Genomic DNA, 144179 nt, shown 5'->3' with positions numbered 1-144179 from the left:
AGGATTAATGGCCTCATGATGCACTTCCATCCTGAATGATGTTAAAAAAAGTAGAACTCTGCCCCTTCCTCTGATTCGTTACATAATGGGGGATGAACATTTTGCTAAATTTGAATTATTTTGAAAATTATCTGAAACATTGTACAAACGACATCATCCAGAGAATTCTAGTAACTGTACCCATAAGAACATTTTATAACCATGTGGGGATATTGAGTAGGTGAGAGAGAGAGAGAGAGAGAGAGAGAGAGAGAGAGAGAGAGAGAGAGAGAGAGAGAGAGAGAGAAGGTGCTGCATTGCAGTGGTGAGAGTGATGGAACCTTATTCTGGGGAAGGCGCTAACAGATATACAGTGAGTGTGAGAGAGTAGAGAGAATACGGTGACTCTTATCCTGACAGAGCGGGGGAAGGTGCTTTTCCAGTATTGCTACACTTTTCTTGGACCGCAGATACTGCACTGATCTGGGTGGTGTGCTCAGACCAGGCTCGGTGGTACTGGTGGTGCGGTTTTCTCTGGGAAGAGAATGGTCCCCCTCTGGACTAGACTATTCACCAGGAGCTCCGTGCCCCTGTCGACAAGCTGTGGTGTAATTTCCCCTTATCCGCCATGCTGGGTAAACTATTCAGGGCAGCTCTAAACCGAGAAAGCTCAACCGTATGCCCATTGGCCTTTAAATGATATCTGCTGTACCAGGGAGCACTGAACATCCAGGGACATCCGGGAGATGGTCTGTACCTCCAGCCATGATGCGTGGGAGAATCGGCTGGTATTGAATGAGAGGGACACCATGGGGTGGGGTGGATAGCTAATGAGATGAGTTCGATATGCTAACACCAGGAAACTAGTTGTGCCTCGTGCAGACAACCCCTCTGTCACACTCAAGGAAAATGGCACTGAGACAAATCATTGTTCGATTCAGCCCAATGAGTCAAAGACTCTGCTGATCCTACTCCCAGTTACAACACTGCAGGACAAATACTTTTCCAAAACCCTCCATCATCTTAACTTACACCAATTTCCTGCTCACCCATCATTCCTGGAAACAGTGGCCTATATTGCAAGATGTTATCGAAATGTTTTCATTTCACAATTTTTAAACCTACCATCAGATCCTTCTCTGAAATTCTCTCTCAATCTCCCCCTGTCTTTTAATTAAGCTCCTCCCATTTGTTGGTATTTAAATTGATTCACACCCACAGCACTCCCGTGTCATGTCACAATGGAGATATGGAGCTGTAAATGGAGGGAGCTGTGCATCCTGTCACTTCCAGCATGAGCTGCAAGTTTCCCCACGCTGGGCAGTGATCTAACACAGTGTTACTTAGCAATGCAGTGATTGGTGTGCACAGCTGAGTATGCTGGGAAGGTAACTGCTTCAGGTTAATGGATAAATTCACTGCACAGATCCCCATACTGCACAGATATCCAGTCCGTGTGTGTAGAACAATGCCTTTCTGTGTTCTGCACAGTGCCCTCTGCTGAAAAGATCATCTAGTCCAAGTTTATAGATCAGTGCACTGTTGGACACATAAGTAGTAAACTGGTGAGTTCAAAACAGTGTTCGATCCTGGACGGATTGCTGAACGGTACATTCAGGTCTGGTCTTTGCAGTGCTTCATGCTGTGCATTTATCTCATCTGAGCTTATACGTGTCTGGGATGGATCTGATAGGTGGATTGAGTATCCGATATAATTCCTGACATGATTATCACTCTGCCAGGTCGGCCCATTCCGCTGGTAAATGTGCGGTGATTTGTTTGAGATAGAATTTACTTGTTCAAAATATTTGACATTAAGCAAAACACAATTTTTTCCAACACTGTCGATAAAAGACCACAAAAGGAAAAGGACCTTTCAATAGCTTAATTCTGTTGGAAAACTTATCAGAATAATAATTTATTTAACGAATATACAGTAACTGCTCCAATATGGTATCATCCGAGAAGCACACAAATGTCAAAAATTAAGTGCAGGAAACAGATTGTCTCACATGTAGTTCTCCAATCCAGGAGGAAGGAAAATCAAAAACAGTTCTGAGAGAAATCACGGAGGCAGTGTATAGCACCCAGGAGAGTTTTACTGCCTTCCAACCCTGCTGAGACACCAGCAATAACTGGCGAAAGGTTAAAACTAAGAATCGTGGTTCTGTGAGAGTTTGACCGTCAATCCACAGGACCAGGCCGCGACTGCAAAAACACAAGGAATGGACTGCATCTGCATAGACTATGGCTCTGTAGGTGTCTCACAAAAATGCCTAAACCTACCAAAGCTGTTTAATGCTGGACAGAGAAAAGTCGAAGTGAAACATAAATAAATAAAACAAAAAGATGAAGCAGGCCTGGTGATCAGACACAGACGGCCTCGGGAGCCCAGCAATTCCTGTACTGCCAAAACACGGCCGAATCATCAAGCTTGTGAAGAGAACGAATTATGTCTCTCCCTCACCTCTTTGTTTACAGCTGGAGATGTGTCATTAGACCAATAACCAGCGATATCAAACTCCCACCAACACCAAGTATTATTGTGATATATCAGAGTTAACTGGAGCTGTTTGTTCAGTGACTGTGATTAATATCAGTCTTTCTGGACCTAACTGGGTCACTGGAGGGTTTCCCTCTTTCATAATTAGTGACTTCATTCAACTTGTTATGCCATAGCATTCGGGGCAGAGTCAAACTCAACAAGATTGGGATCAGCAGCTACAGAGAAAGAGATAGAAATCAGAATCTGAGAACATTAGAATGGTCCAACAATGGATTTGAATTTGAGAATATTAGACTGGAATCTTCCAACAATGGATCAGAATCTGAGAACATCAGACTTGAATCTTCCAACAATGAACAGGAGTTTATCCTGGGGTCTTTACTGGCTTTCTCAGGATTGGCCACGGTTACATTTGCGGATAGAAGCCGTACTGATGATTATTCAAGCTGGTTACTATCCCATCCTCGCTAGTATTGGTTTTCCAGGTAAGCCTATCTCTATCAATTCTATAAGTGATGCTGAATGTTATTGCTATTCTGGTTGAATATATTTAACAAATGCATAAACACTCAGTCACAAGCGCCACTTCCTTCTCATGCATTTCCAAACTACGTAATCATAAACATCTGAGAAGGAGTAAGCTTGAGTCTCCTTTTTACCGTGAACTGTTTTAAGTCACCATATTCTCTCTGTCATCAAAATGGCCAACACCCACTTTCATAATATCCCCAATCTCCAGCTCTGCCTGAGTTCTGTTGCTGAATTCACCATCATGTACCCCTTTGTTAACGACAGATTTCATGTCTCCAGTTCTCTTCTGACCTCTTTTCCAGTCACAAATAGTTTGACTACAAACGTGTTCTTGTCTGTACAGTTACTTTACAACAGTACAGTTACTTTACAACAGGGACTCTTAAACAGAGTAATAGTGTCACTGACTGTGTAATTCAGAGACACAGGTTCTGACTCTAAAAGCATTGTTTGAAATCCTACCTCAGCCGATGACTAAATTTAAATTCCAATATCAAAAATTTGAATGAAACCTAATTTTACTCATGGCAACCAAAAACCATCAGGATTTCTTTACTTATTTTATTGATAAACTTGGTAAAGACACCTAACAATTTTTCCCTGTCTGGACTAAGTGTCAATTCAGATCCACAAAAATATGGTTCCCTCCATATCGCCTTGACAAATGGCCGCGTGTTCAAGGGCAGTTAGGATGGATTACAAATGCTGTTCTTGCCAGTGATGCTGACATCCGGGAAACAACAACATTAGATTTGAAATAAACAGTGAAATGTGGATGCTGGAGATCTGAAATAAAATTCTCCAATGTCTGAACGAATGTTGGAGAATCTGAGCAGGTATGGTAGTCTGTCAGGAGAAACACAGATAACGTTTTGAGTTCAGTGACCCTATCCAAACTGAATGCAACTGGGAAATAATATTATTATATCAGGGATGGTTTGAAGGGTGAGCGGGAGGTTTGTGTTGAGTGGATCATGTGCAGCAAGAGAGAGAGAAAGAGAGAGAAAGACAGAGAGAAAGGAAAAGCAAACAAAAGGATTGCTGATGATGGACTGGAATGAAAATAAAATGGGAAGCTGTTCTAACATGTCCCCTTTTCGCATTTCCTGAATATCATATCTATTACGGGATGTCCCTGCTTAATGTGAGTTATGTTCCCGCTCTCTCTTGTCTCTGAGTGTGATGATCAACTCCATCAGCAATACTTATAGTTGAAGAGGTATCGAGAAACGTCATGTTACATTGTCAATTGATTTTTTGGAGAGATGAACTGTTACTGTGCGACTGTGTGGAGCAGCGGGTAATATATCCACCATAACTGAAATGCAGTCCTCCAATGTATTCACGAGCTGACTGAAACCATCTGCCTGCTGAGAGGAATGCATTGGTTCCATCTCCACAAGGAAAGATGCAGAAACGAACTTCCAGAAATACTAGGGAACAGAGTGACTGGTTAAAAAAAAGGGAAACTGCAGGAAATCAGAATTAATGAAGAGTAAATTATTGAAAATCTAAATGAATTGATGTTGCATAATTTGCTTCATCTGATGAGCTACATCCCAGAGTATTGCGATGAGAAAAGAGCTAGTGAAAGAATTACTGATTATTTTTCAAAGCTGGTTAGATTGTGGAAAGAATGCTGCAGACTGGAACGCACCTGTTATACACCTAAATATTTAAAACTGAATGGAGCGGGAAAACAGAAAACTAAATAGCTTGATTTTAGCTGTGAGAAAAATATTGGAACCTTTTATTAGAATGTGACAACTAGACATTTGGAGAAAAATGATATGATTTGGTAGACTCGGCCTAGAATCAGGAAAGAGAAATGATCTTTGATGAACCTGTTTTTGGGATTGTCCATGTGTCATCAACAGCTGAGAACCAATGGGAGTGGAGTATTTGAAATTTTAGAGGACGCTTGACATATTTGAATACAGGTGAGTAGGGAACGTTCAGGTCCATGGGTAGGTATGGGTGGAATATATACCACATGGATTAAAACTTGAAAAATGGGGATACAAGAAGAATACTGTTTTTCTCTGGATTGAAGGATTGATGGGTGGCAGCAGGATCAGTGTTTGGGCAATAGCTGTTCACAAGGTATAAAATGATTCAGATGTGAACAACAAATATCATCATGTACATTTATATTTATTAAATGGTAGAGAGGTTGGTGAGTGCTTTTGTTGAAAAGGACCTGGATTTCCTTGGTCATAAGTCACTGACAGAATTCATACGGGGACAGGAAGTAAATGATATGTGGCGCTTCATGCAAAATAATTGAAGTATCAAAGTTTGAATATCTTTCCCACTGATCGTGTTTCTTGAGAGAGTATTTGGTTCATTGTGTAAAGATTTGGTCTGCTTTAGAAACAATGATCTCTTTGTCACTGAGAGAGTGCAAAATAGTTTGAGCAGACTAAACACTGGCGTGATGTTACCATGAGGAGAGAGTGCAGTAACGATGTGCTTAATCTATAGCGCTGTGAGAGAATAAGAAGTTGAAGCTTGATGGGTATGGACAGAAACTCATTATGATCCAAACAGCTGAATAGGGCGAACATTTCATACATTTCATTGGACGTTTGATTCACGACAGTGTACATATTGAAGGATCCCTTGAAGGCACCTTCCCCTGCAACCTCAAAAAATGCAAAACTTGCGCCCTCACCTCCCCTTTCACTTCCCTACAAGGCCCCAAGGGATCCTTCCATATCCGTCAGATATTCACCTGCACTTCCACACACATCAAGTACTGCACCCACTGCACCCGATGTGGCCTCCTATACATTGGGGAGACAGGCCACCTACTTGCAAAATGTTTCAGTGAACACCTCTGGGACACCCGCACCAACCAACCCAACCACTCCGTGGCTGAATACTTTAATTCCCCCTCCCACTCCGCCAAGGACATGCAGGTCCTTGGCCTCCTCCATCGCCAGACCATAGCAAAATGACGCCTGGAGGAAGATTGACTCATCTTCCGCATAGGAACCCTCCAACCACAAGGGATGAATACAGATTTCTCCAGCTTCCTTATTTCCCCTCCCCCACCTTTTCTCAGTCCCAACAGTCAGACTCAGCATCGCCTTCTTGACCTGCAATCTTCTTTCCGACCACTCCACCCCACACCCGCTCCAGCCTATCACCTTCAGCTTAACCTCTTTCCACCTATTACATTCCCAACGCCCCTCCCCAAGTCCCTTCTCCCTACCTTTTATCTGAGCCTGCGTGGCACACCCTCCTCATTCCTGAAGAAGGGCTTATGCCCGAAACGTCGATTCTCCTTCTCCTTTGATGCTGCCTGACCCGCTGCGCTTTTCCAGCAACATATTTTTCAGCTCTGATCTCCAGCACCTGCAGTCCTCACTTTCTCCTAACAAATATCATCATGTACATTTATATGTATTAAATGGTAGAGAGGTTGGCGAGTGCTTTTGTTGAAAAGGACCTGGATGTCCTTCGTCATAAGTCACAGACAGAATTCATATGGGGGCAGGAAATAAATGTTATGTGGCTCTTCAAGTAAAATGATTGAAGTACCGAAGTTAGTATATATTTCTCGCTGATCGTGTTTCATTGAGAGAATATTTGGTACATTGTGCAAAGATTTGGTCTGCTTTATAAATAATGATCTCTTTGTCACCGAGACAGTGCAATGGAGCTTGAACAAACTAAACACTTGCACATTTTACCATGAGGAGAGAGTGCAGTAACTCTGTGTGTAATCTGTAGCGCTGTGAGAGAATAAGAAGTTGAAGCTTGATTGATAAAGACGGGAACTCATTATGCTGAATGGGGTGAAAATCTAATACTTTTCAGTGGATGTTTGATTCAAGACAGTTTACATGCATGTGCAAAGACCCCATGTAGATTGACAAAGAGGTTCTGAATGCACTCTGAACACTTTAATGCACAATTTCCGTTTGACATTGCATTGAATATCACTTTGCACATAATCCTGTCAGCGGTCACAATATCTTCACTTTGAAACAGTTAGTCATTCCCCACCGGCTTCTGACTTCCATAGAGACCATGGGTCTGCCTTCTTGGATGTGGAAGACAACTTGGAGAATGGCCTAAAAACGTTGGCTCCATTCCGACTGCCAGAAAACCATGTTAAAGTGGCACATATTTGTCATGTGGATCATTTTGGAACAGTGTATCAGTTCAGTCCCTGCTCCATTTGTTTGTGACGTTGGAGCATCTTTGACACCTTCTTGTTCCTGTGTTAGTGGCTTGACAAACTGAATAACGTCCTCCTGTTCCTTTTTACTTGACTCCGGGTGCAAAGTGGTTCTTTCTGATCTCATGTACGTGACATGTGGGAGAGAGCAGACTCTCTGTTTTCCTGTGCAACAGGCAAGAGGGACTGAATGGTCCATCCTTCTCCTTGCCCAGTAGATTTGATGGGATGAATGGCTTCCCCACATTGTTGTGAAACCAAATTGAGGTGCTGAATGAACTCACCCTTTCACTGTGGAAATGTACAGTGCTGTTACATAAATGCTACCCAGACTTTAAGAGCACAATCCTGAATGTTTTCCAGGTTTTGCTGCACATGGTCACAAACTGTTTCAAGAGCTGAAGAAGGGCAACTTGTTCTGAACATTTTGTAAACTTCCAGTGAATGCCCCCTCTTCTGCTGGCACGGTTGCTCAGTGGCTAACACTGCTGCCTCACAGCACCAGGGTCCCAGATTCAATTCCAGCCTTGGGCAACTGTCTGTGTGGAGTTTGCACACTCCCCACTTGTCTGCCTGGGTTTCCTCAGGGTGCTCCGGTTTCCTCCCACAGTCTGAAGATGTTCAGGCCAGGCGAATTGGCCAGACTAAATTATCCATTATGTTAGGTGCATGATTCAGAGGGAAATGTGCCTGGGTGGGTTACTCTTCGGAGGGACGGTTTTGACTGGTTGGGCTGAAGGGATATAGGGAATCTAATATGCTCAGTTTGGACTCAATGGGCTGAATAGCCTCCTTCCCCACACTGTAGGGATTCTATGATGACAAAATGGAGATGCCTGTGCTGAGGAGGCTACGCTGAGGATCTCCTGCAGATGTGTCCCACGGCTGAGATGATTCATCTTCCCTTGTGCCATGAATGACTCCAAACAGTGGAGAGATCATAATTAATTCTCATTAAGTGCGATTTTGTTCAGGCTCCTTGATGTCATCCTCAGTTAAATACTGTCTTGAGTTCAGGGCCAGTCTCTCTTGCCTGAGCCCCTGCGTTACCTCTCTTGTTCATTACAATAGGTCATGACGCAGAAGCAGAGAACGTTTTCTTCAAACCGAGGGTAGTGAATGTCAGGTATTCTCTTACACAGAGAGTTATGGAGCTAGATCACTGAAAGGGACCAGTACTGTCCCACAGGGATCAGTCCTGGGACCTATGCTCTTTTTTACTTTTATCGATGAAATGGATATGGGTGTTGAAGAGTGGGCTAGTACGTTTGCTGATGACACAAAGGTGGTCGGAGTGGTACAGAATGTGGAGGGCTGTTGTAGGTTGCAACAGGACATTGGGAAGATGCTGAGCTGGGCTGGGAAGTGGTAGATGGAGTTCAAACTGAAGTGATTCACCTTGCAATGGTTAAAGGCAGGATTCTTGGCAGTCTGGAGGAACAGAGGAATCTTGGTGTACGTGTCCACAGATCCCTCACACTTGCCACCCAAGTTGATCGTGTTGTTAAGAAGGTGTGTTGGCTATCAGCTGCAGGGGGATTGAGTTTAAGAGCCGCGAGGTTATGCTGCAGCTCGATAGAGCCCTGCTCAGACCGCACAGGGAATATTGCGTTCAGTTCTGGTCTCCTCATTATAGGAAGGATAAGGAAGATTTAGAGAAGGTAAAGAGGAGATTTACCAGGATGGTGCCTGGACTGGAGGGCAGGTCTTCTAAAGAAACCGTCAGGGAGTGAGGGCTTTTCTCATTGGAGGAAAAATAGATGAGAGGTGACTTGATAGAGGTGTACAAGATGATGAGAGGCAGAGAGAGAGTGAATAGCCAGAGACATTTTGCCATGGCAGAAATGTCTATCACTAGATGGCATAATTTTAAGATAATTGGAGAAAGGTTTATGGGAGATATCAGAGGTAGATTTTTTACACAGAGAGTGGTGGGTGTGTCGAATGCACTGCCGCCGGTGGTAGTAGAGTAAAATACATGAGGGAAACATAAGAGAGTCTTGGATAGGCACATGTATCAAAGTGAACGGAAGCACGTAGGTTAGAGTAGGACAAACGGCACAACGTCGAGGGCTGAAGGTCCTAACTGCATGCATTCATGTAGAACTCAACTCAAAAACTGCATGAAATCACGTAAAACTCCGTTATCTCACTTTTTAGATTAGAATCAATCTAAACATCATGGCTCAGTGAGAGAACACAGGGGGCCAACACCTGCAACATATTGTCTAGCTATCACCATTATTAACAGCTAACCTGAGAATTTAAAGCTTTTGTGATTTACACATGATAGAAGTGCAACTATCACTGTATTCTAACAGATGAAAGGCTTAACAGGCAATCAAATTTTCAATGTATAATTTCAGTTACATCACACTGTAAATTTTTTGATATAAATTCTGTGTTAGGATCGAGCCCTCCACTATCACCTGATGGAGGAGCGTCGCTCCGAAAGCTAGTGTGCTTCCAATTAAACCTGTTGGACTATAACCTGGTGTTGTGTGATTTTTAACTTTGTACACCCCAGTCCATCACCGACATCTCCAAATCAGTACTGTTCTTTGTTCTGTGTTCTATGCAAGTGCTCAAGAAGACTTGTACATTAAGGAAGACTTGAGACTTGGAGCAGGTCAGCCTTGATCTTAGTGAAGGGCAAGGCAGAATTGGGATGTGAATAATCTGCTCCTGTTTCTGATGCTCTCCCATTCTGTTACTAGAAAGTTAGTGGGTGTTATTTTCCAGGAAGGTCTTTTATGGAATGTTGCAGTCAGGGAGACCATAGGATTTTGTGGGCCATCGCTGGGTGAGTTTTGGGGGCTGTATTCACAGTGAATCTGGGTCAACAGCACGATCAACAAATGAAGCACAAGTTACAGAGAGGGGAACCTCTGCAAAGAGAGATGAGCGACCTCTTTCGTATCTAACCTGGGTCTTCCAATTACATTTTCCAAATCTCCCAGACCATGTGCGACAGTCTTGAGTGATCGAATGGTCTCCTCTGTTTCTGTGCACCATGCTTAACAGTACGTGGACTCCAACTGTTCCTGTCTAGCACGTTTGAGGTGTTGAATGGAACACAGAAACATGGGACTGAGGAGTAGGAGTGGGTCACTAGAGACTTTGAGCCTTCTGCACCAGGCATTAAGATTGTGGCTGATCAGGTTTGGGTCTCAGCCCCACTTTCCTGTCTGTATCCCATTATCCATGACTCACTTCCTTGTCAAATCTTAAACTAACTCAGCTGTGAATGCTTGTAATCAGAGAGGCACCAGAAACTTCTGGGGAAGAGAATTCCCATTCGAATGGCCCTTTGAGAATTTTCCGTCATTGTGAGATTAAGAGAGTCATACAGTGTGTAAACAGATCCTTTTGTACAAACTGTCCAGGCCAATCTGGCATCTTAATCAGATCTCGTCCTACTTTTCAGCATTTGGCCCACATCCCTCTTAACCATTCCAATTTATGTAACTACCATATACATTTTAAATGTGTAATTGTACCCGCTTTCACCACTTCCTCTGACAGTACACTCACCAGCCTCTGTATGAAAACGTTTCCCCTCAGGTCCCTTCTCAAACTTTGCTTTGTCGCCTTCACTCTATGCCGTCTAGTTCTGGATGCCCCTACACTGGGGCAGTCTACCCCTCAGACTATCCATGCCCCTCAGGACTTGTTAAACCTCTGTCATGTCACCATTCAGTCTCTGACAGTCAAGGGGAAAAAGCCTCATCCTGTTCATCATCTCCCTGTAGCTCAAACACTCAGGTTTCATAAAATCCTTGCAATTTCTTTTGCACCCTTTCAAGCTTAACAACATCCATCCTTCAGCAGAGTCAACTGACATGTACGCAGTATTCTTAAAGTGGCCTCACCTGCATCCTGTACAAGCGCAAAATGCTACCCCAACGTCTATACTGAATATTCTGACAGATTAAGGCAAGCAGACCAATCACGTTCCGCACCACTCTACCAAAATAAACTCCAATTTCAAGGAACTATGAATTTTCAACCGTAGGTCTCTTTGTTCAGCAACATTCTCCAGGGCACTACCATGCTTTATCTTACCAAAATGCAAAACCTAACAAATATCTAAATTAAACACCATCTGCCAGTCCTTGGCTCATTGATGGTCAAGTGTCCCATTATATTCTGGATAATCTTGACTGTCCAATGCACCACTTTGTTAATGTTACCTGTAAACTTACTAACCATGCCTACGATAGTCACATCAAAATTGTTTATATCCGTGATGAAAAGCAGTGAGCTCAGCACTGATTCTTTCAGCACACCGCTGACCATGGGTCTCCACTGGAAAACAGTCCATTACCTTCAATCCAATTTGGTAACCAATTGGTCAGCTTTTCCTAGATTACATATAACCTAATTTTAGTAATCTGTCTACGATGGGGAACCTTATTAAATGCCTTACTGAAGTCTGTGTAAACAATGTACACCACAGTGTCTTCTTCAATCTTCTTTGTCACCTCTTCATAATACTCAATCATATTAATGAGACATGATTTGCATCGCACAAAGCCATCTTGACCATCCCCAATCACTCCTTGTTTTTCTTAATAGATGTAAATCCTATCCCTCAGAATCGCCTCCAATGAACTCCTCGACACTAACTTTGGCTGATTGAGTCGATAATTCCCTGTGTTGTTTTGGCTTACCGCTTCCTTTACTAGCCCCACTCCTCCACTGCCCACAAAAAAAGTTATAACTATGTTGGTGATATGGCAAATGATATAGTTCTCAGAGTGTCTCAGGGTCAGTGTTAGGAACAAGTCAGATAGATTTATTTAATCTACTAAAACAACACGTCTGTGACCAAAACAAATTTGCTCAAACTATGATGGAAAGAGGAATGACGAGAGGATATTGCAAATATGCACATTTATATTTTCCTTTGAAAAATACTGAGCAACACACACAGGCACACACACGCACAGATAAACACACAGGCACACACACACACATACGTATTGTCGATAACAAACTGAAAAGCGAAATATCTGCAATGTTAACTTGAAAGAACATTGTCCAAATATGATTCGAACTCATGACCAAAGGAAAAATGAGAGTTTGACCTAAATGCTGTTCTAATTCTAGAGTCATCAAGTCCTACAGCATGGAGAGAGGCAGAGAGGCCCTTTGGCCCAAACTCGTCCATGCTGACCCAAACATCCAACCAAACTAACCTTATTTCCTACAGTTGGCCCATAGCATTCTCATCCTTTCCTATCTATGTACTTGTCCATATGCCGGTTAAATATCGTTAATATAAATGCTTGAACCACTTCCGTTGGCAGCTCATTCCCTTTGCGTACCACTCTCGGTGTGAAACAGTTTCCATCAGTTTCCAATTTATTCTTTCCCCTCTCATCTTAAACTTATGCCCTCCCCTCCTTGATTCCGCAACTCTAGGAAAGAAAGGCTGGGTCTATTCACCCTATCCATGTTAACTTCGATAAGATCCCTCTCAGTCTGCTATGATCCAAAGAAAAAGGTCCTCGCTTGTCCAACCTCTCCCTATAATTCACATTGTTGAGACTGGGCAACATTTTTTGTAAATTCCGTCTGCACACATTCCAACTTAAAAACATCCTTCCGATCGCAATGTGACTAAAACTGAACACAGCACTACAAGTGCAGCCTCAGTAACATCCTGTATAACTGCAACATAACTTCCCAACTGCTCTCCTCCATGTTCTGACCGATGCTTGCTAGTGTGGCAAAAGCCTTCTTCACTACCATGTCTAACTATGACCCCACTTTCAGAGAACGGTGGATCTAAACTCCATGGTCCCTCTGCTCAACTACACTCCTTAAGGTCCTACCAATCACCATGAAACTCCTACCTTGATCTAACCTTGCTAAAATATTCCTCAGTCCACTTCTCCAGTTTGATCAAGGTCCTGCTGCAATTTCTGATATACATCCTCACTGTCCACGATACCACCTATTTTAGTGTCATCTTCAAGTTTCCTAATCATGCCTTGTATATTCACAAGAACATCATTGATACAGGAAACAAATATCAATGTGCCCGGTAGCGGCCCCTGAGGCACTTCATGTGTCACTGGCCTCCAGTCCGAGAGTATCCTTCCACTATAACCATATGCAAAATACCATGAAGCCAATTGTGTGTCCAATTTGCCAGCTCCTTCTCGATTCCATGCGATTCTAACCCTCCAGATCAGCCTATCAATGGTAACCTGGTCAAAGGCCTTACTGAAAACCATACAGACTATGTCTACCGCCCTGACCTCATCAACATTCCTGGTCACTTCATCAATAAACTCAAACAAATTTGAGAGGCATGACTTCCCACTCATAAAGCCATGCAATCATTCCAGTCTTAAAACAACTATTAATAATAATTATTAAAATTAATAATAACAAACTAAATAATAATAATCATATGACATTTTCAGTGGAGAATAAATATGTGATATTGGAACGTGCAACATGTGTGAAGGGCAGAATAGATTTTGTCCCTGTGACATTGAACTGTTTTGAAAAAAGCAAGGGTGGCATGGTGGCTCAGTGGTTAGTACTGCTGCCTCATAGTGCCATGGGTCCAGGTTTGGCTCCAGCTTCGGGTGACTCTCTGTGTGGAGTTTACACATTCTCACTGTGTTCGTGTGTGTTTCCTCTGGGTGCTCCATTTTCCTCCCACGTTCCAAAGATGTATGGGTCATGTGAATTGGCCATGCTAAGTTCCCCATAATGTTATGTGCATTGGTCAGGGGTAAATATAGGGTAGGGGAATGGGACTGGGTGGGTTACTGTTTGTAGGGTCACTGGGCCAAATGACCTGTTTCCATACTGTAGGGAATTTGAAAAAAAAAACTATTTCTTAACAAACACTATGTTTCCAAATGCATGTATATCTCATCCCTCAGAGTCTTCTCAAGTAACCTACCTACCACAGATGTTAGGTTTCCTGTCCTTTAGATCCCAGATTTTTCTTTGCTTCTCTTTTTGAATAATGGCACAACATTTAATACTCTTCAATATTCTGAAACCTAACTTGTAGCTAACGATGATGCAAAAATATCAACCAGGGTCTCCGTAGTTTCTTCTGTAGCCTTTTACAGTGTTCTTGGATCCATCTGTTTAGGAACAGGAAATTTATCCATCTACATACATTCTAATGCATCCAACACGTTTCTCCTGTGATATTGACTCACCCCAAGATATCACCACGACCTTCGTTAACCTCCCAAGACTTCATGTACTTTTCCACGGTACAGACAGAGGAGAAATATTCATTGAGAATCTCACATCTCCTACGGTTCTAGGCATCCGCTTTAGACCTTGAGGGGTTATATTCTCATTTAGTTATTCTTTTTACTTTAATATACTTAAAGAAACTCTTTGGATTCACCCCAACCTTCTCAGCCAAGGCTACCTTGTGCCCCCTTTTCGCCCGCCTGAATTCCTGCTTCAGTAAACTCCTGTATCCCTTGTACACCTCCAGGGATTCCCTCAATCCAGCTGCCTGGACCTGAGCCACACCGCCTTTTTGCTGGTCAAAGCCTCAATATCTCCTGACGTCCAGCGTTCCCTATTCTTCCTAACCTTGCCTTTTACTCTCACAGGAACAAATAGACCTTGAACACTGTACATTCCACTTTTAAAGTCCTCCCACTTGCAGGAGGTCCCTTCGACTGCAAACAAATTCCTCCAATCAACCCCTTCAAGCTCCTGTCTAATTCCATCAAAATTCACCTTGCCCCAAGTTTGAACTTGAACATGTGGAGCAGTTTTGTTCTTCTCCTTAACTATATAAAAATTAATCGAACTATGGTCACGGGTCCTAGAGTGCTCCCCCACTCTCACCTCAGTCACCTGTCCTGCCCTAGATCATAGAGTAGGTCAAGTTTCGTCCCTTCCTGAGTTGCATCCTCGACTTACTGCTGGAGGAAACTATTCTGAACACAATAGGTACACCCCATCTTAGTCCTTAATTCTATGTCATTCCCAGTCTATGTTAGGAAAATTAAAATTTCCTACTAATGCAATCCTATTTGCCCTGCAAGTCTCCTCAATCTGACTACATATTTTTGTTCCCCAATTCCTCGTTTACTATTTGGGGGCCTATAGTACATTCCAAATCCTATCACCATTCCCTTCTTATTTCTTAGCTCCTCTGACAAATCCTCACAGGATGATTCATCTGTTATTTTATCTCTGATCACTGCTGTGATACTCGCCTGAATCAAAAATGAAACTCCCCAGCCCCTCCTTCCGCCATCTCTGTCCCTGGTACATTAAGCTGCCAATGCTGTCCCTCCCTTAACCATGTACATGTCATGCCCATAATATCCCAGTCTCACGTACCTATCCTTGGCCTGAGTTTATTGGCCTTACCTGTCAGTCATCTTGCATTGAAACAGTTGCGATTTAATCCAACAAGCATTGCTTGCTCCCTGTCGTGTTCCAGCCTGACCTGTCCCTTCACTTTACTGTTTCAGATTACCTCATCTCCTTCCAGCCTCACACTTGCATCCCTGCTGTTGAGGATCCCATCCTTCCCCAACGCCAATTAATCTAGTTGAAATCCTCCCTTGCAGCAGTTGCAAACCTGCCTGCCAGGATATTGGTCCCCTTCCAGTTCAGGTAAAACCTGTCCTTCCTGAACAGGTCACCGCTGCCACACAACTGACCCCAGTGATCCAAAACTCTCTGTCCCCTGCAACAATTCTTTAGCCACACATTTATCTGCCATATCCTTTTGTTCTTACCCTCACTAGCACTGGAAGTAAACCGGATATTACCACTGACCTGGTCCTGTCTTTTATCCTTTTACCTCACTCTCTATAATCACTCTGCAGGTCCTCATCACTATTACTACCTGTGTCAGTTGTACCAATGTGCACGATGACTTCTGGCTGCTTCCCCCGCCCCAGTGAGAACGTTCTGCAGCCGCTCTGAGACATTTTGGACCCTGGCATGTGAGAGGCAACACACCATCCACAATTCACATTTGCAGCAACAGAATCTCCTGTCTATTTCCCTCACTGTCGTGTTTGAACAAGAACTTCTGAAGTTATTCTGCTCGCACAACCTTCTGGCAATGGGATTTCTTCCTGAAACAGTTGGATGTAGCTGAATAGCTTTGCTTCAGGCAGTGGGCAGATATCAAAGAATCCTCATCAGGAATCCTCCATGAGTGGGAAGTAAGACTGTGCTTTTTTTTCACTCCCACACATTACTGTGATGAGTGACAGGGAAACAGAAAATGAGCAATAGATTGCCCCTTCACAGATAGCCTACATTTTTCCATCGTTAAGTTAAATCAGTTACATTGTCAGTCCCCAAACTGGACCATGTGAGCTCTCCTTGAACATTCTCCGATCTATACGACTCCATCACATTCTCGACTCCAGGTCAGTGCATTATTGCTGGTTGTGGACACAGAATCAATTCATTAACAATAAATTGCCTTGCTTGTTTTGAAGATGTGTTAATATGTGCCTGCAAAATGTAAAAACAAGCATTTTATGTCTTCCCAATATCTGTGTTAAGATGAATATGTTTTATTCTTAAACAAATACAGAAATTGCTGGAAAAGCTCAGCCTGTCTTGTAGCATGTATGAAGAGAAATCAGAGTTCAATTTTTCGTTCCAATGAGCTTTCCTTTGAAGCTGACTTATTCTTATAGTATTTCCCCAGTTTAATTCTCCCACACAAGAAGAAATATCCATCCGGTATTCACCAACTACACTCTTCTCAAGAACTTATATGGTCAATAAAATGACCCTCATTCTCAGACTGAACTGTTAATTCTTCATAACGTAATGCCTTCTTCCCAAGAATGAGTAAGGAGAAAAAAATCTTTGAACCGTTTCGAAAGCAAGTTTGTTTTTTTTTCAGTTTAGGCAATTATAACGACACATAATACATCAGATGTGATCTCAGCAATGCCCTGTAGTGATGCAGAAAAATACATCGCTAAAATCATACCCAACCCCCCTTGCACGAACCAGAATCATTCCATTTACCTTCCAAATATCTTGCTGCATCCTCAGAGTAATTTGATGTCATTCATGTAGTAAGACACACAAATCTCTCTATACCACTGAGTTCTGCATTCTCCTCACATTTAAATAATTTTCTGCTGTTTTGTCTTTTCCCCAAATCAGACAATTCTCATCACATATATGTTGTGCTGTTAATTTTTTCTGTTGAAGGTTTGCTCACAACTGTACATTGTCTGGATGCCATTGCTTGATGCTCTGACCTCTCACAGTCTGTGTCCCATTGCAGACACTGTGGCCTCCATCTGTCTGTATACCATTGCTTGATGCTCTGACCGCCCCCAGTCTGTATCCCATTGCAGACTCTCTGCCCTCGCTCTGTCTGTATCTCATTGCAGACTCTATCCCCTCCCCTGTCTGTATCCCATTGCAGACGCTCTGCCCTCCTCGTGTCTGTGTCCCATTGCAGAGGTTCTGCGCTCTAATATCCATATCCCATTGCAGACGCTCTGCCTCATCCTGTCTGTATCCTATTGCAAATTCTATGTCTCCCCCATCTGTATCCCATTGCAGACGCTTTGCCATCCCCATCTGTATTCCACTGCAGACCTCCTACCATCACACTATCTGTATCCCATTGCAGACGGTCTTGCCTCCACTGTCTGTATCCTATTGCAGATGCTCTATCTGCCCCGTCTGTATGCTTCCGCAGACGCCCTACCCTCCCCCATCTGTATCCCACTGCAGACGCGCTGCCCTCCCATGTCCGTATCCCATTGCATACGCTCTGCCTCCCCCGTCTGTATCCCATTGCAGATGCTCTGCCCTTCCCCCGTCTCTCTCCCATTGCAGATGATCTGCCCTCCACCTGTCTGTATCCCATTGCAGGCGCTCTGTCTCCATTGGACATCGTATTGAATGATTATCCTTGTGCATGAGCAAACTGAGCTCCATCCCCTTCATCCAATTCATTGGAATGGATTGTAAATTGCTGATGACCTCACACATGTCACTGAAGAATTCCACTAGTTCCAGCTTTCCAAACACAAAATGAGTAATGATTACCACTCTGTATTTCCTGACAGCTACCCAGGACGTCCCTGCTTCTGCATAACAGAATCGTTATATGGCGTCCTCTGCGCTGTGAAATTTACTGAAATGATTTGAATACTTCATTCTATTCCTGTCGAACCCCATGGAGGTGCAGTATGGCCTCCCCCTGCTGTATTGTCATGATGCTCACTGGCGGAATGGGATCTTTCACTCCCTCTGTATCAACCTCGAGGGGTGAATTGACAGAACAACGTGTGAGATAGGAGTAGTAGTTGCCATTCGGCCCCTCCAGCCTGCTGCTTGATTTAGAAACATCATGGCTGGTCTGATTGTAGCTGAACACCACCTCTTCTGTCTGTTCCTAATAAACATTGACTCCCCTGTCAATCAAAGTTCAGTCAAGGTCGGCCTTGAATATCCTTAATGACCCAGACTTCACTGTTCTCGGGGGAAGGGAACGCCACAATCGTACATCCAAAGGAGGAAGGAACAACGTTATCTCAAATGGAAATGGGAGATTTCTTTCATTTCATAGCGTGTTAACCTCACTGCAAGTCATCCCCTCTTTTCGGAAACAATGGCACAGCAAATAGGAACACACATAGACCATTTAGCCCCTCAAAACTATCCCGCAGTCCCATTGACTGTTCAGTCAAGTATTTATCTAACTTAGCTTCTACTGCACCCTTGGGAAAATAGTCCTGACAACGTCAGTCCACAGAGCATAGGAAATTGGAATTAGGCCATTTGGCCTATCAAATCTACTTTGCTATTTGATCCTATCGGATGTGTTTCTCAATAAAATTCTCCTGCCTTCTCACTGTAATCTCTTGATCGTTTGTTTTAATCCAACTTTACCGACGTTTGGTCTGAAAGACATGGTTGTGTCTGTGTCTCTATATGGATGATTGTGTGTGTGTGTGTGTGTGTGTGTGTGTGTGTGTGTGTGTGTGTGTGTGTGTGTGTGTGTGTGTGTGTGTGTGTGTGTGTGAGAGAGAGAGAGAGAGAGAGAGAGAGACAGAGAGAGAGAGAGTGTTTCTGTTTATATCTGTTTAATGGCAGGAGACAGGGTGGTCGTGGATGGTTGCTTTTCGAACTGGAAGCCAGTGAACAGCGATGATCCACAGGCAAAATTGTTGGTTCACTTTTGTTTGTTATTTATAAGAATGATTTAGATGAGAATTATAGATGGTACATTTGGCAACTTTGTAGATGATATATAGTGGACAATGTTTGCAAAATGGAGAACAATTGAAGATTGCAAAGAGATCTTCATTAATTAAATCAATGATTCGTAGAGATGTACAACAGGGAAAGAGAACCTACAACTCGTTCATCCCATCCAAATATTCTAAATTAATACAGTCCCGTTTGCCAACGTTTGGCCCATATCCCACTATTCATATAGCCACCCAGTTGTCTTTTAAATGCTGCAATTGCTCCAGCCTCCAACAGTTCTTCTGGCAGCTTATTCCATAGAAGCGCCATCCTCTGCAGAAAAAAAAGTTACCCTTCATTGTCTTTCAAATCTTTCTCTTCCCACCTTAAACCTATGCCTTCTAGTTTTAAACTCTCCTACCTTGGTTGGAAAGACCTTGACCACTCACCCGATCCATGCCCTTAATAATTCTATAAACCTCTAGAAAGTGAAAATGTGACTGATCAAGAAGTTTGGTTGTGCTTTCAGTCATCCTGGGTCGAAATTCTCAAATTCAATAGTCTTACCTCTCCCTTCTCCAAAAAGGCACGATTACAAAAGAGTTTAATCAACTTGTTCAAACATATTATGAAATAGCTCTGTGGGATTTAAAAATATAATTTTTGGAACAGTGACAGGGACACTACCATTCTTCAGCATTAGTCCCTAAAGCTGCAACATGATGCTCCTGTGTGTTTGTTCATCAGCCTGTTGTAACACGCTGTGATACACCACCACAGGACATGAATACACACCATCTTCTCCAGAGATAGGGCTCTATCAGACAGTCATTGACTGCAATCGACTCCAGAGCTCCAGCGCAGAAAGGTGGGCACCATCCATTAAACAAGGCCTAAATCATGCCCAGATTTCGGGTCATGTTTGAAGTGTATGGATTTATTAAGTTCTGGTTAACACTACCAAATTATACAGGGGAGATTTCTCATTGAAACCAAGTACAAGTTATTAGCCTCAATTATAGGATGTTGAGTGCATTCGCTGTGCCATTCAGATAAACTATGAACAACTTTAATTGCTTGGCTATGATTCTCGGTTTAAATAGTTATTACCAGTAGTCTGCTATATTAGGAAACGATTTCCTGCAACACACTCTGCACTATGAAGGATCTCGAGTCGATATCAATACTGAACACCAGAGACGAGGAAGCAGCAAAGTTCTGGGCCCAAAACACCAGTCACTATTTAAAATCTCTAACATGTGGCTTCCCTCTTCCTAAAGTCATTAATTCATATAAGGCAACTGTTGCCTTGCCAGCTTCTCCTTATCGACTCCTCCCTCTGCCTGCACAAGGCAAACCAAGCTCTGGGTCTTTGGGAAACTCAAGGCTGGTGTATGTAGGCCTTCTGGAGAGGGGATTGTCGTTTTAATCCGAAGGGGGAGTGTGAGCGGGCAGTAATGTCACTCACTGGGTGTGGCAGATGGGGCTTAACATGGATACATGTGAAATATTGCATTTTGGTAAAACAAACAAGGGGAGGGCTTACACAATTGATGCTGGGTTTTGATAGTTACGTAGGAAAGAGTGACCCGAGGTGCAGGAATAATTCTTTGAAGTTTGTGACGCAGGGTGTTTAAGATTACTTCATTGCTCAGACCTTTGAGGTGAGAAGTTGGGAAGTCATGCTGAGATTGTGCAGGACATTGATAAAGCCTCTTCTGAAGTACTGTGTGTACTCCTGTTATAGGAAGGAGATTATTAAGCTGGAGAGGGTTCAGAAGATATTTTCCAGGATGTTACCAGTAACACCTCATCTTCTGCCTCAGAAGGCAGCAAAAACACGGAATGAACATTGGATTCACTGATTTACAAATCTCCCCGGGCGGCACGGTGGCACAGTGGTTAGCACTGCTGCCTCACAGCTCCAGAGACCCGGGTTCAATTCGCGTCTCAGGCGACTGACTGTGTGGAGTTTGCTCGTTCTCCCCATGTCTGCGTGGGTTTCCTCCGGGTGCTCCGGTTTCCTCCCACAGTCCAAAGATGTGCAGGTCAGGTGAATTGGCCATGCTAAATTGCCCGTAGCGTTAGGTAAGGGGTAAATGTAGGGGTATGGGTGGGTTGTGGTTCGGCGGGTCGGTGTGGACTTGTTGGGCCGAAGGGCCTGTTTCCACGCTGTAATGTCATCTAATAAACCCAGATCACAGATCCAACGCCGGACTCACATCTGCCGTCCTGAGGAAACCTAATGTCCATCTTCCTTCCCACCGCTCCTTTCCACACTCCTCACCAATCTATCACTATCATCTCCTACCTTTGCTCACCTATCACTTACCTTTCCCCCAGACATCACCCATTTTCTCTTAGCCTCCTTTCTCCTGCCAGCCCTGAAGAAGGCTTCTGCCTGAAACGTCGACTCTCTTGCTCCTCGGATGTTTCCTGACTTACTGTGCCTTTTCCACCGCCATGCTTTACCTACACTGAATTATCAAACAGCTGCAGTCCCCATTATCTCTTAGGTTCAATTCCCTGTTTACATAACCATGTCGGTGTCTGTTGTAACCGCACGTTTTCTTCGGGATATTGTCTTCTCAGATCATGCACGATAAAAGTTCTCTCAACCTTTTACTGATATTGTAATGCCTGATCATTAGTTAAAGAACGTATGCTTCAATTTATAAACTGACAAGCATGCTTATGTTTTGATAAGCCTCTAGCATTGCTCCCATATCCAAGGCAGATTGTATGCTTACACATGATTGCTCTACCAGCCCTAACATTTGTTCCCTCTCTCACCCCCACATATCCCATCCAGAATGTGTAAATTTTAATCGTGCTTTTAAAAAAAATAAAGAAGTATTAAATTGAAATGGGGTAAAAACAATGACTGCAGATGCTGGAAAGCAAATACTGGATTAGTGGTGCTGGAAGAGCACAGCAGTTCAGGCAGCATCCAAGGAGCAGCGAAATCGACGTTTCGGGCAAAAGCCCTTCATCAGGAATAATATCAGTGAGCCTGAAGCATGGAGAGATAAGCTTATGTTAGAATACAGTGATACACTTCTTTCATGTGTAAATCACAAAACCCTTTTTTAATAAGTTGCATTCTCAGGTTACCTGTTAATAATGGTGATAGCTAGACAATATGTTGAAGGTGTTGTACCCCGTGTTCTCTGTCTATGACCTGATATTTAGATTGATTCTAATGTAAAAAGTGAGATAACAGACGTTTACATAAATCCATGTAGTTTTTGAGCTCAGAGTTGTACATGAATGCATGCAGTTTTGAGCAAAGTACAATGTACCTCTGCAAGTACAAAATCACCCCACAAAATATATGTGTACGTGTGCGTCTTTGTCTGTCTGTGTGTGTGTGTGTGTCTGTCTGGGGTGGGGATTGTGAGTGTGAGAATGTGTGTGTGTGTATTGAGTGCAGAGTATCTCAAATGTGTGAGGGGGTGCATTTGTGAGTGTGGGAGTGTGTGCGTCTATAAGGGTGTGTGTAAGTGTGTGTGTGTGCGTCTTTGTGTACCTGTGTCCGTATGCATGTGAGTGTGTGTGTGTAGGAATATATGTATGTGGGTGTAGTGCAATTGTGATCAGCTGTAATGTGACAAGAACCCAAGGTTCCGATTGAGGCCCTCCCTATGTGAACCGAACTTAGCTATCAGCCTCTGACGGGCCGAGGTTTTGTGCTTTACACATGACAGAAGTGAAAGTATCACTGTATTCTAACAGATGCAAGGCTTAACAGACAATCAATTTTTCAATGTATAATAATTTCAGTTACATCACACTGTAATTTTTTGCGATAAATTCTGTGTTAGGATCGAGCCCTCCACTATCACCTGATGAAGGAGCATCGCTCTGAAAGCTAGTGTGCTTCCAATTAAACCTGTTGGACTATAACCTGGTATTGTGCGATTTTTAACTCCGTAGATCCTAAATGTGTAACTGGAGGGCTTTCCTCTTCAATTAATTAGGGAATCAGTTCAATGTGCTATCCTCTCGTATCAGCGGGAGCATCACCGTCAGCACTATCAGGGATCAGCAAATCTAGAGAGAGGGGAAGGAGAGATCCGAATCTGAGAACATTCGACTGGAATGTTCCAACAACTGATCAGAATCTGAGAGCATTTGACTGGAATGTTCCAACAATGGATCAGAATCTGAGAACATTAGACGAGAATGTTGCAACAATGGACAGGAGTTTATCCGAGGGTCTTTACTGGCTTTCTCAACCTTGGATCTCATTAGTTTTGCTGATCTAAGATGTATTGATGATTATTCAAGCTGGTTATTATCCCATCCTCGCTATAGATGCTGTTCATGATAAGTCATTCTATCTATTCATAAAGCCAGGTTAGATTGAATTGCTGCTCATATTATTTAAAATTTAGAAAGGTGGACGTCATTATTTGCAATTCCAATGAAATATTCCATTCCTCACAAATTATAAAGTGCAAATTACTCATGGCAAATTGCTCACCAATATACGCGGAGGAACCAGACTGTTCTCAAATTCTATAATCTTCTCTAGTCCTGCACAGATCTACATTTCTATATTCTCCCCACTCACTAATCCCGTCCAATACCATCATCATGATAAAAACGTCTCCTCCCCAACGTCAGTGTATCTTCTGAATAAACCATCAATTGTGCCTTTGTTAAGTCTGGATACAACGTATCATGTCCCTTCTAACCACATGCCAGTTGCAGAATAATTGCTCTTGAGTATGGTGAACTTATGCATTGCACAGAACCTGTCAGACAGGCCGACACTGCAAGCTGCTTAAATCATTGACGCATAATCTAGAGGAACAGAATACTAATCTGTTGATATATCATGAATGAACTTTATGTAATTGAAGTGAAGCCATCATCATTTGTGTGAAAACAAAGGCCCATCTCAGTTTAAGATCAGCATAACATGCTGGCCTTGTCAGGGCTGCACACATACCATGAGGGAAGAACAAAAGTAAAGTTATCTCCCTTCCTCTACCTGTTTTCCTTCTTCCTACCCTTCATTTCCATTCAAGTAGATGACCTTTCGCTATTTCAACTGCAATCTTTCTGACTGAGTCTCTCCCCAAGAGTGATGTTCATCTCCCCAGGCACCTCTGGTGTTGGCTTTACTGATGATGACATACAGACGTAAGGAACTTTTAAATTCCACATCGATGGCAGTACATAGAGAATGAATGGGTTTTAATGTCATAATAAACATACGGCGACCGTTAAGTGAGGGAAAGGAATTATTGTGATAATCACAGAGAGTGTTTTTGAGGCAGTATTTGGGGTATTATGGACAGATTTTTTTTTTCTCCGTTGAATCGAGTGATCTCATTGCAATAGAGACAGTTTAAAGGAATTTCACCAGACTAATCCCTGGGTGACGGTAAAAGAGGAGTAAGTGAAGGTTAATCTGTAGCACTGTCAGAGACTAAGATGTAATTAAATTTAAATTTGATGGTGATGGACAAGCACTCGTTATGCTGTACACAGACACTGAGAAGATGATGAATTCCATGGCTTGTAATTTAAATTTTACTCGGGATGCATGATTGTGGGTATTTACGTGCTTCGAGGGAAAAATCTTCAGTTAAATCCTGCCTTGATAACAGGGTCATTCTCTGTTACCTGAGCAGTTCAGTTAACCCCTTTTGTTCATGCTAATACGTGATGGTATCTGTGTGGAGAGTGTTTTCTTCTCACAGAGGGTAGTGCATGTCAGCAATTCTCAGGTTTAGAAAGTTAGGGCAGCTATTTCACTGCAAGTATTTATAGAGGAGGTAGATGGATGTTTGACCAGTCGGAGAGCTGAGGGGTTTGAAGAACTGGTCATTAAAGAGGAATTAATGCCAACAGTAGGTCAGCCATGATCGCATACAATGGAGTGAGCATCAGAATTACCTACTCCTGTTTCTTATGTCCTTATATTTTCTCTTTGGAAAGTGAATGGTTGGAATTCTCCTCGAAGTGATGTTATTGAATGTAGAGGACACTGAGAGAAAAGTATTTTCTGAGCCATCTCCGGGAAAGATATGGGCCTGATATCACAGTGAATCGGGATCTATAACGTGACCAAGAAATGAAACACCACTTGCAGAGAGGAGAAACTCTGTAAAGAGGTGGGAGACTTCTTTCGTACCCAGCCTGGATTTCCCTTCACAAATTCCAACCCACAGCAAACCACACAGTGTTGATTGACTGAATGTCATCCTGTGTTACTGAAGTCCAGGCATTTGGAGCAAGTGGTCTCTATCTGCTCCTATACAGGTGGTTTTCAGGACTGAATGGAACTTAGGAACATAGCACTGAGGAGCAGGAGTGAGTCATTAGACACCTTGACATTGCTCGACCAGACAGTAAGATCATGGCTGATGTTATTGTGGTTTCCGCAGCATGATTCTGTCTATACACAATTTTCCTCCATTCACATGTCTGTCAAATATTGAACAAACTCAACATTCAGCAAATGCAAACAACCAGGCACAATACTGGGAAACTGCACAATGTCAAATACTCATGCAGCACAATTCTGGAAGGCAACAGGCATTTCTCTATCATTCTTGCTCCCATTCAATCAATTCTGCTGCAGTTTATTATTTTTTGATTTGTTCATGGAACGTGAGTGTTGTTGATAGGCCAACATTTATGGACCATGTCTAATTACTCTGGAAGTAGTAGTGTTGAGCTGCCATCTTGAGAATAAACTTCTGGCAAGAGAATTCCCATTTGAACAGCCCGTGAGAATTTCTCGTTCCTGCTCCGACCAATGTTGGAGGGTCAATGTTTACTTTTCCAGCCTCACTTCTCCACTGGTTACAACAAATTTGAAGTGTTACTTAGGTCATTTTCTCGAAAAATGTGAGACACAGAGTCACACACGTACAGACACATACACCAACGCACATTCTTAAGACGAAGAATAATAAAGGAAGATTTCCAGAGTTTCATAGTAGTTCAACTCATAACAAAAGGAAACGTGATCATGTGTCCCAACTGCTATTTTGTCTCCGAGGTTATACTACTCAAACAAGCTGCTGGTGTGAGACTTCTTCCTGGAACAGTTGGTTTGGTAGAATTTCCTTTCCTTCCCATGAATCCTCAACAGGAATCCTCAACGTTTGGTAAAAATGACTCAGGGATTTTTTTACTCTCACATTTTGCTGTCAGGAGTGACAAAGTAAGAATGAGGTGAGCAATAGACTGTGGTTTACGCCCATAAGATCATCGGACATGGGAACATTAATTAGGACATTCAGCCCATCGAGTCTGATCCACCATTCAGTTATGGCTGACAAGATCCTCAACCACAATCTCCTGCTTTCTCCCTGTAAGCCTTGATCCCTTTGATACTCAAGACCTACCTATCCCTTAAATATACTCAATGACCTGACCACCACTGCCTTCTTTGTAAATGACTTCCATAGATTCTCCACGCTCTGGCTGAAGACGTTTATCCTTATCTCCATTCTAAAAGGGGTTCCCTATACTCTAAAGTTGTGTCCTTGGTTCCTAGAGTCTCCTGTCTCCATGACTTGACCTATCTGCCTATCTTCCTTTCCATCTACCCACTCTACCCTCCCCCGACCTATCACCTTCATCCCCTCCCCAACTCAGCTATTGTACTCTACACTACTTTGTCCCCACCCCCAAAATCCTCTCACTTATCTCTCGACCTTCAGGCCCTCTGCCTATATTCCTGATGAAGGGCTTTTGCCCGAAACGTCAATTTTACTGCTCCTCGGATGCTGCCTGAACTGTTGTGCTCTTCCAGCACCACTAATCCAGAATGTGGTTTCCAGCACCTGCTGTCATTGTTTTTACCTAGAGTCTCCTAAAAGTGGAAGTCTTCTCAACATCCACACTGTCCCGGCCATTCAGCATTCTGTATGTTTCAACTAAATCCGACCCACCCCCCACCCAATCCCTCTGAACTCCATCAAGAACAGACTCAGAGTCCACAAACATTCTCATATGTTAAACTTTTCATTCCTGTGACCATTCTCGTTAACATCCTGTGAACCTATTCCAAGGTCAGCACGTCTTTCCAGAGATATGGGACTCAAACAGCACACAATACTCCAAATGTGGTCTGACCAGTGCCTTTTAGAGCCTCAGAAGTACGTCCCTGCTTTTAAATTCAAATCCTTTCAAAATAAATGCATTCACTACATTTTCCTTCCTAACTACTGACTCAAGCTGCAAGTTTACATTGAGAAAGTCCTGGAGTAAGACTCCCAAGACATATGAATTTTCTGCCCATTTGGAAAGTAGTCCATGTTTGTAGTCTTCCTATCAAATTACATGTTCCTACAATTTACACTTTACACTCCACCTACTACTTCATTGCCAATTATACTAACCTGTCCAAATCCTTCATGAGCCTCCCAGCCTGTTTGCCATCACTTGTCCCTATTTTTGTATCATCTTAAAACGTTGCCAGAATGCCTTCAGTTCCTTCATCTGGATCGTTAATGTATAAAGTAAAAAGTTGTGGTTCCAGCACTGAGCCTTATAGAACATCACTTGACACGGACTGACATCCTAGGATGGACACTTTTATCGGCACTCTGTTTCCTGCCAGGCAGCCAAACCTCTGTCCATGCCATTACCTCGCCTCTAACACCATGGGCCCTGGTCTTACTCAGGAGCCTTATATCGGCACATTGTCAAAGACCTTCTTGAAGTCCAGGTGGATGACATCCATTGGCTTTCCTTTTTCGAAGCTGCTCTTTACGTCCTCAAGGTTTTCCAACAGACTTTTCAGGCACGACTTCCCCTTGATGAAACCATGCTAACTTTGTTATACTTTACCATCCACATCCAAGTGTTCAAAAATCTCTTCCATCACAATGGATTCCAGGTGCTTACCCACAGACCAAGTTTAAATTGATAAGTCTACAATTTTGCGTCTTATGCCTTACTCCTTTTTTAAACAGACGTACCACTTTAGCGATTTTCCAGTCCTCTGGGAATCTCCCTGAATCGATAGATTCCTGAAAGATCACCACTAACGCTTCCACTGTCTCAGCACCTACCTCCCATAGAACTCTGGAGTGTAGTCCATCTCGTCCAGGTGAATTACTTACCGTCAGGCCATTCAGTTTTTCCAGCACCTTATCCTTGGTGATGGCCACCTTACCCAGCTCTGCGCACTCATTCTTTTCAATTTTAATGCGTGAAGACTGACCCGACGTAATTGTTCAGCTCATCAGCCATTTCCTTGTTCCACAATATTATCTCTACTGTATCAATTTCTAGCGATCAAGTGCACATTTTTTGCGTCTCGTTAGCATTTCATATATCGAAATAAGCTTTTATAGTTTTTCTTTACATGACTAGCTTACTTCATATTTAATATTCTCACCACTTATTTCTTCTTTTTTGTTGTTCTCTGTTGGTCTTTGCAAGTGCTACAATATGGCAGTGAACATGGCCGTTAATTAAACCAAACACCCAGAAAAGCTTACCTCACCTCGTAATCAATTATAATATGAGTGACAGAGAACTCTCAAATTTTACTATTTAAAGAAAATAACGTCAATTTATTTTTAACTCTAAAAGTGAACATGACACGACAACTATTCAGAACTCTACACCCCGCCCCACACACAACTGCTTATTATCTGCCCCCAACTCTATAACAATATGCTGTTTCAATAAGAAACTTATGAAGATAAAATCAACTTAATTTCAAAACCTTACAGCTGCTGCCGACCTCTGAGACGTAACTCTTCCGGCTGATGAATTCCCTGGGTCATCATATTTCTGTTTATTGTGAATATGTTTCATATGAAAAAAAATCTATGATAGAAAGAATTTCCTAATTTCTTGCAGTGCAAAATAGTTGACCCCCAGGCTTCTTCCGTCTCGATGGCATCTGCTCTCACGTCAATTTTCAAAATATTTACATTTTTATATCCCCAGCATTAAATCATCTCACTGGTTCGATGTTGGCAAAACAATAAATTCAAACTCAATTTGCTTTCAGTGACAGAGAGAGTGAAGGAAAGAGAGTGTTACATGAAATAGTGAGAGTGGTGGAGCAAGAGACTTTTTGGGGGGCAGTTGCTATAATATATACAGAGACTGTGAGGAAGTAGAGAGAATACAGACAAACTTATCCTGGCAGTGCGGGGAAGGTTATTGATGCTTGTCCTGTATTGATGGGTCATCTCAGCATCGGGGTGAGCCTCCCCAATGTCTTGCCCACGTCTATCACAAATAACACAACACGACACATCCCTCAACTTCTTCAGAATCAGTTTGCGTGGATCTTGCAAACAAGGAGGAACAAACATTGGTGCCTTACATATCTAAACCAAAACTGTTGTGCAAATCTTGTGCATCCTCTGCTCTGGAAATTAGATATGCAAATATTGTTTTACTGCAGTAATCCTTGATGATCTAAAATTGGATCTAAACTGCGTTAACTAAATGATTGCTTATACTATTAAAAATAAATTCCATAAGTGTATATTAGGTAGGTTGAACAGTATGTTGTGAACCAAATTAGAGACCAGGTTATTTCGTATTTGGCGTTGTGTGGTAGAAGGACTAATTACTAACCTTGCTGTGAAGCAGAGTTTGAGGATTAGTGACATTAATATGTTGTATTTTACACGGCGGCTGCATACAATATACAATTTTCGAACTTTACCCTCAAATATCATGGACTCCCGGAGGCTAGAGGGTCAAATGATTTGGACAAATACAACATGAAAGTTAGTGTGAGACAAACAATGGTTGTTATTGATCGAAATACTGCAAAGTCTGAAAAATATGTACATATCACGAAGTTACAGTCAGCAAAGAAAGAGAAGGTGACTCAATGATGGTTAACGTAAGAAATTAAAGATTGCATTAAATCAAAGGAAGCAGCTTCAGAAGAATTCCAGCTATTGTGGAAACCTGATCATTCTGAGAGATTTACTTTTCCGAAAAGAAGGCCGAAGAAAGTGTGAAGGAAATCAGAAAGAACATGAATACAAACAAACTGGAAACACACAGACTGCTCAAATCTACGATCCATGTCCTAAAGAAAACAAAAGTAAGGCCAAATGTGGAAATTTGTAAGGTAGAGGAGAATTTATTGTGGGGAACAAGGAAATGTCAGAGAAACTAATCAGCTACTTTCCATCTGTCTTCATGGAGAAAGCTCAAGGAAATTCCTGTGATCACATGGAACTTGTGAAAATAAAGACATAAAGTCAATTCGTATCAACAACAAGGTGGTACTTGAAAATGGAGCTAGATTGATCATTGCTATTCTGATGGGACAGATGTACTTCATATCAAAATACCAGAAGTAAAACAGCATATTAATTGAGCTGTCGGTAACTGTGTTTTATCTTCCTGTACGTTCTTCAAAGGCCATTGTAAATGACTGGACGGTAGTAAACATGATCCAACTATATACACAGACAAGAAGAGAAAATGTGGAGGACGGCAGATCAATTATTTTGACATCTGTGGTGAAACAGTTGGAGTCTATTATATAAGATGTGATATTGGGTATTTAGGAATGAACAGCAACATTGCAGATAATCACTATACATTTCTGACAGATAAATCACACCTGACAAACTTCGGAATTGTTTGAAGTTGTTTCTTGCAGTATACACAATGGACAACCAGTGGAAGTCGTGTATTTGGATTTTCAGAAGTCTTTCTATAAGAAGTCATGCAGTGAGTTCGTAAATGCAATTAACGTGAATAGTATTTGGAAGAATACATGAAATTGAAAGGTAAAGCTAGTTTGGCCTTCTTTTTAGGGAATCGGATTATAGACGCAAAGACATCATGATGCAATTGTATTGAGTGTTGATGAGAGAGTACCTCGAGTATTGTGTAGTGTTGGTGACCTTATCTAAGAAAGAGTATACTGATCACAGAGGACGTGCAATGGACATTCTCCAGATTAATCCCTCAGATGACAAGCTTTTCCGATGGGGAGTCTTGTCATGTGACCTCTCCAGTTTCAATGAACGGCAGGTGATCGCAGTGAAATCTAGAAAATGTACAGAACATGTGACAAGGTGGAAATAAAAAGAATGTTTCTCTGGCTGTCTACTCTACATTACTGAAGAAGAGCTGATGCCCGAAACGTCGATTCTCCTGTTCCTTGGATGCTGCCTGACCTGCTGCGCTTTTCCAGCAACACATTTTCAGCTCTGATCGCCAGCATCTGCCGTCCTCACTTTCTACTCTACATCTAAGGCAAATAAGCGCAGGATAACGGACAGGCCATTTCAGACCATAATAACGAGGAAATTCTTCACTCAGATGAGACTGACGAACAGAAGGCCATGGAAGCCTGCTGGCAGGGCAAGATTAGGGAGAATCCCTAAATATTCTACATGTATGCCAAGTGGATTAGAACAAGCAGGGAGCAGGTATGATATATCAATGACTTCCCAATTTGCATCCAAACTCAACTTCATGGTAGAAGGCTACTTGTGTGACTGGAGACCAATGTCTCCTGGTGTATCGCAGAGATCAGTACTCTGTCCCTTATTATTTGTTGTATTCATAAGTGATATTAATGTGAAGTGGGTAGGGGAGTGTGATAAGCAAGTTTGTGCTTGACAGAAAGATTGTTCGGGTGGTTAGCAGTGAGGCGGAAGGCCTTATTTTACAGGAAGATGCAGATGGATTGATCAGATGGGCAGGACAATGCCAGATGGAATGTAACCCTGATGAATATGAGACTATGCGCTTTGGAAGAAGGAACCAGGTATGGGAGTATTCACTGAATGATAGCACACTAAGAAACTCAGAGAGTGCTTCTCCACACATTCCTGAATGTGACTGGTTATGATCATTGATGAGTGAGGCAGAACCGTAGGAATTGTCTTTGTTTGTTGACCCAAACATTATAAGAGGCTTATGGCATTTTGGTAATGCCAAAGTAAATACTGTGTGCAGTTCTGGCAGCCATATTACAGAAAGGAGGTGATTGTGCTGGATGAGATGCAGAGGAGATTCACTGAGATGTTCCCTGGGATGGAACATATGAGCTGTGGAGAGAGGCTGGATAGGCTCGAGCTGTTTCCCTTGGAGCAGACAAAGTTGAGTGGGTAAGTAATTCAGATTTAAGATTACAAGGGGCATGGAGAGAGGGAATAGACAACAGCTGTTCTTTTTAGTCGAAGTGTCAGCTTCCTTCCAGTCAGAAACTAGGGAATGGAGAATGGAAAACAGAGAAACATGACACAACTACTTCACTTCTGTCTTCACAAAGAAAGAGATAAACAAAGCTTTCCCAGCAATAGGAGAAAACCTGAGACTGAGAAGAAAAGAATATAGCATGAAATTAGAAAATAAACTATTTTGAAGAACTTATTGGAACTGAAAATAATGGGCTTCAAAAAAAAAATCAACACACAATGATGAAATGGGAAACGTATTTGAGAAACTTACTGGCACATTAAATATAGAAAAGCAATAGAACATAGAACTTAGAACAGTACAGCACAGAAAAGTTCCTTCAGCCCACGATGTTGTGCCGACCATTGATCCTTATGTGAGGTAAAAAAAAATGTACGAACGCGCAAATGTCTGTGGCCATATGCATGCCCAGCAGTCTCTTAAATATCCCCAATGACCTCGCTTCCACAACTGGTGCTGGCAACGCATTCCATGCTCTCACAATTCTCTGCACAAAGAACCCGCCTCTGACATCCCGTCTATACTTTCTGCCAAACAGCTTAAAGCTGTGACCCCTCGTGTTAACAATTTCTGCCCTGGGAAAAAGTCGATGACTATCAACTCTATCTGTGTCTCTCTTTGTCTTGTACACGTCAATTAGGTACGCTCTACCTTCATTTTTCCAATGAAAAATGTCCTAGCTCAGTCAACCTCTCTTCGTAAGATAAGCCCTCCATTCCAGGCAGCATCCTCGTTAACCTCCTCTGAATTCTCTCCAAAGCATTCACATCTATCCTGTAATAGGGCGACCAGAACTGGACACAGGATTCCAAGTGCGGTCTAACCAAAGTTTTATAGAGCTGCAATAAGATCTCACGGCTCTTTAACTCACTCCCCCTGTCAATGAAAGCCAAAACACCATATGCTTTCTTAACAACCCTGTCCACTTAGGTGGCAATTTTAAGCGATCTATGTACCTGCACACCAAGATCGCACTGTTCCTCCACACTGCCAAGACTCCTGGCTTTAATCCTGTACTCAACTTTCAAGTTCGACCTTCCAGAATGCATCACTTCTCAATTATCCAGGTTGAACTCCATCTGCCACCTCTCAACCCATGTCTGCATCCTGTCAATGTCACACTGCAGCCTACAACAGCCCTCTATACTGTAAACGACACCTCCAATCTTTGCATCATCTGCAAACTTGGTAATCCATCCTTCAATCTCCTCATCCAAGTCATTAATAAAAATTACAAAGAATTGAGGCAGAAGAACAGAGCCGTGTGGAAGACTACTGTCTACTGACTTCGAGGCAAAATACTTTCCTTCCACCATCACTCGCTGTCTTCTGTCGAACAGCCAATTCTTTATCCAGTCTGCTAAATTTCCCTGTATCCCATTCCTCCTGAACTTCTGAACGAGCCTACCATGGGAAACCTTATTAAATGCCTTGCTGAAGTCCATATACACAACATTAAAAGTTTGACCCTCATCAACCTGCCGAGTAACATCCTCAAAGTACTCTATAAGATTTGTGAGGCATGCCCTACCTTCACAAAGCCGTGCTGACTGCATTTAATCAAGCCATGCTCTTTCAGAAGGTCATAAATCCTATCACTCAGAATCCTTTCTGATACCTTGAAGACGACAGACGTGAGACTGACTGGCTCTAATTTCCGGGGATTTCACTATTTCCTTTCTTGAAGAGAGGAATTACATTTGCCTCCCTCCAGTCCTCAGGTACGACTCCAATGTAGAGCGAGGATGCAAAGATCTTTGCAAGCAGCGAAGCAATCACATTTCTCGCTTCCCAAAGCAGCCGAGGCCAAATCTGGTCTGGCCCTGGCGACTTGTCAATCTTAATGTTTGTCAACATTTTCAGCACATCCGCTTCCTCAATCTCTATCCGTTCCAGCATGCTTACCTGCTCCTCAATGGTTTCATTCACTACAAGGTCCTTTTCCTTCATAAAGACAGAAGCAAAACACTCATTTAGGGCTTCCTCTACCTCCTCAGACTCTGTACACAAGTTCCCTATGCTACCCCTGATCGGCCCTACTCCTTCTTTGATCATTCTCTTATATCCTCACATACATTTAAAATGCCTTTGGATTCTCCGTAATCCGTCCTGCCAAGCCTTTTTCGTGCCCCCTCCTGGCACTCCTCAGACTATTTTGAGCTCCTTCCTCGCTTGCTTGTAATCCTCTAGAGCTGAGCAAGACCCTTGCTTCCTCCCCCTTACGTAAGCTGCCTTCTCTCTTTTGTCGAGAAGCTCCTCCGCTCTTGTCATCCAAGGTTCCTTTATCTTTCCCCTTCTTGCCTCTCTCAGAGGAACACATTTATGCATCACTCGCAACAACTGTTCCTTAAACAGTTACCACATGTCTATAATGCCCTTTCCATCGAAAAATTGCTCCCAGGCCATGCTTCCCAAGTCTGTCTGAAAGCATCATATTTTCCTTTTGCCCAATTAAATATCCTCCCATTGTGCCTGCTTCTCTTCTTCTCCATTACTATGTAGAATGTGAGGCAGTTGTGGTCACTATCACCAAAATGCTCTCCCACCGCAAGATCTGACACCTGCCACAGCTCATTGCATGCCACCAAATCCAAAATGGCGTCTCCCCTCGTCGGCCTGTCAACGTACTGAGTTAGGAAACCCTCCTGAATACACCTTACAAAAACAGCTCCTTCCAAACCACCTGCTTGAAGGTAGTTCCAACCAATATTGGGAAAGTTAAAGTCACCCATTACAACAACCCTATTACATTCAGATTTTACCAAAATCTGCCGACCTATGCTTTCTTCAATCTCCCTGCTGCTATTGGCGGGGATGTAGAAAACCCCTAATGAGGTGACTGCTCCCTTACTGTTCCTAATTTCCACCATACTGACTCAGTAGGCAGAGTCTCCTCAATAATGGTAACTTCTGTAACTGTGACACCCTCTCTGATCACCCTCTCTAAGAGAGGCACTGAACTTCGATTTTCAGCAAGATTTTTAATTAGGTCCCAAGCCTAGTGTGCAAAGTAAAAGCACATGGAATAGGGGATAATACATGGATATGGTGTTACAGTAGGAGAGATGACAGGAAACAGTGAGTCGGAATAAATGGATGGTTTTCAGTTTGGAAGGCTCCTGCAGCATCGCAATGATTGGTCAATGGGCCCCAGATATTCACAATACATCTCAAACATCTCGTTGAGGGAATCAAATGCAAGGTTTCCAAGTCTGCTGACGGAACTAGGATTTTGAAAGGTAAGAGGATGTGTAAACAATTTCAAGGTGATTGAGACAAATGGAGTGAATGAGTAAATATGTGGCAGATGAAGAGCAGTGTGTATATATGTGATGTTGTCTACTTTGTTGGGAACAAGAGAATGCCAGAGGAACATTTGAAAAGTGAGTGTTTGAGAAATGTCGATCTATAAAGGGAACTAAACTTTTTTTTGTTTTTGTTTGGACAGACCTCCGCGTTCTATGCAGGTCAGTGAGTTCTGAAGGCAGAAACCAATACTGGGAATACATTATCACGCAGACCAGTTTACACAGACCCACCAATTGGGGAGCTGTAACATTGAAAAGCATCTGGGATCTCCCTGTACGACATTCACTGAAAGTCATACTGCAGGAGCAGAAAGCAATTAGGAAGATAAATGGTGTGTTGCTCTTCATTTCAGGAGGATTTGATTCCAGAAGTAAGGGTGTATTACTGCAGCTGTACAGGGCCTTGGTGTGATCCCATCTCGAACATTGTGCAGTGTTGTCATTACCCAACAAAGGAATAACCTGACTCTGGGGGTTGCAGCAAAGAATGACCAGACTGATTTCTGGGATGACAGGCTTGTTGTGGGAGCAGAGTTTGGGGCAACTGGACCTATACTCCATGGGCTTTAGGAAAATGAGTGGGGATCTCACTGAGATTTATAAAACAGTGGCAGGGAGGAGACAGATTGGAAGCAGGGATAATAATTCACCTGGCTGGGACGTCTAAAACAATGGGCCACAGTATTAGGTACGATCAGGTCGCACTTGATTGAGATTAGAATCTGCCATCAGACTAATGAACCTGGATAATTCTCTCCCACGTTAGACGGTGGAAGACAAGGCATGAAAGACTAATCAGGATGTCCACACACTGAAGGGATGGGGGAGAGAGCTGGAATACGGTGTGGAAATAAAGGACAGGCGATCATTATATTGAATTGGGTCGCAAACTCGACACACCAAACGGACTACTGCAGTTCCTATTTTATAGCTTCACAAGGTTAATCACATTAAGGGATATGTACAGTATGTAGGGAAAGTGCATTGAGAAGATGTTCATCTGTGAACTAGAAAGGGGAGGCTCAATGTACTGTATGGCCTACTCCATTCCTGATGTTTCCGTGCGGTCCGTGGGAAAACTCTACAAATGTTGACACAAACTCTGAGATCTTAATTAGGAGGTCTCTGCAGGGTTGACAGGACTGTGTTTCCCGTTCCCTTTTTCGATACCGATGCTAGTGCTGTGTGTTCTGTCCTGGTTTGTCCTTTAAGACCTCGGAGCAGTTTGGTACAATACAATATCTTGTTTAACTGTTTCAGAAACCCTCGAATAGCTTATCACATGTCTGTTTGTCTGAAGTCACTTTTCGGCCAGAAACCACAGGAGATTTGTTTCCTGAAAGTACATCGGGGAAATATATTGGTGTGTACAATCGATACTGGCTTCATGGTCACTGTTACTGACACTAGATTAGAGATCTCGATATTTAATTAATTGTTTTTAACTTTCCCCCCCAGCTGCCATACCATTAGTCTGGTCTGGATTAGTAATCCAATGACATTTCTACAACTGCACCATCTCCACATGGGGACCTATCGGAAACCACACTCAGCAAGTTATCTCTGTGCTGCTTGACAGCTCTGTCAAAAATAATTCACACCAATTTGGCTATCGTGATGAGACTAAGGGAGTTGTAGTTGGTCAGATTATAATTATTGTCCTTTTAGGGGTCTGGGCATAGCTGAGTAATTTTCCACATTTCCAGGGAGATATCAGAGTTGGAGCTGGAATGAAACAGCTTCCCCAGGGACACGGCTTGTTGTGCAGCACAAGTCTTCAGTCCTATTGCAGGAATGGGATCAGCGCCCATTGCTTTTGTCGTATTTAATGTGTTCAGCTGTTTCTTCATGTCACAGGCAGGGAATCGAATTTGTTGAAGACTGATCTGTGATTCTGTGGGCATCATGATGATGGTGAGTTGAATCACCGACTCAACACCCCTGGCTGAGGATGGTACAGACACTATTTCCTTGTTTTGTACACGGATGTGCAGGGCTGACCCATTGATAGGATGGGGATAATTGTGGATCCCACTACACCAGTTAGTTGTTTAATCGTCTATCACGAGTTTTGGCCGGATGTGGCAGGCTGCAGAGCTTCAATCTGGGTGTGTTAAAATTGTGAGAATTTCGCCCTCTCTATCAGATGAATTGGTTTAATTATATTTGATAGGATTAATTGTTGCATGTATCTAAGTAGAGTGAGTCCCTTTGTTTATACGCAGTTCTGGCAGAACATAGTGAGAGTTGGAGCTGCCTTTTTTTTAAGAGACATGGAGTGGCCGAAATTTAAAAGTCCACTTCAACAGTCTGTTTTTGAACAGCCCCAAAATAGCCAGAATTTAAAATAGGTTGTTTCAGCATTAGTGAAAAAAGGGCTTTTGAGAAGGTAATTACTCCAAGGCAAAACAAAGAATAATCTGACTCGCAAGATTCTGAAACATGCTAACGTAGTGATAAAGACCGTTCTTTGTTTTAAATTGATGATTTGTAACAGAACATGGATGAAATAATGAAATTGTAGCGGAAAAACTTTGACGAATCATTACGAAAGGTAACTTATTCTGATCTCATCAAGGATGTGTTCAGCCACAATAACAGCAACTCAAATTATCTTTACGAAGCTAGCCATGCCTTTGAAACTATTTACAATAGTAATAAGTTCTGGTTGCAGATTTGGTAAATAATCATGGAGACAGATTTCAACGTAATAATAAAATCTTCAAGAGATGCCTGGCATCTTCAAAGAAAGGTTAACAGTAAAAATAATAATAATAATAATAATAATAATATGAATTTTGTAACATAATCAACTTATTAATGCAAAATATGATAATGGAATTTGTAAGAGATAGCCTGTCCAATGGAGAATAGAAGGAATGCATTCCTTCAAGATAAACAATGATGGGCACGACTAAAAAGAGCACAGCACAGAACTTTGGAATGCATTATAGAAAGATCCAAGGCCTAGAGATAACAAAAGCCGTTAAACATCTGAAACAAATATGAACGTAGGGCTGTCCCTGGGAGGGTCCATCATTGATCAATTGTTTTACAAGATTGGTTCTGCAGAAGGGGTGTGGAGGGGACACTGACTACGTTGTGTATGATCATTGCAACACAGAACGTATAAGAATAATGTATTTTGTTGTAAAACCGAAGTGTATCCTTGATCTCGCTTTTGATCTGAGCTAAAGATTAAGGAAACCATTGTCTTCCCATGTCAAATCCAGATTCGAGGAAGATACTTTGGTACTCTCCTTGCATTAACCAGTCATATCCCTGTCCCTTTCCATCGCGACAGGAAACAAAACTGAATTGTGGTCACTATCACCAAATGTTCACCTACCTCCAAATCAAACACCTGGTCTGGTTCATTACAAATACCAAATCCAATTTGGCTTCATCTCTTGTTGGCCTATCTACATACCATATCAGGAAACCATTCTGCACACATTGGACAAAAACTGGCCTGTTTAAAGTTCATGAACGGTAGGTTTCCGTCAATATTTGGAAAGTTAAAGTTCTCCATAACAACTACTCTTTTACTTACGCTCCTATCCGGTATCATCTTTGTTGTCCTTTCCTCTACATCTCTGGAACTTTTCAGAGGTCTATAGAGAACTCTCAACAGGGTGATCCCTCCTTTCCTGTTTCTAACCTCTTCCCATACTACCTCTTGTACAAGTCCTAATCAACCATCCTTGCTGCCACCGTAATACAATGCCACCCTTCCCCCTTTTAATAACTTCCCTGTTCTTAATGGAGCAACTAAACCCCAGAACTTACAACAATCATTCCTGTCCCGGCTCTATTCATTTCTCCAAAATGGCCACAACATCAAGCTGTAGAACTGCACAATTTGGAAACAGGGAGTTATTGGAGGGGTGTTAAACGAAGATAGATCAGAAGACAGCACGAGGGTTGAGAGACAGGAACAGACAGAAAATGGAAGTTTTATTTATAAATTCTCACGGATGGCATGGCCTTTGTCTTGTGCCATACCCTGTGAGCATTATGTTGATACTGTCTGTTGTCTCAGATCATTTATTGCCAATAATATCACAGAGCTGAGTTGCTGACAGTTAAAGAGAGTCCAAAAGGCCAAGCGATTTTTTTACAGGGAGAAGGCGGATTAATTTAAATAGACTGGGTGAACAGCAGCAGAAACTGAGAAGCCCCCTCGCTACTGTGATACTGCGCCAGGGCAACTCAGTGAGGTGGATCATGACAGAGGGGAAATCAGCATCTCAGCTGCGCGTCGAATAATGATTGACAAAGTTTGTACCCCACGTCCACGGTTTTGTAATACACATTTCAATTTATGTAGCTCAATACCATGAATGAATTTAAAGTATCTTATCACTTTATATATTCCGTAATTTAGTATGGAGAGAAAATAATTTTGTCCCTGTATTTTGTGTTCAAAAACCGATAATCGTCCTCATTCCTCACTTTAGATGTATCCTTGAATCTGTACTTCATATGAATTATAAAGAGTAACATTCCAATACTGATGACTGGGGAATATTATTGTCCCTCCATCCAGTCTGTACTGCCATGTCCCCCAATGCTCACTGTTTTCTCTCTCCTCCACCATGCCATACTCACAATGCAATTGAAGTCCAGCAAATGACACTTCGTCACAGTTCATTAACATCAATAGCATCAATAGCACAACCCTTATCTGCCCCCTCTGATCCTGGAATAACAAACTGAATTGCATTTTTCACATATAATTCTCCGTTAATATATCCATGCCTTTAGTCTGTTATAGAACATAGAAGAATACAGCGCAGTACAGGCCCTTCGGCCCTCGATGTTGCGCCGATCAAAGCCCACCTAACCTACACTAACCCACTATCCTCCATATACCTATCCAATGCCCGCTTAAATACCCATAAAGAGGGAGAGTCCATTACTGCTACTGGCAGGGCATTCCATGAACTTACGACTCGCTGAGTGAAGAATCTACCGCTAACATCAGTCCTATATCTACCACCCCTTAATTTAAAGCTATGCCCCCTTATAACCCCACGTTGTCTCAGGCACACATGCCCCTCAGATCATGAACTATAAAAATTGTCTCAATGTTTTATTGAAATTATAATGCTCTATCAGTAGTTAGAGAATTTATGTTTCCAGTTATAAACAGAGAAGCATGTTTACATTCTGATAAAACTCCAGCCTTACTCCCATATTCAAGGCAGATTGAATGGTTCCACCCAAGTAATCTACTAGCCTCAACATTTGCTCCATTAGTCACCCTTACAGACCGCATCCAGAATGTCAAAAGTTTAATCATTGTTTTGACTTTTAATAAAACAGTATTGAATTGAAAGGCGTTGGCTGGAGTTATTTGTTCAGCGACTGTGATTGACGTCAGTCTCCGTGGATCTGAAATGCGTCACTTGAGTTTGCCTCTTCTATTAATTCGGGACTCTTTTCAATGTATTATCCCATAGTATGGGTGGGAGCATCACCGAGAGCACTAACAGGGGTCAGCAGCTAGATAGATGGGGGAGGAGAGATCAGATTCTGAGAACAATAGACTGGAATGTTCTAATAATGGATCAGAATCTGAGGAATTTTGACTGGAATATTACAATAACAGACAGGAGTTGATCCTTGGGTCTTTACTACATTTCGCAGCCTTGGATATTATTGGCATAACGGATCGAAGATATCTTTAGATTATTTAAGGTGGTTACTATCACATCCTCGCTATAGTTGGTGTTCCTGGTAAGTCATTCCATCTGACCATTAAGCCGAGTTGAACTGAATTGCTGTCCATATTCAAATTTTAGAATTTGGAATCCATCATTTTCAGATCCAGTCAAAAAATGTATTCTTTGCAAATTTTAACTGGCAAATTACTATTCACAACTTACTCAACAATGCACGGGGAGAAACCAGAATATTCTTAATCTCCATGATCTTTTTTCTTCATTCATATGTACATTTCTACATATTCTCCACACTCACCAATCCTGCCCAAGACCACTATCAGGATATTTCAGTCTCCTTCTCAGCCTCAGTGCAACAGCTGAATAATCCATCATTTGTGCCTGAAATCTTAAATCCAGATATAACTGTTTCAAATCCCTTCTAACTATGCTTCCATCATAAAATATTTGCACTTGAGATGGTTAGTTTGTTCTCTCCACAGAATCTGTCAGATGGACAGACAGTGCATGGCGCTCAAGTAATTGAATCTTAACTGAGAGGCAGAGAATAATAATCTTTTGATGTCCCATGAGGAAGTTGATGGAACGCAAATGGAATCATCACCACTTGCTTTAAACAGAAGCCTATCTACTTGCCTCATGTCCTGTAGAGAAGGCAATGGGTCATCGTTCCGTGGTCAGGTCTCTGTGTAACTGCAAAACCACAGCAATGTTTTTTACTCTTCACTGTCCTGTGGAAAAGCTGAACCAGCCACTCAGTTAAAGATCGGCATAATATCCTGGCCTGACAAGGACTGCACACATCCCGTGAGAGCAGAACAAAAGAAAAGATAACTCCCTTCCTCTGCCCGATTTCCATGCTCCTGCAAGTCATTTCCATTCAGCTAGGTGACCATTTCCTGTTTCGAGTGAGTTCTTTCTGACTGAGTCTCCCTCAGAGAGTGATATCCATCTCCATCGTTACCTCTGGTGAAGACTTTATTGATGCTGACGTACAGTTGAAAGGATCTTCTACATTCCACATCATTTGCAGCGTAGAGAGAAGTAATGTCTTTGTCCGGCACAAGAAAAAAGCTGAGACAGCTAAATGAGAGAACAGAATTATTGTGAGCAATCCTGAGAGTGTTAGTGAAATAGTATTTGGGGTATTGTGGACAGATTTTCTCTCTTCTGTAAGGTATAATCCTCTTGGCACAAAGTGTATAAAAGAGTTTCACCAGACTCATTGTTGGGATGATAAAACCACCTGTAGCGCTTTGAGGGAATAAGCGGTGACTACATTGAACCTTAAGGGGATGGACAGCCACTCATTATGTTCCAAACAGAAACTGATACGGTGATAAATTTTATGGCTTGTTTGTAACTTGGTTTACATGATTCTCAATAGTTTAAGAGCCTCTGAGAACGTTCCTCTCACTCCACGCCACTTCCCACTACGATTGAGAGAGAGACGGAGAGGGAGAGAGAGGGCCAGTCTTTGACTAAACTCTCCCAACGTTAACACAGTACATTAGGCATGTGATCCTGCATAGAACTTCACGTTATGCACAATCCTGACAGCAGCCACAATACCTTCAAACTAAAACAGTTAACTGTTCCCACCAGCTTCTGACGTCCATGGACAACATGTTTCCATCTTCTCGGAGATGGAAAATACCACTGAGACTTGGCACAAAACATTTGGCATCTTTCCTCACTGTCGGCAAAACAGGCTGCAGTATCATGTGTTCCACAGGCAATGGAGCCACGAGGAGCATTGTGAGCCGTCTGTGAGTTCATTCCCTGCTCCATTGGTTTTTCAGGTTGGAGCATCAATGACACCCTCCTGGTCCTATGTAAGATTCTTGAGGGGCGAAATGGCCTCCTCCTGGTCCCAGGGAAGAGGATCAAAGGTCTGATTGGGCTCTGCCTGTTCTTGTTTAACAGCTCATGTACTGACCCGGCCCCTCCTCTTCCTGTGGAACAGGCAGGAGGATTGAATGGGCTGTCCCTCTTCTTGTTCACTCATTTCGATGGGTTGACTGACTTCCACATATCCGTGTGCAGCCAGCGTAGGGTGCTGATGAGCCCCTGTTTTAACTGTGGAAATGTGCAGTGTCTGGCCATGTTGTTACATGAATGTTAACGACACTTTAACAGCACAAATACTGTCTAGGTCTTGCTGCACATGGACACAGAGACTGGTTCAGGAGCTGTGGGGTGAGAAAAAGTTCTGAATATTGTGCGATCTTCAGTGATCACCCTGCTTCTGATCTGATGATGGATGGCGGGCACCGGGGGTTCGTAGACGTTGATAAAGGAGCTGAATATGTTTGTGCCGAGGAAGTTAACCTGAGGATCTCCTGAAGAGATGTCCTGTGGCTGAGAGGATTGGCAGCCACAGCACAAGAACAGCTTCCTTTGTGCTCTGAATGACCTCAACCAGTGCTGAGGGTACACCTGACTCCCATTAAGTTCAAATATATAGGTGGTCCCGATGACATCCTCAGTCAAATACTGCCTTTATATCAAGGTCATTAACTCTGTTCTGAGCCCCTGTGTTCACCTCTTGTTCACATTAAAAGTTGACGGTGTCTGTGTGGGGAGTGTTTTCCTCTCACAGAGAGTAATCAATGTCAGTAATTATCTGCGCTAGAGAGTTAAGGGAGCTAGATCACAAAAATATGTAAAGAGGAGGTAGATGTATATTTGGTCTTTCAGAGAGCTGGTGGGTGTGAAGGATTGGGTATTAAATACGAGTTAATGCTAACAGTAGATCAGCCATGATCGTATACAATGGCTTGACTGTCCGAATTACCTGATTCTGTTCCTTATGTTCATATTCTCTGTAATTACAAAGTTAAAGGTTGCAATGTTCCTCGATGTTCTATTATTGAATGTTGTAATCAAAGAGAGCAAAGCACTTTGAGTAATCTCTGGATGAGGTTCGGCGCTTTATTCATAATGAATCTTGGTTTAGACAATTACCAAGAAATGAAGCACAAGTTGCAGAGAGGAGGCACTCTGTAAAGAGACCAGAGGCGTCTTTCGAACGCAGACTAGATTACCAAGTAACATTTTCCAACCCACCCCAAACCGTGTGTGACGGTTTGGAGGGATTGAATGAGATCCTGTGTTACTGTGGACCAGGGCATTTAGAGCAAGTGGCCTCCATCTGCTCCAGTGAAGGAGCTGTGAGGGACTGAATGCAACATAGTAACATGGGACTGTGAAGCAAGAGTGGGTCATCAGACACTGTGTCACTGTTCCACCACGCACTATGATCTGATTATGGTCTCAGCAGCACTTTTCTGTCTGTGTACCATTTTTCCCGGAACAGTTGGATTTGGCTGAATTCTCTTTGCTTCGGGAAATGGAGAGATTCCTATGAATTCTCACCAGGAATCCTCCACGAGTGGTAAAGATGACTCAGGGATTTTCTGCTCTTACACCTTGTTTTCAGGCACATCAAAGTAAGATAGAAAGACCAATTGGCTGCTGCTTTAGAGGCAGGTAATATTTTTCTTCCTCTCCGTGTGGAAAAATACTGTAATGTCAACTGAACACCAAACTGGACCATGTGCACTCTCCATGAACATTCTATGGAATGGATGATAATAGACTGTATGCTGTTGTTGTGCACAGTGCCTTTCTTTAGCAAAACAAAGTGCCGGCTTTATAATTTGATGACATCTTTATATGTGTCTACATAATTTTCGTAAATGGGTTGATATCTTCATAATAATTGTGTTTCTATCAACACATCACGTTCATAAAAAAAATCTCTAACTTTAGTCTCCTTAACAAGAGAAAATATGTATCCAGCTGAAACACTTTTCTGAAAATCGTGCTTCAATAAAATTTCTCATCTAAGTCCTTAGCAGATAATCCCCGATAACAAAAGGCCTTCAATTCAGGAATGAGTAAAGGGAAACATCTTTGAACATCTTCAAAATGAGTTATGTCCTTTTTTTAGTTTAGAGGATCAACACTGCACCCAGTGTATCTGATGTGGTCTCAGCAATGCCCTGTAAAGATGCAGTAAAACATTTCTTATTAAACCCAATACTCGTTGCCACAAACAGCATCATTCCATTTAACTTCCAAATCACTTGCTGCATCTGCAGACTTCATATGATTCGTGTACCAGGAATATGAAAAACATCTGCAGCACAGAGTTCTGCGATCTCTCTCCATTTAAATTGTTTCCTGCTGTTCTATCCTTCCTACCACAATAGACAAAGGTTTGCTCACGAACCTTCCCTGTACATATTATAATGCAGATTCACTACCTCCATTTGAAGTTATATTGAATGATCATCTTAGTGCATAATGTAATTCAGCTTTGATCTATTCAGTCCCTTCATCCAGATATTTGACATAGATTGTTGATAATTAATGACCACACAGTGATCTCCAGGCAAAACTAGTTACAGTTTTATAAAAAAATATGCATTTATCTCTACTATCTACTTTCTGTTAACGACAGCATCCCTGTTCCTCTGCAGCAGTTCCGCTGTTTGGAATGGCCTCCTCCTGTGCTGTGTAATGTACTCAACGAGCTGAAGTACTTCTTTCTATGTTCCTGTGTAACTCATTCGAGGGGCAGAATCGTCTCCTCCTAAAATCATTGTAATGATCCTGTGTGGCTGAATGGGGTGGTCCCCTACCCTGTAACAGACTCGAGGAGTGGATTGAGGAAACAGCAATTAGGGTAGGGGCAACAGTATATCTCTGTAACAGAAACGAGGGCTGGATTGAAGGAACAACACATTGGATAGGGGCGGCAGTTGAACATTCGGCTGCACCATTCAGAATCCTGATGGCTGATCCGATTGTGTCGAACCATCCGACTCCTGTGTGGTCCCAATAAACATTGACTCTTCGGTCCAGCAAAGATCAGTCGAGCTCAGCCTTGAATATCTTCAATAACCGAATCTTCATTGCTCCCTGTGGATGAAGACATCACAGGTATCACAACACTGAATGGAAAGGGACATCCTTATTTCAATACATGACCCATTATTTTAAAACTGCTAACCTCACATCAAATGACTGTCCCTTTTCGGATATAAGGATGCAATAACTAGGAATAGACAAAAACCATTCCGCCCTCCAACTCAGCCCCACATTACCACTGACTCGTTCCAATCAAACATGTATCAAACCCAACCTCCTCTGCTGTCTCAGGAAGAGAATACCTGATAGCATGACACCACACAAGCCTTAAAGAAAGGAACAGAATTAGGCCATTCGGCCCATCAAGTCTGACTTATCATTCAATCATTCCTTATAAGTTCCTCAACATCCTACCTTCTCCCTGGAATCATTGATCTCGTCATAAATAAAAAAAAACCTTTTTGTGTCTTAATGACACGAGTGTCTGGGTCTTTGTGTGTGTATGTATGTAAGAGTGTGTGTGTCCATGTGCTTGTTATCTGTGTATTTGTGTAACTAAATCTGTCTGTCTGTGTATCGGACTGTGTGTTTTGATCTGTGTTTCTGTCTGTCTGTGTGTGTAACTGTGTATGTTTCTGTGTGTAAATATGCCTATCTCCTTGTATGCATTGTGCATGTTAGTATATTGGGGTATTACCAATACTTCTGTGTATTTCAATGTTTGTATCTCTGTGCAATGGGATATCTGTTCTTTTGCGAGTGAGAGAGATGAGGTTGGAACTGACAGTGGGTTGAAATTGAGAATTGCACTTTACTGAATCTTGCTCCTTACTCAGGTGGTGGGACGTGGATCTTTCAGAAACTCCACACAAGACCTCCTGGTCCTCTCCAGCTCTTTCCAGGATCCTCCCCACATGTCAGGATAAGGGGATGAGGGAACGGATATCGGGCACTCCACCACCAGGGTGGCACTTGCTGTCCAATTCCAGGCTCTTTCTCCTGGAATTGGGTAAGGGGAGGGAAGGAATGAGGGTAGGAGTGGGTGTCCCTGCTGTTAGTGCTGGAGGGGGTATGGGTGAGGTCCGGAGGGAGGGAGTCTGACCACAGTGTTGTATCCATGCAGTGTTATTGGTGTGCGGGGCTATTGCATCAGTGACAGAAAATGTGGGGGAGCGAAGGTGCTGAATTCAACAGTGAGTATGGTCGTGCTTGAGCCTTATTTGGAGATAGAGTGTGAGCTTTGCTCGGGGATATTTGTTAAAACGGATATACAGTGAGTGTGAGGGAGCAGAGAGAATACGATGACAGTTATCCTGGCAGAGCGGGGAAGATATTGATGCGTGTCCTGAATTGCTGACCAATTCTTCAGATTATCTGAGCGTCGAGGTGAGCCTCCCCAAGCATCCTGTCCAAGTCTGTCACTAATAACTTCACAGATCCTGTCCCTCAGATTCCACAGAATCTGTTTGCGTGGATCTTACAAATAGAAGTAGATGTAAACATCAATGTGTTATATATCGAGACCAACCTGTCGTGCAAATATTTTGCATCATATGCTCTGGAAACTGGATATGCAAATATATGCAAGGGGAAGCAATGACATAGTGATATTACCGCTGGTATCTTAGCCCAGGGACCCAGGTAGTGTTCTGAGTACCCGAGTTCGAACTCTGGCATGGCAGAATGTGGAATGTGAATTCAATAAGTATCTGGAATCAAGAGTTTATGATAGCCATAAGTCTGTTGTCGATTGTTGAAAAAACTCATTTGGTTCACCGATGACCTTTAGGGAAGAAAACTGCTGTCCTTACCTGGCCTGGCCTGGCCTGCATGTGACTTCAGTCCAAGGCAACGCTGTTGACTCTTAACTGCGCTCTGCAATGGGCATTAGATGCTCGTTATAAATGGGGCACCTTCATCCTGTAAATGAGTAACACATAATGGTGGGTGCTGCAGTAATACTGGATGGTGTGAAGTTGCATCGAAACTGCGTTAACTAAGAGACTGCTCAAGTTGTGGAAAATAAGTTCCATTAGTGTATATCAGGTAGTTGGAGAGTATGTTGTGAACCAAACTGGAGAGCAGTTTATTTTGGATTTGGTGTTGTGTGGTCTGGAGAACTAATTACTAACCGTGCGCTGAAGCAGCTTTGAGGAATTGTCATGAAATATAGAAATTTTGAACATTATAGTCAAGCATCGAGGAAGCCTGGAGGCGAGATGGTCAAGCTATTTCCAGTGAATTGTAAAAGTGCAATATAACATTCTGTGAGAGACAAGCAATGGTTGTTTGAGTCATAGAGTCCTACAGTACAAAAATATTCCCTTCAGCCCAAAGTGGTCCGTACCGAATAAAAATGCCCATTCACACTTATCCCATTTCCCTGCTTTTGCCCGGTATTCTTCTAATCCTTTCCTATCCAAGTATTTGTCCAAATACCTGTTAAATGTTGTTAATGTACCCACCTCAACCACTTCTCCTGGCAGCTTATTCCATACTAGTACCACCCTGTGTGTAAAACACTTGCTCCTCAGGTTCCGTTTTATTCTTTCTCCTCTGACCTTAAAGTGATGCCCTCTAGTCCGGGATTGCCCAACCCTCGGGAAAAAGGACCGAGTGCCTCCCATGATCTTATTCACTTCCATCAGATCCCCATCAGTCTCATACACTCTAAAGTTAAAAATTCCTAGCTTGTCCAACCTCTCCTTAAAATCCAGAACATAGAGTCCTTGGCAACTTACATGTAAATTTCTTGTGCACTCTTTCCAGTTTAATAAGATCCTTCCCTTAACAAAGTGAACAAAACTGAATACAACGCGACAACATCCTGTCGCCTCACCAACATCGTGTATAACTGCAACATAACTCCCCAACTTCGATATTCAGTGCCCAGACTGATGAAGGCCAGTGTGACATAAGTCTACTTCACTGTCCTGTCTATCTCTGAATCAACTTTCGGAGAACCATGCACCTGAATTCCAGGGTCCGTCTGTTCTACTACACCCCTTAAGACCCAACGATTCACCATGAAACTCCGACCTTGAATTGATTTTGCAAAATGCAAGAACACACATTTATCCACATTCGATTGCATTTGCCATTTCTTGGCCCACGCCCCCAAATGTTCAAGATCCTGCTGCAATGCCTGATAATCTCCCTCACTGTCCACGAGACCACATCATTTAGTGTCATCTTCAATCTTACTAATCATGCCTTGTACATTATAAACTAAATCATTAAACATAAAGCAAACAGTAATAGTCCCAGCACCGACCACTGAGGCAATCCACTAGTGACAGGCCTCCAGTTCGAGAAACATCCTTTCACTATGACTCTCTGCTTCCTACCATCAAGACAATTTTGTATCTAATTTGCCATGTTCCCACTCCATTCCATGCGATTTAACCTTCCAGAGCAGCGTACCATATGAACCCTCATTGAAGGCCTTACTAAAATCAATTGGACGACGTATACCACCCTGCTCTCGTCAATGTTGCTGGTCACTTCATCAAAGAACTCTAAAAGATTTGTGAGCCATGCTCTTCCATACACAAAGCCGTGCTGACTGCTCCTAATCAGTCCCTGACTTTTCAAATGTATGTATATCTTATTTCTCAGAATCTTCTCAAGTACCTCACCTACTACAGATGTCTCGTTTACTGGTCTATAAATCCCAAGTTTTTCTTTGCAGCCCTTCTTGAATAAGGGCACAGCATTCCCTGTCCTCCAGGCATTCGGGATATCACCTGTGGCCAGCGATGATGTAATAATATCAGCCAGGTCCCTGCAATCTCTTCTCTGTCTTCTTGCAATGTTCTTCGATATATCCGTTTTATGGAAATCCTGCAAAGCTTGAAACACAAGTCTATTTCTTTAAGGTAAAAACACCAAAGAGTGAGAAAGCGACGTAATGATGGTTAACATAACAAATTGAAGATTATTTTAATTATAAGAATTGACTTCCGAAGAATTCCAGCCATTGCAGAAACCTGAGAAATGTCAGAAATTTACAATACAGCAAAGGAGGGCGATAAAAATGATAAGGAAATCAAAAAGCGAGCATGCATGCTCCCACAGGAACACGAGGACTGCATAAATGTACAATCTGTATTTCAAGGGAAACAAAACAAAAGTCAGGTCAAATGTGGAAACTTGTAATCTGGAGAGGAGAGTCTATTGTGGAGAACAGCGAAATGTCCGAGAAAATAACTGTTACTCTGCATCTGTCATCATGGGAAAAGACCCAGAAAATCATCCAGAAATACCAACTGATCGTGTAGGGCTTGTGGAACTGAAGACATAAAGTCAATTCATATCAGTAACAAGGTAGTACGTTAACATGCAGCTTCATTAAGCATTGCCATGTCTAAGGAAACAAATATAATTCATTTCAAAATGCCAGAAAGAAGTCAGCATTGAAGAATTAATTGCACTGCCAATGGCTGTGTTTTATTTTCCTGTATATTCCACAGAGGCAGGAAAGCCATTGTAGATAAATGGAAAGTAATAAACGTGATCCAAGCATGGTAGGTAGATAAATGGAAGGGGTCCAAACATCTGGAAAGGGAAAAAGTGATCTCGTGAAGAAATGCAGACCAATTAACTTGACGTCTGTTGAGAAACGTTTGGAATCTATGAGACAGGATGCAATATTGGACATGTAGAAAATAACAGCAACATTGGAGAGAATCAGTATAAATTTTTGACAGAGAAATTATACATGAAAACTTCGGAATGTTTTGAAGGGTATTGGGAAGAATGTATGTAAGTTGCAAGTTAAAGTTGGGTTTACCTTCAATGAAATGCGTCAGAATATCGATGCAACGACATGTTGAAGTAGTTGGTGAGGCTGTACCTGGAGTATTTTGTACAGGGTTGGTGAGACTGTACCTGGAGTATTTTGTACAGGGTTGGTGAGACTCTCCCTGGAGTATTGTGTACAGGGTTGGTGAGACAGCAACTGGAGTATTGTGTACAGGGTTGGTGAGACTGCATCTAGAGTATTGTGTACAGGTTTGGTGAGACTGTACCTGGAGTATTGTGTACATGGTTAGTCAGACTGCATCTGGAGTATTGTGCACAGGGTTTGTGAGACTGCACCTGGAGTATTGTATACATTGTTGGTGAGACTCTTGCTGGAGTATTGTGTACAGGGTTGGTGAGATTGCATCTGGACTATTGTGTACAATGTTGGTGAGACTGTACCTGGACTAATGTGTACAGGGTTGGTGAGATTGTACCTGGAGTATTGTATCCATTGTTGGTGATACTGTTGCTGGAGTATTGTGTACAGGGTTCGTGAGATTGCATCTGGACTATTTTGTACAATGTTGGTGAGACTGTACCTGGACTATTGTGTACAGAGTTGGTGAGACTGTACCTTGAGTATTGTGTACAGGGTTGGTGATACTATACCTGGTCTATTGTTACAGGGTTGGTGAGACTGTACCTGGAGAAGTGTGTGCAGTGTGGTAAGACTCTACGTGGAGTATTGTGTACAGCGTTGGTGAGACTGTACATGGACTATTGTGTACAGGGTTGTTGAGACTGTACAAGGAGTATAGTGTACAGGATAGGTGAGACTGTAACTGGAGTCTTGTGTAAAGGGTTGGTGAGAGTATGCCTGGACTAGTTTCTAAAGGGTTGGTGAGATTTTCCCTGGAGTATTGGGTACAGGGTTAGTGAGACTGTACCTGGAGTATTGGGTACAGGGTTGGTGAGACTGTACCTGGAGTATTTTGGACAGGGTTGGTGAGTCTGTACCTAGAGTATTGTGTGCAGGTTTGGTGAGACCGTATCTGGAGTACTGTGTACAGGGTTGGTGAGACTGTACCTGGAATATTGTGTACAGGGTTGGTGAGACTGCATCTGGAGTATTGTGGACAGGGTTGGTGAGGCTATACCTGGACTATTGTGTACAGGTTTGGTGAGACTGTACCTGGTGTATTGTGTACAGGGTTGGTGAGATTGCATTTGGACTGTTGTGTACAATGTTGGTGAGACTGTACCTGGACTATTGCGTATAGGGTTGAAGAGACTGTACCTGCAGTATTGTGGAGAGGTTTGGTGAGGCTATATCTGGACTATTGTGTACAGGGTTGGTGAGACTGTACCTGGAGTAGTGTGTACTGGGTTGGTGAGACTGTACCTGGAGTATTGTGTACAGCGTTGGTGAGACTGTAGATTGACTATTGTGTACAGGGTTGGTGAGACTGCACCTGGAGTATATTGTACAGGATAGCTGAGACTGTAACTGGAGTCTTGTGTAAAGGGTTGCTGAGAGTATACCTGGAGTATTGTGTACAGAGTTGGTGAGACTGTACCTGGAATATTGTGTACAGGATTGGTGAGTCTGCATCTGGAGTATTGTGTACTGGATTGGTGAGACTGCATCTGGAGTATTGTGTACAGAGTTGGTGAGACTGTACTTGGGGTATTGTGTACAGGGTTGGTGAGATTGCATTTGGACTATTGTGTACAATGTTGGTGAGACTATACCTGGACTATTGCGTACAGAGTTGGTGAGACTGCACCTGCAGTATTGTGGACAGGGGTGGTGAGGCTATACCTGGACTATTGTGTACAGGGTTGGTGAGACTCTACCTGGAGTAGTGTGTACAGGGTTGGTGAGACTGTACATGGACTATTGTGTCCAGGGTTGGTGAGACTGTACCTGGAGAATTGTGCACACAGTTGATGAGACTTTACCTGGCGTATGGTGTACATGGTTGGTCAGATATCTCCTGGAGTATTGTGTACTGGGTTGGTGAGACTGTATGTGGTGTATTGGGTACAGGTTTGGAGAGAGTGTACCTGGAATAGTGTGTACAGGGCTGGTGAGACAATACCTGTAGTATTGCGTACAGGATAGGTGAGACTGTACTTGGAGTCTTGTCTACAGGGTTGGTGAGAGTTAAACTGGAGTAGTTTGTACAGGGTTGGTGAAACTGTACCTGGTGTATTGCGTACAGTGTTAGTGAAACTGTCGATGGAGTATTGTGTACAGGGTTGGTGAGACTGTACATGGAGTATTTTGTACAGGGTTGGTGAGCATGTACCTGGAGTATCGTGTACAGGGTTGGTGAGACTGTATCTGGAGTATTGTGTACAGGATAGGTGAGCCTGTAACTGGAGTCTTGTGTACAGGGTTGGTGACAGTGTACCTGGAGTAGTTTGTACAGGGTTGGTGAGACTGTACCTGGAGTATTTTGGACAGGGTTGGTGAGTCTGTACCTAGGGTATTGTGAGCAGGTTTGTTGAGACCGTATATGGAGTACTGTGTACAGGGTTGGTGAGACTGTACCTGGTGTATTGTGTACAGCGTTGGTGAGACAGTACCTGTAGTATTGTGTACAGAGTTGATGAGACAGTACCTGGAGTATTGTGCACAGGGTTGGTGAGACTGTACCTGCAATATTGTGTCCAGGTTTGGTGAGACTGCATCTGGAGTATTGTGTACAGGGTTGGTGAGTCTGCATCTGGAGTATTGTGTATAGGGTTGGTGAGATTGCATTTGGACTATTGTGTACAATGTTGGTGAGACTTTCCCTGGACTATCGTGTACAGAGTTGGTGAGACTGTTCCTGCAGTATTGTGGGCAGGGTTGGTGAGGCTGTCCCTGGACTATTGTGTACAGATTGGTGAGACTGTACCTGGTGAATTTTGTACACAGTTGGTGAGACTTTACCTGGAGTATGGTGTACAGGGTTAGTGAGATTTCACCTGGAGTATTGTGCGCAGGGTTGGTGAGACTGTATCTGGCGTCCTGGGTACAGGGTTGGAGAGAGTGTACCTGGAATAGTGTGTACAGGGCTGGTGAGACAATACCTGGAGTATTGAGTACAGGTTTAGTGAGACTGTACCTGGAGTATTGTGTACAGGGTTGGTGAGAGTGTACCTGGAGTATTTTGTACAGGGATGGTGAGACGGTACCTGGAGTATTGTGTACAGGGTTAGTGAGACTGTAAATGGAGCATTGTGTACAGGGTTTGTGAGACTGTACCTGGAATATTGTGTACAGGGTTGGTGAGACTGCATCTGGAGTATTGTGCACAGGGTTTGTGAGACTGCACCTGGAGTATTGTGTACAGAGTTGGTGAGACTGTACTTGGAGTATTGTGTTCAGGGATGGTGGGATTGCATTTGGACTATTGTGTACAGGGTTAGTGAGACTGTAGCTGGAGTATTGTGTTCACGGTTGTTGAGACTGTACCTGGAGTATTGTGTAAAGGGATGGTAATACTGTTCCCTGCGTATTATGTACAGAGTTGGTGAAACTGTACCTCGATTATTGTGGGCAGGGTTGGTGAGACTGTACATGGAGTGTTGTGTACAGTGTTGTAGAGACTGTACCTGGAGTATTGTGTACAGGGTTGGTGAGACTGTACATGGAGTATTCTGTACAGGGTTGGTGAGACTGCATCTGGACTATTGTGTACAGGTTTGCCGAGACTGTACCTGTCGCATTGCGTACAGGGTTGGTGAGACTTAATCTGGAGTATTGTGTCCAGGTTTAGTGACCTAATCTGAGAAAGAATATGCTGACCACAGAGGAAATGCAATAGGCATTCTCCAGTTTAATCCCACAGATGGCGAGATTGCCTGGTGAGGAAACCTGGCCTATGATCTATAACTGTTCGAATCATGAGAGGTGATCACAGTGAAATTTAGAAAATTCATAAAGCATATGATAAGGTGGAAATAAACAGAATGCTTCCCTGGCTGTCTACTCCACATTTAAAACAAATAATGGCAAGATAAGGGACAGGCCTTTGAAGTCCGCAATAAGGAGGACATTCTTCAGTCGGAGAGGACTGACTAACACAGGGGAACTGAAACCTTCTAGCAGGGCAACATTATTGGCAAAAACCCAGATAATCTGCAGTGTGTTAATCAGAAAAGAATAACCAGGGAACTGGTAGGACCCATTAATGACTTGCCAAGTTGCATCTAAATCAACTTTACTGGTAGGAGACAGAGGGCGGTGGTAGAAGGCTGTTTGTGTGACTGGAGGCTGGTGCCCATTGGTGTACCACAGGAATCAGCGTCGTTTCCCTTAATATTTGGGATTGGGAGGTGCTGGTATTGGACTGGGGTGGACAAAGTTAAAAATCACACAACAGCAGGTTATAGACCAACAGGTTTATTCGGAGGCGCGAGCTTTCAATGTGCACAACCACCTGATGAAGAAGCAACGCTTCAAAAGCTAATGTCTCCGAATATACCTGTTGGACTATATTCTGGAGTTGTGTGATCTTTAACCTTATAATTTGTGGTATTCATAAATGGCGTATCTGTGAATATGGACGTGGGAGGGGAGAGTGAGATGAGCAAGTTTAAGTTGGACACAAAGATTGGCCGGTGGTTTGCAGTGAGGAGGAAGGTCTTATGTTACAGGAAGATACAGATGGAATGGTCAGATGGTCAGATCAATGGCCAATGGACTGTAACCGTAATAAATATGAAGTGATGCACTTTCGAAGACGGAACCAGACAGGGGAGTACTCAATGAATGGCAGCACACTAGGAAGCTCAGAGTGTGCTTCTCCACACATCCCTGTATGTGACTGGCCATGGTAATACACAAGTTGAGAAAGCATCGGGGCCCATAAACATAGCCTTCATTCATCGAGGCATCGATTATAGGAGCTTTTCAAATGGTTGGCTGCCGTGCTCTTTTTTCTCATCAAAGGGCAAAACGTCACTTCTACCCACATTGCTCTTCATTGTCTCATATTTGCACAGACACTCCACGTGCCTCAGACACACTGGAGTTTTTCTTTCATCTTCCTCACCCACTCACAATCCGATATTGATTAGTGTCCTCAGCAGGCTTGGAAATATTGCATTTGATTCCCACTAACAAAAGTTTGGTGTGTATTTGAAATAGCTAATGCCCAAGCACTGAATCCTGCTATACCCCCGAGTCCTCTTCTCTAAAGAAAATATTGTATTCCTATTCACTGTTTCCTGTTAGCTCTACCATTCGATAACCATGCCCTTCTATTAGCCCCAGGTTCATATGTTTCTAATTTGTATAGGAGGCTTGGGGCTTTACCAAAAAGCTTTCTGAAAATCCAATCGTATTGCATTGATTGCTTCTCCATAGTTTTGCTAAAATTCAGTTTCTCAGATATGATTCCCATTTTATAAATCTCTGTCGCCTTTGTCTCAGCCCATTACTCTCAGTTAAAATATTTTCTCCACAACGTTTATTTGCTAATTTCATTCTATTCGCTTTCTTCTCACCAGATTAAAGTTTCCTGTATTCCTGGGAAGATTGCTTTTCGTTTTGTTTGCTTCTGTGAAGACATAACTGAAATATTTGCTGCATAGTTCTGCCATTTCCCTGTTCTCCACTCTCCATTTTGAGGTTTCAGACTGTAACGAAGCTGCACGTTCTTTTCCCTTAATTTTGCCATTGACACACTTAATGAAGCGGTTACAAGTTCACTCTCATAACCCTTGTGCATATAGAGTGTTCTGAAACCCATCAATTCCTGTTGTAAGCTTCTCAATGATTGACCTTGCACAACCATGCACTCATAGAAGCATGGATTCTGCACCATCAGAAGTACAGCACGATCTACATTAGTCCCACTTTTCTACACGAGCCCCATAGCTGGGAATGTTATGATACTTCAAGAGGTCATCCCAAGTACTTTGTAACAACTATGAGGTTACCCGTGTCAACTCCCTCTCCGATAGGACATTGCAGACCCCAAAGTCCTCGGTGCAAAACTATCCTCAAATCCCCTCTAAATCTCAAACCCTTCACTTTAAGAATGTGCTCCCCCTTGTTCTTCTCCCTCTGACTAAATGGAACAGCTGTTGTCTATCCACACTGTCCATGCCCCTCGTAATCTTATCCTTCTGAATCATGTCCCCTCAGCCTTTTCTGCTCCAATGTAAACAACCCGAGCTAATCCAGCCTCTCCCCATCGCTGATATGCTGCATCCCAGGGAACATCCTGGTGAATCTCCTCTGCACTCCCTCCAGTACAATCACACCCTTACTATAATGTGGCTCTCAGAACTATACACAGTATCCCATCTTGGCATAACATATCTATGCCTCGATGAATGAAGGCTATGTTTTCGGGCCCCTATGCTTTCACAACTTGTGTATTACCCAGTCCAGTCACATTCAAGGCTGTGTGGAGAAGCACCCTCTGAGCTTCCTACTGTGCTGCCATTCATTGAGTCCTCCCCTGTATGGTTCCTTCTTCCGAAGTGCATTTGAAAAGGTTGGAAAATGTTACGCTAGCAAGGGACTTACGCCTTCTTTTTGTCTCATTATTCACTGACCTCCGCCGTTCATACAGGGCAGTGAGTTCTGAAGCCAGGAGTCAATGCTAGGAATGGAATTGGGACACTTACCTGTGTACGTCGACCCACCAGTTGGGTAGTTGTAACATTGAAAACGTATCTGGATCTTCCTTTACAACAGTCACTGAAAGCAATATGACAGGATCAGAAAGCAGTTAGGAAGCTGAATGGTGTTGAACTTCATTTCAGGGGGACTTGAGTCCAGAAGTAAGTGGGTCTTACTGCCGCTGTACAGGGCCTTGGTGAGCCCCCATCTCGAACATTGTGCAGTATTGTGTGCAGTTTTGTTCTCCTTACCTGATAAAGGATTAAACTGACATTGAGGGGAGAGCAGTGAAGGATGACCCAACTGATCTCGGGATGACAGGCCTGTTGTACGAGCAGTGTTTGGGGCGACAGAGCCTGTATTCCATGGGCTTTAAGAAAATGAGTGGAGACCTCACTGAAATAAATAAAAGTCTGACAGGGCAAGACAGATAAGAAGCAGTGATGATAATTTTGGAGCCATTTGAGAGACCATTGAAGAGTTTATCACATGGCTGTGCGTCTGGAGTCACTTTTAGGCCAGACCAGGAAAGAAAGGGAGATTCACTTCCTGAAAGTACATTGAATAAGCAAACTGCAGTTGACAATCAACATTGGCTTCAGGGTAACTATTACTGACACCAGATTTTAGATCTCGATAATTTAGTATTTGTTTTTAACTTCCACCCTCTGGCAGAGCATTATCATGGTCTGAATTTGTAATCCAATGACGTTTCCACAACAGTACCATCTCCACATGGGGACCTATCAGAAACAACATTGAGCGGATTATTTCTGTGCTGCGTGACAGCTCTGTCAAAACAAACTCCCACCAATTTGACTGTCGTGATGGGACTGAGGGAGTGGTAATTGTTCAAATTGTAAGTATCCCCCTTTTAGGGGAATGGATATATCTGAGTAATTTTCCACATTGCCAGGTAGATGTCAGAGTTGGAGCTAGAATGAAACAGCTTCTCCAGGGACACAGCTTGCTGTGCAGCACAAGTCTTCAGTTCTATTGCAGGAATGGTGTCAGTGTAAAAGACAAGGATGTAGTGTCTGCACCATCCTCAGCCAGAAGTGTTGAGCCAATGATCCAACTCACCTTCGCCATGATGCCCACAGAATCACAGATGTCAGCCTTCAACCAAGTCGATCCGCTGCAATTGATATGAAAAAACAGCTGAACACAGTAAACGACATTTGTTCAACAGTTTCTTCATGTCAATTGCAGCGGATCGACTTGGTTGAAGTCTGGCATTGGTGATTCTGTGGACATCATGGCGAGGGTGAGTTGGGTCATCGGCTCAACACTTCTGGCTGAGGATGGTGCAGATACCACATCCTTGTCCTTTACATTGAGGCTGCATGGCTATTTGATTATTTAGGATGGGGGTGCTTGTCGAGAGCTTTCTTCTGTCATTTGTTTAATCGTCCATCACAATTCATGACTGAATGTGGCAGGACTGCAGAGCTTCGATCAGATCTGTTTGTCAAGTGCGGTAGCGTTTATAAGTTAGCATCAGGTTTATTTTCACTTGGTTCTAACCCTGATATGTTCATCCACACTCGTCATTGAGCTTTCGATCGTGTTGATAGTAATGGCAGACTGAAGGATAATCCCTGGGAAAATAATGTTGCAAGTTGAGGTTGAATGGAGGTCTGTTTCTCCTGCTGCTGTCGTCTGCAGCACTACATGATTACATAGTTTTGAGCTGCAATATCTGCAATGCAATTCTGCTATCTGTTCCCCAGTTCACATTGAGACCCATTCATCCATCAGCCCTGTACACAGTGACCTACTCTTGTTTCTAATGTGAAAGTACTTCCGTTTTCAAGTTTTCGTTCTGCTGAGGGTCTTTCCCGGATCATGCTTTCAATCTGATACATTCCACAAAAACATTTAACAGATTTTTATTCAATTGTTTAATTCAACTGAATCTTTTCACTGAGTAATGCCATCTTCTGCGTTTAAAGTAAATGTGTTTCCCATTGTTTCTGTCCCTGACCATGATTAAGAGCTCTGTAGTATCAGTGATACCAGCCTTATGTAGCTTCGGAGCCAATAAATTCTCTAGATTCCCAAAAATCTTCATCACATTGTATGTTTATTCTTTTGATTTGATGATGTCCTGACCTGCCTTATCGCTCGTGGCTACCTTGTCATCCCATGAGTATGTTTCATCTTCTTTGGGATGAATGTTAAAATCTTCTGAATTATCCCCAGATAAGGGGATGGTCTTTCCTGCTCGGCTCGCCTTCCAAATAACTCTCGCCAGCTCCTCCCGAATGTCTTTGTAGTTACATTGCTCAATTATAATTACATTACATCAAGAAGAGAACAACAGATATAAACTGAAAGAAGGAGTTTTGAGAGAAGGGACATGAAGAATAATTGGGGGATTTCTTAACTAGATACAAAGAGAGAAGGAGAGAGAGGGTATAGACATGGAGATGTGAGAAATGCGAAAACTTGATTATCGAAAGAAGTAGATGTATATCCCTCAATGTTTTGGTAATTCCTGTGTTGTATTCCTTTGTACAGTGCATGTACAACAGAGTAATATGTTCAAATGCTGGGTCTGATGCCAGAACTTTTCTCTCCAACAATATGACAGACACTAGCTTTGGAAAGAACTCAATAGGCCAACATATTTAATTCCTGACAGAAAGGGGATTAACTGAAATATGTTGGGACACCATAAGCAAGATTTATAACACACATCCTGATAAGAATGATAGACAGTAGTCGGGAATCCCAGAAAAGGGTGAACGTTGAGAGAAGGGGAACATATCACTTCAGATGAGGATCAAATTTTTAATGCTTTATAAATATTATACATCATGAGCACCATTTGTCGTTAACGGTGTCTCTGTTGTTCATTCAGAATGTGTTATACACATATAAGCAATCTTCATTATCTGAACACACACTGATTAAACAGTTTATATAAAATCATTTTTCCTCCATTTCAACTCTCCTGTTGTCGTGCTACCAGGATACATGAACACCAGCTGGCCACTAAAAGACATGACCCACTATCACTAGTTTCCATACATACAGACAAAGAAGGACACCAATTTGATAGGGATTCGGACAGGCAAAATAAACACACACACAAACGTTCTGAGACGCATGGCAATCTAAACAGAAGTACATTAATAAACACAGCAATTTAGATTCTATCTATCTTCCCTTGAAAATAAGAACTGGAAATGACATCACCCACCTTAAGAAACCAAAACCTATAAACAGAGAGGCAGGACATACCACCAGTGTATCACCAGAGACTCTCATTGATGATGTTACCTAGTCATAGTGACGAATCATTTGAAAACAAACCTTCAAGCCCAGATACATATAAATTGTTATTTTTCTTTTGATAGTGGAATTTGGGACTTCTCTGTCACTCATATTTGACCAGACTAAGAGACGATGTGAGCTTTTGTGGGTGTGGTTTTAATTAATATTGGGGTTCGACATCGACATCATAACAGTTTGAGGGCTTGTCGTATGGGATTTGAACAGATCTGGGGTACAAAAGGACCCAGCAGATTCCATCACTTGACAGTTAAATAACACAGGTGAGAAAATTCATTTAATTTTGTTTCCTTGTGGTTGGTTAAATTAAAAGAAATGGCTTTTAACATTGCTAAAGAAGTTCTGGGGTTTGAAGATGATTCCCAAGTTTGCCAAGAAAGTATGGACAGACAGAGGAAGGGCATACTTTTAGAATTAACAAATAGATTAGAATTGGGTTTCACCAGGGACAAAAGGAAAGCTGAAATTGTAATGGAGATGGTAAAGTAATTTGATGTATCAGACAAACAGGCAACTGCAGTCGAGTGAGAAAAGCGTAAATTGCAAATAAGGCAACTGGAGTTCGAAGATAAAGAAAGAGACAGAAAGCGTGAGAGAGGTAAAAAGAGTAAGAGAAAGAGACGAAAAGAAAGAGAGAGAATTTGAAATCCAGAAGTTGGGAATTAGACAAGAAAGTTAAATTAGCAGGATGGAGATGAAGGGAGGACATAGGGATGTATACAACTATGTTAATACATTGCCATATTTCGGTGAGAAAAATGTCAAAACCTTTTTTATTTCATTGGTAATATTGGCTTGGCAGATGGTGTGTCCAGTGAACTTGTGAGTAACGCTAGTTCAGACTAATCTGGTGGGCACAGTTAGTGAGATATATGCAGCGCTAACAGATGAGGTGTCAAGGGATTATGCAGATGTCGAACAGGCCATTTTGAGTGTTTATGAATTGGTACTAGAAATATATAGACAGAGGTTCAGAAATATAAAGATGGAGCGAGGTCAGAATTATGTTGAGTTTGAAAAATTAAATACAGTCATTTTGATAGATGGGTGTGTGTCTTAAAATGGGGCTCGAAGGGAGATTATTCTGTTGGAGAAGTTTAAAGACTCACTTCCAAAGATGTTAAGAATTCATTTGAATGAACAGAAAGTTCAAGAAGTGAGAAACGTGGAAGCAATGGCAGGTAAATATGTTTTGGTGCATGAGATGAAATTCATCCTGTGAAGGATAGAAATTGGGAGAAGGGCAGATCCTACGCTCCAAGACATAGAGTAAATCACAGTGGCAATAGTTTATCACAGGTGAAAAAAGTAGCCCAACGGGTTGAAAGGTGGGGAAAGGCCTCACGTGTTCACACAATAATGTAGTGGAACACATACAAATTACAGTGCCGATGGTTTAAGAAGGACACTGGGAATAGCTGTTTTCACTGCAGTAAGCTGGGACAAACAATACTGGGAATTGAAGGAAGTCACTTTGGTAAAAGCTGTGGTAAATGAGGTTAAGCCAGTGACATTAGTGAAACCCGTAAAAGAGACTCCAAGCAGAGCGGAGGAGCTGCAGGAGAGTGTACATCCTAGGCAGGGGCTGCGTATGGAATCAGTGCCTGATCTCTATAAAGAATTCGTCTCTGTGGATAAAATTTACTCAGAAAGGTGGCAGAGGGGGGAGAGGGAGGCGTGGATAAGAAATTATAATTTTGTGAGATATGGGATCTGCTCAGTCTCTAACAGTTGAGAAATGAGGCCCCAGAAAAGCACAACAGATCGGGGAGCATCCAAAGAGTAGGACAATCGACATATCAAGCATAAACCCATCGTTAGCAATGTGGTGGGGGGACAAGGGGACTGATAGATAGACAGTAGGAGCTGGGCTGGCCGGAGGGTCACTGGGAAGGTGATCGAATGATAAAGTTGGGAGTGATAGTTTTATGTTGGAGGGAAGCATGGACTAGATAGGTGGGAAGGAAGATGGAAATTTGGGACAGTTCAAAAGGGTGGTTCTAATTTGAACGATTCGATCTATGATGAGGTTGGGTAAGGAGAGATTTGGAATTTGGTGAAGTCAACGTCGAGGGTTCCAGCTGTCCTACCACCTATCCACTACACCCTCCTCTCCGACCAAATACCGTCACACCACACCTGCATCTACCTATCACCTTCCATACTACCTCCCATCCAGCTTCACCCCCAATCTCCTATTTATTTCTCAGCCTCTTTCCCCCTTCCTTGCCCCCCACTTTCCTGATGAAGGATTTGTACCTAAAATGTCAACTCTCTTGCCCCTCGGATGCTGCCTGAACTGCTGTGCTTTATCAGCGACACAATTTTCAGACTGCATCTGCAGTCCTGTCAGGATTGCCTGAATGATTGGGGTAAAGGTGCCCAATTAAATTGCTTCCCATCGGAGATGCCCCAAATAGATCTACTCAGTTTACTTCCTTTTTGTTAATGATCGTATATGAAATTTTCACAGCCACCTCGAAGAATGAGGTGCTTCGATTTTTGGAACTGAAGTTTGTTCCAAACTTCAGCAGCGTATTGACACCACTGATGGATTTACTAAAAAAGAACACAGAATTGTGGTGGACAGAACAATGCCAGGAGGCATTTGAGAATTTTAAATCAGCATTAATCACCGCACCAGTTTTAGCTGCACTAAATATTTTGAAACCCTTTGAAAATTGCGTTTGTGCTAGGGATATAGGGGATTGAGATTAGATTACTTACAGTGTGGAAACAGGCCCTTCGGCCCAACAAGTCCACACCGCCCCGCCGAAGCGCAACCCACACATACCCCTAACCTAACACTATAGGCAACTTAGCATGGCCAATTCACCTGACCCGCACATCTTTGGACTGTGGGAGGAAACCGGAGCACCCGGAGGAAACCCACGCAGACACGGGGAGAATGTGCAAACTCCACACAGACAGTTGCCTGAGGCGGGAATTGAACACAGGTCTCTGGCGGTGTGAGGCAGCAGTGCTAACCACTGTGCCACTGTGCCACCGTGCCGCCCTATTGATTTGAATGGACAGTTGGATACTTGTTGACAAAACTCAATATCCACCAGAAAAAAAATACAAAATCTCCATTACTGAAAAAGAATGATTGAGTTTCGTACTGCCCTGACACTATTTTAATGTTTATATGACAAGCAAATTGTCGGAGTTGGTTGTGGACAACAACAACAATCTTCTCGCATTTTTTAAGACCAGTTAAAGCCAAAATATGAGACTGATTCATTGGAGTCTTATGTTACCGACGTTAAACCTACAAAATGTACATGCTGTGGGTTCTAAAATTTGACAGCAGATGTGTTATCGCGAATTTAAAGGAAACAGTTTAGATAAAATTTGACTTCTTCCAGTGTTATATATGTGTGCAGAATTGTTACGAATGGTACAACTTTGATTAATGACTTTTGTACTTCATAATAATGGGATTAAGAATTAAAGGAAAAGAAATGAAGACATCTTCTTCTAATGATGGTTCATTTTATTTCTGAATGAGGGAGGTGTTATGAAGCCGAAAGCATGTCAGGTCACTTTAAGACAGAACGGGTTTTGCTGAATACAAAGTATAGCCACAGATGCCAGCTAAAGGTCAGGCTGTTCCACATGTCACCATTAGGTGGGAAATGGATACCTGAGTTTTGGTTGCTGTTTTGACAACTACAACTAAAGAGTTTAAATAACGCTTAGCAGACCAGAAACTAATGGAATTTCGATATTTTTGTTTGGGCACCTGGAAAGTATGAGATTTATTATAATATGGGAAGTATATAAACACAGGACTTTGAACACTAGAGGGAGAGTCACTGCCATCCAACAGCAGAGTAACTGCTGTAGAGCAGGAGCACTAACTGGCCATCTCAAACACTCTCTATCAAAGATACATGTTCATGTCAAACCTACTTGCAGTAAAAATAAAACATGACCCTGGGACATCAGCTGCTGGAAGAGAGAACACAGCGGGAAAGATGGAGACTGTGTAGTATTGAGATTATAATGTTTAATATGTGTATCGTTGAAATAGCATACTTTTGTAGAGTTGGAGTCAGATAGTACGTAGTTAAGAAAAGAGAGGCTTGCATTTCTGAATAGTTGTTGTTTAGTGTTCACTATTAAAGTTATGAACTAACTTTCAAATATTTGTTTAAATAGTGGAATGTAGGAGATCTGTGTCGCTCATATTTTAACAGATTACAAGGTGATGCGAGCTTTTCTGGGTGTTTGGTTTTAATTAACAGAAGAGTTCAAATCCACCTTGTAAAGTCTATTCACGCTAAAACTATTTTCCTTCAGTTGGCCCATATCCTTCTAGTCCTTTCCTACTCACATATTTATCCAAATGTTTTTGAAATGTTGTAAATATACCACCTTCAACTACATCTGTGCGCAGCTTATCTGCATACCAGCCCTCCGTGTAAATAAGTGGCCCCTCAGGTTCCTTTTTGTTCCTTCCCCTTTAACCTTAAACTTATCAGATCTCGTCCTCGATTCTCTACACCTTGGAAAACACTGAGAATATTTCACCCTATACATACCTCTCATGATCTTATACAGCTCTATAAGATCCCCGTTACACCCCCCCCCCCCCCAGTCTCTTACACTCTAAAGGAAAGGTCCGAGATTGTTCTACCTCTCCCTATAACTCAGACCATTGGGTCCTGGCAACGTACTTGTAAATTTCTTCTGCACTTTTCCTCATTTCATGACATCCTCCCTCTAACAAGGTGACCAACACTGAACACAATACTCCAAGTGCAGCCTTACCAAAGTCCTTTGTAACTGCAACATAAATTCCCAACTTCTATACTCAATGTCCTGCCTGATGAAGGCCAGTGTGCCAAATGTCTTTTTCACTGCCCTGTCTACCTGTGACTCCATTCTCAGGGAAACTTGCACCTTAACGCCAAGGTCTCTTTGCCTACTATACCCCTTCAGACCCTTTCATTCACCAGGAAACTCCCAGCTGGATTTGAGATTCCAAAATTCCAGACTTCACACATCTACATTAAATTCCATTGGCCATTTCTCGGCCCACTTGCCCACCTGATGAACGTTCTTCTGCATTTTATGAAAAACTTCCTCACTGATCATGATACCACTTATTTTAATGTAATCTGCAAACTTACTAATCGTGCCTTGTACATTCTCAACCAAACCATAGATAACAAACAGCTATGGACCCAACGTCCAGTCTGACAAGCATCCTTCCACTAAACCCTCTGCTTCATACCAACAAGCCAACTGTGTATCCAATTGGCCACATTCCCCCAGCATTCCAAGTGATGGAACCTTCCAGAGCAGCCTGCCATGTGGAAACTTATCAAAGGCCTTACAGAAATCCATACAAACTACGTTGAACGCTCTGTCCTCTTCAACCTTCCTGGTCCCTTCATTAAAGGACTCTAACACATTTGGGAAATATGATCGACTACTCACAAGTCTATGCTGACTGCTCCGAATCAAACCCTGTGTACGTAATGGGTGCAGTCAATGGTATGCTGTCCTTCATTGGAAGATGATTCGAGTACATAAGTAAAGCCATCTTCCGGCTGTTGTCGAGCCTTGCTGAGAGAGCATGAGGGGCATTCTGTACAGTTTCGATCTCCTTTGTAAGGAATGATCTCCTTACCACAGACACGGATGATGGTATCATGAAGATAGAGTAAAGAAGCTGAGTGTTTAATCCGTAGAGCTGTGAGAGATGAAGAATGGTGATACTGAAACACGAGAAGTGGCAGCGATCACTTAGTTCCGAAAGAGATATTGATAGGGTGCGAAATTTCATACTTTACCCAGGATTGATTGGTTTGATTTATTTCCACGTGTACCTCAGTACAGGGAAAGATTTTATTTATGAGCAGTGGAGGCAGATCACAGTAAGCATAGCCAGGCAGATCATAGGGTGGAAATAGACTTGGACAGAGTAAGGCATACAGGTTACACTGCACAGGACGTGCACTAGACAAGATCAACATGAACATGATCAGCATTACTTCAACATAGAGAGTCCATTCATCAGTCTAACGTGGCTTTCCTAATTGTTTATATACCTTAATTAACTCTCCCCATGTTATTGTGCAGTCGGCGTGTGAACCAGTACTGAACGTCAGTTTGTTCACAATCCCCAACAGCAGCCACAATATCTTCCATCTGAAGCAGGTAGCCATTCCCACCAGCTTCCGCAATACATAGAGAAAACCAGGCTGTCTTCTCAGAGATGGACGATGCTTTATTGAGACTTCACACAAGACATATGGCTTCCCTCCTCACCACTATAAAACCATGTTAAAGTCCCACGTGTGTATCATAAGCAACTGAACCACGAGGAACAACGTGGAACAGTCTGTCTGTGCAGCCTCTGCTCCACTTGTTCAACATGTTCGAGCATCATTTAGAAGACACTTAAGACTGCCGATGCTGTAGATCAGAGTAGAATGTCGATTGCTGGAAAAGCACAGCAGGTCAGGCAGCAATCGAAGAGCAGGAGAATCGACGTTTCGTACATAAGCAATTCATCAGGAATCAGCATCAACTGCATCATTGGGTCCCAGTGTAAGTGCGTTGATGGGGGAATGACCTCATACTGTTCCTGCCTAAGTGGCTCAAAGGGATGAATGGCCTCGCCTTATTCCTGTGGAAGTGACTGAAAGGGCTGAATGGCCTCATCCTGTTGCCATGTAAGTGACTCAAGGGACTGACTGGCTTCTTCCTCGTCCGACTGGACAGGGCCAAGGGCCTAATTGAGTTACCCCGGTTCCTGTGTGACAGCTCGATGTCCTGAGAAGTGTGATGATGCTGCAGATTTAAAAAGTTATTTTGTCCTGGTTTCTTATAAGAGAGAGATTGAAAGATTGTTCCCAAGCTTGTTGGTTAAGACCACTTGGTTGAACAGCTGGGGAGGCCTTTGGTTTATTTTAGTGCAGCCTGAATGGGTGTGGACAATTGTCACAGATTAGGATCTCTGGGTTTTGGTTTCTCAGTAACTTCAGAAACTATTAGGGTCTCCACAGAGTTGGATGCTTCAGTGACTATCTCCTGGTTGCTACTCTCCCTGAAATTTTCTCTTGATGCTGTTTTTAATTCCTTTAGTGGTGAAATGTTTGTCACAATCTGTGTCTGAATATTCCTTTTGCCAGCAGCTGTGTTTATGCGATTTTCCTATATTGGAACAGTTCCTTAGTAGTAGTTCCTAGATCTATTCTGTTAAACTTGTCCAACAGAATTAAGTTATTCTAAATTCCCCTTTCTTTGGTTTCATTTTATCTTTCATGTTTAAATAAATGGTGTTTTGCTTCACGCAGAGTAGTTTGACCAGTCACATTGCATCTGGAACAGACAGTTTACATTTCCTTTAAAATATGAAAATATTAGAATCTACACTACCGCCTTCAAATATCTTCGAGGGACTCTGGTGTGGCCCATCACACTAGAATCCCTCTCTTCCCGAGTAATAGGCTAGAGGCACTGAATGGGCTGTCACTGTTCTTCTCCAATAGTGTCAAAGGGCTGAATGACTTTCTCATATTCTTGTGAAACCAGCGTGAGGTGCTGAATGAACTCTTGTTTTACTGTGGCAATGTGCAGTGCCAGGCAGTGCTGTTACATGAAAATTACAGACAATTGAACAGGACAAACCTGACTGGTGTTTGGGTCTTGCTGCACATGGACACAGACCAGTTCAGGAGATGACGGTGGGACAAAATGCTCGGAACATTGTGGAATCTTCAGTGACCATCCCCACTTCTGATCTTATGGTGGCGAGGGTGGGTGCGGGGTGACATTGATGAAGCAGCTGAAGATGTTTGTGAAGGGGAAGCTACCCTGAGGATCTCCCACAGAGATGGCCCAGGACTGAGATGGTGAACATCTTCCTTTGTGCCATGTTTGAACCCAAACACTGGAGAGTTTACTCTGATTCCCATTAAGTCCAGTTTTGTTACGCTCCTTGCTGTCAACAGAAGGCAACCACTGCCTTGATATCAGGGCCAGTCATTCTCACCAGAACCCTTGTGTCAGCCTCGTTTGTTCACATCAAGAGGCCATGGTATAGGAGCAGCAAGTGTTTTCTACAAACAGGTGGTATTGAATGTAAGAATTTCTCTTCTCAACTGTGCTGGGGGACCCAGGTGACTGAAAGCGTTTGAAGAGTAGGTCGATGGATATTGACCTGTCAGAGAGTTGAGGGCTATGAAGAATTGCGTATGAAAGTGGATTTGAGACCAAGAGCAGATCAGCCATGATCTTAGTGAAGGCAAGGCAGGCTTGGGGACCGAACGAACTGCCCCTGTTTCTGATGTTCTCATATTCTGTTATTGAACGTTAATGGGTGTTATTTTCATGGATGCGCAATTACTGAATTATGAAGTCAGGAGACCAGAGGATTTTGTGAGTCATCTCTGGGTGAGGTTTATGGGCTGTATTCACAGTGAATCTGGGTCTACAACATGATCAACAAATGAAGCACAAGTTTCAAAGACGGGAAGCTCTGTAAAGAGAGATGAGGAGCCTCTTTCATACCAAGCCTGGGTTTTTCAATTACATTTCCCAAATCACTTCAAAGCATGTGACAGCATTGAAGGGCTGAATGGTCTCCTCTATTTCTGTGCATCAGGAATCGGACCCTGTCACGGTGGACGCTGCAAGACGTGTCAGATTGTGGACATAGACACCATCATTACGCGTGGGAACAACTCCCACCTTGTACATGGCAGGTACTCATGTGACTCAGCCAACATTTTCTGTCTTGTACATTGCAGGCAAGGATGCCCGGAGGCATGGTACATTGCGGAAACCGAGAAAAGGCTATGAAAACGGATGAATTGCCACTGCGCAACAATCAACAGACAGGAGTGTTCCCTCCCAGTTGGGGAACATTTCAATGGTCCCGGACGTTCAGCCTCGGACATTCAGGTGACCATCCTCCAAGGAGGACTTCGTGACAGGCAGCAGAGGAAAGTGGCCGAGCAGAGGCTGATAGCTAAGTTCGGTACCAATAGGGAGGGCCTCAACCGGGAACTTGGGTTCATGTCAAATTACAGGTGATCACCATTGCACTACACACACACACAGATATTCCTATACACACACTCTCTCACATACACACGGACACAGGTACACACATACGCGCACACAGACACCCACACATACCCTTATAGAAACACACACTGCCACACATGCACCCCCTCACAGACTTAAGACACTCTGCACTCACTACACACACACACACTTTTTCACACTCACAACCCCCACCCCAGACAGACAGACACACACACAGACAGACAAGGACCCACATACACACATATATTGTGTGTTGTGAATTTTTTTGTACTTGCAGAGTTCCATTGCACTTTGCTCAAAACCGACATACATTCATGTAGAACTGTGAGCTCAAAAACTGCATGAATTTATGTAAAACTCTGTTATCTCACTTTTGAGATTGGAATCAATCTAAATATCAGGTCATAGACAGAGAACACAGGGGGCTAACACCTTCAACATATTGTGTAGCTATCATCATTGTTAACAGCTAACCCGAGAATGCAACTTTTAAAAAAAGGGTTTTGTGATTTACACATGAAAGAAGTGAAACTGTCACTGTATCTAACAGATGAAAGGCTTAACAGACAATCCATTTTTCAATGTATAATTTCATTTACATCACACTGCAAATGTTTGCTATAAATTCTGTGTTAAGATCGAGCCCTCCACAATCACCTGATGAAGGAGCGTCGCTCCAAAAGCTAGTGTGCTTCCAATTAAACCTGTTACTATAACCTGGTGTTGTGTGATTTTTTTCTCGGTACATAAGGTCAAAGATGTAAGTAGCCTCCAACTGTTCCTGTCTCACAAGTTTGAAGAGCTGAATGGAACACAGAAACATAGGACTGGGGAGCAGGAATGGGTCGTTAGATACTTTGACCATTCTCCACCAGGCACTAAAATTGTGACTGATCAGATTGTGGTCTCAACCTCACTTTCCTATCTGTGTCCGATTATCCGTGACTCACTTCCCTGTCAAATAATTAACTAACACAGCTTTCAGTCCATGTGAACATAGAGGCACAATATAAACTTCCAGTGAAGAGAATTCCCACTTGAACGGTCTTTTAAGAATTTTTCGTCATCCCTCTTATAGAATCAGAGAGTCATGCAGAACGGAAACAGACCCATTAGTCCAATCGGTTCACTCCGATCAGTTATCAAATTTGATTTAGTCCCACTTGCCAGCATTTGGCCAATATTCCTCCTGTGATTGTACCCACCTTGACCACGTCCTCTGAGAGCAATTTCTGTACATTCAGCACTCTCTGTGTGAAACATTTATCTTCAGGTCCCTTCCAAATCATTCGCCCTCTCCCCTTCAACCTATGCCCTCTTGTTCTGGACTCCCCTACCCTGGGATCAGAACATGGCTGTTCAGAATATCCATGCTCCTGATGGTTTTATAAACCTCTATAATGTCACCCTCAGCCTCTGACACTCCAGGACAAAGCACCTCAACCTAATCAACCTTTCCCCGAAACTCAAACCTCCAGTCTTGGAATATCAGTGTAAATCTTTTCTGCAGAAACCGAGTTGAACGCTGTATTCTTAAAGTAGCCTCACCAACATCCTGGGAGAGTTGGATTTGGCCGAATTCCCTTTGCTTTAGGCAGTGAGGAGATTCTAGTGAATACTGGTTCAGGATCTTCCAAAGGGTAGCACGGTGGTTAGCACTGCTGCCTCACCGCACCAGGGACTTGGGGTCGATTCCAGCCTTGGGTGACTGTCTGTGTGGAGTTTGCACATTCTCCCCTTGCCTGTGTGGGCTTCTAATGGGTGATCCAGTTTCGTACCACCGATGCAACATGCCACCACAACTCCTATACTCAATGCTTTGACTGATTAGGGCAAATGTGCAAAATGTGTTCTGCACCACTCTGTCTACCTGCCACTGCACTTTCAAAGAACAATGTACCTGCAGCCCTAGGTCCCTTTGTTGCACAACACGCCTCAGGATCTTACCACTAAGCTATAATTTCTGCCCTGATTTGCCTTCCCAAAATGCAAACCTCGTATTTATCTAAATTACATTTCACCTCTCACTCCTTGCCCATTTGCACCATCTAATTGTGGTCTCGTTGTACTCTGAGGTAATCTACTGCACCATCTTTCTGATGTAATCTCTAAACTTACTAACTACGGCCCCAATGTTCACATCCAAATCCTTGATATAAATGATGAAATGCAGTGAGCTCAGTACTGATTCTTGCAGCACACTGCTGCTCACAAGCCTCCAATCTGAAAAGTACCCCTCTTCCTTCAAGACAATTGTGACTAGCTTCCCCTGTATCCCAAGTGACCGAACCTTACTAATCTGTCTACCAGTCGGAATGTTATGAATACCTTGCTGAGGTCCATATAGACATATCTACCAAACTGCCTTCATCAATCTTTGTCACCTCTTCATAAAACTAAACCAAATTAATGAGACATGATTTCCCATGCAGAAAGCCACGTTGACTATTCTGATCAGCCCTTGCCTCCCCAAATGTACGTAAATGCTATCCCTCAGAATCCCCTCCAGCAACTTGCCCACTACTGACATCAGGCTCATCGGTCTATAGTTCCCCGGCTTTTGGGGTCACTGTTTCCTTTCTAGTCCCACTCCTCCACTGCTCAGAACAAATGTTAAATGCAACCAGGTTGGTGATGTGGCCGATGATATCGGTCTCAGACTGGTTCAGGGTCAGTTTTAGCAACAAGTCAGGCTCTTTTCTTTAACACGTTTTTGATCCAGATCAATGTTACTCAAGCTATGATGGAAAGATGAATGGAAAAGTGTTTGGGTATTGCAAATATATAATCGATATTTCCCTGTTTAGAACACTGACACACACACACACACACACACACACACACACACACACACACACACACACACACACACACACACACACACACACACACACACACACACACACACACACACCGGTTAACAAAATCTCTGCAATTTTAAATTGAAAGAACTTTGTCCAAATATCAGTGTAATTCATGATAAAAGTAAAAATTGAGATTGTCCAAAATGTTATTCTGATTCTGAAATATTCTACTCACACAAGCTGCAAGCAATGGGATTTCAGCCTAAGACAGTTGGATTTGGCTTAATTCCCTTTGCTTTAGGCAGTGAGGAGATTCCAGTGAATCCAGGTCAGGAATTACCCAAAGGGTAGTACGGTGCTTCGCATTGCTGCCTTACAGCACCAGGGACTTGAGTTCCATTCCAGCCTTGGGTAACTGTCTGTGTGTAGTTTGGACATTCTCCACTTTCCTGTGTGAGCTTCTAATGGGTGATCCAGTTTCCTACCACAGCTCAAACTATGTAGCTTTGGTGGATTGGTCATGCTAAATTGTCTGTAGTGTTCAGGGATTTCTAGGTTAGGTGCATTAGTCAGGGGTGAAGGTTGGAATGGACCTTTTGGGCCGAAGGGCCTGTTTCAACACTGCAGGGATTCTATAAAAATAAAAAAAGGTAACAATGACTATAGGTTTTTTTTTTAGCTTGGACACATTACCGTGAAAGATCAATGAAGGAGAAAGAGTGCAATAGGCCATTCCTTCTCGGGCAGATTGCATTTTCTCCCTCACTGAGTTGAATCACACAGTTATGTGATCTTATCCCAAACTGGACCATGTGAGTTCTCCTTGTACATTGTCCAAACTATGTCTCGATCACATTCCCTGTTCCATGTCGGCGTATCATTGCTGTTGTCATACACAGAGCTATACCCTTAGCAGAAAATGATCTAGGTCGATTTGAAACATGTTTACATGGCCCAGCGTCATTAAAAAATAAAATGTTCAATGTAGTCACAATATCTGTGTTAATATGAATATTTTTTTTAACAAATACAGAAATTGCTGGAAAAGCTCGGCAGGTCTGTCAGCATCCAGATGCCTTTTACATGCTGTAGTTGCACCAGACTGCAGCACTTCCTCTGGCAGCTCATTTAATATGCACACCACCCTCTGTGTGAAATGGTGTCCTTTAGGCCTCTTGAAAACATTTCCCTTCTCACGTTCAACCAATGGCCCTCTGGTTTTGTACGCCCCTAACCTGGGGAAAATCCTTGACTACTCACCCTATCCATGACAATTCTGATTTTATAAACCTCTACTGCTGCGAAATGTGACTCCAATCAACATGATTAGCTGTACTTTCAGTCATCCTGGACCTAAATTCTGAAATGCAATACTGACACCTCTTCCTTATCTGTCAAGTCACAATTCTAAATCCGTTTTAATCAGTTTGTTCAGATGTATCATGAAACACTTCTGTGGGCTTTATACCTAGACCTTTTTGCACGGAGGTAGGGACACTAGCATCACTCAGCAATACCCATAACTCTGTAACATTATTCTCCTGTGTGTTTGTACATCAGCCTGTTCTGAAATGCTGTTACATATCTCTGCAACAGGCAGGACTTGAATCCAATCCTTCTAGTCCAGAACTAGGAACACTACCACACAAGATCAGGAATTGAAATCAAATCCAGAGTTCTGGCTCAGAGGCAGGTACACTACCCACTACACTACCATACCCAGACTTTGCATCATATTTTAGTGCCCACTTTCAGCTCGGTGTGGGTTTATTATAATCAGGTTACCATTACTGAGCAACACAAAACACTTTGTATTGTTAAACAAATGCAAGATATTTGTCTCAACGTTAGGATATTGACTGTACATGCTGCGCCATCGAAATTAACTATGAACGTCTTTAATTGCTATTATCTGTAATCTACAATATTAAGAAAAGAAATCCTGTGGTCACAGTCTGCCCAATGAAGGGTCTCGAATAGATTTTTATCACTGAACACCACAGACGAAGAAAATACATAATTTCTGGCCCCAAAACACCGATCAGTATTACCCAACACTCACGTGTGACTGCCCTCTTCCTAAAACCATGAAATGGTACAAGGTGGCTGATTACTGTCCAGCATCTCCTCCCCATTGACAGTGTCTGCAATCTGTCCCTCCTCCCCCTAACCACAGAAGGCAAACCAAGCTCAGGGTCTTTGTGGAAATCAAGGCCGGAGTGTGCAGGTCTCCTGCAGAGGGATGGGCATTTTAAATTGAAGGGGGAGGGTGAGAAGGCAGTAATAACACACACTGGGCTGAGGGGTGGCAGATGGAGTTTAATTTGGATTAATGCGAGGTATGGAATTTAGTAAATCAAACAAGAGCAGGACCTATGCAATTAAAAGCAGGGCCTCAGGCAGTTTTGTAGAACAGAAACCTAGGCCTTCAGGTACAATACTTTAAAATTTGCATCTCATATAGATAGTGTGGTTAAGAAGGGGTTTAGCACACATGTCTTCATTGGTCAGACATTTGAGAATCGAAATTTGGACGTCAATGTTGAGGTTGTACAGGATATTGCTGCGATCTCTTCTGGAATACTGTGTCCAGTCTGGTCATCCTGCCCGTTCATTCCATAAGCACACCTCCCTCTGGGTGTAAAAACTTCCCTTAGGTCGCTTTTAAATTTTTCCTCTCTCACCTTAAACCTGTACCGTCTAGTTTTGGTTTCTCCTACCTTTAGAATATACCTTGACTATTCACTTTGATAGTACTGACCTTGATATTATTAAGCTGGAGAGGATTGAGCAGACATTACCTTGGATGTTATTGGGAATGGAGGCAGTGAGCCTTAAGGAGAGGCTGGGATAGGCTGGGACTGTTTTCACTGGAGAGTATGAGATTAAGGGGTAACTTGACAGAGGTTTATAAAATCATGAGGGGTACAGATAAGCTAAAGGGCTTATTTTCCCTAAAGTTGGGGATTCAAAACCGAGGGATGTTTTAAGGTGCGAGGAAAAAGATTCACAAAAGTCACGAGAGGTAATTATTTTAGACAGAATCTGGCTTGTGTGTGGAATGATCTTCTAGAGGAAGTGGTGAAAGTACGGACAGTTAGAATGTTTGAAGGATATTTAGATCAGTACATGGATAAGACATCAGTTTGGATGGTGCTGTGAGCAGCTGCCCTCTCTCTCTTCCTCTCTGAATGAATCCCTGTTGGTTTTCACCCCCTGCTGATGCCTGTGCAGTGGCGGATGGAGGCCAGCAGAGGGTGGCATTTCATCACTTTACGTACCACAGAAACTGCCAGACCTTCCCCACACAGAGACATTCAGATACAAACACAGGAAATGTTAGGACACAGCATTGAGCTCATCTGGTAATTTAAACTAAACATAATGAAATACTCAATTCACCTTGTAAACTGTTAAAATACGAGTGACAGAGAACTCCCAAATTCCACTGTTTAAATAATGACATCAACTTATTTTTAACACTGAAAGTGAACATTATACATCAAGCATTCTGAACTCTGAGACCCCCTTTCTCTTAACTGCTTATTCCCCCACTCCAACTCTATAACGATATACTCTTTCAATAAGACACTTATTAAAATTGCACACATTTAATTTCAAAATGTCACAGCAACTGTTGTTTGTTTGTCTTCGTGCGGCTGTATATCTCCCTGGGTCATCTTCTTTCTGTTTGCTGTGGATATGTTTCATATGAAAAGGTACATTTGGTAGAGTCTGTTTCCTAATCTCTTGGTTCTGTGTTGATCGCATTTGCTCTGTCTGCAATTTTCAAAATGCCTGCATTTTCAATATGCACAACGTCAGATCATCTCATTAGTTCAATTTTTGAAAACCAATAAATTCAAACTTGATTTGGTTTTAGTACTCTGGGGCAGAATTTAAACTGATTGGTAAAATTCGAATTCTTGTGCAAACAGCAACCATCTCAGGGATCTATTTCACAGCCAACTGTGACATAGTTTCAGTTGTCCTTGACACTCTGAGTCTGCCATCCTCTCATATGCACAGGTGCTTGGAAGCTCTCAGTTCAGAACAGCTTTCCATCTATCTTAAAAGTTCAATACACACTTTTTACTTCATTACATAAATACCCTGATATCACGACAGATACTTGAAGCTAATCCGGATTTCTCTTGCTCTATAGTTTGTCAATATTTCATTCACTCGTCTGGTTTGTATCAGGAATTTTGTTACTGCATTGACAGCATGTCATTATTCGACTCCGTCCATGGGAATTTTTCAGTATTTCACTAGCTCACACTCGTGAGTGTGAGCAGGATTTCAGTTGTTTCCTGACCACTGTGAAACTATAACAATCTCAATGTTTGTAGATGGCACCAAATCTGGAAGAGTTATAAAGTCTATGGAGGACAGTGTGGAACTCTAACAATACAATCACACATTGGTGTAGTGTTCAGGTGTATGGCAGATGGGGATCAATGCAGAGCAGTGTGAGGTAATGCACTTTGTTAGGAAAGACAACGAAAGACATTTTAAAACAAGCTGTACAGTTATAAAGGGAGTGCAGGAGCCGAGGGTCATGGGTGTATATGAGCACAGATTGTTGATGATGTCAGGACAAGTGAGGAGAGCAGTAACTATCACAGATTAGTTTCAGTACCTGAGCTGTTTACAGGAGGAGGTGTAGGAGGTGTAGTCATAGTGCTCCCTCCCTGGGAGGTGGTGATGATGATGTGTTGTGAGCTCTCCCTCCTGCCCACCGAGACCGTGGGGTTTCCATTTGTATCAGGTCGACACAAAAGGGAGATTTCATCTGGGCCACGGCTTCTAAGTTGTGCCAGGGGAAACGGAACTGCCAGTGGGTTTAAAATTAGAATTACCCTTCACTGAACATTGCTCGTTAATCGGTCGGTGGGACGTGGATGATTCAGAACCTCCACACGAGGCGTCCCGGTCCTCTCCGGCTCGTACCAGGGTCCTCCCCACATGGCGGGGTGAGGGGTTTGAGGGAACGGATATCGGGAACTCCACCAACCGGCTTGGCCATTTCTGTCCTATTACAGGCTGTTTCTCCAGGAATGGGAGAAGGGGAGGGAAGGGAATGAGGGTGGGAGTGGGTGTTTGTCTCTGCTGTTAGTGCTGGTGAAGGTGGGGGGACATGGGTAGGGGTTTAGAGGGAGTCAGGCCACTGTGTTGTATCCATTCTGTGTTAGTGGTGTGGGGTGTGTAGTGAAGGGGGGGGGGGGGTGGAGAGAAAGAGAAGCATGAAGGTGCTACATGCGGCAGTGACAGTGTTGGAGATTGAGCCTTGTTCGGGTGTCAGTGCTATAACAGATGTACAGTGAATGTGAGGCAGCAGAGAGTAAACAGTGACCCTTATCTTGACAGAGGGGGGAAAGTTATTGATGTTTGTCCTGTATTGCTGGGCATTTCTTCAAACTGCAGATACTGCACTGAGATGGGTGGGGAGCTCAGACCATGCTTTGTGGGTCTGGTGGTGTGGTTCCCTCTGGGAAGAGAATGGTTCCCCTCTGTACTATCCTTTCCACCAGGACCACCGTGTCCCTGTCGACAAACCATGGTGTAATTTCCCGTTATCTGCCATGCTCGAGGTAAACTGTGCAGGGCAGTTCCAAACAGAGACAGCTCTACCGTGTGCCCATTGGCCGATTAAAGATTGCACCAGTGCCAGGGATCACAGAATATCCATGGACATCCGGGCAATGGCGAGTACCTCCAGCCATGATGGGTGGGAGAACCGCGCAGGTATTGAATGAGAGGGCCACCATGGGGTGGGCTGGGTAGTTAATGAGGTGAGTTCGATACGATAACACCAGGAAACGAGCTCAGCCTTGTGCGGATGACCCTTCTGTCACAATTAAGGAAAATGTCACTGACATACATTATTGTTAGATTCAGCTTAATGAGTCAAATTCTTTGCTGGCCCAACTCCCAGATACAAAGCAGGACAAATACACATCCAACACTCTCCATCATCTGAACACCCACCCACATTCTGATCACCCATCATTCCTGGAAACACAGGCTCATGTTACAGGATTATGTCAAAATGTTTTCATTTTTGCTTTCTGAAAAGTGGGAACACATCCTTCCATGACACTGTCTCCCAGTCTCCCCCTCTCTGTCTATACTCCAAACCCCTCCCATGTGGTGATATTTAAACTGATTCGCCCGCCACCACTCTCTGGCAGTGATGTTCACACCCACAGTACATCCTTGAAATGGTACAATGGAGATATGGAGCTGGAAATGGATGGGAGCTGGACATCCTGTCACTTCCAGTATGGGCTGCAAGATTCTCCACGCTGGGCAAGGATCTAACACAGTGTGACTGAGCAATGCACTGGGGTGGTGTACACAGTCCTATATGCTGGGAGCGTAACTGCTCCTGGTTTACAGAGCAATGCACTGGGGTGGGGTACACAGTCCTATATGCTGGGAGGGTAACTGCGCGTGGTTTACATATCAATTCACTGGGATGGGGTACACAGTCCTACATGCTGGGAGGGTATCTGCTCCTGGTTTACAGATCATTGCACTGGGGTGGAGTACACAGTCCTACATGTTAGGAGGGTAACTGCTCCTGGGTTACAGATCAATGCACTGGGGTGGGGTACACAGTCCTACATGCTAGGAGGGTAACTGCTCCTGGTTTACAGATCAATGTACTGGGGGGGGGGGATGAACACATTCCTACATGCTGGGAGGGTATCTGCTCCTGGTTTACAGATCATTGCACTGGGGTGGAGTACACAGTCCTACATGTTAGGAGGGTAACTGCTCCTGGGTTACAGATCAATGCATTGCGGTTGGGTACACAGTCCTACATGCTGGGTGGGTAAATGCTCCTGGGTTACAGATCAATGCACTGAGGTGGTGTACACAGTCCTACATGCTGTGAGGGTAACTGCTCCTGGGTTACAGATCAATGCACTGCGGTCGGGTACACAGTCCTACATGTTGGGCGGGTAACTGTTCCTGGTTTACAGATCAATGCAGTGGGTGGTGTACTCAGTCCTACATGCTGGGAGGGAAACTGTTCCTGGTTTACAGATTAATACGCTGGGGTTGATTACACTGTCCTACATACTGGGAGGGTGACTGGTCCCTGTTTACAGATCAATGCACTGGAAGGGCTACACAGTCCTATATGCGGTGAGCATACCTTCTCCTGGTTAACAGATCAATGCACTGGTGTGGGGTATACAGTCCTACATTCTCGGTGTTTAGTTGCTCCTGGTTTTGTCGATCCATGCACTGGGATGGGGTACACAGTTCAACATGCTGGGAGGGTAACTGCTCCTAGTTAACAGATTAATGCACTGGGGTGGGGTACACAGTCCTTCATGCGAGGAGGGTAACTCTCCTGGGTTACAGATCATTGCACTGTAGTGGTGTACACTGTCCTCCATGCTGGGAGGATAACTGCCCCACGTTAAAAGTTGGTGATCAGTTCACAGCTCTTGGTGCTGGACAGATATCTAATCCGTGTTTATCGATTAATGCATGAGTGTGGTCTCCACTGCTTCCCACACTGAACAGGTAGGAGGCTGAAGGAACACAGCAAACCAGGCAGCATCAGGAGGTGGGGAATTTGACATTTCCGGTGTCAACCTTGTTCAGGACTCCTGCAGCAGCGTTACTGTCGAAACGTTGACTTCTCCATCTCCTGATGCTGCCTGGCTTGCTGTGTTCTTCCAACCTCCTGCCTGTCTACTTTGGATTCCAGCACCAGCAGGTTTATTTGTCTCTATCCCGGCTTCCCATACTTGACAGATGGTTTAAAGCTAAATGCTCTGACACGATCTGTGCAGTGTTCCACCATGGCCAGATTGCAGGGTTATACTGAGCAGTACATTGGCCAGGTCAGCACAGTGTTCCATGGTGAAATGATATCTCCTCTGGGTGTGTGGAGTCTGGGCTGGTTCTGTGAGGTGGATTGAGAAGGTGTTCTCTCTAACTATTTTACCTGATCTGGCAATGCCTTTAGTTCCTATTCCTGTGATTGGACCCTCCGTCTCTCACCCCATTAAAATTACAGTGTGCCCATGCACATAACCTCATGGTGGTGAATACTCACTGTCCTGGCAGCAGCCACAGCCTCTTCATTCAGAAGCAGGCAGCCATTCCCATTGTCCTCGGGACTCCACGGAGAAAGGAATGATTGCCTTTCAGATAAGGGCTGTCCTTTTCGTACAGGGGTCAAAGCATCCTCCCCCTCACCAAGTCCCACTACCAACCAATACCTGGTGTATACAGACAGTAATGGGGTCACTGGGAACATCAGGGAGCAGACCATCAGAGAGATGGGGCCACACTTCCCATGTCTGGACAGATCAGAGTGAACCCTCCAGTACAAACGATATCACTGAGTCCTGTAACCCCTCTCCATTTATCTATTACACAGCCTGTTATTCCTCCTGAAGAAAAAAAATTACAGGTTCACAGTTACCCACATTATATATTTTTAAGAGTGAACAGGATGTTCTACACTTTTGTTTTTTTTAATTTAATCTCCCCACACTACCGCCTAACTGCAGTAGTGCTTATTTTCTTTCCCCAGCACCCATGTTGTGTGTGTGCAGGAGTGGAACAAGGTGAGAGACAACAAGGTGCACGAACCTTTATTCAAATTTCCACCACCAGGAAGAAAGGAAACACCCGAGTGGCCAGTGACAAGCCAGTGACATCAAAGGGCAATACTGTGTGATCACACAGTGAAGGGGAGGGCAGGGATTCAATCCAAATGGAGTTGCAGGGGGAAATAATGTACTCCACTCCCTGCGGCGCCCACCTCTCCCTGAACAACTCCAGGGTGTTAGTGGAGACCGTGTGCTCCTTCTCCAGAGACACCCGGGCCCTAACGTAACCGTGGAAGAGGGGCAGGCAGTCGGCCCGAACGACCCCCTTCACGGCCCGCTGCCTGGACCTGTTTATGGCCAGTTTGGCCGGGCCCAGGAGCAGACCCACGAGGAGATCTTCAGGAGGCCCTCCCTCCTCTGTACCGGGTGCCCGAAGATCAGGAGCTTGGGACTGAAGTGCAACCAATAGCAGAGGACGAGGTTTTTAAGAAAATCAAAAAGGGAGCGCAAACGCCCACACCCAATATACACTTTGTCCACGGACTCCACAGCGCCACAGAACAAGCAGTTGGGCTCGGAGTCCGTGAACCACGGCAATCTGCATTTGCAGGGACCGCTGTGGGCAGCACCCTCCACCCCAGATCCCCGACAGAAAGGGGGAGGACTCCCACGTACAGAGCCCTCCACTGGGGATCGCCACCGCCCAGTTGCAAATGGATATGTCAAGGCGTGTCCGGACAGTGGATGAGGGAGAAGAGGTGGACGGTGTGCAGTAGCAGTCGATACAGAGCCCGCCTTTTAACGTCCTTAAAAATTCTGGAGGCAGCTCAGGTTGTGGGGCATAGGCTCCCACAGGAAGTAAGGGACCTTGGGGCCAATGTGAAATTCTGTCCGGGCTGGGGTGAGCGCGGAGGGGATCCCACCGCACAGTGAGCATCCTCCAACTGGTGCACTATGTCAGGTCCGATCACTGCCGTTTTAAGGCATCAGATGGCGACGGCCACGTACCCGACGTCTACCGCTGCCCTGCTCGCTATATCATGTAACAGCGTCCAGCCCAGGCCCCCAGCACCCAGCATGTCCCCCACCCTGGTCACCCCTCTGACATCCACTCGAACCCGGGAGTACAGGGTTCCGGATTCCTGAGAAACGTTTCCCTGATGACAGCCGCTACTCCAGCCGGCTGTCCTGGTAAAAGACAGGCAGCATCTTGAGGGTGACCTCCAAACCATCACGGTCGACGAACAGGAGCTGCGTGTCGTAGTTGAGGTTACGCACCTGGCGCACCACCTAGGAGGAGGCTCGACGTAAAGGTATCGCCGCAAGGTCTGAAGGCGGGACGTCGCGACCTGGGTGCAAACGCACACCAACAACTGACCACCCTGCTCAATAGGGAGACTCAGAACCTGCGCAGCGACCCAGTGCATCTTTTTGTCCCAGAAGAAATTACCAACATTCTCTGGATGTCAATGACAAAGCCGGAGGAGAGACCAAAGTGACCAGCCGATACCACAGCATGGCAGCCACCAGCTGGTTTATGATCAGCACTCGACTCCTGTAACATAGCACTCGGAGCAGTCCTGTCCAGCGGCCGAGGCGAGCCGAGACTTTGGCCTCCAGCTTCTGCCATTTCACCGGCCAGGATTCCTCAGCCGGGCTGAGGCAGACCCCCAGGTAGAGGAGATGGGTGGTACTCCAGCTGAATCCCCGTAACTCCTCAGGCAGGGAGTCCACCCGCCGCGGACGGACCAGTAGTCCGGAACATTTTCCCCAGTTGATCCTGGCGGAAGACGCTGCCGAGTACACGGCCTGGCACTCGCGCATCCTCCTCAGGTCAGCCGGGTCGGTGAAAGTGAGGAGGATGTCGTCGGTGTAGGACGAGAGGATCAACCCCGTGACTGTGCCGCGCAGAACCAGCCCTGACAGCCTCCTCCCCAAGGGGCGCAGGAAAGGCTCCACGCACTGGGAATCCAGCTGGCCAGACAGGGGGCAGCTTTGAAGTTCTCTTCTCCCGAAGTGAAGGGGCGCCGTCAGGAACCCGTTAACTTTAACCAGGCACTCTGTGGCGGTGTACAACAGTTGGATCAGGACGACGAACTACATCCCGAACCCGAATGCCCGCAGAGTCCCGAGCAGTACACATGATTGACCCTGTCGAACGCCTTCTCCTGATCGAGAGACAGGAAGGTGCTCGGCAGGCCAGCCCGTCGACAGAAATCGATCAACGGACCAGGTGGATGTTGTCGTGGATTAAACTCTTGATGGCCTGAATAGCCTGCTTCAGTACAGGTGTAGTCGGGAATGGTGCAGTACGTTTTGGAACCATCAGTGAACAACCCACTTCTGAAGTTTACAATGGAGGGAAGGCTGCAGCTGTTGCTAGCCCAGAGTGCCTCATGAATGGCCACCTTCCATGTGCTTGGTCCTTCATAAGTATGTCCTACAACACAGGAGGGAGTGCCACAGAACACAGTGAGCGGGGACTTATATATGAGGCTGAGACTGTACCTCCACGAGTACTGCGTGCTGACTGTTCCGACAGGTACTGTTAGGGACAGATCTCTCTGGGACAAGGGGTTTGGTGAGAATGTTTCCCTCTTGTTGGTTCCCCCATCACTTCTCCCAATCTGGCTGCTGTGTATGTGAGGCCTCTCCCTTCTCAGTCAGTGGGGATCCTGTGGGGGCATTCTTGGTGATGGACATTGAGTCCCACACCCAGAGGACGGTCTGTGCCCTTATCACCCTCACTGCCTCCTCTGATTGGTTTCAACATCGAGGGGAACTGAGCAACCACCGGAGGGACAGGTGAGGGGCCGGGATGTGCATCATCAGGCGATTTCCTTGGCCATCTGTGACCTGTTACCATGAGATTTCCCAGGTTTTGGAATCAATGTTGGGGAATTGCAGGGTATCGCCTTCCCTGACTCCATTCCAGGGAGTGCCCACCGCTGGTGAGTCTGTCCTGCTGGTGGGACAGTATATACTCAGGGATGATGATGGGGCTTCATGAAACAAGACCCATCAGGTCTGATCCCGTGAGTATGATTGTGTCAGACTGTTTCCTGACTGGGAAGGTGGTGCTGGAAAAGCACAGCAGGTCAGGCAGCATCTGAGGAGCAAGGGAATGAACGTTTCGGGCATAATCCCATAATCAGGAATGAGGATTGTGGCCATGGGGGCTGAGAGATAAATGGGAGGAGCTAGGGCTGGGGCTGGGGCCGAGGCTGGGGAGAGGGGAGCTGATCGGTAGATAGGGGTGGGTGAGAGGTGATAGGTCAGAGAGGAGGGTGTAGTGATTAGGAGGGAAAGGTGATGGACAAGTCAAGGAGCTCCCCGGACCGTTCTGTCCCCAACATTTCATAACTGCCATTCCCTGGAACGTTCTGTCACTGACATTCTATAACTGACATTCCCCGGAAAGTTCTGTCCTCGATATTCTAAAACTGACATTCCCCGGAACGTTCTGTCCCCAAAATTCTATAACTGACAATCCCCGGAGCGTTCTGTCCCCAACATTTCATAACTGCCATTCCCTGGAACGTTCTGTCTCTGACATTCTATAACTGACATTCCCCGGAAAGTTCTGTCCTCGACATTCTATAACTGACATTCCCCGGAGCGTTCTGTCCCAAACATTCAATAACTGCCATTCCCCGGAACGTTCTCTCCCTGACATTCTATAACTGACCCTCCCCAGAAAGTTGTGTCCCGGACATTCTATAACTGACATTCCCCGGAACGTTCTGTCTCTGACATTGTTTGTGAATGGCCCGACGTCAGCGACTTGAACAAAGGATAAGATCCCGAGGGAAAAGATCCCGTTCCAGGGAGAAGGAGACACTGTTCCGAAGTCCCCTCAGGCAGTCAAAGGGATGAAGACCACAATCTAGACCAAAATACAGAGATTCCCAAACTCCGTTTTGCCTTCAGGAAACTGGGAGAGAATTCTTCTGGACAACAATGTTCCCACCCTCCGTATTAGGAACTGGCAAGGAGTGACCTGTGTCTGCTCTCGAGTGATCGAGTGTGTGGGAATGGTCTAGAAATCATCTGTCCTTATGGATGTGTCTCTGTGTGTTTGGGGAGGGAGGGTTTCTTGTGGTTTATATCACATTTTTGTCAGTAATTCCGACCTTCCCATTTGTTATTCCAGCTCCAATTATTTTAATAAATCCCTGAATACAGGGACACATTTGAAAATCTCACTGGGTCCCCGATCAAACGGGTCCCTTTGCCTCCAGGCTGATGGATAATGGGTTTGTTTTCCTTCCTCACAGTTAACGTTGTGACCATCTACGTCCTGCTTTATAAAGATTGTGGATTGTCTCCATGTGTCAGACGTTACCTGGGGGCTATGGCAGCGGCGGATCTCCTGGTCATTATCCTCGACCTGATCCTGAGACACATTCCTATTGTTTATGGGGAACAGTTTTATTTTATGAGGGACTCCGTCCCTGTGTGTAATATCCACGCCGTCCTGCTTTATGCAGCCACTGACTGCTCTGTCTGGTTCACCGTCACTTTCACCTTTGATCGGTTTGTGGCCATTTGTTGTCAGAAGCTGAAAAGTAAATATTGCCGTGAGAAAACGGCGGCTGTGGTTCTGGGAGCAGTGACTGTGCTGAGCTGTTTAAAGAACATTTCCTGGTATTTTATGCTCACGGCTCGGTATTGGCTGTGGAACGCCCCCTGGTTTTGTGAGGTAACAAACGCTGTTTATTTCTCCAGTGTCTGGGTCACAATCGAGTTCCTCCACCACATTCTAACCCCGTGTGTCCCATTTCTCCAGATTCTGCTGTTCAATGTTTTCACCGTCAGACACATTTTATTGACCAGCAGAGCCCGCAGGAGACTCCACGCTCACACCAATGGGGACGCTCAGTCTGACACTGAAATGAGAAACCGAAAAAAATCCATCATTTTGCTATTTGTGATCTCGGCCAATTTAATCCTGTTATGGTCAACGTTAATGCTGTATTCTATATGGAGACGGATGTTGTATGTTTTGTATACGCCTGTGTTTCTCGATGGCTTTGTGCGGGAATTGGGCTTCATGCTGCAGCTCCTCAGTTGCTGTGCAAACACCGCAATTTATGCCGTGACCCAGACTAAGTTCAGGCAGCAGCTGAAGAATGTGCTGAAATATCCCTTCACCCAAATCCATCCATCAATCAAATTCCCTCATTAATCACACCATCCGGGATTTTCTCATTTCAGTTCAGTGTTTCAGCGATGGAGCAGCCTGTCGCTATGGTAACAGACTGAGGGTAGCGCTGGTTTGTCCATCCTTATCCCACAGCGGGGTTACAGGGAAACATTTCAATGTTTCTCACAACTCAGGGGCCAGTGACAAAAGGCATCATCCCACTGACTGTATCTATCACTTCCATTTGTAAACAAAACTAATGTTGATTAAAGCGTGCTGAGCAGCAGAGTGACCGATGTTGTTGTGCGTCGTTGTGTTGGAGAAGCTGAGCTGTAGACAAACAGACTCAACCCCAAGTCCTGGTCCTCAGGGGATGGGAGGACACCGCACGCAGGAGCTGAGTTTAACTCCCTCTGTCTTCCCACTGCAGCCTGGCCTCCCCACTTCCTCTCTCCTACTCTTTTTCATCACCTCGATCCCCCCTCTCTATTTCTGTACACTCACACTTTCACACCACCACTCCCTTTCACTCCCCCTCTCTACCTCACGCACCCCCAACCCCCGTTTTCCACCTGCCTCCACTCTTCCGTCTAACCCTCATCCTGCCGTCTCTCCCTCCCCCCGCAATTCCATCTCTACCTCAATTTCTCCTCCTCTTACTATCTCCCACATCTCTATCCTCTCACCCCCACCCACCATACGCAGCCTCACCACCAACAACACCACCTGTTGCTGGGTCAGAGTGAGAGGGAAGGATCAGGGAGACAGCGTGTGCCAGAGAGGGAGGGAGGGAGAGGAGGGAGAGAGATTCAATCAGACAGAAACGGAGGGAGGTGGGGAGAGAGAGACACAGAGGGAGAGAATAGGAGATAGAGAAGGTGGAGAGAGAGAAGTAGCGGAGAGAGAGAGAGGGGACCAAGGGAGAGATATCGGGTGTGCGAGGGAGAGAGATACAGAAAGGGAAGGAGATAATGAGAGACAGAGACGAGACAGAAAGTGAGACTGAGAGAGGTGCCAGGCAGGGGGCGAGAGAGAAATTGTGCAAGTCTTCGAGACAGAGAGGGAGAAGGAGAGACAAAGGGGACGAGACTGATGGGGAGGCGAGGGAGAGAGAGAGAGAGAAGAGGAGAGAGGGAAGAGTGAGAGAGAATGAGGAGGGAAGAGAAAGAGAGAATAAAGTGGCAAGAGAGAGATAGAGGAGACCTGAGAGAGAGGGTCTCGAGAGAGAGAGAGAGTGAGAGGGTCGAGAGAGAGGGGCGCAAGAGCGAGAGACAGAGCAAAGAAAAGAAAAGAGAAGAAAAGAAAATGAGAAAAGAAAATAGAAAACAAAAAAGAAAAGAGGATAAAAAGGGAAGTAGGGAAGGAAGGAAGGAAGGAAGGAATAGTGAAGGAAAGAACGAAAGTAAGAAAGAACCAAAGAAAGAAAGAACCAAAGAAAGAAGGAAAGAGGCGAAGGAGAGAGTGAGAGAGTGAGTGAGAGGGCGAGTGAAAGAGAAAGGGCGAGAGAGAGTGAGGGGGACAGGGAGTTGGCAAGGGACTTAGAGTGTGAGAGAGAATGATAAGGTGAGAGAGAGAGAGAAAGACGGGACGAGAGAGATATCGAGATGAGAGAGAGGGAGGGAGAGAGAGGAGGGCAAGAGAGAGAGAAGGAGGGGCAAGTAGAGAGGGGTCGGAGAAAGATGGAGGGGGAGAGGGAGGCGGTAAGAGAGTGAGAAAGAGAGATGAGCAAGAGAGATTGAGGAGGGACGAGAGGGAGAGGGAGCAAGGAGAGAGAAACAGGGTTCGATAGAGAGAGGGAGGCAAAAGACAGACAGAGAGGGTGAGAGAGACCGGTCGAAACAGAGGGGGCGAGGGAGAGAGAAAGCGAAAGGTGGGAAGCGGGGGAAGAGATAGAGCGAAGGCAAGAAAGAGAGTGAGGTCAAGAAAGAGAGTGAAGGTGATCGAGACAGTGTGATGGGCGGAGAAAGAGCACGAGGGTGAGAAAGAGAGACTGATATTGAGAGAGACGAGAGAGAGAAGAAGGATTTGATAGAGAGGAGGCGAGAGAGAAAGGGGGTGGGAGAGAGGGCGCGGGAGAGAGAGGGTGACAGCGATAGCACAGGGGCAAGAGAGGGCGAGACAGAAAGAGAGAGAGAGACAGAGACAGAGACAGAGAGTGAGAGGAAGGGAAGGAGAAAAGAAACGAGAGAGAGAGAATAAGGGAAGGGAAGAGAATCGGCGAGAGCAAGATAGAGAGAGAGATAGATAGAGAGCGCATGTGTGAGAGAGACAGTGAGAGAAAGACAGTGCGATTAAGAGAGAGAGATGGAGAGATGGAAAGAGAGACGAAGGGCGAGAAGTAGAAAAGGGTGCGTGAGAGGGTTCTCGAGAGAGAGAGGTGGGGACGAAGGGGGCGGCGGGAGAGACAGAGGATGAGAGCGAGGGAGCGAAAGAGTAGGGCAAGAGAGAGGAGGTGAGACAGGGAGTAAGCGAGAGAGACAGACAAGTAGAGAGAAAGAGAGACAGAGGGCGAGGAGTAGAGAGAGAGAGGCTGAGCGAGAGAAAGAGAGGAGCTGAGCAAAAGAGAGAGAGGAGAGAGGGATGGGGTCGAGAGAGAGAGTGGGCAAGGGAGGACGGAAGATGCCTGCAAGAGAGGGAAAGACAGGGGGCGAGAACGAGAGAGGGAGGAGAGAGAGGGAGATGAGGTGACAGTGACGTGAGAGAATGTTTGCAAAGTGGGGCAGGGGCCAGAGAGACATACATAGGGGCGAGATGGTGGGAAGGGAGCGACAGAGCGAGGGTGGGCGAGAGAAAGGGTGAGGGGGGTGAGAGAGAGGGACGAGGGAGAGAGAGGAGGTGAGAGAGTGCGGGGGAACAAGGCAGCGAAAGAGATTGGGGGGCGAGAGAGAGTGGGAGGGCGACAGAGAGCAGGAGGGCTAGAGAGAGCAGAAGGGCGAGACAGTGGGATGGCAAGAGAGAGCGGTGGGCCCAGAAAGTGAGGGGGGCGAGAGAGAGCATGGAGGCAAGAGAGAGCGGGGGCGAGAGAGTGAGGGGGCGAGAGAGTGAGGGATAGAGGGAGACGGTGTGAAAGAGAGAGAGGGTACGAGACAGAGAGGGGGCGAGAGAGAGAGGGGAGAGAAAGAGAGGGGGCGAGAGGGAGAGGAGGCGATCGGAGGACGGGTTGGGGGGTTGGTGTTGGATGGGACTGTGGAGTGGGCTGTGTTGGACAGGTTGGGGAGGGGGTGGTGTTGGATGGGGTTGGGATGGAGGCGGTGTTGAACGGGGTTGGGGAGGGGGCGGTGATGGAAGGGGTTGGGGGAGAGGTCGGTGTTGGATTGGGTTGGGGGGAGTGGGGAGCCACGTTCGGTGGAAGGAGCGGGCACGGGTGTCAACAGGGTGTGGGTGTGGAGAGCGGTGTTGAATGTGGTAGGCTGGCAGAGGTGTGTGGAAGGCGGTGAAGGTGTGGATGAGGGCAGTGTGTGGACGGCTGTGAGGGTCAGGCTGGGTCAGTGTGTGGATGCAGTGAGGGTCAGCATGGGGGGTGGTGGGTGGACGGTGGTGAGGATCAGGCTGGGAACGGTGTGTGGATCGCGGGGAGGGTCAGTCTGGGGGGTGTATAGACGGTGGTGAGTGTCAGTCTGGGGGCAGTGTATGGGCGGAAGTGAGGATCAGGCTGGAGGCGGAGAGCCGGGGGCGAGAGAGCGGGGAGCCGACAGAATGAGGGGGAGGCGAGAGAATGAGGGGTAGAGGGATAGAGGCGGCGAGAGAGAGGGAGGGCGAGACAGAGAGGGGGTGAGAGAGAAAGGGGGCAAGAGAGAGAGGGGGCAAGAGAGAGAGTGGCGAGACAGAGGGAGTGAGAGAGAGAGGAGGCCAGGGGAGGCTGGGTTGGAGGGGCGGTGTTGGACGGGGCTGGGGAGGGGGCTGTGTTGGACGGGATGGAGAGGGGGCTTTTGTTGGACGGGGTTGGGGAGGAGGCGGTATTGGACGTGGTTGGGGAGGGGCTGTTGGAGGGGGCGGTATTGGACGGGGTTGGGCAGGGGGCAGTATTGGACAGGATTCAGGGAGCGTCGGTGTTGGACGGTGGTGATGGGGGTGATGTTGGACAGGGTTGGGGAGAGGGTGGTGTTGGATAGGGTTGCGGGGGGCGGTGTTGTACAGGGTTGGGAAGGGGGTGGTGATGGATGGGGTTGGGGTTGGGGATGAGGGTGGCGTTGGACGGGGTTGGGAAGGGGGCAGTGATGGACGGAGTTGGGGGAGAGGTCGGTGTTGGACGGGGTTGGGGGAGCGGGGAGCCATGTTCGATGGGAGGAGCGGGCACGTGTGTCAACAGGGTGTGGGTGTGGGCAGCGATGTTGAATGTGGTAGGCTGGGAGGGGTGTGTGGCAGACGGTGAAGGTGAGGTTGGGGCAGTGTGTGGACGGATGTGAGGGTCAGGCTGGGTCAGTGTGTGGACGGCAGTGAGGGTCAGGATGGGGCGGTGGGTGCATGCCGGTGAGGGTCAGGCTGGGAACGGTGTGTGGATCGCGGTGATGGTCAGTCTGGGGGGCATGTGGTTGGGGGTGAGGGTCTGGCCGGGGGCGGTGTGTGGGCGGCAGTGATGATCAATTTGGGTGCAGAGTGTGGATCGCGGTGATGGTCATTCTTGGGGCGGTGCATGGACAGCGGTGAGGGTCAGGCTGGGGGCGCAGTGTAGGTGGCAGTGAGGGTCAGGCTGGGGGCAGTGTGTGGACGACGGTGAGGGTCAGGCTTGGGGCGGTGTGTGGATGGCGGTGAGGGTCAGGCTGGGGGCAGTGTGTGGACGGCAGTGAGCGTCAGGCTGGGGGCAGTGTGTGGACGGCGGTGATGGTCAGGCTTGGGGCGGAGTGTGGATGGTGGTGAGGGTCAGATTGTGGGCGAATGTGTGGACGGTGGTGAGGGTCAGGATTGTGGCAGACTGTTGATGGCAGTGAGGGTCAGGCTCAGCGAAGTGTAGGCAGCGGTGATGGTCAGGCTGGGGGCGGTGTGTGGTCAGTGACGGGACAGGCTGGGGGCTGTGTTCGATGGCAGTGACAGTTAGACTGGGGGCAGTGTGTGGACGGTGGTGAGGGTCAGGCTGGGGGCAGTGTGGGTCAGGCTGGGTGTAATGTGTGGACAGCGCTGTGGGTCAGGCTGTGGGCAGTGTTGGACGGCAGTGAGAATCAGGCTCGGGGCGGTGTTGGGAGGTGGTGAGGGTCTGGCTGGGGACAGTGTGTAGATGGCAGTGAGGGTCAGGCATGAGATGGTGTTGGACGGCGGTGAGGGTCAAGCTGGGGGCGGTGTGTGGGCAGCGGTGAGGGTCAGGCTGGGGGAGGTGTATGGGTGGTGGTGTGGGTCAGGCTGGGGGCAGTGTGTGGCCAGCAGTGCTGGTCAGACTGGGGGAGGTGTGTGGCCGCCGGTGTGTGTCAGGCTGGGGGCGGTGTGTGAGCGGTGGTGTGGTTCAGACTGGGGCGGCATGTGGGCGGTGGTGAGTGTCAGACTGAAGAAAATGTGCAGCCGGTGGTGTGGATCACGCAGGGGGCAGTGTGTGGGCGGCAATGAAGTTCTGGCTAACGGGTCTATGTTTGATGGCGTTGAGAGTCAGGCTGGGGGCGGTGTTTGTGGATGGTGAGGGTCAGGCTGGGGGAGGTGTGTGGGGACAATGAGGGTCAGGCTGCGTGAGGTGTGCGGGGACAGTTAGGGTCAGGGTGATGGAGGAGTGGGGGACATCGAGAATCAGTCTGAGGGCGGTGTGTGGGTGGTGTTCAGTTTCAGGCTGGGGATGGTATGTGGGTTGCGGTGAGGTTCAGGCTGAGGGCGGTGAGTGGACGGTGGTGAGGGTCAGGTTGTGGTCAGTGTGTGGTCACCAGCGAGGGTCAGGCTGGGGACGGTGTGTGTATGGTGTGGAGGGTCATGCTAGAGGCTGTGTGAATGGCAATGAGGGTCAGGCTGTGGGCGGTGTGTGGGCGGCAGTCAGGGTCAGGCTGGGGGCACAATGTGGGCGGTGGTGTGTGTTGGCTGGGGGCCGGTTGTGGGCAGTGTTGATGGACAGGTAGGGGTCGGTGTTGCACGTCAGCGGGATCAGATTTGGGGCGGTGTGTGGGCAGTAGTGAGGATCAGACAGGGATTGGTCTATGGACAGCAGTGAGGGTCAGGCTGGGAGTGGCGTGTGGACGGTGATGAGGTTCAGGCATGGAACGGTGCTGGACAGCGGTGAGAGTCAGGTTGGGGGTGTTGTGTGGATGGCGGTGAGGGTCAGGCAGGGAACAGTGTTTGACAACGCTGAGAGTCAGGCTGGTGACGGTGTTGGACGGCAGTGAGGGTCAGCCTGGGACTGGTGTGTGGATTGCAGTGAGGGTCAGGTTCGGGGTGGTGTGTGGACTGCTATGAGAGACAGGCTGGGGGAGGTGTTGAATGGCAAAAGGAGTCAGGCTGGGGGTGCTGTGTGCACGGTGGTATGGGTCAGGTTGTGGGTGGTGTGTGGATGGTGGTGAGTGTTCGGTTGGGATGGTATTGGACGGCGGTGAGGGTCAGGTTGAGGGCGGTGTATGGGCAGTGTTAAGTTTCAGGCTGGGGACAGTATGTGTGGTGCAGTGAGTTTCATGCTGAGGGCGGTGTCTGGATGGCAGTGAAGGTCAGGTTGGGGGCGGTATGTAGGCTGCGCTGAGCGTCAAGCTGTGGCCGATGTGTGGATGGCTCTGAGGGGCAGGCTGGGGATGGTGTGTGGACGGCGGTAAGGGTCAGTTTGGGGGTGGTGTGTGGGCGGCAGTGAGGGTCAGGCTGGGGTGGTGTTGGATGGCATTGAGTGGCAGCCTAGTGGAGGTGTGTGGCTGGTGGTGTGGGTCAGGCTGGGGGTGGTGGTGAGTGTCTGGCTGGGGGCAGTGTGTGGTCGGTGGTGTGTGTCAGGATGAGGGCCGTGTGTGTGTGGTGGTGAGGGTCAGGCTTCGGACAGTTTATGGATGGTGGTGAGAGTCAGGTTGGGGGTGTTGTGTGGATGGCGGTGAGGGTCAGGCAGGGAACAGTGTTTGACAACGCTGAGAGTCAGGCTGGTGACGGTGTTGGACGGCAGTGAGGGTCAGCCTGGGACTGGTGTGTGGATTGCAGTGAGGGTCAGGTTCGGGGTGGTGTGTGGACTGCTATGAGAGACAGGCTGGGGGAGGTGTTGAATGGCAAAAGGAGTCAGGCTGGGGGTGCTGTGTGCACGGTGGTATGGGTCAGGTTGTGGGTGGTGTGTGGATGGTGGTGAGTGTTCGGTTGGGATGGTATTGGACGGCGGTGAGGGTCAGGTTGAGGGCGGTGTATGGGCAGTGTTAAGTTTCAGGCTGGGGACAGTATGTGTGGTGCAGTGAGTTTCATGCTGAGGGCGGTGTCTGGATGGCAGTGAAGGTCAGGTTGGGGGCGGTATGTAGGCTGCGCTGAGCGTCAAGCTGTGGCCGATGTGTGGATGGCTCTGAGGGGCAGGCTGGGGATGGTGTGTGGACGGCGGTAAGGGTCAGTTTGGGGGTGGTGTGTGGGCGGCAGTGAGGGTCAGGCTGGGGTGGTGTTGGATGGCATTGAGTGGCAGCCTAGTGGAGGTGTGTGGCTGGTGGTGTGGGTCAGGCTGGGGGTGGTGGTGAGTGTCTGGCTGGGGGCAGTGTGTGGTCGGTGGTGTGTGTCAGGATGAGGGCCGTGTGTGTGTGGTGGTGAGGGTCAGGCTTCGGACAGTTTATGGATGGTGGTGAGGGTCAGGCTGGGGGCAATGTGCAGACGATGTTGAGGATCAGGCAGGGGGCTTTGTTGGATGGCCGTGAAGATCAGCCTCGGGGTGGTATATGGGTGGCAGTGAGTGCCTATATTGGAGTGGTGTGTGGACGGCATTATGTTTCAGGCTGAGGCCAGTGTGTGGACGGCAGTGAAGATCAGACTTGGATCGGTGCTGGACGGCGGTGAGTTTCAGGTTAGCGGCTGTGTGTGGGCGGCAGTGAAGTTCAGGTTGGGGCTGGTATATAGACACTGTTGAGAATGAGGCTGGTGGCGGTGATGGGCAGCGGTGAGGGTCAGTCTGGGATGGTATGTGGTGTGCGGTGAGGGTCAAGCTGTGGGCGCTGTGTGGACGGTGGTGAGTGTCAGGCTGGGAGCGGTGTGTTGGGGGCGGTGCATGGGTAGCGGTGAGAGTCAGGTTGGGGCGGTGTGTGGACTATGGTGAGGGTCAGGCTGGGGACAGTGTGTGGACGACAGTGAGGGTCAGGCTGAGGATGGTGTTAGATGGCGGTGAGAGTCAGGCTGATTGCGGTGTGTGGACAGCAGTGAGGCTTAGGATGGGACGGTTTGTGGATAGTGGTGAGGGTCAGGTTGGGGGCAGTGTGTGGGCAGCCGTGAGGGTCAGGCAGGTGGCGGTGTGTGGACGGCATTGAGTGTCAGGCTGGGGGGCGTTGTTGAATGGTGTTGCGAGTCAGGCTGGGGGCAGTGTGTGGACGGCCTTCCGGGACAGGCTGGGGGTGGTGTTGAATGGTGTTGGGTGTCAGGCTGGGGGTGGTGTGTGCACGGTGGTATAGTTCAGGTTGAGGGTGGTGTGTGGATGGCGTTGAGTGTCAGGCTGGGGGCGATGTGGGGATGGCAGTGAGGGTCAGTTTGGGATGGTATTGTACGGCGGTGAGTGTCAGGCAGAGGGCGGTGTGTGGGTAGCGTTAAGTTTTAGGCTGGGGACGGTATGTGGGTGCGGTGAGTTTCATGCTGAGGGTGGTGTCTGGATGGCAGTAAAGGTCAGGCTTGGGCGGTATGTGGGTGGGCAGAGGGTCAGACTGTGGCCGGTGAGTGGACTGAGGTGAGGGTCAGTCTTTGGGCAGTGTGAGAGGCAGTGAGGGACAGGCTGCGCGAGATGTGTGGCCGACGGTGCGGGTCAGGCTGGAGGCGGGGGTGAGGGTCTGGCTGGGGGCGGTGTGTGGATGTTGGTAAGCATCAGGTTGGGGGCAGTTTGTCAGTGGCGGTGAGGGTCAGGGTTTGGGCTGTGTGTAGATGGCGGTGAGTTTCAGGCTGGGGCAGTGTGCAGGCGAAGTTGAGGATCAGGCTGGGGGCCATGTTGGATGGTGGTGAGGGTCAGCCTGGGGGCGTTGTATGGGCAGGGGTGAATGTCAGGCTGGGAGCAGTGTGTGGACAACAGTGACAGACAGGTTGGGCGGTGTGTGTACGGCAGTGAGGGTCAGGTTGAGTGCAGTGTGTGGGCGGTGGTGAGCGTCAGACTGGGTGCGGTGTGTGGATGGCGGTGAGGGTCAGGTTGGGATGCTATTGGACAGCAGTGAGGGTCAGTCTAGGGCCAGTGTATGGAGCGCGTTATGTTTCAGGCTGGGGCCGGTCTGTGGGGTGCGGAGAAGTTCAGGCTGAGGGTGGTGTGTGGACGGCAGTGAGAGACAGGCTGGGGGTGGTGGGTGGACAGCAGTGAGCCTCAGATTGGTGACGGTGGGAGGACGGTGGTGAGGGTCAGGCTGGGAATGGTGTGTGGATGGCGGTGTGTGTCAGGCTGGAGGTGGTGCGTGAACGTCGGTAAGGGTCAGACTGGGGACAGTGAGTGGACGTCGGTGAGGGTCAGGCAGGGGGCGGTGAATGCACGTTGGTGAGGGTCAGGTTGGGCGTGGTGCGTGGACAACGGTGAGGGTCAGGCCGGGGGGCTCCCGTGCACATCGGTAAGGGAGAGGCTGGGGGTGGTGTGTTAATGGCAGTGAGTGTCAGGCTGGGGCGGCATATGGACGGCAGTGAAGGTCAGGCTGGGGGCTGTGTGCGGACAGCTGTGAGGGTGAGGCGGGGGCGGTGTGCGGATGGTGTGTGGGTGGCTGTGAGGGCCAGGCTGGGGGAGGTATGTGGCTAGCGGTGTGGGTCAAGCTGGGAGCGATGGTGAGGGCCTGCCTGGGGGGTGCGGTGTGTGGACTGTGGTGAGTGTTAGGTTGGGGGTGGTGTGTGGGCGGCGGTGATGGTCAGGCTGGGGGCCGTGTTGGACGGTGGTGAGGATCAGCCTGGGGGCGGTGTATAGTCGGCAATGAGTGTCAGACTGGGGTCGGCGTGTGGACGGCAGTGACAGTCAGTTTGGGACTGTATTGGGTGGCGGTGAGGGTTAGGCTGGGGGCAGTGTATGGATGGCGTTATTTATCAGGCTTGGGATGTATATGGGGATGTGGTGAAGTTCAATCTGAGGGCGGTTGTAGGTTGGTATGCTGCAGCATTATCGAGCCCTGGATAGACAACACTTGGTTTATTGCATTCAATTTTTGTTGCCTCATTATCAGAAAGATGTGGAAGCTTTAGAGAGGTGCAGAGGAGATTTATGAGGATACTGCCTGGACTGGAGGGGAGATCTTATGGAGAAAGTTTGAGGGAGTTAGGGCTATTCTCCTTGGAATGAAAAAGGAGGAGAGGTGACTTGATTGAGGTGAACGAGATGATGAGAGGCTTAGATAGAGAGGATAACCAGATACTTTTCCCATTGCAAAACTGGAAATGACGAGGTGGCATAAATTGAAGGTGATCAGACGAAGTTTTATAGGCGGTGTCAGAGGTGGGTTCTTTACACATTGTGTCGCTTTTGAGTGGAATGCACTGCCAACAGTGGTAGCAGCGTCCGATGCATTAGGGACATTTAAGCAATTCTGAGACAGGCAAATGGATAATAGTAAAATGTAGGGTCTGCAGGATAAAATGTCATCACATAATTAAGGCCGAAGGGCATGTGCTGTACTGTACTGTTCTACGTTGTAAATAAGGAGACTCACAATGGCACAAAGAGGTTTCCGAAAACTGGAGAGATGGGATCTGAATGAAGAGACACAAATAGGAAGGGTTGCTAGGATTGTCGAGGGTAACAGAGACAGCAATGGTCTGATCTGGAGCAGACGACCCAGACTGGGATGGGTGTGAGGACTGGAGGTAGTATCACAGGGAGGGAGGACAATAAAGCCACAAGAAGTTACAGTGCTATAGGGCCTGCAGGAGGTCAAGGAGATGGGGAGGTTGGGAGGGATGAAGCAGTTTACCGGAACAAGGATGTTGGTAGGATGGGATGGTTGGAGACATTTTCACAGATAAGGAAGTATTAGTAACCTCCTGCAGTTTAGTCAAAGTGGGAAGGTTTGTAGGGGAGGGTGGCATTTACACAGAGAGAGGTGTAAGAGCTGGAGAAGGTTATGGAGATGAGTAGATGGATGGAGAGACTGGAGGAGTTCGCATTGACAGGGTGGGAGATAGCCACGGGAGGATGTTCCTTATCGGAACTGGATCAGGAGAGTAACAGACATTGGAGTGAGTTCTACAGATCCTGACTGCAGCAGGGACCTGAGAGGATTGAAGGGTCTCCACAGATTTATCATGTCTTTTGGACTGGAAAAAGATATGGATAGATTAAACCCAATGTACGCTGTTTTCTTCTTCCTGAACAGAGCCTCAATAACCCTCAGTAGACAGGGATCCCTAAACCTGCCAGCTTTTCCCTTCACTCTAACAGGGACATTCTAGTCCTGGATTCTTGAGATCAAACTTTTAAAACCCTCACGTTTGCCGGTCATTCCTTTTCCTTCAAACAGACTCACCCAATCGATGGTAATTGTGATGTGGAGGAGCCGGTGTTGGACTTAGGTGGACAATGTTAAAAATCACACAACACCAGCTTACAGTCCAACAGGTTTAGTTAGAGACACTAGGTTTCAGAACACTGCTTCATCAGGTGGTTGTGGAGCACAATCATAAGGCACAGAATTTATAACAACAGGATAGCCGTGTCATGGAATGTAATATCAAACACATTTAGTTTCTGCCTTTAACTTTTTAGGATAATCACCTGCGCTTCGAAAGCTGCTGCTTTGAAATCAACCTATTGGACTATAACCTGGTGTTCTGTGATTTTTAATTCACCCAATCCTGCCGAATGGCCACCTGGCCCTGCTCCAGTTTCATCTGTGGACCTGTCAGATATTTTTCCATAACTATGTTAAAACGAAGAAAGTTGTGGTCACTGGACCCGAAGTGCTCTCTGACTGACACTTCAGTCACTTTCCAGACCTCGTTTTCTAAGGTGAGGTCCAGTGTTGCACCCACCTGAGTAGAGATAGGCCATGTTAGAGTTACATCTTGGTTAAGGAAAATTTCTTGGACACATTTGACTCCATACAGGCCTTTTACTCTGTGAGCGGCCCAGTCCATCCAGAGGAAGTTAACATCTCCAACCAATACTACATTATTATTTCTATAGGTACCTGCACTCTCTCTGCACATCTGCTCCTCTCGAATCCACTGGCTAGAACACTGTCCCAACAGAGTCCATCCCGTTCTTGTTTCTAACTTATAACCATATGGCCTCATTTGATGATCCCTTAAGAGTATCCCTTCTAAACGCTGTTGTTCTGCCCTCCCTTATGAAAAGTGTAACTCTCCCGTCTCACGCATTCTGTCAGACCTGTAGCTTCTGTATCCTGGAACACTGAGCTGCCAGTCCTGCCTTTCTCTCAGACATGTTTCTATTATCGCTATAATATCCCAGTCCCCAGAGCCAAACCATGCTCTGAGATCGTCTGCCTTACCAGTCAGGTCTCGTGTGTTGAAATAAATGCACGTTACCCAGTAGTCTTTTCCCTCCCTTGACTGTGCCCCAGGATATCCAGAATAAGAAACTTGTTCTCGGTGGCTAACATATTTTTCTCCTGACTGGCCAATGGTACCTCTCTTACTCAGAGTCCCTGCCAACCTAGTTTAAACCCTTCCCAGGTAACACTAACAAATCTCCTTCGCAGTGATCCTGGTGCCGCTCTGGTTTAAGTCAAACCTGTACCCCCTTGTGCAGGTCACTTCTACCCCAGAAGAGGTCTCAATGATCCAAACATTACCTCATCCCCCAGCTCCGCAGCCACACTTCTATCTAGCCTATCTTTCTATTTCAGTCCTCAACGGGGGAGGTGGCACTGGGAATAATCTGTAGATAACTTGCCTTGAGGTTATCCTTTTAAACCTCTCACCTACCTCCTGATACTCATTTCACAGGACCCCATCCCATTGTCTACCGCTGTCATGTGGACCGATGTGCACAATGACCAATGGCAACTTACCCTCCCCTTCAGAATGTTCAGTAACTGCACAGAGACATCCTTGACCCTCGCACCCGGAAGGCAGCACACCATCCTGGGATCTCTGCTGTAGCCAAAGAATCTCCTGTTTGTCCCCCTCACAACTGAGTTTCCTATCAGTATCACGATTAATAGAGAGGATCTGTCAAACAAAGACTGGGAGGACTATCTGCAGTTGGGTCTATATTTGGAAAGTGGGAGTATGTTAAAGTCATACAGTGAGAATTCAGGGCCAGTGTGTTTCTGACGAGGGAATAGTAAAGGCAGAATGTCCAGCGAATACTGATCAAGCAATATCGTGAGATTGATAAAGAAAATACGGTGTAATAAAACCAGGCGAAGCCATCCAAAAGTTTAGGGACTGAAAAGGGGTCTTTAGAAATGAGGGGAAAACAATGGTCATAAAATATCCTTGTCAGATACTATAAAGAAAAATCCACAAGGTATTTTATCAGTATAGATAGAATAAGAGGATTACTGGGGAAAGAGTGAGGCCTGTTAGAAACCAAAGGGACACACCGTGCATGGAGCCAGAGGAGGTAGGTGAGGTCTTCAATGAATACTTCCCATCTGTATTCACACAGGAGAAAGACTTTGTAGCCGGGGATTTCAGTTGTGATGGTAAGACTCTAGAACATATTAAGATCGATAAAGGGGAGATATTAAATGTTTTCACAGGCATAAAGCAGGAAAAATCCCCAGTGCCCAATACAATGTATCCTAGGCTGCGATGGGAGGTAAGGGAGGAGATTGTTGGGGCCCTGGTGGATATATTTAATACTTTGCTGGCCACAGGTGAAGTATCAAATGACTGGAGGATCGCTAATGTGGGTCCTTTGTTCAAGAAGGGCAGCAGGGGTGGCGAGAGGGGAAGGACGCGCGGTGGTGTGTTTTGATTGCATGAAACATCACAGCAATACTTACAGAGCACATTCCTGTGGGATCACCCACTGTGTTGGAGGAACTGTGAAATAAGAATGGGTCATCACTTTGATACGAGTGTACTGACCCTGAATAATCCATGTCAGACTGAGGAACAAATATGTCGGGAGATCTCAAATATCAATCATAATAATAAGGCTGTAATGGTAGGGGTTTTTAAACTTTCCAAATCAAGATTGGCATTGCCACTATTCAATGTTAGGAACAGCGAAATTTCGTAATTGCGTTCCAGAAAACTCCCAAACAGTATGTAAATGGCCCAACTGGAGAAAGGTGTAAAACCTGACCTCCCCTTGGGAAACAAGGTAGGGAAAGGCACTGAGGCGTTAGTGGGAACGCATTTTGCTAAAGTGACCACAGTCCTATTAGTTTTGAAAACAGCGAAGGTAAAGGGCAGGCCTGGTCCACAAGTTCAAGTCATAAAGTGGGGCCAGTCCAATTTTGGTCGTATCGGCCAGGAACTTTCAAAAGGTGATTGGGGAGTCTATTTGCAGGGAAAGGGAAGTCCCGCAAGTGAGAATATTTTAAAAGTGAGATAAACTGAGCGATCAGCGCCAGCATATTCCTGTTTGTGTGCAGGTCAATGCTGACAGCATTCGGATACACTGGCTGTCATTTGTTGGTCTGGTCAAGGAAAAGGGGCCACATGTTAGGTATAGCCAGCTGGATCAAGGGAATCCCTGAGGATAATAGCGGCTGTAGGAGTATACTTTGGGCGGAAACCAGGAATGCAGAAAGGGGACATGAAATAACTTTGACAGAGAACGATAAGGAGAATCCAAAAGTGAATGTATAAATATATTAAGAGCAAAAGAGTAATTCGAGACAAAATAGGGGCCCTAAAAGATCAATGAGGCTATCAATGTGTGAAACTGTAGAATATGGCTAAGACCCGAAACACATTTTTTTCTCAAGAACTTACTGTGGACGAAGACTGAGCAACTCGGAGAACAAGAGTAATATGTTAGACCACAATTGGAGTATTCTGCAATTCCAGTCTCCCTGCTCTAGGAATGATGTTGTGAAACTAGAAAGTGCTCAGAAAAGATTAACAAGATGTTGCCAGGGTTGTTGCTGAGTAAGCTGGGTTTATTTTCCCTAGAGCATCGGAGACTGAGGGGTGACCTGACAGAGGTTTATATAAACATGAGGGGCATGGATTGGGTAAAGATTCAAGGTCTTTTCCTCGGGGTTGGGAAAACGAGAGGGCATAGGTTTGGGGTTAGAGGAGTAAGGTTTAGAAGGGACCGAATGGATAGCTTTTGCATGCATACGGTGATATGGGTATGGAATAAGCGGAGGGAGAAAGTAACAGAGACTGATACTATGACAACGTTTAAAAGGTATCTGGATGGGTATATGAATAGTCAGAGTTTAGCGGTATATGGGTCAAATGCTGATTAATGGGATGGATTTGTTTAGGTCTTCTGGTCAGCCTAGACGAGTTGGGGACTGAGGGGTCTGTTTCCATGCTGTACTTCTCTACGACTTGAAAAGAGTGCATGCTATAGAAGAGGTGGTGCTGGAGATTTTAAAACACAAAGGTATGGAATGCCCCAGGACCTGATTATGTGTATCACAGGACATTGTGGAATGCTAGGGAAGAAATTGTGGAGCCCCGAGCAAAGGTATTTGTACCATTGGCAACCATGTGTGATTGGCTGGAAGGCTGGAGGTTGGAGTCATGGACAGTGAAGGAGGGTTTTTGAGATTACAAAGGGATCTTGATGAAATGGGTGAATGGGCTGAAAAAACTGCTGTTGGAATTCAATCTGAATAAATGCGAGGTAATGCATTTGGTAAAACAAACAAGGTTAGAGCTTATACAATTAATGTTAGGGCCTTGGTTAGTGTTTTAGAGCAGAGAGACCTCCGGGTTTAAGTACATAATTCTTGAAGTTTGCATCACAGGATGGAATAGACGGTGCTTTGTACGCCTGACTATTGCTCAGTCCATTAAGTGGAGGATTTGGGACGTCATGTTGAGATTGTACAGACACTGGTGAGGCCTGTTCTGCAATACTCTGTCCAGTTCTGATCACCCAGTTATGTGGAGGATATTATTAAGCTGTAGGGGGTTCAGAACAGATTTACCAGGATGTTGCTGGGTATGGAATGCTTGAGTTCGGAAAATGGCTGGATAGGCTGAGTCTTTTTTTCACTGGAACCTGGAGAATGAGAGATGACCTTATGGAAGTTTATGAAAAAGATGAGGGATATAGATAGAGTTAATGGCATATGCCTTTTCCCAGAATGGGGGAGTCTCAAGAAGAGGGGACACATTTTTAAGGCTAGAGGACAGAGATATTCAAAACAAAAGGATATAAGAGGCAAATTGTTATGCAGAGGGTGGTGTGAGCGTGGAATGATCTTCCTGAGGAAGGGGTGGATGAAGATACAGTTTCAACGTTTAAAAGACATTTGGATAAGTACCTGAATAGGAAAGGTTTGGAGGGATATGGGCCAGCAACAGGCAGCTGGGACGAGTTTACTTTGAGATTATGGTTTGTTTCAACTGAAGAGTCAGATTCCACGCTGTACCACTATGACAAGAATGTAGTTTTGTTCCATTATTTAAGAAAGGCTGTGATGGAAAGCCATGGAACTAAAGACCAATTAGCCCGATGTCAGTGGTGGGTAAGTTGTGGAAGTGATTCTGCCAGACAGGAGTCACATGCATTTAAAAAGGCAAGGATTGATGAAAGATAGTCAGCACGGCTTTGTGCAGACAAAGTCAGGTTTCACGAACTTGATTGTTGTTAAAGTGGTGACCATACATTGTCTACACTAACGTCAAAAGGGCCTTTGACAGGATTTAACATGATATGCTGGTTTGTAAGGTTAGATCACATGGGACCAGGGAGGGCTAGCCATCTGTACACAAAATTGGCTTGACAGTAGGAGACAGGGGTGATGGGAGAGGGTTGTTGTTAGGACTGGAGGACTGTGACCAGCGGGGTGGTATAATGATCAGGGCTTGGTCCACTAATGTGCATCATCTAAATAAACGATTTGGTTGAGAATATGAGTCATCGTTTCTAAGTTTGTAGATGATCCAATTTATTTTATAGAGGGTGGCGAATACAGTTACCAAAGGGTATCTTGACCAACTGGGCCAGTAGACCAAGGAATGAAAGGTAAAGTTTAAAATCAGGTGTTGGATCTTGTTAAGACAAACCAGGGAGAATGATCACGGTTAATGGTAGAGCCCTGGGCAGTGTTGTCGAGCAGAGAGAGTCCAAGGGGTGCAGTTACACTATTCCTTGGAAGTGGTTTCACAGATGGACAGGGTGGGGAAAGTGGCATTTGGCACACTTAACTTTATGGATCAGATCATTGAGTACATAAGTTGGAGACCTATGTAACATTGTCCTCAATATTTCCCTTGGGCAGAGGAGGCTACGGGTTGATCTTATAAAGGTTTATAAAACCATGCGGTTGATGAGGAAGGTGAATAGCCAAGGGTAGGTGAGTCCAAAACTAGAGGCATAAACGTGAGGCGAGAGAGCAAAGAGGGAGCTTAGGGGCAACATTATCCACAGAGGAAGGTGCATAGGTGGAAAGGAATGCCAGGGCCACATGGGAGAAACAAGAACAATTACAACATGGAAAAGACATTTGTGCAGGAACATGGAAAGGAGAAGGTTTGAAGGGATATAGGCCAGACGCAGGCAAATGAGTGTCGTTCAGTTTGGGAAACCTGGTCAGCATGGACGAATCGGACTGAGGTTCTGTTTCCATGCTGCATGACTCTGTATCAAGTTACTGGAAGAGGAGACTATCCAGGTAAGGCATGTTGTCGACACTGAAGCAAGTTACAGCGATAGGGATGGTATTCTGGAATGCAGTTCATTTCAAATATGGGAAGGGACTATACGGAAGGGAGGAGGTTACAGAGATGGGAACTAATGTAGGAGTTACAAATTATTGAAGAGATTGGTCCATCAAACGTGCCTCAGGTGACTAACTGTGTGGCGTTTGCACATTCTCCCTGTGTCTGCGTGGGTTTCCTCTGGGTGATCCGGTTTCCTTCCAGAATCCAAAGATGTGCAGGTCAGGTGAATTGGCCATGCTAAATTGCCCGTAGTGTTAGGTGAAGGGGTAAGTGTAGGGGTAAGGGTGGGTTGCACTTCGGTGGGTTGGTGTGGTCTTGTTGGGCCGAAGGGCCCGTTTCCACACTGTAAGTAATCTAACCTAATCTAATGCCATAGATACAGTATTGGAGAGGGAACACAGAACAAAAATATCTCAGGCAGCATTCCCACCGTCTTGTGGGAGGCCTGCTTTCCCCTCTGTTGTACGAATGCTCACTAAGACAGCACAGGCCTGGATTGATAACTCTGAATTCCCGATGCTGTCTCAGTGCAACGTAAGTTAAAGTAGGAGCGGTGATTGAGCCTGGGGTGTGTGTGATCTGTGCTCCCCCTCCAACACTGTAACTATGTCATGTTTTGTTTTCCGATGTTTGGAGCCCTCTCATTGCTCTCTGCTCTGTGCACTGTGAGTGACCTTACCTCACTGCAGGATTTATTGAAGGTTCCAGATCTCCCTGCCCTTTGTTGCTATGGCTGACCAACCGTTTTCAATGAGACACCCAGCAGCTGGGAAGTCTATTGTGTTAGGAACTTCCTGAGTAACTACTGGAGACAGAGAAATAGACAGAATGGGAAATTAGACAGATGCAGTGAGGGTTACACATGGAGCATGGCCCTGAGTCCCACAGAGATCTGGAACATCCAAGTCTCCATCCCTGGCCTGTGCTGTCTCGTCTCTCTGGAGTGGAGAGTTATGTTGGCTCATGACCTGGAGTAGCTGCAAAGGCTCTGTGCCTCCGCATTTCAATACCTCAGCAGGGAGACCGTCTGCTCCAGCAGCCTTGTTGTTCTTGAACTGGCATTAAATCCTAATGGAAAATATTTGTTCAGTATCTCACCCATCAGCAGTGATTCCACACAGACAGCCTCATTGACCTTTCAGCGGCCCTATTCTCTCCCGAGCTAATTCGTAGCCCTTGTTGAATCTTGTTAAAATGCTTCTGAAATTTCAAATATCCCTCTAGCGCTTCTAGCCTCCCCCAGATTTAACTATTCTGTCATTTATGGTCACACCAAAATATATAATGCAACAAATTTAAAAATATTCCCCTTTTATAACATCATGCCTCTCCCATTGTTTCTAAGCGTCCAGTTATCATTTTCTGCTCTATCCTTTATAACACATTCCAGCATGTTCCCAACTTACTGTCAGGCGAACACCGTTTGGTTTCAGACTGACTGCACAAAGGGATTTGGGAATCCTTGTGGAGCATTCTGTAAAAGGTAGTTTACAGTGTCAGCAGGAAATACAGAAGGCAGATCAAATGCTGCAATTTATTACAGAGGCAATGGAGTCTAAATTTCGGGAGGTCTAGTTAAAACGATGCAAGGTACAAGTCAGACCACACCTAGATTGTAATGAACAGTATGCGTGCCCTAAGAAAAGATATTCCTGTGTTCGAGGCAGGCCAGGGAAAGTTCTTTCGCCTGATTCTGGAGTTGGCGGGATTTTCCAATGAGAGGAGGTGGAGTAGATTCACCTTGAACCTAATAGGGTTTTGAAGAATGGGAGATAAATTGAATGAAACATCCAGGATTCTGAGGGGCTTTGACAGGGTAGCTGCCATGAAGTTAGAAACTCGAACAGTACAGCAGAGTAATAGGCCCTTCGGCCCACCATGGCTGTGCTGACCATGATGCTATTCTAAACAAATCCCATCTTCCTGCACATGGGCAATATCCCTCTACTCTCTGCCTGTTCATGTTTCTGTCTAAATGCCACTTCAAAACTTTGCTCTCGTTGCCACTTCTCCCCCCTCCTGAGCAGCTTCCAATCTCTCTGTCAAGAACACTGGCCTCATTCATCTCACTCAAAACTTCTCACTCTCACCTTAAACCGAGGTGCCCTAGTATTTGATATTTCTACATTGGAAGAATTCCAACTATCCACACTATCCATTCCTCTCCGAATGCTATATATCTGTACCATAACACCCCTCAGCCACCAATACTCTCGCAAGACAATCCAACTGTGTCTAAACTCCTTACAGTAAACACATTCTCATCCAGGAAACATTCTGGTAACCCTCTATTGTACGATCCCCAAAGCCTCCACATCCTTCTATATTGTGGCGATGAGACCTACACACAACATACCAAACATGGCCAAATGAAGTTTCATTCAGTCACAACATGACATGCAAATGTCTGTACTCAATACTGTGACCAATGACAGGAAGCATGCCATACGCCTCCTTTACAACCACATTCTGCTGAGTTGTTACTTTCAGGTAGCTATGGATTTGCATCCAATGTTGCCTGTTTTATCAATGTTTCCAATTAGTCAATTAGTGCACTTGTCTCTTCCATTTGACTTCATAAATGCATCACTTCACACTTGTCCCGATGAAATTCGATTAGCCACATCTCTGCCCAGCGTTCCAGCTGATCTACACACTGCTGCAGCTTTTAAAACTCTTCCTCACTATCCACAATTCCCCTAACTACCCCTAATCATTACATGCCTTTCCAAATGTCGTCTGCAAAATTACCATTCAAACTGCTGACATTTTCATCTGAATCACAGATACAAATGACACACAGACATCGCAGCACTGATCCTTGTGAAACAGCCACAGACGTCCAATCAGAAATTCACCACCCCACATACCTCTGTCTACTATCACCAAGAAAATATTGTATCCAACTTACCAATGACCATTGATCCCATGGATTGTGATTTGATCTTCCAGATTTCCCTTGCTATTTGAAAGTTGTCCATTCAACATGACCCTATATTTTGATTCCCAGATTAAAGTAGCTGTCTCAGGATGCACTGACTGCATCCTTTCTTCACAACACAACAGGACCTTGTTCGGTTTTTTGCTGACCCTGCCTAACTCCCTACAATCCCTCAATAATCACATTGCTGTCATGGTCATTCTGAAGCCACAACTCCACAATAACAGTTCGATCATATCTGTTCCCTTCAGTTAATGCTGTCATCCCATCTGCCTTGTTGCAAATGCATGGCGCGTGTCACCGAGAGAGGGCCTTTGAGGGATGGTTAGAGGCCACAGAGTGGGAGAGATGTTTGGGGGCGCGACAATGTTGCAGGGTTTAGCATAACTGCAGTTGCTAGTGAACGTTCAAGGAGAAAACATTTTATTGTTTGAAGGAAGTTAGAGAGATAAACTGTCTTTGATTAGATTCCAGAGATAGGGACGTGTATAGGGTTGTGGATCGTTACATGGACTATACTGATCAGGGTGTAGAAACATTCGCATGATTCCAGGATGTGGTACATTTAGCAACAGTTGTGGGATCTGGAGAATATCACAGTGATAGGGAGGATGGTATGGACTGGAAAATATTACAGAGAAAGGGAGGGTGGTATGGACTGGAGAATGTTGCAAGCACATGGAAGATGATATAGACTGGAGAATGTTGCAGGGATAGGGAGGAAGTTGTGGACTGAATAAACTTGAAAGGAGAGATGATTTTATGCTCTGGAATGTACTTCAGAGAGAGTGAGTGCTATGCATGCTGCAAGTTACTACAGGGATAGGGAAGCTTTGTAGAGACTGGACGAGAGAGTCAGAGAGGCTTGTGAGAGACCAGATTCACTTATGAGCATAGGATGTGCTACAGCGAGCAGAGCCTTTTGAAGATATAAACGAGGATACAATGGCCTCAAAGCAGTCACACCGAGACATAGGTATACAGGAACTGAAGGAATTGAAGAGATTACACAGACTGGGAGTGTTGTATGCAGTGGAGGAGATTAAACTGATAGGAACGGTTTTAGAGACTCAACAACATTAGGAAATAATGGGGGTTGCAATGGTGAGAGCAGTTTTCAGCACGTTGGAAGATATAGACCTGAAGGAGATTTCACAGATAGCGATGGCTTTCGGGTCTGGTGGGGGCTACAAAGTAATGGGGATTGTAAAGAGTGGAGGTATTTACATAGAGAGTATTAGTGATTGGCAGAATTCACAAAAATGGGTCTGCAGGACACGACAGAAATCAGAAGGGTTGTATCAACCTGATGGTGCACACAGGCAGGAAAGCTTGTGGGGGGTTGGAGCAGCTCACCACGATAGGGAGGGGCATGGAGTCTGGAGATGATGCAGAAAGATTAATATGTTTAATGCTTCAGAACTCCACATAAGTCTGTCCTGGTTCCTTCTTTATGTTTCTGAACCGCTGTCGATACGCCTCTGTTACTAATCCATAAGCACTTTGGGGGGATGTGACTACAGTGTTTTTAAGGTTTTTGGTCTCCGACCGGTGCCTGCGTAGTCAGCTTTGTGATTCATTTTTACGTATTTTGTCGGTCACAAAGTAAGGTCGAACCTCCTCGTGGTTCCCCCTGGTAACGGCCTGGAAGAGGAAGCGAAACAGGTTGACAGTTTTATCTGTTGGAGAGTTTTAGTCTGGTTTTTACTGATGGTTTTACCTTAACCTTATGGTTGGTTTTACCTCGGTTTTAACCTGTACTTTGCTTTTCTGAAGATTTTATTGTTTTATCCCGTTGTTAAAGCATTACTCTGATCAGGCCGGCTAATACGACCTCATAGAAAAGGTACGAGACGGCTGGTGACCTTTCAGTCAGATTAAATCCAATTTTGGTGGAGGCGATTATGGCTAACACTGAAAATTCCGGTTGGGTGGGAAACCGGGGGAATAACCCCCCCGCACAGTTGTTATGGGCGGCACCGTGTGCTAAGTGTACTAGCCAAAAAAGGACTAGACAGTCTGTCTCAACCCAGACAGATGAGACCATAGTTATTACTCCGGCAAGGCTGTCCTTGGGCAGGCACAAGGAAGTCATTAAAAATATCAGGAGTAACTCGGACAGAATTCGAATTGAGGGCTTGATAGAGAAGGCCCCTCTACAGCCCAGTCTTTTTAACAGCCGGACTTATATTAATTCGAATTTTAAAGGGTCCACTGATTTTAGTCGTAATGGAGAATCGGAGCATAGTGAGGAGAGGAATGAAGGGATAGTCATCCACCCAATAAATAGGGAGACTGAAAAACTAGAATTAATAATTAATTATCCAATTGATAATTTTAGTTGTAATTATTGTAAAAATATTTATAATACAACAGGGTTATTTAGGAAACATTTAAAAGTGTGTCGGGGGATTAAATCGATTAGATTGAGAGGTAGCAAGTGTGGTTGGGAAGGGAGCTACCATGCGGTAGTTTGCCACTATTCTAAATGTAGTAAAACTAATAATGAGAATGTTAATGTAGAGGGAGAGGTAGCGGTAGAGAGTGATAAATCACATTGTTGTGAACTATGCCCATTAAAATTCAAGACAGTTAGGGTTTGAGTCAGCATGAGAGGCATGCACATCCCAATTTATGGAATGAAAAAAGGATAAAAGGAAAAATAGAAACCAAGGAAAAGGTGGTAAATAGTGGGAAAAGTAAGACAGGAGTATGGTCTGAGGAAGATATTGTAAAATTACAACAATTGGATTTGGAATTAAGGGGATGTAAAAATATTAATAAGCTCATCGCAGAAAAAATAGGAACTAAAACAGCTAAACAGATTTCAGATAAGAGAAGGTTATTAAATAAAAAAGAACAGAAGCCGCGAAGAGGATATGGGCATGGATCAGGAAGTAATACTCCATAATATGAGTGTGAATGAAGAAACAGATAATGAGGAAGTAGAAGTGGAAAGGATAGGTGACGGGGGAAGGCCTCTTGATAGTGATAATCAAGAGGGTAAGGGTAGAACAGATCATTTAGACCACAGTGATAAATCACTGGAGGATTTAATTAGAATAGTGGAAGATGAATTAGGTAGGAATAAAGTTAGTTTTAAGGAATATGAAATGATTATGGATAGAATTATGGTGAAAGTGGGAAAGGATAAAGAAGAGGTAACATCTAAGAAAAGGAGTATAAAATCGAAAGATAGTGGGCGAGGAAAGAGAGGAAAAGAGAATAATGCTAAAAGAAGGTACAGGAGGAAAAAAGGAAAGTTTAAGGAAATGCAAATTCTTTATAAGAAGAATAAGCAGCTTTTGGCAAGAACCCTAATGGGGGCTCCGTCGAAATGTAAATGTCCCCTTAGTAAGGAAGAGTTAGAAGAGTATTATAAAATAAGACTCTCTAGGGTTCATGAGAAAAACAATTTAAGAGGATTTGCTAAATATGAAAAAAGAGCTGAGGAATCTGATGATGTTGTCCTGTTGGGTCCGGTAATGGTAGACGACATCAATCAGGCTATTAAGGCGATGGACGTCGGTATCGCAGCTGGGCCGGACAGGATGACATTAAAAGATATAATTAAGATTTTTAATAAAGATAACACACTGCTACCTCGACTCTATACAATTTGGATTGAAACTGGTAAAATCCCAGATGAGATGAAATTGAGTCGGACCGTATTGATCCCCAAAGTAAATGATGAGGAGGAATTAAAGGATATAAATAACTGGAGGCCAATAACGATTGGACCAATTATGCTAAGATTATTTACCAAAATAATGGGGGGTAGGGTAAATGAAGTGATAAGTCTTAATAAAAGGCAAAAAGGTTTTATGACCTGCGTTCAGGGATGCGAGGAAAATATTAAAATTTTAGAAAATATTATTAAGGGATCAAAAAAGAGAAAGAAAGTTCTAGCAGTGGTCTTTGTAGACCTTGCCAAAGCATTCAATACGGTAGATCATAAATTAATTTTAACAGCCCTTAGGATACTCCATCTACCGGTTTTATTTATTAAATTAATAGCTAACTTATATGATAATAATTTTACGCAGATCGAGGGTTTTAATTGTAGAACAGAAAGAATTAGAATTTCAAGAGGTGTCTTTTAAGCAAAGGGATGCTTTGTCACCAATTCTTTTTTAATATAGTGATGGATGCTCTTATCACGACCATCGAAGAAAGGCAAAAAGGAATAATGTTAGGATCAGATGGGAAAAGCTGTCACTGTGCTACTTTAGCATTTGCAGATGACATAGCGTTAGTTAGCGATTCATATGAGGGAATGAAATACAATTTAAAACTAGTAGAAAGATTCTGTAATAATATGGGAATGGAGGTAAATGTTAAAAAAAGACTAAAGGGTTTTACTTTACTGTTAAAAATAAGACAATTATCTATAATGATACGGCAAATTGGAAATTCAATGACGGGGATATTCAATTTACAGAACCAGGTCAAACAGATAAATACGTAGGAGCTGAAATAGACCCGTGGATTGGCGTCAGTTAATCAGACTGGGAAGCTTAGTTGGAAAATTGGATTAGTAATTTAAAATCATTCCCCCTAAAACCGGTACAAACATTAGAGCTTTTAAAAACCTATTTTATACCAAGATTGTATTATTATTTAATTTTATCAGAATCCTCTATAAATTATCTTAACAAATTAGATAATATAATTAAGAAAGCTGCAAAAGAAATATTACATCTGCCGCAGTTGATCACGGATGGTGTTTTACATGCTAGATGTCGTGATGGTGGCCTTGCTTTGAATTGATTGGCGACCTTCATCCCAATTTCAATTATGAGAAAAGTCGGGACGCTCCACAGATCCTCGGATGAAATTTTGCATGCCTCGTTTCATTTTGAGGGTGAAAGTGTAGCTGAGAAGATGCGGAAATTGAGTAAATTAAAAAGGCTGGAATTGATTTGGAACCGGAACATTAATCGACAATTGGGAGAAAATGATACTATCGGAGAGTGTAGTGATGAGGAGTTGGAAGATTTCAGTAACACTAATTATGGCAACTGGAGATTAACGGAAGTCGATAGATGGATAGCCCTCCCATGTCAAGGAGCTGACGCTCATTACTACAAAAATGATAGTATTTCGAACAACTGGTTGAAGAAGGTTCCATTTATGAAAACATCAAAGGTAATTAATTCGATCTTATTGAGGACTAATCTATTTCCGACAAGGGCATCCTTGTTGTATGGAAGGCCTTTTAATGTTAAAGTCTGCAGAAGATGTAATGCAACCTCAGAGATATTGGCTCATATCTCTGGATGATGTCCCTATGTTAAGAATATGCGAATAAAAAGACACAATAGGGTGGCAGAAGAATTAACTAAATTTATTAGGAAGAATGAGTGGACAATTTTTATAGAACCAAGGATCAAGGATACGGCTGGGAAATTATGGATCCCGGACCTAATTTTTAAGAAAGACCAGCAAATCATGAGGGGCATGGAGAGGGTAGAGAGACAAAGTCTTTACCCTTGGGTGTGGGAGTCCAGAACAGAAGGGCATAGGTTTCTGGTTAGAGGGGAAAGATATAAAAGAGACTTAAAAGAGACTTAAGGACAATTTTTTTTCACACAGAGGGTCGTACGTGTATGGAATGAGCTGCCAGAGGAAGTGGTGGAGGTTGATACAAAGACATCCGGATAGGTATAGGAATAGGAAGGGTTTGCAAGAATATGGACCAGATGCTGGTAGGTGGGACTAGATTGGTTAGGATATCTGGTTGGCTTGGACAGAAGAGTCTGTTTCCATGCTGTACATCTCTTTAACTCGAAGAGGGGCAGAATGGTTCAATCAGAAATGATCCGTGGTTCAAATCATAATATCCTTCAGGTTCCACAATCCATTCTTGGTTCCATCTTGCAGGATCTATGAATCCCACTCTCTCTACACTCCTACAGGACCAACGTCTTTTCCTACATTAGTACCATTCTCCAGGTTCTGCAGCCCTTCCTACCTCTGTAACATGGCCCGGGTTCGACAACTCTTCCTTCCTCTGCAATGTTCCCCAGAAAGGGCACTGGAGGCCGGTGGCATTTACAGAGTTAGGGAGGGATATCGGGACTGGAGGATTTTGCAGACATTAAGAATATAGGGACTTGAGGAGGTTTCAAAGTATAAGAGTGTTGTAGGGACTGGAGAAAGTTACAAAGATAGGGATGGTTTCAGATTGGAGGATTCTTCGAAAAAAAAACTTTACATGGTTAAAGGCAGGATACTTAGCAATGTGCACAAAAAGAGGGTTCCTGTGTCCCTGAACTTACTACTCAAGTTGAGAGGGTTATAAGAAGGCGTACGCTGTGTTGGCTTTCATTAGCAGGGGATTGAGTTTAAGAGATCCAGGGTTTGCTGCAGTTCTATAGAGCCCCAGTTACACCACACTTGGAATACTGTGAACAGTTCTGTTCACCTCATTATAGGAAGGACGTGGAAGCTTTAAAGGCAGTGCAGAGGATACTTAGCAAGATGCTGCCTGGACTGTAGGGCATGTCCATTGAAGTTAGGCTGTGGAAGCTCAGGCTTTTCTAATCGGAGTGAAGAAGGAAGAATGGTAACATGATAGAGGTATGCAAGGTAATGAGAGGCATCGATTGCGTGGATAACCAGAGACAACTTCCCATGACAAAATGGCTATCAAAAGGGGATATATTTTTAAGGTAATTGGCAGAAGATTTAGCTTAGATGTCAGAGGTAAGTTATTTCACAGAGTGTGGTGGGTGCGTGGAATGGACTGCCAGCCATGGTAGTAGATTCAGATACATTACGGACAGCAAAGCAACTCTTGCATAAGCACAGCGATTATAGTAAAATGTAGGGTATGTAAGTTAGTTTAGTCTTAAGAGTAGGATAAAAGGTCATCACAATATCGAGGGCTGAAGGGCCTGTACTCGGCTGTCCTATTCTATGTTCTAAATAGCGATGGTTATGATGGCAGGAAGAAGTTTCGGGAAGCTGGAGAGGATGGGGTCTGAATGAAGAAACACAAAGAGGAGGCGTTGCTAAGGTCGTATGAAGTAACAGAGACAGAGGATTGTGGGGACTGGAGGTGGTTTTACAGGGAGGGAGGTGCATAGAGCCACAGGAGGTTACAGAAATGTGGGGAGCTGTAGGGCCGACAGGGATTTCATGGAGCTGGGGAAGTTGGGAGGAATGGAGCAGTTTACAGGGATAAGGATGTTGGTAGGATGGGGTGTTTTACACAGACAGGAATGTTTCAGGTGAATGGAGCTGTGTACAGAGATAAAGTGGGTTGCACAGATTGGAAAAGCAAATAGACATATGCAGCGTAGTTGTGACTGAAGATGTTTATAGATACAGGAAGGCTTAGCTTCTGCAGGTTAGTTAGACATGGAGGGTGTGGAATCATACAGATTTTCCAGTGATAAAAACAGCAATTTTGTTTGGAGACAGTTTCACAGATTAGGGAGCATTAGTAACCTCCTCCAGTTTGGTCAGAGTGGGAAGGGTTGTAGGGGAGGGTGATGTTTACACATGGAAGAGCTGGAGAAGATTGTGGAAATGAGTAGATGGATGGAGACACTGGAGGAGCTTACATTGACAGGGTGGGTGCTTGCAATGAAAAGATATCACATAGATAGTGGGTCTTGTAGGAACTGTATTGAAAGAGTCACAGGCATTGGAATGACTTCTGCAGATTGGGAGTGTTACAGGGACTGAGAGGATTGTAGGGTCTCCACAGATTGATCGTGTCTTTAAGAATAGAAGAGTTTATGTAGATATTGATAGCTTATACACAATGCATGCAGTCTTCATTTTAAGATGAGAGCTTTATTATCCCTCATCAGCCAAGGATCCCTAACCCTGCCAGCTTTTCCCTTTACCCCAATGGGGCATACTAGCCCTGGATTCTTGATATCACACTTTGAAAAGCCTCCCATTTGCCAGTTGTTCCTTTTCCTTCAAACAGACTCACCAAATCGATTAGAATCATAATGTGGAGGTGCCGGTGTTGGATGGAGGTGTACTAAGTTAAAAATCACCCCACATTCGGTTCCAGTCCAACCGGTTTATTTGAAAGCACGAGCTTTCCGAGCACTGCTTGTTCATCAGGTGGTTGTGGGGCACAATCCTAATGCATAGAATTTCGAGCAACAGGATGGGAGTAACATGGAATATAATAGCAAACAAATTTAATTTAAGCCTTTCATCTATTACAGTGATCACCAGCGCTTCCAAAGCAAGTTGGACTACAACCGGCTGTTATGCAATTTTAAATTCACGGCATTGACGCTGGCCAGCTCCTGCCTAATGGCCCCCAAGCCTGGCCCTGTTTCAGTTTTCCTCTTCAATTGTGGACCTCTCCTATCTTTTTCCATAACTATGTTAAAACGAAGACAACTGTGGGCACTGGACCGAAAGTGCTCACCGAATGACACTTCAGTCTCTTGCCCGACCTAGTTTTCTGAGGGAAGGCCTTGTGTTGCACCTGCCTGAGTAGAGTAGGGCCCTCTGCATTTTGATTTAGGAACCTTTCTTGGACACATTTGAAAAATTGCTCTCCTTCCAGTTCTTTTATACTCTGGCTGGTCCAGTCAATACAGGGAATATTAAAATCTCCAGCCTGCACTCCTCTATTATTCCTATAGTTATCTGTAATCTCTCTACACAGCTGCTCCTCTGGTATCTGTTGGGTCTACAACAGTCTACAATACAGTCCCAAAAAAGTGACCACCCCCTCTTTTTTCTAACTGCTAACCATGTGACCTCATTTGATGACCACTTAAGAACATCCTCTCTGAACACTATGGCTATGTCTTCCCTTATCAAGACGACAAGTCTCTTCCTTCACCCCCTCACATACTTGTCCTATCACTCCCATAGTTTCTTTATCCTGGAACACTGAGCTGCCAGTCCTGCCCTTCTCTCAGCCATGTTTCTGATATGGCTATTATATCCCAGTCCCCAGAGCTAATCCATGCTCTGAGCCCATCTGCCTTACCAGTCAGGCCTCGTGCATTGAAATTAATGCGCTTTAAACCAGAAGTCTTGACTTTGCCTTGACTGTGTCTCTGGGTATCTTAAATGGGAAACTTGCTCTCGATGGCTGATGTATTTTCCCCTGACAGGTTGCTGGTCCCTCTCTTATTCAGAGTCCCTACCCCCTGCCAAACTAGTTTACACCCTCCCGGGTAACGTGAACAAATCACCCAATAGGGATGCTGGTGCTCCTCTGCTTCAAATCTAACCTGTCACCTCTGCCCCAGAAGAGGTCCCAATAATTCAAGAACTGACAAGCCTGCCCACCTGAAGAACTCCTCAATCACATATCCGTCTGGCCTATCTTTTTGTAATTCTATCCTCACTGGCACACATTAGGGGGGGTAATCGGGAAAGGTCTCCTGAGGTCTTGCTTTTTAACTTCTTACCAAGCTGAGTGGGGTTCTTCCGGGTGCTCCGCTTTCCTCCTACAACCCAAAGATGTACAGGTTAGGCGAATGGGCCATGCAGAATCGCCCATAGTGTCAGGTGCGTTAGTCAAGGGTAAATATAGGGAAGGGGAATGCGTCTGGGTGAGTTACGCTTTGGTGGGTCGGTGTGGACTTGTTGGGCCAAAGGGCCTGTTTCTATAATGTAGCATTTCTAATCCATTCAAACTACCTGTGCACATTTCAGAAGACCCCATCCCTTTGTTTAAGTATGGCATGTGTGCCAATTGTACAATGACCTCTGGCTGTTCATGCTCCCCCTTCAAAATGTTCTGCAACTGCTCAGAGATATTCTTGACCCTGGTACCCGGGAGGGGGCAGACCATCCTGGGGTCGCTTCTGTAGACACACAGTCTCCTGCTTGTCCCCCTCACAACGGAGTCACCTATCGGTTTCAATAGTATCAGTATCTCCTATCAGTATCATTCGACAGAGACTGTGAGGACCAACCTGCAGTTGGGTCTATATTCTGAAAGTGGGAGTATTTTAAAGTGATACAGTGAGAATTCAGGGCCAGCGTGTCCCTGTCAAGAGAACAGTAAAGGCCACATGTCCAGCAAACACTGATTCAGCGATATTGTCAGTTTCATAAAGAAAGTACAATGCAATAAAAACAGGTGAAGCTCTTCAAAATTTCATCGAGTGAAAGGGGATTGTCGAAAATGAAAGGCAAACAATAGACAAGAAATATATTTAGCAGATATGATTGAGGAAAAGCCACAAGGTATTTTATCAGCTTGTTAGAGTAAGAGGATTACTGGGGAAAGAGTGGGGCCTGTTAGAATCCAAAGGGACAATCTGTACATGGAGACAGAGGAAGTAGGTGAGGTCTTGAATGAATACTTCCCATCTGTATTCACACAGGAGAAAGGCATTGTAGCCGGGGATTTAAGTGGAACGGTGGGTCCCAGAACATGTTAAGGACAATAAGGAGGAGGTATTAAATGTTATCACAGGCATAAAAGGTAGCGAAATCCCCAGTGCCCAATGAGATGTATCTCAGGCTGCTGTGGAAGGTGAGGGAGCAGATTGCTGGGGCCCTGGCAGAGAAATGTAATACTTCGCTGGCCACAGGTGAAATTCAAGAAGGGCAGCAGGGATAGGCCAGGTATTTAGAGTGTATAGCCCAACATCAGTGCGAGGGAAATTATTGGAAACAATTGTGACGGTCAATTTGAATCAATAGTTGGAAGGTAGGGATCGATTAGGGATACTCAGTATGGATTTGGTAGTAGATCCTGTCTGATGAATTCAGCTCATTTTCCTTTGAAATTACAATTAAAAATATTGATAAGTGCACTGCAGATGATATGGGTTCCATGGAGTTCATTAAGGTCTTTGACAAAGTCCCACATGGAGGGCTCATCCAAATAGGAAGAGCCCATGGGATCCAAAGCAAGTTGGCAAATTGGATCCAAAATTGGTGGAAGATTGGTTTTGTGATTGAAAGCCTTTGCCCAGTGGGTGTACCCCAGGGATCTGTGCAGCAACCGTTGCTGTTTATTATGGACATTCATGAGTTGGATGTGAAAGCAGAAGGTATCATTAGTAGGTTTGCAGATGACATGAAAGGTGAGGGTGTTGTCCACAGTGAGGGGGATGGTCTCAGGCTACAGTCTGAAGGTTGAGGCTGGATCAGAATTTCAAGAGAGTCATTTCAATTGACAAGGCAGGCAAGAGCACAGCAGGCGATGAGGGAAAACTGATGTATTAAGCTGCATTTACTTTGATATAAAATGCCTGACAGGAAAGGCAGATGAATGTACGGCATGGATAGGAACATGGGACTGCGATATCACAGGAATTACAGGGGTACAGCTGAGGGAAGGATAGGCCAAGCAGCTTAATGTTCTGGGGTACAGATGCTACAGGAAGAACAGAAGGAGAGGCATTGGAGGAGGAGGAAGAGGAGCGGATGTTTTAATCAGTGAAAACATCACTGCAGAATTTAGAGAGGATATTCCTGTCGATCGCACAGTGAAGCTGTAATAGTACAAATGTGTCGGTCAGTTTGATATGACGGTACTACAGGCCCTCAGCAGTCAGCAGGAATTTGAGCAACAGATATGTGGGGGATGTCAGATATTTGGTCCTCAAGACGTGACATAGGTACAGTGTTGGAGGGACAGCACAGTACAGAAAGTTCCCAGCCAGCATTACAACCCACTCATGGGAAGCCTGCTTTCCCCTCTGTGGTACTGATGCTCACTAAGACAGCACAGGCCTGGATTGATAACTGTGACACCCTCGGTGCCAACTTATTACAACAAAACTTACAGTCGGGGTAGTGACTGAGCCTGGGTATGTCTTCAATGTGGCGACGGACGATACACCCAGCAGTTGGGAAGTCTGTTTGTCAGGAACTTCCTGAGTACCGACAGGAGACAGAGAGATAGACAGAATGGGAAATTAGACTGATGCAGTCAGGGTTACATATGGAGAATGGCACTGAGTTCCACAGAGATCTGGAAAATCCCAGTCTCCATCTATGGCTAGTGCTGCTGCGTCCCTCTGGAGTGGAAAATTCTGTTGGCTCAGGATCTGCAGTAGTTGCAAAAGTGTGAGGCACTGACAGAGGCAGCAATTAGACCTCACAGTGAAGGATACGACATGGAGAGAGATTGAGTGATAGCACTAGAGTGCAGGAAGATGGCAGGATCGCATAATTGTGTCGGAAGAACAGGTTTTGCTTCATGATGCACTGGTATAACTGGTCAGTGTTGAGCAACCAGTAGCAGACGAAGTGATGGCCGAGTGGTATTATTGCTAGAGCATGTATCCCAAAACTCAGCTAATGTTCAGGGGAGGCAGGTTTGAATACCACTTTCTGAAATGGTGGAATTTTAAATGAATATACTTTAAAAAAATTGGAATTAACAATCCATAAATAAGTATTGATAAAAATCCAAACACTTGACCTTCAGAGAAAGACAACAGTTCACTCTCATGTGGTCTGCAGGGCAGACCCACAGCAAAGTGTTTGCCTCTCAATTACCCTCTGAAATGGGTGAGCCAGCTGCTTAGCTCAAGGGCAGCAAGGGATGGGCAATAAAGGCTAGTCAGCCACAGACACCCACAATCCATACCTGATTTTTAAGAAGTCCATTCAGATTGTTCCACTGGAACCGTGCTGGGATCAGTGTTCTGGCCAATCACGTCGGTAGGTTTATGGACAGGGTTTTAAACGGACAGAGAGGACGCAGGGACAGGGTCCAGGTGAAAGGAGCTCTCCAAATCCAAAAAGAAAAGGTGAAGCATCAGAGCAGCATGGGGATGTGGCTGAAGGCAATCAGAAAGGAACAGGATGGGACAAAGTTTAACTAAAACTTTACATCAGCAAATCGATTTATGACAGGAAATTGTGGGAAAGAGTAAATTATGTTTTATTTTAATGGACAAAGTCTCTGCATCAAGGTAGATGGATTTGTGACACAGAGATATAAGAGATTTAGACACCAGAGAGATGTGGTTGCAGGGTGAACAAAAGGTGGAAATTAAATATTCAATGGATCACAACCTTGCGGAAACTCATAAAATAGACGACGCTAACAATAATGGATAAGAAAGGCATCACAGAGAAAGCATTTGGCATCAGATCATGAAGTAGAGTCAGTCTGATTGTAAATTCTGGCTATTACTTGCCAAGGACACAAGCAGCAGAACAGTTTTAGACCACCGAACAGTATTTCATTGCCCATCACTGCAATAAGCAGGAATTCAATGGAATTTTTAATAAAGGCACTGTAAAAATTTAGTGAAACGTCAATATTCGCATAATATGGAACAATCACACTGACAAGAGTAATATTGGAAGGGGAGTACAGAGAATTTTTTTCAGTGTTTCTTTGATTAACACGTTGTGCAACTGGCTAGGAACATAACGATCACAGAGCGACAGTTGTGTGATGACACTTCGTGAATGAGTCATGTCACTTGTAGAGATCCTCTGGGAAATTGTGATAAAGTGCAGTTTAAAGAAATATAAAGTTTTAAAGTGAATCACAGAAAGGACAAACTATAACTAGAAACAAAAATAGACAATAACATGAGTTTGAGAGGAGAACTGACCAAGGTTAACAGGCTGAATAGACTGAAACATGTGTCTGAAAATAAACAGTGGAAAACACTTGAAGGAACAGTGTAAAACACTCAAAAGGTCATTCCACTGAAACAGACCATATCTCAGCAAGAAATCCCCACCGGTCCCTCACTCAGGACAAAATGGATCATATTAGATTAACAGGCTGAGAAGATCACCACAAAGTACTTAAAACCCTGAAATGAGAGTGTGTTTAGGAGTAAGTTTTGAAGGGATTGTAAAGGGTCTGCTAGCAGGGGGAGGGCAGTGGGAAGGGGAATCATTGTCAGGGTTTAATGACACGATAGGAACAGGGAGAGGTGAAGGTGCCGGAGGTAGTGAGAGTGTTACAGAGAGTGGTCCGGACCTGAATAGTGTTACAAAGCCAGTAAGGATTGCTGCAGCTGTGAGGTGTGTCAGAGGTAAGGAGGGACATATGTATTTTTATTTATTTTTTCATGGGATGTGGGTGTCACTGCCTAGACCAGCATTCTTTGACCCCATGCTAATTACCCAGAGATTGCTGGGGCCCGGGTGGATATATTTAATACTTTGCTGGCTACAGTTGAAGTGCTGAATGACTGGAGGGTAGCTAATGTGGTTCCTTTGTTCAAGAAGGGCAGCAGGGATAGGCCAGGTAATTACAGAGTAGACAGTCTGACAGCAGGGGGAGGGAAATTATTGGAAACAATTGTGAGGATGAATCAACACTTGAAAAGATAAGGATCAACTCGGTTTAGTCATCACGGATTTGGCAGAGGGAGATACCGTCTGAGGAATTCAGTTCAGTTTTTTTGAAATGGTGCTTAAGTATATTGATGAAGACAGTGCAGATGATGTGGTTTACATGGACTTGACTAAGTCCTTATATAAGATCCAACATGGAAGGCTGGTCCAAAAGTACTAGGTTCCAAGGCAAGTTGGCAAATTGGATGCAAATTTGGTGGATAGCATACTTTCACCACCGGGTGTACCACAGGGATCTGTGCAGGAACCATTACTGGTTATTCTGTCAAATAGTAACTTTGAAGTGAAAGCAGAAGGTATCAAGAGTAGGTTTGCAGATGACATGAAAGGTGAGGGTGTTGTTCACAGTGAGGAGGATGGTCTCCTTCTGCAGTCTGATGTCAATCGAATGATAATTGAAGCAGAGTTTAGTTCTGATGGAAGTGAGGGAATACTCTGTGGGAGGTATGATAAGCGAAGTACAGACATAATAAACGGTAGGTCCTTGCAGAGTACTGAGGAATACAGGGACCTTGGTGGACAAGTCATAGATCCCTGAAGGTGTCAGCACAGGGAGTCAGGGTGGGAATGGCATCTCAACTGGGAATGGGAGGGGGACCCATATCCTGGTGGGGTGAGTTGCTAGAGCTGCTTGAGAGGATATAACCCAGTCTGGCAGGGTGTTGGACCTTAAACAGTCGTAAGGCCAGAAAGAAGATTGAGGCTGGTACACAAGTTAAAGAGAGCGGTTTCAAAAGACAAGGCAGGCAAGAACATAGCAGGAAATGGGGGAAATCTGGTTATTAAATTACATGTACTTCAATTCAAGGGGCCTGACAGCTAAGGAAGATGAACTCAGGGCATGGACTGGAACATCAGACTGGGAGATTATAGTTATTACAGAAACACAGCTGAGGGAGGGGCAGGATTGGAAACTCATTGTTTCAAGGTAGAGGGACTGCAGGAAGCATCGAAGGGGAGGCAAGAGTGGTTGTGTGGTGGTGGGTTTTGACTGCATGAATCATCACAGCAGTACTTAGAGAGGATATTCCTGTGGGATCGCCAAGAGAAGCTATGTTAGTAGAACTGAGAAATAAGAATGGGTCATCACTTTGACACGACCGTACTGCTGACCCCGAATAATCAGTGGGAGACTGAGGAACAAATATAAGAAACTAAGGAGCTCAAAAATAGTCTGAGGAGAGCCAGGAGGGGGCACGAGAAAGGCTTGGCAGAACGGATTAGAGAGAACACAAAGGCATTTTACACTTATGTGAGGAATAAAAGAATGGTCAAAGAAAGAGTTGGGCCGATCAGGGATGGCAGAGGGAATTTGTGTGTGGAGTCTAAGGAGGTAGGGGAAGCCCTAAATGAGTTTTTCGCTTCTGTCTTTACGAAAGAAACCAACCTTATAGTGAATGAAACCTTTGAAGAACAGGTGTACATGCTGGAATGGATAGAGATAAAGGAAGCTGATGTGCTGAAACTTTTGGCAAACATTAAGATTGACAAGTCGCCAGGCCCGGGCCAGATTTGTCCTTGGCTGCTTTGGGAAACGAGAAATGCAATTGCTTCCCCACTTGCGAAGATCTTTGCATCCTCGCTCTCCACTGGGGTCGTACCTGAGGACTGGAGAGAGGCAAATGTAATTCCTCTCCTCAAGAAAGGAAATAAGGAAATCTCCGGCAATTACAGACCAGTAAGTCTCACGTCTGTCGTCTGCAAGGTGTTAGAAAGTATTCTGAGGGATAGGATTTAAGACCATCTGGAATAGCATGGCTTGATTAAATGCAGTCAACACGGCTTTGAGAGGGATAGGTCATGCCTCACAAACCTTATCGAGCTCTTTGAGGATGTGACTAGAAAAGTTGATGAGGGTCAAGCTGTGGTGTATATGGACTTCAGCAAGGCATTTGATAAGGTTCCCCATGGTAGGCTCATTTATAAGGTCAGGAGGAATGGGATTCAGGGGAACATAGCTGTCTGGACACAGCATTGGCTGGCCAACAGAAGACAGCGAGTGGTAGTAGAAGGAAAATATTCTGGAAAATAGTCTGTGGTGAGTGGTGTTCCATCGAGATCAGTCCTTGGGCCTCTACTGTTTGTAATTTTTATTAATGACTTGGATGATGGGATTGAAGGATGGGTCAGCAAGTTTGCAGACAATACAAAGATTGGAGGTGTCATTCCCAGTATAGAGGGCTGTTGTAGGCTGTAGCGGGACATTAGCAGGATGCAGAGATGGGCTGAGAGGTGGCAGATGGAGTTCAACCTGGATAAATGCGAGGTGATGCATTTTGGAAGGTCGAATTTGAAAGCTGAGTACAGAATTAAGGATAGGATTCTTGGCAGTGTTGAGGAACAGAGGGATCTTGGTATGCAGGCACATAGATCCCTTAAAATGGCCACCCAAGTGGACAGGGTTGTTAAGAAAGCATATGGTGTTTTGGCTTTCATTAACAGGGGGATTGAGTGTAAGTGTCGTGAGATCTTGTTGCAGCTCTAAATAACTTTGGTTAGACTGCACTTGGAATACTGCGTCCAGTTCTGGTCGCCCTATTATAGGAAAGATGTGGATGCTTTGGAGAGAGTTCAGAGGAGGTTTACCAGGATGCTGCCTGGACTGGAAGGCTTATCTTATGAAGAGAGGTTGACTGAGCTCGGACTTTTTCCATTGGAGAAAAGGAGGAGGATAGGGGAACCTAATTGAAGTATACAAGATAATGAGAGACATACATAAAGTCGATAGCCAGAGACTATTTCCCAGGGCAGAAATGACTAACACGAGGGGTCATAGATTGAAGCTGGTTGGAGGAAAGTATAGAGGGGATGTCAAAGGGGGGTACTTTACACAGAGAGTTGTGAGAGCATGGAATGCGTTGCCAGCAGCAGTTGTGGAAGCAGGGTCATTGGGGATATTTAAGAGACTCCTGGATATGCATATGGTCACAGAAATTTGAGGGTGCATACATGAGGATCAGTGGTCAGCACAACATCGTGGGCTGAATGGCCTGTTCTGTGCTGTACTGTTCTATTTTCTAAATATGTCGGGAGATCTCAAATACCAATCATAATAATAGGGCTGTTAAGGTAGGGGTTTTTGAACTTTTCAAACCTAGACTGGGACTGCCAGTGTTCAGTGTTTGCAAGGGAGGAATTTGGTAATTGTGTTCCAGAAAACTCCCAATCAATATGTAAATGGCCTGAAAAGAGAAACGGCAAAACCTGACCTCCCCTTGGGAAATAAGGTAGGAAAGGGACTGAGGCGTTAGTGGGAAAGCATTTAGCCAAAGTGACCACAGTTCAATTAGTTTGAAAATAGCTATGGAAAAGTACAGACCTGGTCCACAAGTTCAAGTTATAAAATAGGGCCAGATCAATCTTAATTGTCTTAAGCAGGAACTTTCAAAAGGTGATTGGGGAGTCTATCTGGAGGGAAAGGGAAGTCTGGCAAGTGACAATATTTTAAAAGTGAGATAAATTGAACGATCATTGCCAGCATGTTCCTGTTTGTGTGCAGCTCAATAAGTGATGGTGATGGTGGCGGACTGTGTAATGGAGTGAGCATTGTGTTGGAGAGTGTGTGGTGAAGTGAGAGTGATGGTGGACGAATGTGCAAAAATATGAGGATAAGGGTGGAGGTGTGTGAAAGGAAGTGAGCATGACGATGGGGGAGTGTACAGGGGAGTAATCGTGATGGTTGGGGCGTGAGCTGGAAAGAGAGTATGATGGCGGGACACCACTGGAATGAGTGAGAGAAAAGACTGAGGTGCAAACAGAGAAGTGATCTTGATGGTGAGGAATTGTGCAGGTGAGTGACTACGACTCTGGGTGCATGTACAGGAGAGTGAGTGTTATGGTGGAGCAGTGTGCAGGGGAATGGGTAAGAATGTAGGAGAGCGTGTCAGGGGATGACTTTGCTGCTTAGCAAGTGTGCATGATAGCGAGCATGATGGCGGGGAGGTGTGCGGGTGAGTGAGCATTACAGTGGGGGTATATGCACAGTGAGTGGCACATTGGTAGATGAAGCGTGAGAATGAGCGTGACTTTTGGAGATCATGTGGGGTACTGGTGAGGGAGCACAGTAGTGAGTGTAATAATGGGGGATTGAGTGAGGAAATGAGTGTGATGGTGCAGGGGCGTGAGGGTTGTTGTGAGTGTGACAGTGTAATGAAGTGAGCGCGAATGTAAGCGTGACTGTGACGGAATGAGTGTGAGGGGGTTAAGGTGACAGTGATGAAGTGAATCTGAGAGGTTCACAGTTACGTTCACTGAGTGAGTGAGACGATGTCAGGGTGACAGTGATGGAATGAGTGTGAGGTGGTCAGGAAGACGGTGACAGAGTGACTGTGAGGGGGCAAGGTTGATGGTCATGGAGTCAGTGTCAAGGGATCAGGGTGACAGTGAGGGTGTGAGTGTGAGGGGGTCAAGCTGACAGTGTCAGAGTGAGTGTGAGGCGGTCAGGGTGACTGGGATGGAGGGCGTTTGTAGGGTTCACAGTGATGGTGACGGATTGTGCGTGAGGAGGTCAGGGTTACTGTGATGGAGTGAGTGTGAAGTGGTCAGGAAGGAATTGACAGTGTGAAGGGGTCACGGTTACTGTGATGGAGTGAGTGTGTGCTATTCACGGTGATGGTGACGAAGTGTGTGTGACATGGTCTGCGTGACAATGAGGGAGTGGGTTTGGGGGTTCAGGGTGACAGTGACGGAGTGAGTGTGAAGTGGTCTGGGCAATGGTGATGGAGTGAGTGTGAGTGGGTCAGGGTTCTTATAACTGAGTGAGTTTGCGGGGTTCATGGTAACAGTGATGGACCGAGTGTGAGGTGGCCAGGGTGACAACGTGAGTCTGAGTTGGCAGGATGACTTTGAGAGTTTGAGTGGGAGGGAGCTAGGATGGCGAGGCGGACTGTGTATGATTGGGTTTGTGTGGCAGAGTGAATGTGTGTGTTCAGGGTGATGGTGACGAAGTGAGTGTGAGGTGGTCAAGGTTACAGTGATGGAGTGAGAGTGAAATAGTCGGGTGACAGTGAGGGATGGAGTGTGAAGTGTGCAGGATGAGGGGAATGGAGTGAGTGTTAGGGGTGAGGGTGACGGAGGGAATCTGATGGGGACAGGGTGAGTGTGACAGACTGAGTGTTAGGAAGTCAGGATGAAAGTGATGGAGTGCATGTGAGTGGGTCAGGTTGGCAGTTACAGAATGTGCGTGCGTCTGATGAGGCCAGGGTGATGGAGACAGAGTGAGATTCAGCGAGTGAGGGTGAAAGTGACTGAGTAAGTGTGATCTGTTTAGATGACGATAACAGAGTGAGAGAGAGATGTTCGGGGTAATGGTAACAGAGTGAGACTGAGGGGTTCAGGGTGACAGTGACGGAGTGTGACTGAGGGCGTCAGCGTCATGGTGATGGAGTGAATGTGATGGCGTGAGGGCAATGGTGATGGAGTGAGTGTGAGGTGGTCAGGGTGATGGTGATGGAGAGATTGAGGGTGCCAACGTTACTGAGATGGAATGAGACTGAAGGCTTCAAAGTGACCGTGATGGACTGAGCGTGAGGGACTCGGGATGATGGTTAGAAAGTGAGTGTAAGGGGGTCAGGGTGACAGTGATGGAGTGAAAACGAGAGGGTCAATATGACAGTAATGGAGTGAGTGTGAGTGGCTCAGGTTACACTGATGGAGTGAGCGTGAGCGGGTTAGGGTGACAGTAATGGAGTGAGTGTGAATGGCTCAATTTTCAGTGATGGAGTGAGTGTAAGGAGAAGTTTGTGCTGAAATGGCCTCAGTGTGATTGGGTCAGGGTGACAGTGACAGAGAGGGTGTCAGTGTGTGCGTGCACCAGTGAAAAACAGAGTGTAAGGTGGTAAGTATGACGGGGGTGGAGTGATAGTTAGTAGGTCAAGGCAACGGAGTGAGTGTGAGGGGGTCAGGGTTGCAGTGATGATCTGAATGTGATCAGATCAGGATGAGGGCCGTGGAGTGAGAGTGAGGCAGGTAAGAGTGATAGTGACAGAGTGTGTATGAGTGGGTCAGGGTGATGTTGACAGAGTAAGTGTGAGAGGGTCAGACTGACAACAGCAGAGAAAGTGGGAGGCAGTCAGGTTCACAGAGTATGAGGGGGTCAGGGTGACACAGAGAATGTGATGGGTGATGGTGACGATTATGGAGTGAGTGTGAGAATATCAGGGTGACAAAGTGAATATCAGGGATTCAGGGTGATAGTGAAAGAGTGAATGTTGGTGAGTCAGGGAGACAAAGGTGGAGTGAGTGTGAGGGAGTCAGTGGGTCACTGACGCAGTAAGTGTTTGGGGTCAGTCTGACGGTGATGGAGTGGGTGACAGAGAAGGAGTTATTGTTACAAGGTCGAGGTGACAATGATGGTTTGAGTGTGAGGGTGTCAGGGTGACGGAGTGAGTGTAAGGGGGTCATGGTGAAGGTGATGGAGTAGATTGACGTCGTCAGGGTGACAGTGATGCAGTGAGTGTGAGAGGGTCTTGGTGACAGTGACCGAGTGTGTGTGAGGGGAAGAAGGTTAGGCTGATAGTGACGGAGTGAGTGTGAGGAGATCCCAGGGATAAAGGCGGAGTGGTTATGAGGAAATCGGGTTGATGCAGTGAATGTCATGTGGCGAGGATGACAAAGATGGAGTAAGTGTTATTTGGCCAGGGTGACGTCAACGGAGTGAGTCTGACGGGTAATAGTTCCAGAGTGAGTGTGGGGGAGGGGTCAGGGTGACAATGACCATTTGCCTGTGAGTGTGTCTGAGTGACTGTGACAGAGTGAGCGTGAGGTGGCCAGGGTAACATTGACAGAGTGAGTGTGAGGTGATAGTTTTTATGTGAGTGTGAGAGTGTTAGGTTGACGATGATGGAGTGAGCGTGAGGTGGACCAGTTGACAGTGATGGAATGAGTGTGTGAGTTTCAGGGTGACTTTGGTGGAGAAAGTGTGAGGTGGTCAGAGTTTCAGAGATGGAGTGAGAGTGTGTGAGTAGCCAGGGTGACATTGACACAGTGAGTGTGATGTTCAGGGTAGTAGTTCCAGTGTGAGTGTGATGGGTACACAGGGATGGTGAGGGAGGGTGCCTGATAAGGTCAGGTTGATAGAGATGGAGTGAGCGTGAGGGATTCAGGGTTATGGCGATGATATGCTTCTGAGGGGGTCAGGGTGACGTTGAGGAAAAGAATGTGAGCGGGTTGGCGTGACTGTACGAGTATGACGGTGGGCGGGGTAGGGATGATGAAGTGATCAGCGGGGGGACAGGGTGCCAGTGAGGGTGACTGACGAAGTGTGAGGGAGCCAGGTTGGAAGTGATGGAGTATATGTGATCACGTCAGGGTGAGGGCGATGTAGTGCGTTTGAGGCGGGTTAGTGTGATGGTGAGCTAGTGACCGTGAGGTAGTCACAGTGACAGCGACAGAATCAGTGTAAATGGTCAGGGTTACAATAAAGGAGTAGTGTGGAGGGGTCAGGGTGATAGTGACGGAGGGAGTGTGAGGGGGTCAGGGTAACAGTGACCCAGTTGAGTGTGGGGGTGTCAGGGTGACAGTGATGGAGTGAGTGTGAGGAAAGAAATTTGACAGTGACATTCATGGAGTGAGTGTTTGTGTTTCAGGGTTACAGTGATGGAGAGAGTTTGAGGATGCTAGTCTTACTGTAATAGAGTGAGATTGAGGGGTTCAGGGTGACAGTGATGGAGTGAGACTGAGGATGTCAGGGTGGCAGTGATGGACTGAGTGTGAGGAGGTCAGTGTGACAGTGAAAAATGAGCATGTAGGGATCAGGGTGATGGTGATAGAGTGAGCGTGAGATGGTAATAGTGACAACGGTGGACTGAGTCTAATGGAATTAGTGTGACTTGACAACAGTGGCACGGTGGCACAGTGGTTAGCACTGCTGCCTCACCGCGCCAGGGACCTGGGTTCAATTCCCGCCTCAAGCGACTGACTGTGTGGAGTTTGCACATTCTCCCCGTGTCTGCGTGGGTTTTCTCCGGGTGCTCCGGTTTCCTCCCACAGTCCAAAGATGTGCAGGTCAGGTGACTTGGCCATGCTAAATTGCCCGTAGTGTTAGGTAAGGGGTAGATGTAGGAGTATGGGTGGGTTGCGCTTCAGCGGGGCGGTGTGGACTTGTTGGGCCGAAGGGCCTGTTTCCACACTGTAAGTAATCTAATCTAAGGTGAGTGCCAGGGAGTTGAGGATGACAGTGACTGAGTGAGTCTGGAGGTAAAGTGTGATGGACATTGTGATAGTGCGAGGGGTCAGGGTGACAGTGAGGGAATGAGTGTGATGGGGACACCGTGACAGTGACTGAGTGTTTATGAGGTGGTCAGATTGCCTGTGACTGCGTGAGTTTGAGGGGCTCATAGTGACAGTGACTGTGAGTGTGAAGGGGCCTGGGTGACAGTGACGGGGTGTTTATAAGGATGGTCAGTGTGATGGAGTGAGTGAGAGGGCTGCGGGTAACAGTGACAGAGGAAGTGTGAGGGGTTTAGGGTGATCCTTGGCGATTGAGTGTGAGGGAGTCAGTGTGACACTGACGGATAGATTTTGAGGGTTCAGGGTGATAGGATGGGTGCATCTGTGTGACCGAGTCAGAATGATGGAGTGAGAGTGAACGATTCAGATTGTCGGTGATGGAGTGAGTGTGATGGGTTCAAGATGACTGCGATTGCGGGAGTCTGATGGGGTCACGGTGACGGGGACATAGTGAGAGTCAGCAAATGAGTGTGACAGAAACAGAGTAAGTCTGATGGTGACCAATGAGAAATGGGCATTCACGGTGACGGTAACTGAGTGAGTGTAAGGGGGTCAGGATGTCGGTGATGGAGTGAGGGTGAACGGGTGTCCGGCTGGTGGTGAAGAAGTGAGTGTGAGGGTGTCAGAATTACGATGACAGATTGAGTGTGAGGGTGTTAGTGTGACAGTGAGAGAGTGAGTGTAAGGGGATCAGTGTGTTGGTGATGGAGTATGTGTGTAAGGTGTTAGTGTGACAGTGATGGAGACAGTTTGATCGTGCCAGCGTTACTGTGATGAAATGAGATTGAGGACGTCGGTATGACACTGATGGAATGAGAGTGAGGGCTTCAGTGTGATGGTGACAAATGTGCATGAGAGGGTCAGGGTGATAACAGCGGAGTGAATGTATGGGGTTTCAGGGGGACAGAGTGAGTGTGAATTCATGAGGGTGACGGAAAGAATGTGAGAGGGTCCGGGTGACAGTGACAGAGTGAGTGTGAGGAGGTCAGGGTGACCGAAGGAGTGTGAGGGGGTCAGGGTGATGGTGTCAGAGTGTGTGTGAGAGGGTCAGGATGACAGTGGCATAGTGAGTGTGAGGGGATCATGGTGACAGAATGAAGTGGCTGTGAGACTGGGTAGCGGAACAGTTACAGAGAGCGTGTGAGGGTTTCAGGCTGACAGTGACAGAGTGAGTGTGAGATGTTCTGGGTGACAGTGACTGACTATGTGCGAGGGGGTAAGACGATTGCTGAAGGAGTGACTGTGATGGAGTCAGGGTGACGGTGATTGACTGGGTGAGGGGGGCCAGGGTGGCAGGGAGGACTGAATATGATTGGGTCTGGGTGACAAAGTTAATGTAATGAGGTCAGGCTGACAGTGACGGAGTGAGTGTGCTGGGGTCATGGTGACAGAGATGGAGAAGTGTGAGGTGTCCCGGGGACAGAGTAAGTTTGAGATGGTCAGGATGACATTGAGGATTTGAGTGTGACAGGGTCAGGGTGGCGGGGTGCATTGAGTGTAATTGGGTCTGGGTGATAGTGATGGAGTGAGTGTGAGGGGGTCAGGATGAAGGAGTGAGTGCGAGGAGGTCATGGTGACAGAGAAGGAGTGTGTGTGAGAGGGTCAGGGTGACAGTGAGTGAGCGAATATGAGGGGGTGAGGTTGATTGTGTCCAACTGAGTGTGAGGTATCAGGCTGATGGTGATGGAATGAGTGTGAGAGGATCAGGGGAACGGTGACAGGGTGAATGTGAGGAGTATACGTTGATTGTGACTGCGTGACTGTGAGGAGTCAGAGTGCCTATGACTGTGACTATAGGGTTACTTTGATGGACTGAATGTAACGGGCTCAGCGTGACAGAGACAGAGTGAGTGTGAGGGTGTTAGGGTGTCGGTGAGGGAGTGAGTGTCATGGGCTCAGTGTGATGGTACCAATGTGAATTCTGGAGTGAGTGTGACAGTGAAAGAGTGAGGGTAGGGGGATTAGCTAGAAGGTAATGGAGTTAGTGCGAAAGGGTCAGGGTGACAGTACCTGAGTGTGTGAGAGGAGGACAGGATGACAGTGATTGAGTGAGTATGAAGTGGTCAAGGTGCCTGTGACTGAGTTTGAGGGCGTCAGGGTGACCGTGACAAAGTGAATGTGAGTGTGATATAGGTTAAGGTGATGGAATGAATGTGAGAAGGTAAGGATGACAGGAACTGATGAGTGTGAGGAGTCAGGGTGAGGGGGATGGAGTGAGTGTGAGAGTGTCACGGTGACTCTGACGAAGTGTGTGTGAGATGATTAGGGTGACAGCGACGGAGTGAATGTGTGGGTCTCAGGATGAAGGAGTGATTGCGAGGAGGACAGGGTGACAGCGAAGGAGTGTCTGTGTGAGGGAGTCAGGGTGACAGTGAGTGAGAGAATATGAGGGGGTGAGGTTGATTGTGTTCTAGTGAGTGTGATGTATCAGGCTGATGGTGATGGAATGAGTGTGAGGGGATCAAGGAAACGGTGACAGGGTGAATGTGAGATCTACACAGTGATTGTGACTCAGTGAGTGTGAGGGGTCTGGGTGCCTATGAATGTGATGACAGGTTTACTTTGATGGACTGAGTGTTATTGGGCTCAGCGCGACAGAGTCAGAGGGAGTGTGAGGGTGTTAGGGTGATGGTGAGGGAGTGGGTCTGATGGAATCAGTTTGATGGTACCAATTTGAGTTTCGAGGTGCGTGTGACAGTGACAGAGCGAGGGTGGGGAAATAGCGTGATGGTGATGGTGTTAGTGGGAGTGGGTCAGGGTGGCAGTACTGAGTGTGTGTGAGGAGGACAGGATGACAGTGACTGAGTGAGTGTGAAGGGGTCAAGGTGCCTGTGACTGAGTTTGAGTGCGTCAGAGTGACAGTGAAGGAGATATTCTGAGAGTTTCAGGGTAATAACGGAGTGAGTATGATGGTGTCATAGGCTATGGTGATGAAGTCAATGTGAAGAGGTAAGTGTGACAGTGATGGATGAGTGTAAGGAGGTCAGGGTGAGGGGGATGGAGTGATTATGAAAGTATTATGGTTACCCTGGCGGAGTGTGTGAGAAATGGTGACTGTGACAGTGATGGAGTGAGTGTGAGGGAATCAGGGTGATGGTGATGGAGTTAGTGTGAGAGGCTCAGGTTACAGTGATGTTGTGAGTGTAAGGAGAAAAAGCGCGATGGGACCTACTCAGTATGATTGGGACTGGGTGATAGTGAGAGAGTGCATATCACGGTATGCATGGGCCAGTGACATTCTGAGTATAAGGCCGTAATTGTGATGGCAGTTGAGTGATTATTAGTGGGTCAGGGCAACAGAGTGAGTTTAGGTAGCAATGATGGAGTGAATGTAATCAGATCATGGTGAGGGTAATGGTTTGAGTGTGAAGGTGTGATGGTAACGGTGACAGATTGCGTGTCAGAGTGTGACAGCGACGGAGTGAGAATTAGGTGGTCTGAGTGTCTGCGATGGAGGGAGTGTGAGGGTGTCAGGTGACATTGAGGGTGTGGGTGTGATGCATTCAGGGTGACGGTGATGGAGTGATTGTGAGTGAGTCATTGTGATGGTGGCAGAGTGAATGTGATAGTGCCAAGGTTACGTTGATGGAGTAAGTGTGAGGGTATCATAGATTACAGTGATGGAGTGAATGCTCGGAGGTAAGGGTGACAGTGACGGGTGAGTGTGGGGAGATCATGGTGAGGGGTGTGCAGTGAGTGTGAGGCGATCCAGATGACCCTGATAGAGTAAGTGTGCGGGTGTCAGGCTGCTGGTGAACGACAGTGTGCGAAGGTGTCAGAGTGACGATGACAGATGGAGTGTCATGGTGTGAGTGTGACAGTAAAGGAGTGAGTGTAAGGGGGTAGGTGTATCGGTGATGAAATGTGTGCGAGGAGTCAGGTGACCGTCAGTTTGTGAGTGTGAGGTTGTCAGGGTGAAAGAGTGAGTGTGAGGGAGTCAGGATGATGGTCACTAATTGAGTGCGAGAGAGTCAGTGAAGAAAGTTAACACCGGTGTCAGGGCGATTGTGACAGAGTGTATGTTGGAAGGTCAGGGTGACAATGCCAGAGTGAGTGTGAGGGGATCGGGGAGACAGAATGAGTGTGAGGAGGGCAGGTGACGGTAATGGAGTGAGTCGGAGGTGGACAACATGACAGTTATGGAGTGAGTGTGAGGGTTTCAGAAAGATAGTGAATGAGTGAATGTGTGAGGTTCAGATTGATAGTGATGGAATAAGTGTGTGAGGGACAGGGTGATAGTGACAGAGTGAGTGTGACATGTTCAGGGTGATGGTGACTGACTACGTGCAGGGTGTAAAGTTGTCGCTGACGGAGTCAGTGCGAGGGGGTCAGGTACATTGTGACAGAGTTAGTCTGAGGTGGTCAGGATGATTTTGAGGGTTGGAGTGCGAAGGGGCTAAAGGTGTCTGAGTGGACTGAATGTAATTGGGTTTGGATGACAGAGGGAATGTGATGGGGTCAGGGTAACGGTGACAGTGTGAGTGAAGTGGCCAGGGTGACAGACATGGAATGAGTGTGAGATGGTCAGGGGACAGAGTAAGGTTGAGGTGGGCAGGATGGCATTGAGGTTTTGAGTGTGAGGGGGTCAGGGTAGCGGGGTGACTGTGTGTGATTGGGTTTGGGTGTTGGTGATGGAGAGAGTGTGAAGGATCAGGATGACAGAGTGATTCTGAGGGGGTCAGCGTGACAGTGACGGAGTGAATGTGAGCGGACACGGTGACGGTGACTGAGTTAGTGTGAGGGTGTCAGGATGTCTATGACTGTGACTCGTCAGGGTTATTATGACGGACTGAGTGTGATGGGGTCAGCGTGACAGAGATGGAGTGAGTGTGTGGATAAGGCGGTGATTCTGATGGGGATCAGTGTGATGGTGACAAAGTGAGTGTCAAAGAGTTGTGGGTGTGAGTGAAGGATTGAGTGGAGGGTAGGTAGTGTGGTTATGATGGCGTTAGTGCTTGGGGATTAGGTTGAAATGAGTGAATGAGTGTGAGGGTGCCAGGTTGATTGTCACTGAGTGAGTGTAAGGGGATCTGGGAAACGTTGACGGAGTGAGTGTGGGGTGTACATAGTGATAGTGACTGAGTAAGTGTGAGTGGGTCAGGTTGCTTTTGACTGTGAGTGTGTCAGGATGCTTGTGACTGTGACTAGTCAGGGTTACTCTGACGGACTGAGTGTAATGGGCTCAGTGTGAAGGTATCAGGGTGACGGTGAGAGAGTGGGTTTGATGGAGCCAATGTGACGGTGACAACGTGAGAGGCAGGGATTAAGGGTGACTTTGATTGATTAGGTTACTTACAGTGTGGAAACAGGCCCTTCGGCCCAATAAGTCCACACCACCCCGCCGAAGCGCAGCCCACCCATACCCCTACATCTACCCCTTACCTAACACTATGGGCAATTTAGCATGGCCAATTCACCTGACCTGCACATTTTGGAGTGTGGGAGGAAACCGGAGCACCTGGAGGAAACCCACGCAGACACGGGGAGAATGTGCAAACTCCACACAGTCAGTCGCCTGAGGCCCGGATTGAACTCGGGTCTCTGGTGCTGTGAGGCAGCAGTGCTAACCACGGTGCCACTGTGCCGCCCACTGAGTATGTGGGGATAGTGTGATGGTAATGGAGTTAATGTGAGGGGGTCAGTGTGACAGTGAAGAAGTTAGTGTGAGGGGATCACTATGATATTGATAGAGTTAGTGTGTGGGTGTCAGGGCGACTGTGATGGAGTGAGTGTATCGGGATCAGGGTGACAGTGAGAGTGTGAGTGGGTCAGGGTGATGATGATGGAATGAGTGTTGAGGGGGGCAGAGTGATGGTGATGGAGTGAGTGTGGGGGTGCAGGATGACCATGACCAAGTGAATGTGGGGAGGTCAGGTTGACAGTGATGGAAAGAGTGTGAGTGGATCGGGTTGACAATGATGTGGTGTGTGTGAGCGGTCATTGTGATATTGGGAGACTCAGTGTTAGTTGTCAAGAGTGACAGTGACGGAGTAAGTGGGTGAGTTTAATAATGACGATGAAGAAGTGAGCGTGATGTCGTCAGGTTTACTGTGACAGAGTGAGTGTTAGGGGTTCAGCGTGACAGTGAGGGCTTGAGATTGAATGGTCAGGGGAACAGGGTGGGAGTGTGCGTGACCCAGTCAGGGTGATGGTGTGAGAGTGAGGGGTTCATTGTGATGGTGACGGTGTGAGCGGATGGTTGTCAGGGTGACAATAAGGGTTTGAGTGTAAGGATGTAATGGTCACGGGAATGGAGTGAGATTGAGCGTCAGGGTGATGGGGTGGGAGTGATTCTGATGGGGTCAGGGTGATGATGACAGAGTTCAAGTAAGGGAGCTAGAGTGACAGTGACAGGATGAGTGTAAGGCGGTCAGACTGACGGTGACAGAGAGAGTGTGGGGGAATCAGATTGAAAGTGACGTAGTGACTGTGACCGGATCATGTTGACAGTGAACGAGTGAGTGTGAGAGAGTTGGTGTGATGATGGCAGAGTGAGTGTGAGGGGATTAGGGTGATGGTGTGTGTTTAAGTGTAAGGGGGTCAGTACAACGGTGGTAGAGTGTGTGTGTGAGTGGGACAGAGTGACGGTGACTGTGTATCTGTGCATCAGTGTGACAATGATGCAGTGAGTGTGACGGAGTCATGGTGATGGTGACTGAGGGATTGTGACCCTGTCAGGGAAACTGTGACTGAGTGAATATGAGCAGATTAGGGTGACCGCGAGTGTGTGGCTGTGAGGGAATCAAAGTGATGGTGACAGAGTGAGTGTGAGGGCGTTCGGCAGACAGTGGTCGAGCGAGTGTGAGATTGTCAGGGAGACAGTGGTGGAATTAGTGTGATTGCATCAGTATTACGGTGACAGGGTGATGGTGATTTAGTGAGCATATGGGGGTCTTGGTGGTGGTGACAAACTGCATTGAGTGCTCAGGCTGATAGTTACGGAATGAGCGTGATGGGTTTCGATTGACGATGACACAGTGAGTGTGGGAGGGTTAGGGTGACGGAGACTAAGTCAGCGTGGGGGGGAGACGGTGACAGAAACTAGGTGAGTGTGAGGCGTTCTGGGTGACGCTGACAGAGTGAGTTTCAGGTTAACAGTGACGGAGTGCATGATGGGGTCAGAGTGATTATGCTGGAGTAAGGGTGAGGGTGAGGATATCAGGGTGATTGAGAGAGTCTGGGGGATTCAGGGTGATGGTGACAGTGAGTGTGACGATTTCAGCATAATGCTGACGGAGTGCGTGTGAGGGTGTCATAGGTTAGGGTGATGGAGTTAATATGAGGACTCAAGGGAGACAGTGACGGATGAGTGTGAGGTCAGATTGATGGTGATGGTGTGAGTGCGATGGGGTCAGGGTGAGGGTGTCAGTGTGACAGTGGCCATGTCAGTGTGAGGGCGTCATCCCGGAACTGAGAGACCATGATGGAGCGATTTTGAGGTGGTCAGCTTGACAGAAATAAGTGAGCGTGAAGTGGTCAGCAGGAAGGTGTTGGAGTGAGTGTGGGGGTGTCAGGGTGATGCTGATTGAGAGAGTCTGAGGTGGTCATGATTACAGGGACGAAGTGAGTTTGAGGGTTTATGAGTGATGGCGACACAGTCAGTGTGGGAGGAACCTGCAACACCCGGAGGAAACCCACGCATACACGGGGAGAACGTGCAAACTCCACACAGTCAGTGCCTGAGGCGGGAATTGAACCCAGGTCTCTGGCGCTGTGAGGCAGCAGTGCAAACCACTGTGCCACTGTGACACCGTGCCGCCCACAGTTAGAGGAGTTCCGGGTGATGGTGATGGAGTGTGTGTGAATGGGTCAGGGATATGTTGATGGAGTGAATGCGAGGGGGTCAGCGTGACGGTGATGGTGTGGGTCTGATGGGTTCAGGGTGACCCTGATGGAGTGAGTGCAATGGGACCAATGCGACAGTGTGAGAGGTGGTGGCGATGGTGACGGAGTGAGTTTGAGGTGGGCAGCGTAACGGAGCCGGAGTGAGTGCGTCGGCGTCAGGGTGACAAAGATGGAGTGAGTGTGAGGGGGTGAGGGTGACAGGGACAAAGGCAGTGTGAGGGCCTCAGGGTGACGGGGACAGGTAGATTGTGAGGGCCACAGGGTGAACGTGACAGAGTTACTATGAGCGCCTCAGCATGGCAGGGGCAGAATGTGCGTTTGTGTGCCAGCTAAACAGTGACAGAATGAGTGCGACGAGGTCAGGGTGACGGGGACATGGAGATTGCGAGGAGCTCAGAGTGACGGTGAGTACCTCAGCATATCAGGATCGGAGTGCATGTATGTTTGTCAGGCTGTAACTGATGCAGTCACTGCGAGGGTTTCAAGGTGATGGTGACTTAGTGATTGTGACCCTTTCCGAGGAACAGTGACGGAGTGAGCGTCAGGGGGTCATGGAAACAATGACGGAGTGAGTTTGAGTTGGTCAGGGAAAGGGTGACTGAGTGAGCGTAAGGGTTTCAGGGAGACAATAACGGAGTGAGTATGAGGGGTTCAGGGAAACGGTGACGGAATGAGTGTGAGGGGATCCAGGTGTCAGTGACTGACTGTGGGGTTTGCAGATGTCAGTGACTGAGTGATTGTGAGCGTGTCAGGGTGACTGACAGAGTGAGTGTTGGGGTGTCAGCATGACAGTGATGGAGTGAGTGTGAGGGAGTAAGGCTGATGGTTACAGAGTGAGTGTGAGAAGGTAATGGTGATGATGATGGAGTCAATGTCAGGGTGTGAGTGTGACAATGATGTTGTGAATGTGAATGTCTCAGGGTGACAGTGACAGAGTGAATGTGAGGAGGTCAGAAAGGGAGTGAGTTTGCCTGGGTCAGGTTGACGGTGTCAGGGTTATTGTGATGGAGTCAGTGTGAGCGGGTCAGTGTGATGGTGTGAGAGTGAGTGTGTGGGAGACAGTGCGACAGTGACAGATGAGTGCGAGGCATCAAGGAGATGGCGACAGAATAATTGTGAGGGGTGATCGGTATGGTGATGTTGGAGTGTGACGGTGACAGGGTGACTGTGATTGCAGGGAGTGTGTCAGGGTCTGGGTGCAGCAGAGAGTGGCGGGAGGTGGGCGGAAGTGACGTCGGAGCGCAGAGGCTACTTGGGACATTGAGCGACTGTTATTTAAGTAGGTGTGTTATAAGTCCCAGGTCCTATGGTGGCACGGTGGTTAGCACTGTTGCCTCCCAACGCCAGAGTCCTGCGTTCAGGTCCCACCTTGGGCGGGAGGAGGAGGGACATTCTACTGCGGGAATTCGGAGAACTCGGAAGAAAGCTGAAAATCAGCACGTGTAGTGTGGTTATCTCTGGTTTGCTTCCAGTTCCTCGGGCTGGAGAGGACAGGAACAGTGAGATAAGTGACTTGCACGCGTGGCTGGGGAACTGGTGCAGGAAGCAAGGACTTAAATTCTTTGATCTCTGGGATATGTTTTGCAGTAAGGGTAAATTATACAAGAGGGACGGCTTGCAGCTTAATAGATGGGAGACCAGCATTCTGGCAGGCAGGCTTGTCACTGCAATAGAGTTGCGTTTAAACTAAATAGCGGGGCCGGGGGGGACAAACTGGAAGCTTAAGAAGGAAATTGAAGGGAAAGTTAGAACAAGAGAAGTCAAGAAAGACAACAGAATCAATGGAGCTGAAAACTCACTAAGGGATCATGCCGTAAGGTCAAGTGAAATAGGGATTGATAGGAAGGGTGAGGGTAGTAACAAATTAAAAATATTATATATGAATGCACAAAACATTAGAAATAAGATGGATGAGCTTGCGGCTCATTTGGAAATTGGCAGTTACGATGTTGTGGGGATAACCGAGACGTGGCTTCAAGTGGACAGGGCCTGGGAAATGAATATTAAATGCTATATTCTATCGTAACGACAGACTTACGGGCAGAAGGGGTGGGGTGGTCCTGTTGGTCAGGAATGGTATTCAGTGCCTTGTGAAGGAGGACCTAGAAGCAGAGGATGTGGAGTCAGTATGGATAGAGCTGAGAAATTCTAAGGGTAGAAAGAGCCTCGTGGGAGTTATCTACAGGCCTCCAAACGGTAGTTTGGATGCAGTGTGTAAGTTGAATAAGGAGCTGAAATTGGCCTGTCGCCAAGATATTAGTACAAAGATATGTCGCAAAGATATGGTGGATTTCAACATGCAGGTAGACTGAGAGAATCAGGATGGTACTGGAACCCAAGAAATGGACCTTGTGGACTGCCTCCGAGATGGATTCTTAGAACAACTGGTGCTGCAGCATAACAGGGAGAAGGCAATTCTGGATCTGGTGTTGTGCACCGAACCAAATTGGATCAGAGACGTCGAAGTGAATGAGCTATTAGGAGGTAGTGACCATAACATAAGAAGCTTTAATCTGCAAGTTGAAAGGGAGAGAGTTCAATCGGAAGTGAACTGAATAATATTTTCATTGAATACAGGTAACTATGGACCTATGAGGGAGGAGCTGGCCAAAGATCAATGGTGCAATACTCTAACAAGGAGGGATGGCAGTGGAGCCAGGTATTTCCGAGTATAATGCAGGATCAGTTCATTCCAAAAAGGAAGAAGGATTCTAAGAGGAGGCAGGTGTGGCCGTGGCTAAAGAGGGAAGTTAAGAAACATATAAAGTCAGAAGAGAAACAGTATAACATAGCAAAGATGAGTGGGACAATGGACAACTGGGAATCTTTTAAAGAACAACAGAGGATAACTAAGAAGGAAATACGCAGAGAAAAAATGAGGTACGAAGTTAAACTGGCCAAAAATATAAAGGAGGATGGTAAAGCTTTTTTAGGAATGTGAATGGAAGAAAAAAGTGGTTAGGACTAAAACTGGGCCCTTGAAGACAGAAACGGGTGAACATATTACGAAGCACAAAGAAATGGCAGAAAAGTTGAATTGGGACTTTAGATCTGTGTTCATTGTGGAAGACACAAGCAATCTCCCAGAGGAAATAGTGGCTGAAAGACCTGAACTGAAGGGAATTTATATTTGCCAGGAAATGGTGTTAGGTCTGAAGGCTGGTAACTCCCTGGGATCTGATGGTCTACGTCACAGGGTACTGAAGGAGGTGGCTCTAGAAATTGCGGATGCATTGGTGATCATTTTCAAATGTTCTATAGAGTCAGTATCAGCTCCTGCAGATTGTAGAGTAGCTAATGTTGTCCCAATTTTCAAGAAAGGAGAGAGAGAAAGCAGGGAATTATAGACCAGTTAGCCTGACCTCAGTGGTGTGCAAGATGCTGGTGTCAATTATAAAGGATGAAATTACGACACATCTGGATAGCAGTAATAGGATAGGTCAGAGTCAGCATGGATTTATGAAGGGGTAATCATGCTCGACTAATCTTCTGGAATTTTTTGAGGATGTAACTCGGAAGATGGACAAGGGAGATCCAGTGGATGTCGTGTACCTGGACTTTCTGAAATACTTTGATACGGTCCAACATAGGAGGTTAGTGAGCAAAATTAGGGTGCATGGTATTGGGGGCAAAATACTGACTTGTATTGAAAATTGGTCGGCTGACAGGAAACAAAGATTCGTGATAAACAGCTCCCTTTCAGAATAGCAGACGGTGACCAGTGGGGTGTTGCAGGGATCAGTGCTGGGACAGCAGATTTTTACAATAGGCATTAATAATATAGATAATTGTAGTAAAAGTAATATTCGCAAATTTGCTGATGATACAAAGCTAGGAGGCAGGGTGAAATGTGAAGAGGATGTTAGGAGATGATAGGGTGACCTGGACAGGCTAGGTGAGTGGAAAGATGCATGGCAGATGCAGTTTAATGTGGATAAATGTGTGGTTATCCACTTTGGTGACAAGAACAGGAAGACAGATTACTACATAATTGGAGTCAAGTCAGGTACAATGAGATTTAGGTGTTTTTGTACATCAGTCAATAAAAGCAAGCATGCAGGTACAGCAGGCAATGAAGAAAGCTAACAGCATGCTGGCCTTCATAACAAGAGGAATGGAGTATAGAAGCAAAGAAGTCCTTCTGCAGCTGTACAGGGCCCTAGTGAGACGGCACCTGGAATATTGTGTGCAGTTCTGGTCTCCAAATTTGAGGAAAGGCATTCTGGCTATTGAGAGAATGCAGCGGAGTTTCATGAGGTCAATTCCCAGAATGGCGGGACTGTTTTACATTGAAAGATTGAAGCGACTGGGCTTGTATACCCTTGAGTTTAGAAGGCTGAGAGGAGATCTGATTGAGACGTTTAAGGTTATTAAAGGATTGGACACTCTGGAGGTGGGAAGAATGTTTCCGCCGATGGGTGAGTCCCGAACCAGAGGACACAGTTTGAAAATAAGCGGTAGGCCATTTAGAACAGAGTTGAGGAGAAACTTCTTCACCCAGAGACTGGTGGGTGTGTGAATGCTATGCCCGATAGGGCTGTGGAGGCCAAGTCTCTGGAAACTTTCAAGAAAGAGTTGCATAGAGCTCCTAAGGATAGTCAAAGACCTTCAAGGGTTATGGGGTAAGGCAGGAACAAGATACTGATTGAGGATGACCAGCCATGAACATAATGAATGGTGGTGCTGGCGTGAAGGGCAGAATGGCTTACTCCTGCACCTATTGTCTATTGTCTATTGTGACAATGACGGATTGAGTGTGAGGGTGCCAGGGTTATGGTAGTGGAGCGAGTGGGACGGGTGTGATAGATTACGCTCATGGAGTGAATATGACGACATAAGATGATAATGACGGATGAATACCAGAAGGTCAGAATGAGGGGTACAGGGTGACAGTGACTGAGTGAATGTAAAGGTTCCAGGGTCACAGTGACAGAGTGAGTGAGAGGGGTACCGGGTGACAGTGTTAGAGTCAGTGTGATTGGGTCAGGATGGCGAAGACAAAGACAGTGTGAGGGCCTCAGAGTAACGGGGGCAGAGAGATTGTGAGGGGCACAGGTTGACACTGATGGAGTGAATGTGACTGGATCAATGTTTTGGTGACGGTGTGACGGTGATTTAGTGAGTGTGAGTGGGTCCGGTTAATGGTGACTAAGTGCATTGAGTGATCTGGCTGATGGTTATGGAGTGAGTGTGAGGCGGTCAGGGTGACTATGATAGAATAAATGTCTGTGTGTGTGCGTGTGTGTGTGTGTGAGACAGTGACAGAGTGAGTGTGAGGCGGTCAGGGTGACGATGATAGAGTAAATGTCTGTGTGTGCGTGCGTGTGTGTGACAGTGACATAGTGAGTGCGAGGGGGTCAGTGTGATGCTGATGGAGTGACTGTGAGGGGGTCAGGTTGACACTGACAGAGTGTGTGTGCAGGGCTCAGGATCATGGTGCTGGAGTGAGTGTGGTGGTGGCAGGGTGACAGTGATTGAAAGAGTCTGAAGGGCTCAGGGTGACGGTGATGGAGTAAGAATGAGAGTGTTCGGGTAACAGAGATGGAGTGAGTGTGAGGGGCTCAGGGTGATCGGGTTAGTGAAAGTGCGAGGGGCTGGGGTGACCATGTCAGGGTGAGTGTGCATGTCTGAGTGCGACGGGGACGAATGCACCTGTGTGCGTCAGGTTCACATTGATGTAGTGGTTATGAGTGATTCAGGGTGACCGTGACGAAGTGATTGTGACCCTGTCAGGGAAATAGTGACGGAGTGTGTGCGAGGGGACCAGGGTGACAGTGACTGAGTGGGTGAGAAGGCTTCCGGGTGTCAGTGACTGAGTAAATGTGAGGATGTCAGGGTGAAAGTGACAGAATAGTGTGAGGTGTCTAGATGACAATGATATAGTGAGTGTAAGAGGGTCAAGGTGGGAGTGAATGTGATGGGGTCAGTTTGATGGTGACCAAATGATTTTGAGGGGTTCTGGGTGACGGTGACAGAGTGTGCCTGATGGGGTCAGGGTGAAGTCATGGAGTGAATGTGAGGCGTCAGGGTTATGCTGACAGAATGATTGTGCGGGGTGAGCGTGACGATGATGGAGAGAGTTTGAAGATGACCGGGTGCTCGTCATGGAGAGAGTGTGACAGGGATAGCGTGATGATGATGGAGTAACTGTGATGGGGTCTAGGATCAGGGTGACGGTGACAGAGTGATTGTGAACGGGTCAGGGCAACGGTGATGGAGTGAATGTGTGTGTGGGTCATGCAGACAGTGATAGAATGAGTGTGATGGTATCGGGTTGATAGTGGCAGAGTGAGTGTGAGTGATTCAGGGTGAC

This window comes from Chiloscyllium punctatum, chromosome 29 (genome assembly GCF_047496795.1).
Source record: "Chiloscyllium punctatum isolate Juve2018m chromosome 29, sChiPun1.3, whole genome shotgun sequence".
Taxonomy (NCBI): Eukaryota; Metazoa; Chordata; class Chondrichthyes; order Orectolobiformes; family Hemiscylliidae; genus Chiloscyllium; species Chiloscyllium punctatum.
The sequence above is the reverse complement of the archived record's forward strand: the minus strand, read 5'-3'. Positions refer to the sequence as shown.